Here is a 109962-nt window from a genome sequence, read left to right on the forward strand (position 1 = left end):
CCACATATCTGGCTGTCTGTAGTGCTCCTTTTGACCCACTTTAATAGCAACATGGCAATTTAGGCTACTTTCTAAACACTTTTTTATTATGGAATATTTTAAACATACACACAAGTAGACAGAAGAGTATAATGACTCCCAAATGTACCCATCATTCTGCTTCAATGATTATCTTAGCCAGTTGTGTTGTATTATCCCCAATTTTTTTTTTGTTGTTCTTTTGCTGGAGTTTTTAAAAGCAAATCTTAGCCATATAATTAATTTCAGCTGTAAATATTACGCTGTGTATCTGTAACAGACTTAAAAAAAACTCATCCATATATAGATTCAGATGGTTACATACAGAAATAATTAGATATGTGTATGTATAACAGTATACACATATATTTCCTTTGTCAGCTGAGGAGGGCCAAAAACCAAGACACCCCAGTAGCAATGAGTATACCTAGCACCCAAATCTTGGTTTCTAATACCATTTTCCAATAAAAAAAACCAAGGGTCCTTGGAGAAATGGTTGATTCTAGGACCGGAGGTCCAGTGGTTAGGACTGCTTGCTCTCACTGCCAAGTCTCTGGTGGGGGAACCAAAATCCCACAAGCCATGTGGTGTGGCCAAAAAAAACACCACACACACACAGAAAATGACGGGGTTTATCAAAGGGTCAAATATAAATATATATGAGTGAATAAGTTATAATTTATTAATAATTAAAAAGTATATTATAAATTAATAAGTTAATTCATGGAGAGCATAGACAAATCTCCCATGCAGAATTACAAATAATTTATGTAGATAGTCCAGCCTCAAGGAGGAGGAGGACCTGGAACTTCCCTGGTGGTCCAGTGGTTAAGACTCCACACTCCCAATGCAGGGGGCCCGGGTTCAATCCCTGGTCAGGGAACTAGATCCCGCATGCTGCAACAAAGATCCCACGTGCTGCAACTAAGACTCGGTGCAGCCAAATAAATAAATATAAAAAAAAAAAAAAAAGGAGGGGGAGGACCTAAAACCCATAACCCCAGTCTAATCATGAGAAACTCATCAGACAAATCCCAACGGAGGGACATTCTAAAAAATACCCTACCAGTACTACTCTAAACTGTCCAAGCCATCAAAATAAAAAAAGTCTACGAAGCTATCACAGCCAAAGGAGCCTAGGGAGTCATGATAACTAAATGTAATGTGGTATGCTGGATGGAACAGGAAAAGGACCTTAGGGAAAATTTGAGGAAATCTGAAAAAAGTATGGAGTTTAGTAGTAACAGTATGTCAATATTGGTTTTTCAATTCCAACAAATGTACCATATTAATGTTAGATGCTAATAACAGGGGAAACTGTGTTTGGGGTAAATGGAAGCTTTCTTTCTTTGCAATTCTTCTGTAAATCTAAAATAAAGTTTATTTGGCACTTCCCTGGTGATGCAGTGGTTAAGAATCCTCCTGCCAATGCAGGGAACAGGGGTTCGAGCCCTGGTCCGGGAAGATCCCACATGCTGCGGAGCAAGTAAGCCCATGCACCACAACTACTGAGCCTGCACTCTAGAGCCCATGAGCCACGACTACTGAAGCCCGCGCGCCTAGAGCCCGTGCTCTGCAACAAGAGAAGCCACCGCAATGAGAAGCCCTTGCACCCCAATGAAGAGTAGCCCCGCTCGCCACAACTAGAGAAAGCCCACACGCAGCAACGAAGACCCAATGCAGCCAAAAATAAATAAATAAATTTTTAAAATAAAATAAAGTTGATTTTTCAAAAAGAACCACATCCATACACAATACATTTTTTTTTTGGCTGCGCTGGGTCTTCGTTGCTGCGTGTAGGCTTTTCTCTAGTTGGGGCGAGAGGGGGCTACTCTTCGTTGTGGTGCGCGGGCTTCTCATTGTGGTGGCTTCTCTTGTTGCGGAGCATGGGCTCTAGGCACGCGGGCTTCAGTAGTCGCGGCTCATGGGCTCTAGAGCGCAGGCCCAGTAGTTGTGGCGCACGGGCTTTGTTGCTCCGTGGCATGTGGGATCTTCCCAGACCAGGGCTCGAATCCGTGTCCCCTGCATTGGCAGGCGGATTATTAACCGCTGCGCCACCAGGGAAGCCCCATTTTTTTAAAAAACACATTTTATTTATTTATTTATTTGGCCATGCCACTTGGCTTGCGGGATCTCAGTTCCCCAACCAGGGATTGAACCTGGGCAGTGACAGTGAAAGCACCGAATTCTAACCACTAGACCACCAGGGAACTCCCCATACACAATAAAATCTTTTAAAAATACTTAATATCATATAAAACTCAGTTTGTGTTCAGTTTTCCCAAACAGTCTCAAAAAACGTCATTTTATAAGTTTGTTTGAATCAGGATACAAACAAGGACCACATGTTTAATTGATAATCTCTTAATGTAGTTAGAGATGATAGTTAGATCTAGATGCCTGACTAGATTCAGCTTCAATTTTTTGGCATGAAGGCTTCCTAGGACATGTTTTGTACTTTCAGTGGCATCCATCAGGGGGCACATTATGTCCAGTGGCCCCACTTTTAGTGATGTTAAGATTCATCAGTAGGTTAAAAAGTTGACCACCTGATCCATCCGTACAAAGTTCTCATCAACCTTTTACCTAATAGCTTTATCAGTTATTGATGATTATTGTCTGGAGCGATTATTTGATTAGTGGTTGCAAACAGTGATTTTCTACATTCATTCTTCCTGCATTTTTGGATCCAATCTCCCTCCCTCATTCACCATAACTTCTGAACAGCCAGTACAATTTGGACCCCCAAGGTTGGCTAAATCCTAGTAGCTGAAATTTACTGCTGCACTTGAAACCAAGAGAACTAAAGAAGGATTCTGTAGAATACTTAGAAAGTTGTTAGAAATGCAAATTCTTGGGTCCTATTGGAGACCTACTGAATCAGAAACTCAGGTGAGGCCCAGAAATCTGGTTTAACAAGCCCTCCAGGTGTTTTTGATGCCTGCTAAAGTTTGAGAACTCCTGGACTAACATTGGCTGCCCTAAGACGGCCTTCAATCAAGCAATGATTTACTAAGGTCCTATGTTCATGGCAATATGCTGGGTGCTGAGCATTACAGATGCAAAAAAGAAGGCTGATGCCCCCAAGGAACTCACAGTCTATACAAGGGAACAGGGTACGTACTTATGAAAAGGTAACTGGAGTCAGTTGATAGTGGGCAGTATGTTCCCAACATGGCACACAAGTGGTGCAGATGGAAGATTCCAAGGAAAGTTCGGTGAGTAGGCCCAGCTGGCAAAAGTTTAGAGCTGATTCCAACCAGGCCTTAAAGGAAGAAAAAGACTGGGGTGGGATGGAAGGAAAAAGAGACATTGGCACAAACAAAGGCAGGATGCTCATGAAGTGAATCACCTTGCAGGCAATGAGGCTGTTTTCTCCTCTCCTCACTATCACCATTCCTGCAGTGTTTCTTTCCTTGGGCTTCACCTTTCCTTTTTCCTGGTTATTTTCTTGCTCGCCCATAATCACACTGGGGAGGTCACAGTCGAGTGTATGCAGGTTTCTATGTGCTGTCCCTTAGCTTGGGAGTGTAGGATGTGGTTATCCGGGCTGGTGAGTGCGGAAGGGCGTCTGAGGAACCCTTTGCCTCTGTCACGGGTGTTGTATGTGTACAGAGTGTCCGCCCAGAGCTTACGCGTTACGGTGGGACGCGGCAAGCGTAATACCTTTAGGCTCACGAGTCCTGAACACCAAAAGGGCAAACCCCTCCCAATAGTGGGCGGAGCCAGGACTTGAAGAGGCGGGGCCGGGCTGCGGGGCGGAAGCTCAGAACTGGTAGCGGCGGAAGCCCGGCCCCAGCGGGGCAAGATGGCGGCGTCCAGGTGGTCCTAGGCCAAGGAGGTGGCTGGGCTAGCGGGACGGACTACAGGAGATCCCGGCGGAGGGCTCTGGTACAGGGTATCCAGTTCTTTGTCGGAGTCGGCCCCAGTGTCTTTGATCTGGCCAGGAGCGGCCGCGGCCTCGTCGGTGCGGAGATCCTGGGCACGGCCCTCCATCCGCGGGCAGCATAGGCTGAGACTCCGTGATTTCTCTTTGTTGACGCGGGTGGCCCAGGAGCGCCCGCGACCGTAGAGCCTTAGGGGCCGTTGTGGGGCCCGACAGAATATAAGTCTTGAAATGCTTTGGTGAAATTTATTCCTAAGTATTTTATTCTTTTCGATGCCATTGTAAATAGAATTGTTTTCTTAATTTCGTTTTCTGATTGTTCTTTAATAGTGTATAGAAATACAAATGATTTTTATATATTGATCTTTTATAGCCCAAGGTTTTTAATAATTTGAATACTTTTCGGCCAGGCATGTTCCCACCAGTTTGATACCGAATCACCACTCCCCGGTATGACACATTTATCCGCCTGGCTCCTAATGACATTTTCCTTAGGTCCCCTATGGTTGTTCCTGAAAGTTTTTATCATCCACAGATTGTAAACAATCTAAGGTGGCAGTAAATATTGTTGCTGGGCTATTGACATCAGGGAGAGCTAAGTAAGGAGGGAATGGCAATAAGGTATGAATGAGGAGGAATGAGTCCACCGAACCCAGGGAAAAGGAGCCTTTTCTGACGCACAAAAACGAGAATCAGGGTTCAGTTGCAGAGGGCCCATCATCTTTACTGCTTCTAGGGGTGAATGAGAGTGAATTCCCTACACTGAAGCAGTGCTGGAAAGAGTCCCACTAGGGAGGCAGCTGGAGTGTCAAGATGCTGTCGAGACCAAAGCCAGGGGAGTCCGAGGTGGACCTGCTGCACTTCCAGAGTCAGTTTCTTGCAGCTGGTGCAGCCCCAGCAGTACAACTGGTGAAGAAAGGAAGTAGGAGTGCTGGTGATGCTAACCCGGACCGGCCTCCGCTGCAGGATCATCGGGATGTGGTGATGCTGGACAGTGAGTGGCTGTGGGTATGAGGTTGAAAAGAAGAGCGGTACAACTTCAGGGTCTCTCCCTCTTCCTGATGTGGCTGGGTTCCCCGTCATTATTTCAGAACTGTGTAACCTCTGTTGCTGCAGCCCCACTTTACATATGAAGAAACAGAGGCTCAAAGAGGTTAAATACCTTGCCCAAGGTGACACAGCTTGAGCCAGCGCTGCACAGCAGCTGCCTTTCTTTCTTTGGCTTTCCCCTAGCCCTCAGTCTCTTCCTGGGAAGATATGAGTAACCTCACATCTGGGTTTTTTTCTTTCTCAGATCTCCCAGATTTGCCCCCAGCTTTGGTTCCTGCTCCCCCAAAGAGAGCCAGGCCCAGCCCCGGCCATCCCCTGCCTGAACATGAGGACCCTGAAGAGAGGCTGAACAGGCATGATAAGCACATCACTGCTGTCTTGACTAAGATTATTGTGCGTCTCACCCTGGTTGAGTGGGGCAAGGCATCCAAGGGCAGAAAGGATGTTGAGTGTGGGTGGGGAGGCTTACTGAGCAGAGAGTGATTCAGAAAGATGGGACTTTATCCCCCTACAGTCAGGTTGGGGGCTGGTTTAGAATCACTGTGACTTAAGAAGCAAGATGGGTTCATGACTCCCTAGGGTGAGGTTCTAGTCGTATAGAACTGAGGCTAGTAGGATAGGGTCCAGCCTGGGGAAATCTCTGTATCTTCACTGCTTTGTACTTTGTTGCTGCAGGAACGAGATACAAGTTCAGTGGCTGTGAATCTGCCTGTGCCCTGTGGCGTTGCTTTCCCTCCTGTATTCCATCGCTCACAGGGGAGACAGGTAGGCAGAGGTGACCTCAGATGGTGTTTACGGGAGGACAGTCATGTGAGCATCATAGTGCATATTCCCCAGGTAGATAATCTTAATAATGATAAGCAATTCCATTGTTAAAACAGCACCACACTAAGCACTTTATATGCATTACTTCATTTAATCCTTATAACAGCCATGTAATATAGGTATCATTATCTCTATTTTTCAGATAAGGAAACTGATAACTTTTGCAACACCACACATCTAATAGATAGAAGAGCCAGAAATCCAACCCAAGTCTGTCATACTTCAAAACCTATGCTTCTATAGAGCCCTGCTTTTTCTGAGGACTAGGGTTGTGACCCTTGGAGATTAAGCAAGTCTCTTGTATCTCTTTGTTCCAGTGACCTTGGTATAAAGAGGTTGAGAAGAGAATGGGGTAATGAGCATCAGTCACCTGGGTTTTCTTTTTGCCCCATAGGGGAAGCCAGCAACATCTGGTAAGAGAAGTATCTTTGCCCAGGAAATTGCAGCAAGGAGAGCATCTGAAGCCAAGGTCCCACCGGTTGGAGAAGTTGCATCTACCTTGGACCCACCAGAGGGTGAGCAGGGTTTGAAGAGGTTTGGGCTCAGCCTTTTTGTAATACACATTTGTAGAGTCACCTTTGGATATACATCTTCCCTGCCTCAAATCTGAAGTGCATTTGAGCCATCTAAAGAGGAGCCATCCCACATCTCCACTTAGAGTACTGAGTATGGGCAGCTTGGGTCCATATCTGGGTCTTAGGTGCAGGGAGAAGGCAGGTCATTACGTGACTGTAGGAGAAAGGAAGGGGATAGAAGTGTCTGGTAGAGACTGTAAAATAAAGATGTAGGCCAAGATTCTTTTAATGATGCAAATTACTAGCAGAAGAACTGGGGGCAGGCCCCTGGAGGCAGACGGCTGCCTAGACATCCAAGAGAAGAGTCAGAAAGTGGGATGTTTCTGAGGGAAACTTCTAAGTCCAAGGGGAAAAATGAGTAGAGAGGTCATCACCCCAACCCAGCCCCAGGGTGCCCTGGAGTCCTGTGCCAAACCCAGGGGCATCTGCACTCTGTGCCTGGGAAAACTCTGAGGCTTCCATCTGTCTCCAGAGCTAATGGGATTAGAGAAGAGGGACAGAAGGCCCAGTTGGGGTGAGGCAATGAAACTGACTGTATCCTTCTTCCAGGTGCTGCAGCCTGTGAGGCACTCACACCTAGGGAGCAGGGCAGCCAGCTTCCATGGAACAGCTACAGCTTCCAGGGACCCCATCTGGTTACAGGGAAGGGGCTCAAGAGCCAGGAGGCTGAGCAGGAAGCCCAGACCATCCATGAGGAGAACGTAGCGAGACTGCAAGCCATGGCTCCGGAGGAGATCCTGCAGGAACAGCAGCGGTTACTGGCTCAGCTTGGTATGGGTACCAGCCTTTCCTGCCAAGACTGGGCTAGGAAGGGACTGTCATTTATTGAGGAAGGCTCACTGTGAGTGCCAGGCAGAGTACTTTAACGCATTTCATTTTGTCCTCAAACTGTTCCTGTGAGGTCAGTGGTACTAACCTCGTTTATTTATGAAAAGATAAAAACAAAAATAAAAAAAACTGAGGCTCAAAACTTTAAGAAATTCTCCCTCAGGTCACACAGCCTGGTACCACATCCTGTTAATGAACACCAATGAGATATAAACCCAGGTCTACTTGGTCTCATGGGCTGTGTTCTTAACCATTATACCATGTATCCTGTACTACTGTAGTGTAGTATACACTGTATTTTGGCTGTACTCTAGTACAACTACAGGGTACTCTATTATGTGATGCTGTGCTATACTACACCTCCCTCCTAGTTGCTGTTCACCAAAACAGTAGTGCCAAGTCAATCTGTTCCAAACTATGTATCTAGCACTTATATAGAGCATACAATATATTAGTTTTGGGTTTTTTTGTTTTTTTTTTTTTGCTGCTCTGGGTCTTCATTGTTGCACACAGGCGTTCTCTAGTTGCAGCGAGTGGGTGCACCACTCTTTGTTGTGGTGCGCGGGCTTCTCATTGCAGAGCATGGGCTCTAGGTGCGCAGGCTTCAGTAGTTGTGGCACACGGGCTCAGTAGTTGTGGCTCGCGGGCTCTAGAGCACAGGCTCAGTAGTTGTGGCGCACGGGCTTAGTTGCTCCACGGCATGTGGGATCTTCCCAGACCAGGGCTTGAACCTGTGTCCCCTGCATTGGCAGGTAGATTTTTAACCACTGCGCCACCAGGGAAGTCCCCATATATTAGGTTTTTAGTGAATATTTGTGCATAAATAAATAAATAAAATAGTTGAAAGTGAGAAACTATTCCCCTAAATGCCTTCTTTTTGGCCCTCGTCAACATTGATTCATTTATTCCACAACCACTTACTTTGGGCCTCTGACCTGAAGCCAAGCACAGGGATGGGCAGACTGGCCTGGACCAGGGGACTGTGAAGAGTGGAGGGATAGGTGGGCAGGCAGGTCCCAGTGACAGATATGGGTCTTCGAGGCTGCAAGAGAGCCCAGGGGACTCAGGCCAGGGCTGGGAAGTGGCTTGTCTTAGCCTTGGCACCCACAGACAGGCAGTATTAAGCAGATTTCAGGTGTATAGAGGCTGGGGAGGATCTGCCCCTACCCATTCTCCCCTACACGCTCTCTTCTAGATCCCAGCTTGGTTGCCTTCTTGAGATCTCACAGCCACACCTGTGAGCAGGCAGAAGAGAAGACCACAGGGGAGCAGAGGCCAGGAGGTCACTCTGCTGAGGTCACTGGAGAGGTGCCCATCATGCCAACTTCTGCCAGTGAGCCCAGGCAGGAAGATGAGCTGGAGCCAGGAGCCCCAGGTTTGGAGGAGGAGGGGACTTCTGGGGAACAAAAGTAGAGGAAAGTATTCCTTCTCCTAGGCCTGGCAGATGGGAAGAGAGAGAATCTTCTCTGTCCTTGAACGTCTAACGTTAATCTTCATTATTGGCTTGAAATCAGTCTTCATTTGCTGATGCTTATATCTTCCTGCACGTGCTTCCTGTTTTCCTGTCCTGTTACTGCTCCTTCTCCCCCTTCCCTGGTAAGAGACAGCACAACGTGATGGCTGAATGGCCCCCTCCCCCTCCAGACCATCTGCCCCTGCCTTTGCAGTAGCTGCCCCAGCTCTGGCTCCATCCATCCCACAGTTCTTACTGCCTCTGCTCTCAGTGTTGGGAGGATAATGGCAGGGTGGTGGGAGAGGAAGGGTCTGACGCAGGTCTTGTGAACATGCCAGACCTGAAGCAGAGAGGCCAGTGGGAGCACTCATCTTCCAGGAACTGGATGATCTTATTAGTGATTAACGAAAGAAGAATTGAATTAGGAGAGCCAGGAACCTCCTGCCCCTGGATGAGCTCTAGGCCAGTTGAGCATGTTGGATGGGGGTTGGGTGGCGTGAGGAAGGAGGAGGATATTGCAGGTGTGTGTTTCTGTATCTAGCTCTGCTGAGGTATAGCTGCCCCCTCCTCATTGTCCCCACTCCCCTGCTCCTTTAAAAGGTTGGTACTAGAGAGTGGAGAACTGTGGTTTCCCTGCTGTATGTGGTTCTCCCTTCCTCCTCTGCTTCCTCTCTCTTCTCTTCCTTATCTCCTCCGCTTCCTCTTTCCTCTCCCAACAAATCTTTGGGGTCAGAAAGGGGCTAGAGCCCAGGACGGGGTGTGTTCTGCCATATCAGGCATTCCAGCCCCTGGGCCGTGCCATTAGTCATAGCTGAAGGCAGAGGCTGCCAGACCCTTGGGCAGAGGTGGATGTGGCAGCTTCTGGATGATGGCTGGGACCCCAGTGGATCAGTGAGCTGAGCCCCTTAGGGAATACTACTCTGCTTCCATCTCCCCAGCTCTGGCACTGCCCGTGACCCCCCAGAAAGAATGGCTGCACATGGACACTGTTGAGCTGGAGAAGCTCCATTGGGCCCAAGACCTGCCTCCACTCCGACGGCAGCAGACTCAGGAGGTGAGGAGGGCCAGCTGGCCTACAAGGGCAAGGTGGGGTGACAGTGAGTGGGGCTGCTGTCTTGCACCCAGAACTTAGGCTTTTCTCTTCCCCCAAGCTGGAGAAACATCTCTCCTAGTGCTCACCCCCCTCCTCCTGCCTGGCCCCTAAGGCCAGAGGAGCCCCACTTCTGGTCAGAGGTAGAGTCAGGCCCTACGTCCTGAGAGGCCTGGGATTACAGGTGAGGAATGGGTGTGGGGAAGTTGCTGGTGCCCCCAGCCCATAGTTCTCGTTCTGTACCCATTAGAGGATGCAGGCCCGATTCAGTCTTCAGGGAGAGCTGCTGGCCCCCAGCGTGGACCTTCCCACCCATCTGGGCCTACACCACCATGGAGAGGAGGCGGAGGTGAGGCATGGGGTCCAGAGAGTACTGGGCAGCTCTCAGCAAGTGCTTTTAACAACCATGTGGAGAAGGACCGCTGCTCAGCTGCCTTGGCCCTTCTGTGCGCCCTATTCCAGTTCACGGCCTTGCTGTCTTTTCAGTTTTTTTTTTTTTTTTAATATTTATGTATTAGTTTATTTGTTTGGCTGCACCGGGTCTTCCTTGTGGCATGCGGGATCTTCATTGCCGCATGGGGGATCTAGTTCCCTGACCAGGGATCGAACCCCGGGCCCCCTGCATTGGGAGCGCAGAGTCTTAACCACTGGACCATCAGGGAAGTCCCTATCCTTTCAGTTGTTAGGCTTGAAGTCTTTCTCCTTGTTCCCTCACATTCCAGTCAGTCGCCAGAACTTGCCAATTCTGTTTGTCACCTCCCCGCAGTGCTTCCTCGATCAGAGCCTTGATCCCTCTGGTCTGTTCAGTCGCCATGTTCTGCTCACTCCATCATGCCATTCGCTCGCTCCCCCACGGGGCTGCCGTAGTGATTTCCCCTGGCCCAGCTCAGGCTGTCCCTTGCCTCAGAAAGTTTCCTAGCTCAGGGAATTCTCCCAGAATAAGGTCTTGGCTCCTCAGCACGACAGAACAGCCTTCCACCATCTGTCCCTGCTGACCCCACAGCTCTGCGTCCCTCACTTCTGCTGCACATTCTGTTGCCTCCTCCCCACGTACCCACTGTGCTCAAGGACCTCCAGGGCTCAGTTCCTGAAGCCCTCTCCAGGGAACGCCTTTCCCCTCTGCTCCATGCCAGGCCATCAGAGCTCTACCCACCCACTGAGACCACATCACTTTTCCAGGTGCCCCTTCTCTCTCTCTCCTGTTCTCTGGTTGCAAATTAAACACCGATTACTACATTCCTCCCAAACTGCCTTATGCTATGGTTACTTGTGCGCCAGTCTTGCTTCCTTTACCAGTTTGAGGCTCCACGGAGAGCAGAGGCAAGAGACATCACTTACTTTTCTTTGTCTTCACCTTGACACCTGACTCAGTGCATGGCAGATAGGGGTTGCCACGTATTTGTTGGTGGGTGCTGCCCTGTGTCTTGGCTCCTTCTCACTTCTTGTCCCTGTTCCAGAGAGCAGGGTACTCCCTTCAGGAGCTGTTCCACCTGACGCGCAGCCAGGTGTCCCAGCAGAGAGCACTAGCGCTGCATGTGTTGGCCCAGGTCATCGGCAGGGTGAGTGGACTGTTGGCCTCGTCCTGCCCGCCCCCCTCCCCTTAGGCTTTCCCACCTCCTGCCTGTTTCACTCTGACTCACTGGCCCATACACCAGCTGTCTGTGGGTCACACTGAGAACAGGACAAACCCAGGATCCTAGCTGGACAAGTGAAGGGTTTAGGACAGAGACTCTGTAACTTCAGCATATTCAGCAAGGTTTTATCCTCCTGCCCTCAAGGCCCAGGCTGGCGAGTTTGGGGACCGGCTAGTGGGCAGTGTCTTGCGCCTCCTTTTGGATGCTGGTTTCCTCTTCCTGCTGCGCTTCTCTCTGGATGACAGAGTGGATGGGGTCATCGCAGCTGCTGTCCGGGCTCTTCGGGCTCTGCTGGTGGCTCCTGGAGATGAGGTACAACAGGCATAGGAATGAGGCTTCGAGGCATTAGGGTCCCTACGCCTCCCGCTGGGCCTGCCCTCGTTGATGAGGCTTTGCCAGGCAGGGCACAGAATGGGGTGGCTGTGTCACCGCCTTCTAAAGGCCCCAAAGCCTAGGAGCCTTGCCTCTCTGTCCTTTGTGCGTGGCTTTTGCCCTCTACTTCTGGACCCGCTTTCTGGCCTGATCCCTCTTCCTCTTCCCACCTTCATACTCTTTCCTCTGGCAGGAGCTCCTCGATAGCACCTTCTCTTGGTACCATGGAGCTTTGGTGTTCCCTCTGATGCCCAGCCAGGAGGACAAGGAGGACGAGGATGAGGATGAAGGGCCCCCAGCAGAAAAGGCAAAAAAGAAGAGCCCGGAGGAAGGAAACCGGCCTCCATCTGACCTGGCCCGACATGACGTCATCAAGGTAAAAGTGCTGGGGCAGCTGCACTGGTCCCATGACCTCCAGGGCCAGCACATGTTGGGCAGGAGGGGTCATCAAGGCCTGGGGCCCAGTTGCATTTGGTAGTGGGTTTGTGTCTCTGATCCTCAGGGGCTCCTGGCCACCAACCTGCTGCCTCGGCTACGCTACTTGCTGGAGGTGACCTGCCCAGGACCTTCTGTGGTCCTTGACATCCTGGCTGTGCTCATCCGCCTGGCCCGGCATTCCCTGGAGTCAGCCACAAGGGTGAGAAAGAGAAGGAGGCAGGGACTGGGCAAAGAGCCTAGCTAGGCCTGGTCTTGACCCTCAGCCTCCCTACCTCCCTTTTCCTCCTGGCCTGCACAGGTCCTAGAATGCCCTCGGCTGATAGAGACTGTGATTCAAGAGTTCCTGCCCACCAGCTGGTCCCCTATGGGGGTGAGGCCTACCCTCAGTCTACACAGAGTGCCCTGTGCTCCTGCCATGAAACTTCTTCGTGTCCTGGCCTCGGCTGGTAGGAATATTGCTGCCCGGCTGGTAAGCAGAACACAGGGCAAGGGATGGGGGCTTGAGACAGGGCTGGGTTGGGGGCTAAGCATAGCCCCTGCACTCTGGGTGGCCCAGTCATGCCATCTTTCTCTTTGTATCTGTTCCAGTTGCCTAGAAATGGAACAGAAACCCCCAGGCAGGAACCTAGTCACCTGGAGCCTAGTGTATCCTGTAGGCCTGCTCTGCTTTCATTCTGTGAAGGGAAGGTTCCCTGTTCCCTGGACCCAGGCCAGAAGGGCCACATACAAATAGGCATAGCCAAGGTGCCCAGCAAGTGCTTGCTAAAAAGAAGGAGGGAAGGAGAGAGGAAGGGAGGGATGGATGAGATAGTTTCACCCTAGCCCAGAACTATGACCCTCTGGCACCAGAGGGGTCTCAGCAGGGATGAGTTGAGCCAGTTTCTGTAGTGAGAGAACCTGAGGCTTGGAACTTCGGGCTCCCAGCTGATCCTGATCCCCAGACTCTCTGCCCAACCCCAGCTGAGTGGCTTTGATCTCCGGAGTCGCCTGTGCCGCTTTATAGCTGAGGCTCCCCAGGATCTGGCCTTGCCCCCAGAGGAAGCCGAGACACTGAGCACTGAGGCCTTCCGTCTGTGGGCCGTGGCAGCCTCCTACGGCCAGGGCGGTGACCTTTACAGGTGAGGAGAGACAAGGGTAGGCTCCCTCACAGACCCCTCCAGCTCTGCACTCTGGCCTTGCTCAAGGTTCAAGCTCGGAGGGAGGCTGAGTATGAGAAAGAGGTGATTCTGGGAGAAAGGAAGAAAACTTGGGAGTCAGTAGCCAGGGGAGAGTGGAACAAAGCTGGGTTAACCACATTCTGTGCACCCCAGGTTGGTATCTTGGTGAAATCAGATTTAAATTCCCTCTTGTGGTGGAAGCCTTGAGGGGCTACCTCCTTCCCTTCAGCCCCCAGCCTTCCTTCTTGAAACCTTCCCAGAGTCCCCAGCCCTGGGCCTCCCTCCTGCTCCTCCTCAGCCAGACCGCAGATGCCCGGGGCCGAGCCTTGCTTTGTGTCTTCTGTTTCCATCTCCCTTCTCACACTGAAGGGCGGTCCTTCTCCCCGCTTACCAGGGAGCTGTACCCTGTGCTGACGCGAGCCCTGCAGGCTGTGCCGAAGGAGCTCAGCAGCCCCTCCCCTCAGCCCCTGGCTCTGCAGAGGACAGCCTCACTGCTCACCGTCCTCACCCAGCTGACCCTAGCAGCCGGTAGCACCACCCCTGAGCCCAGAAGGTAGGCTCTAGCCCTGAGCTGCTGGCGGTGACGTCCTGTTGGGAGCTCTGGGACCGGTGGGAGTGCTCCTCCACAGGGAGAGGGTGGCCAGGGCTTAGAGGGGAGTCCAGGCAGCCAGATCCTCACTGTGGTCCCTTGTGGCTCTCCTGTAGTGACTCTGCTGAGGCCAGTCTGTCGGCCACTCCTTCCTCAGTCACTTGGACGCAGATGTCTGGGCTCCAGCCTCTCGTGGAGCCTTGTCTAAGACAGACCTTGAAGTTGCTGCCCAGACCTGAGATGTGGAGTGCCCTTGGCCCAGTGCCCACTGCCTGCCTGCTCTTCCTGGACGCTTACTACCAGGCCTGGAGCCAGCAGGTAAGTGTTGCCTGCCTGCCTTCCACGCTGCCCTGGGTGCCCTGCCTTCACCTTAGCATTCCACCCTCGTTCTCCCTCTGTCTCCACCTCTCCGTACCTCCCTCCCCATTTCTGCCTTTTCCCTCCTACCTTTCTTCCTCTTTCCACCTCCATGTCCAGTGGAGCTTCCAAGGAGTCGTGTTGATAGGGACCATAGAACCCCAAACAGCCGCTCAGCCTCCCTGGAGCCTTTATGCTCTCTCAAGACCCTAGACAGTGGGTGCCAGAGCAACCTCAGGGTCTTCTCTGCCTCTAGAAGGGGCAGAAGGCAGAAGCCTCTAAACACTGACTCTTGGCCACTTGGAGTCATGGGCTTGGCCTGGGTACACAGGGTCCAGGAGAACGGGGGTCCTGGGCCATCAGCTCAGTGAGTGTCTTGGTCTTCCAGCCAGGCGTGTGCCCAGGGGATTGGCTTCAGGACACGGAGCGCCTGTCGGAGGAGCTGCTGCTGCCGCTGCTGAGCCAGCCCGCTCTGGGCAAACTGTGGGGTTCGCTGGGGTGTGTACTGCGTGCGGTTGTGGAGCTGGCAGTGGGGCGGGGAGGCAGCAGTTTCGCTCCTTGTGGGGTTCCTGCGCCTGGCTCCTTGGTCCATCCCAGCTGGAACCCCCCAGCCTGAGGGAAACCTGAATCCCTAGCAGGCAGCGACTGGGGGCTCCAGGGAACGTGGGCACTGTCCACACGGCCACGTTTCCGCTAGCCTTGGTCGCAGAACAAGCAGCTGTTTCCAGCCTGGCACATGTCAGGCCAGAGCCCCCCTCAGTGTCTCCATTCTGCTTCCAGGTGCTGCTCCCCTCTCTGCAACCCACAGTCCTGTGCTCCGGCCCCTGAAGCTCTCTCCAGCCTCGTGTCACTGGGCTGCGCAGGAGGCCACCCTCCTCTCAGTCTGGCTGGCTCAGCCTCCCCCTTCCCATTCCTCACGGCCCTCCTCTCTCTTTTCAACACCCTGGGCTGGATCCACAAGGGGCTGTGTGGCCAGGTGAGCGCTGGGCGCCTGGTTAGGGGGGCAGGGGACCAAGATGGCAGGAGTCAGAAAGGGGAAGGGCGCCCCTTGGGGAAGAGAGGCCTCTTCTGCCAGCACCCATTTCTCTGAGTTTAGCTGGGGAAGGGGCAGCTGGGGAGCCCTAGAGGGCATCGAAGTCACCCTGTGAATCTGAAGCTTGCTTTTCCTCAGCTGGCTGCCGTATTGGCTGCCCCAGGACTGCAGAACTACTTCCTCCAATGTGTGGCTCCTGTGGCTGCTCCACACCTCACACCCTTCTCCGCGTGGGCCCTGCGCCATGAGTATCACCTGCAGTACCTGGCACTCGCCCTGGCCCAGAGAGCGGTGGGTGCCCCCAACCCCCATCCCTCTGTCCCCTCCCCCCCCCCTCCATTATCCCCATCCTGCTTCTCTGGAGCTTGTGCTGCTTCTGGCAGGCCATGCGGTTCTACTTGCCTGCAGACATGCCCAGGTCCTGTGCCCATCAGCATATATTCTCTTCCTCACTTCTCTTTGCTTTGTCCCCCCTCACCCCCTCTGCCTGCTCCTCCCCCTTCCCCCCTTTTCTGTCCACAGGTGACACTCCAGCCAGTGTCAGCCACCAGTGCTGCCCTCTATCACGGCATGGCCTTGACCCTGCTGAGCCGGCTGCTGCCCGGAAGCGAGCACCTCGCCCATGAGCTACTGCTGAGCTGTGTGTTCCGGCTGGAGTTCCTCCCGTAAGTCCAGGGTTGGCGGCATCAACTGAGCCCTTTGAGAGGCTGCTGTGGTGGTTGACAGAGCAGCCCTGAATTTGGGGCCAGGAGGCCTGGGTTTCATTCTCTTTCTTCCATGGATTACGCTTAACCTGTCTGAGTTTCCATTTCCTCATTAGTAAAGTGAGGATGAGGATAATATGCTAGAGTATTATTATGAGACTTCTGTGACTGTATGGCTGAAAAATGGTTATAAACTAGCTGTACGCTTATAATAGCTAACAGTTACCCAGTGCTTACTCCTTGTCCGGTACTCCCTTAACCGTTTGTCTCTATTTTAATTGTTTTACTGTACCATGAGATGTGTATTATTATCATTATTATCCCCACTTTACTCTGAGGAAAGTGAGGCACAGAGAAGTTCTGTAAACTTGCAACTAGGTAACTGGCTCTAGTGCCCGTCCTCTTAACTGCTATACACATTACATGGAAGGCTATTAGGGGAACAGGGAGGAGCAGGATTGGACCTAGGAGCCTCTGGGAAGCCCTGGAGAGCTGGCATGGACTTGTGGGTTCTAGCCCTCATTTTTGGCTTTTGGGTTCTGTTACAGGGAAAGAGCATCAGGGGGTCCGGAGGCAGCCGACTTCTCTGACCGGCTGTCCTTAGGGAGCGGCGGGGACCTTGGGTGTGGGCGAGGGACTCTGCTAGCTCAGGCCTGCCAGGACCTCCCCAGCATCCGCAGCTGCTACCTGACCCACTGCTCACTGGCCCGGGCCAGCCTGCTAGCCTCTCAAGCCCTGCACCGAGGGGAGCTCCAGCGAGTCCCAGCCCTGCTGCTCCCTGTGGCTAAGGAGCCCCTGCTGCCCACTGACTGGCCTTTCCTGCCATTGATTCAGCTCTACCACCGGGCCTCAGACAGCCCCTCGGGGCTCCCTCCTGCTGACACTGTGGGCACAGCCATGCGGGCCCTGCAGTGGGTGCTAGTCCTGGAGAGCTGGCGCCCCCAGGCCCTCCAGGCTGTGCCTCCTGCTGCCCGCCTGGCACGGCTCATGTGTGTGTTCTTGGTGGACAGTGAATTGTTCCGGGAGACCCCAATACAACGTCTGGTGGCAGCCCTCCTGGCCCGGCTCTGCCAGCCTGAAGTCCTACCAAACCTCAACCTGGATTGCCCACTTCCTGGCCTGACGTCTTTCCCGGATCTCTATGCCAACTTCCTGGAGCATTTTGAGGCTGTGTCTTTTGGGGACCACCTCTTTGGGGCTCTGGTTCTCCTCCCCCTGCAGCGTCGGTTCAGCGTCACTTTGCGCCTTGCCCTCTTTGGGGAGCACGTGGGAGCCTTGCGAGCTCTGGGCCTGCCTCTGACCCAGGTACTTTCTCAGCCCAGCAGGGCCCACCATGGGCATCCTGTCCTGGGCCTTGGAGGCAGTCCTGAGCCGCGGGGAGCTTTGGTGGGCCTCAGGTTCCTTATCTTACCTCTTGGAGGCTTTGAGGAGATTAAGAGAATACGTGAAAAGGGCTTACTGTGGTGTCTGGCATACAGTAGGTGTTCATTATTAAAAAGGCATGGCTCCTTGCTCATGAGGTGCTACAGTCTAGATAAGAGATGTACTAAAACCAACATAGTCCTCAGGTATTCAGATTCTAGGTGTTAAGTCAGGATTCAGAGAAGGGAAAGATCAAAGTGGGCTTCCCACGAGGAGAAGCCTTTGTGGAAGAAGTGGGGATTGATCTGGGCATGGAAAATTGGGTAGAATTTGGATTGTTAAGGAGAAAGATAGAATGTACCTAGTGGAACAGCATAAGCAAAAGCTCAGAGGCAGGAAGGAATATGACAGGATGGGAAGAGGAAGGAGTCTATGACAGATATCAGCTTGGGAACTTGTTGGAAACAAAGCTAATAAAGTCTTAGAGGGCCTCAGATATCAGGCTAAGGAGTTAAACTTGTAAGCTGTAAAGAGTTACTAATTTTTTTAAGATTTGTTTTTTTATTTTCATTATAACTTATTTTGGTAAGCTTGAAATATAAACATTTTAATATACGTATGTAAGATATAAATGTATATTTTGTATAAAAAACTAAGAAGAAAATATAAAATATTTTTAAGAATTAAAAAGAACGTTACAGGGAATTCCTTGGGGGTCCAGTGGTTAGGACTGCACGCTGTCACTGCCAAGGGCCCGGGTTCAATCCCTGGTCAGGGAACTAAGATCCCACATGCCACGTGGTGTGGCCAAAAAAAGAATAGATTAAGGGAAAAAAAAGAACTTTACAGTTATCCATAATCCCACTGCCCGGTAGTAATTATTTTGATTTACCTTTTTTTCGTCTTTTTTTTTGGCTGCACCTCGCAGCATGTGGGATCTTAGTTCCCTGACCAGAGATCAAACCTGTGCCCACTGCATTGGGAACACGAGGCCTAACCACTGGATCGCCAGGGAAGTCCCTGTGCATATATATTTTTATAAAATTGGGATCACTGCATAATGTTTTCTTCATTGAATGTTAGGTAGTAAGCATTTCTCACATCATTAAATAATCTAAGAAATCTATGTTTTTATTATTATATCATAATCCATCATGCAGGTGCGTCCCAGTTTATTTTATCAGAACCCCTTAGTGGGCATGAAAGTTGTTTCTGATTTTTTGCTATTTTAAGTAACACTGTGATAAACACCATTGGACATAAACTCATAATCATTTTTGTGTGGAATTAAGAATAATTTTTTTAGAAACAGAATTACTATTCCAAAGAACATAAACTTTTGAAAGGTTTGGTAATAGAATTGAGCAGCTGAACATCACATTTTGAAAGTTTTAAGTAGATTAAGCAAGTAGTAGTAGCAGTAGAAATTCACAGCTGCTTCTCAGTTCCCCAGTTTCCGCTGCTTTCGAGCTCTTTAGTCTTTAACCTTGATCCTTGTGATAGACAGGGATGGATGTCTGTCTAGGACCGGATCTCTGCCCTCATGATTTGTTTCATGTGACCATCAACCATCCACCCTGTTGTCCAGTGATACACATTCCACCCTGACCCTCAGCTTGTCTCATTTCCCCTGTCACAGTTGCCTGTGTCCCTGGAAAACTACACAGCGCCTCCTGAAGACAACCTGGCCCTCCTTCAGCTCTACTTCCGGGCTCTGGTTACTGGTGCGCTCCAATCACGCTGGTGCCCTGTGCTCTATGCTGTGGCCGTGGCTCATGTCAACGGCTTCATCTTCTGCCAGGACCCAAAGAGCTTGGTAAGTTACATCCCCATCTCCAGAGGGAGGGAAGGAACCTGCAGTTGAACTGAGCCAGCTGGGGAGGAGGTGAGGGCCAGGCCAGGCGAGTGATAGGCCCGTGGCCTGGTGCCACCTCTCCCTCTTCTGCCTCTAGGATGAGGTAAAGGCTGCCCGCAGGAGCATGTTGCAGAAAACTTGGCTGCTGGCAGATGAGGTAGGGCGGGGCACATCTTGGAGGGTGGGAGAATGGAGGGTCTTGGGGAACAGAGATCTCAACAGGATCTCACTACCCACTTCATAAAGTGTCTTCCTTCTCTGCAGGGTCTTCGGCAGCACCTTCTCCACTATAAGCTTCCTAATTCTGCCCTTCCAGAGGGTTTTGAGCTGTATCCCCAGTTGCCCCCTCTGCGTCAGCAGTACCTCCAGAAACTGATCTCAGGGGTGCTCCAAAATGGGGTTTCAGAGACCTAGTATATATAGCTGCTGCAGAGGAAGAGATGGATACATTCTATTGGGGTTCACCAACAGATGCCTGGCCAGAGAGAAGGGCTTCATGTCCTAAGAGTGTGCAGGAAACAATAGAGCAGAAGGCTTGCCTTCCTAGGAGCAAGCTCTTTGAGCTTTTTTGGAGATTGGTGAGCCTACCCTTATGTCCTGATATCTGGAGCTCAGGATCTGGGGCTTCTGAGGGTCTGTGCTGGGAGTGAGGGGTGACTTAGCTATATACCGCTTCTTGGGGACAAGACAAACTAACTACACCTCTTCCTCTCCCCACCCCAGGCCAGGGTATATGAATACTGGAGCTGAGCATTGAAATAAAGAATTTTTTTATCTTCTGGGAATTTGATTTGGACTGATTTCAGATGTACTAGTTCAGGATTGGTATCGAGGAATGGGTTATCTCTGGGGGAAGCAGGACTACTGTGAGAGACATCGGGGGAGGAATCATGAATGGGAGGTGAAAACTGAGTCCACATCTGGGACAACAAAAATGTGGGTCCCAGTTCTGGAGTGAAGCCAGGCCAGGGCAGTGCTCTTGGGAATGGGGGGTGCTTCTAGAAGGACTCTCAGCAGTCCACTTGGAGTGTAGGTGTGCTAAATGAGGTTAGCATCTTGTCTCCTTATGGTCCCCTATTTCCATCAGCTGTGATCATGAGACAAGAAGAAGCCAAAAATCAGACTGGTGCAGTAGCTGTCTATCTTAAATCTGTTTGGGTTGCTATAACAGAATACCACAGGCTGGGTGGCTTTTGAACAACAGACATTTATTTCTCACAGTTCTAGAGACTGGGAAGTCCAAGATCAAGGTGCTGGCAGATTTGGTATCTGGTGAAGGCCTGCTTCCTGGTTCATAGGCAGCTCTCCCATGGCAGGAGAGGCAAGGGAGTTCTCTGGGGCCTCTTTTTATATGGGCGCTAATCCCATTTCACCCATGAAGGTGGAACCCTCATGACTTAATCACTTCCCAAAGGCCCCACCTCCAAATACCCTCAATGTGGGGATTCCGTTTCAATGTATGAATTTGGTGGTGGGACTGTGGCGGGGGCTGGGAGGGGAGGTGGAGTGAAAACGTTGTCTATAGTGCTGTTCTACAACACCCCTTCCACTGTGGACTTTATTGGTGATAGGCAAAGGCTGGGGAGGAGTGGATCAAAGCATAAACTCTGATTCATTGGTTTCTTTCTTTCTTTTGGTAGTTTCTAGGTTCTTTTGCCTGAATTCCAACACTAAGCTTTCTTACAGTGTCATTTGCTGTGTGGAATTACTTACCATCATTGTGTTTATAGGTCAGGGTGAGTGCAGTGTGCTGTCAGTAGGTAAAGAAACCACTCGCCATAAACGGAGCTGCTGAACACAGAATCATACAATACGCTTCACTCAGCAACTCCCGTATCTGCAAAACAGCAATAGCTCTCAAACTTATGTGCAAAAAATCACCTGGACAGTGAGTTAAAACAGATCACCGGGCCCTACCACCAGTGTTTCTGATTCAGTAGGTCTAGGGTGAAACCCAAGAATTTGCATTTAGCCAGTCCCCAGGTACTGCTGCCTTCCAGAACCAACCGCACTTGGGGAACTATTGATTTACAGGGACCTTGCAAAGTAAATTCTGTGACCTCATAGTGAGACTTAAATAAGGCATGGGTACCAAACTTTTAAAAAAATCGCTGTTGTGTCTACACCCGGCACTCTACACTCAGAGACTTTACCAAGTAGCTAACTACTATAACTTCTTTTTTTCAGTGTTTTATATTAAGCAGGCCTCAGCCACTAAAATTGGTATTTTGAGCAAAAGAATGAGGAAGACACAAAACCACCTGATGGCTGTGTGGCCCTCTCAGTTGTCGGGTGCTTTGTGGTTTACGGAGAAACTTCCCTTCCTATGGTTTTGCAGGTGGTAGAGAAACTGTCTCAGAGCTGTTGTGATTTCTTCACCAAAACCAATTGACTAGGAATGCTAATACTAGCACTCTGGTCTTCTGACATCAAATCACCAAAATCACAGTAAGAAGTTGTGCACAGAGTTGACGCAGGCAACGGAATTGTACGAGGTGAACCCTGAGATCCTTCACATCCTGGGGTCTGAGGTGGGAGTGGCCAGGCCGGCTTTAGGACCCAGCGGTCTCCAGCTAGCGACTGGACACTCCTATAAGCGGCAGTCTGGGCTGAAGTCTGGGCTGAAGTCGCAAGGTCTGACTCTGCAACTCTGGCTGCAGTGGGCCAGTCCGCTCAGCCGGCTGCTGCAGTGGCTCAGAGCCATGGGTAAGTGCCTTTTGGCAGTCAGGGAACCATCATGTTAGAGGCACCTTCCTAGGCTTGGGGACCACAGTCGAGACAGAAGGGGTCCCAAGTGGCTCCTGCAGAGGCCTCAAACCCTTGCAGCCAAAGCTCCTGGGTTAGTGTATGGGGAGTGCAGGCAGAGAATTGCAGGGGTGCCTGAATCTGAGGTTCCAGATATCGGCTGGGGAAGGAGGGACAGGCCCTAGGGTCTCAGCACCACCTGGGGGCAGAACCACCAAGGTAAGTTGAGAAAAGACGGGGGACCTGCAGGACCGAGCTCAGCTCGGTGCCAAGTCATCCACTAGGAAGGGCTCTCCAGGGGAAAAACTTGCAGAGACAAAAGCGGGCACCACCACCCTTTCCACCCCCCTCCCCCAGCCCTGCCTTCGTCGACCAGAGTTGTCTTGGGGCCGGCTTCCAGGTGCTGGTGTGCCCTGACTGGGTGGGGGTAGGGGTGTGGCTGTGAGAGGCTAGGGCAGCCTTCTCTTCATCTCCCATCCCGTTAACCTCTGTGCCCTCTCCCAACCCTGCTGTTGCCCTGTCACCTTTCAGGTGCCATTCTCTGCTCCAGCTTGGGGTCCCAGGCACCTTTTCCCCCATCCTCGCCCTTGCCCCTGCCAGTTCCAAGCCCCTGGGACCTGAACATCACCACACCGCCTAGCCGCTTTGAGCCAGCCTCTCCCCTGATTCCCCCAGGTGAGCTCCTAGCTCCTTCCTCCCTTCTCCACTCACCATGGCAGACCCTCAGGCCGGGGCAGGTGCTCTTGACCCTTTCCTCCCTCCCTGTTCCCAGGCACGGAGGGGCGTTGGCTGTTCTCCACCTGCAGGGCCAGCAGCTGACACGGGCCCACACAGTGTGGCCGGGACTACACCGGCAGCAGTGTGGTGGTGACAGTGGGGCCGCCGGGCCTCTGAAAGGCGTGCAGTTGTGGTGGGCGCGGGGCGCCGGCCAGTATCTGTAAGTGCGGAGCAGGAATAGACGAGGGTGGTGACCTGCGAATCTGAGGTTCTGTGGTCAGGGGAACCAAGGCTGCGTACGCACCATTTTGCGTCTTGGGGTATTCCGCAGTGACAAGCGGCCAGGGCGGCTTTGTCCCTTCTTCCAGCGGAACCCGGGGAAAGGTGGCAATAGTCGCCACCAAATTAGCCGTACCCAGGAGCCTGTTCCTGCCAAGTGGAGTGTCCCTAACCAGCGGCTGCCACCAAGGGTGGCTTGAGCTTCCCTCCATCTCCATTAAGCCTTGCGAAGTAAGTGTAAAATCTAGGGAATTTCCTGCCGGTCCAGTGGTTAGGACTCTGTGCTTCCACTGCTGGGGGCCCGGGTTCAATCCCAGATCGAGGAACTAAGAAACCACAAGCCGTGCGACGCGGCCAAAAAAAAAAAAAATGTAAAATCTGATTTTATGGTGTGCACACCTAGTCTCCCCATTCCTTCAAAATCGACTACGTCCTCCAAGTCCTTCAGATAAGAACTTCTGAAGCTGCCTCTGTCAGCAATCTCTGCCCTGGGCGGGCGGCCCGAGGACCGATGGTCAAGGGCCGGGGACTCAGCCCCTGCTTTCCGCAGGATCTCAGCCTATGGAGCCGCAGGCGGCAAAGGTGCCAAGAACCACCTGTCACAGGCGCCTGGAGTCTTCCTCTCCGCCGTTTCCCCCCTTGGTCGCGGGGAGCTGCCTTACATCCTCGTAGGGCAGCAGGGAGAGGACGCCTTGTCCGAGGGTAAGCGGAGCCAGTGAGAGGGGGACGGCTCAAGCGCCCCAGGGCGAGGGCTGGGTGGAAGGAGAGGGCGCTCCTGGGGTTAAGACCTCAGCACTGAGAGGGGAGGGTCCCGGACCCCCGCTGATTCCGGCCCCGGGCGCCCGCCAGGGAGCCAGGAGAGCCAGCTCGTTCTGCCTCGGAGAGTCTCCGGCCGCTGAGGAGCACGCGGCGACGGAGGGGATCAGAGGGGTTCCGGGGTCGCGGAGCTGGGCAGGAGTCGGAGCGGATGGGGGTTGCCACCGCCGTCTTTCGGGTACTTGCTTGCCTCGGCGTGGGCCGCGCCCGACTCCAGCGCTCAGCGTTGAGGTCGCAAACCTTCCCGCGGGCGCGCACGCACACGAGCTCCTTGGCGTCCCCAGAGCCCTGGGCCTGGCTGGGAGCCCCTTCGCTTACTCCAGTCCCCGGGGCGGGGGCCCTCACCCAGCGCGCGGGTCGTCGTCGCTCGACGGCTAGAGGGCGCGCCCCGGAACGCTGCTGCCGCGTAGCTGCGCGCCCGCGAGCTGGAGCCGCTGCTGGTGGCGGCCGGAGGAGGCAGTCGGGCGTACCTGAGGCGGCAGGACCGAGGCCGGACTCAGGCCATCCCCGAAAAACTGCAGAACCGCTCGGCGGCGCCGGGAAGCAGCGGGAGAGGCGCGGCGGTGGGTGAGGGCGCGGGCTGCGGCGGGGAGGAGGCCGTGCTCCTCCTCCCCGCGGCCGGCCATCCCGCGGTCTCTCCGCAGGTGGAGGGGACGGCTGGACGTCGCGGGCCCCCTCTCTGCCGGCCGGCCGCTCACCGCGGGAGGGGGCGGAGAGTGGCCAGGGCTGCAGGGAGGCCTGGGCTACGCTTGGCTGGGCCTCAGCCGGCGGCTTCAGGGGAGACGGCGGCGGCCACCCGGGTAGGTGAACTTTTGGGGAGGGCACCTGGGCAGCCCCAAGAGTGAAGTGAGGTTAGAGCCTTAGAACAGACCTAGTCCCTCGGGAGATAGTTGAGTTAGGAAAGGTGTTGAGCTACGCTCCAGGTCAGAGTAGGTAGAGTAATAGCTGTTAGAAAAGGAGGTCAGGTAAGTTGCAAATCACACGTGCGGATAGGACTCCTTCGATTTTCTTTTACATCCAGGACCTTTGTCATCACAAGTCCCGTCCTCGATCTGCAGCAGTCCCAGGAACTTACAGCTGGCTGAGTTAGCAGGCTGAGCAGGGAGGCAGAAAGGCAGGGATAGTTTAAGTCAGCAGTTCTCAAAGTGTGGTCCCTGAGCCAGTAGCATCAGCACCACCTAAGAAGTTGTTAGAAATGCAAATTCTCAGCCCCCTTCAACCTACTGAATCAGAGACTTTAGGGGAGGGTCCCACTATCTGTGTTTTAGTCAGTCCTCTAGGTGATTCTAATACACTCCAGAGTTTGGAAACCACTGCTATAAAGAAACAGAGCCTTTGTGTCTGTCTGGGCTGTACTGTTCATAAGTACTTTATACGCATCGTCTCCATTATCACAGAAGTGGAATATGTGGGTTGGGCCTCTTCCATTTGATAGCTGAGGACATGAGATTAGAGAGGTTCAGGCAGACAAGGAGCCATCCCAGCCATCGTGAACCAGGCCTTCAGATTCCAGCTGATTACTCCTCTCCCACTTCTCTGGCCCCTCAGCTCCCACATGCCAGCTGGCAGCACCTGTACTGTAATGTGAGTGTAGAGAAGGCCACACCGGGGTTTCCACTGGGAGACTCCAGCTTCCCCACTGTTCATAAGCCAGCTTCCCAGCTGTGAGGCAGCTGTGTGCCCCTTAATCCCCCATTTTGTAGCCAAACCCTCTCTTTCAATTTCCAGGGGGCGATGCCTCAGAGACTGACATCCTCTGGGCTGATGGGGAAGATGGGGTATCCTTCATACACCCCAACAGAGAGCTCTACTTGCAGCCTCTGCCAGGTGTTGGCCCCTATCCCCCACCTTTCAGCTAGCCTAGCCCTTTTCCTCAGTCCCTCCCATCTGAGCCACCAACTCTGCACTGTGAACTACCTGTTCTTGCACACCACAGGAATACTTGGGAACTGGGCTGTCAGTTGTAATGCCAGTATGAGGCATTCTGGTCTGCTTGTCAAATATCTCTTGCTATGAATTCTCTTCAACTACCTGCAAGCTCACGGATCCCAGAAGAGGAAGCATACAGGCTTGACAGAAGTCCCCCAAGCTCTCCCACCCACCCTAGATGCCTGGCACTGCTCCTTGTTCCAAAGTCCAGGGCTAAAATTAACCATGAGGCTGGAAGAAGTACGTATGCCCCCCATGCTCACCCTGCAATATGAGTTCTTTTACTTATAGTCATGGAGAGGTGGAGATTCGATTATACCTCAATCGCGGTCACTGCCTTTGAAAATCTGCCAGTGGCAGGCAGAGCTCCAGTTGGCCAGATGCATGTGCCCAGAGGGCATGGAGCTGGCTGCAGAGAACATCACCCGCATGGGTATGTCCTGCCTGTGTCCGAGGTCTGGACTCCTGGGGCCATGGGCTGGGGGGAGCAGTAGGGCACGGGAAGGATGCCTGCTGTGTGCCAGGCACCATGTTGGGTGTTGGGCAGGGGATTGGAGGTGCATCTTTGCCTTCAAGGAGCACATAGTCTAGTGGTCTAGTGTGTGAGGGGAGATATCTATCACCATCTCTAGATATACATCTACATTTATATCTAGATATATCTCATAGTGACAATTGCCATGGGAGGTGTAAAGTATTTTAGGGGTTCTCAGGAGGGAGAGGTTGCATTCATTTAGGATAAGTGGGGAAAGCATCATGGAAAAGTTAACACTTGAGCTGAGTCTTGAGGCATGGGTAAAACTTGGGGTAGAGGGACAGAGAGGCATTTCCCACTGGAGATGTGTCTTTCTCTCTAGACCTGCCCACCCCTCAGACCCTTTGATTCTGATGGTGGCTGTGATGTTGATCTTGACACTGAGACTCCCTATGGTGTGTGGGGTCCTGATTCTGGGTACGGAGCATCCAGCAAGCATGGCTGATTTCTCCACTGAACTGATGGGCTTCTGTGGGGTCCCAGGGGCAGACATGGCTGATTTCAAGACCTCTACTTCCAGCAGAGCTGTGGTGGACTCCTCTGGGGTTCTAAGAGTAGAAGCAGCTGGGGAGGCCTGAGGACAACATTTATCTTAATGGGCATCTGGAGAGGTGTCCTGGGAAGGGGGCAAGTCAGGGCAGGCCTGATGGCCAGGTAGAGAGTGTGCTGTTTTTCCTCCCACCCTCAGTGAACCATAAGAAGTGGCAGGGCCTGTGGTGGATGAGGCTGCCAGGCCCTGAGCTCCAGCTGAGCAAGCTCACCTCCACCATCAGGACAACCCCCAACCCCTACTACTTCCAGGTGGGGCTTGGCCCAGTCCTGGCCTCTGCCCCCAGGGCTTACGGAGGTTTCCCAGTAAATGTCATTCTGCTCAGCTGCGTCCTCCCCCTCCTTCTGAGAACCTGTGCCCTCTGAATCCCCACCCTCCATCCTGCTCCCTGTTGTGGTGAATTATGGATCCCAGAGAACGTCTCGTCCAAACCCCTTGTGTAGAGAAGATGAAGGTCAGAGAAGCTCCTAAAGGGAAAGTAACCTGTCCAAAGTCAGCTGTCATCCCCAGTTCTGGGATGGTAGGGACCTTAGGATATGATTCCTTTGGAGCAAGGGTTGCTTCCACCCCAGGGTGTATGCAAGGACCTAAGGGAAGCCTTAGCACAGACTCCCACCCCACCCCCTTAGCCCACACCTGCCCTCTCTTCTGCCCTGGCTCTGGCCTAGTCACCGTCGCCCTTGCAGGGTTTGTACTTGGGGACATGCCGTGATGCGAAGAGCTCAGACCCTCAGAGAGGGCCAGCTGGGCGTATGGAGGGCAATCAGGGGGACAAGGGGGACCCTCGAGGACCCTCCCCAGACCCAGTCACCCACTCACTTCCAACCTGTCTTCCTGCAGAGCCCTGGGCCATGGTGCCTTTGGAGAGGTCTATGAGGGACTGGTGATTGGCCTTCCTGGGGACCCCAGCCCCCTGCAGGTGACTATCAAGGTGGGAGGGGGTGGGGCTTCCAGCTGACAGTAGGAAAGAAGGGTCCAGGGAGGAAAGAACAATAGCTGGAGCTAGGGTCAACCTGACTTCCTGAAGTGTCCAGGGCGCTCAGGAGCTCTGCCCTCTGCCTCCCGAGACTCTGCCAGAACTCTGCTCTCAATAGGACCAGCTGGATTTCCTCATGGAGACACTATCATCAGGTACACCTGGGGCCAGGGGCAGGCGTGGAAGATGGGAGGAAGGCACCCAGAACTGCCTGCACAAATAGCCTCTCTTCACCCTGGGGCTGAGAGGTAGCAATTCTAGAGACACAGAGGTTCACTCCAGTCTGTGGAGCCTAGGGCATGGTTTCTCTCCCTGCTGGTGATGGGATATGTGCACCACTGGCTCAACAAGGTCAGCCATCAGAACACTGTGCTGCGTGGGGCTTAGCATCCAGGCTGCCCCTGGCCTAATTCTGCTGGAGTTGATGTCTGGAGGGGACATGAAGAGTTTCCTGAGGCATAGGTGGCCACAGCTGATGAGACCCTTCTCCCAGCCCTCCAGGCCCCTCTGAAGACCCTGTTCATGTGTCCCCAAACCTGCATGGTCTGATGCGCCTTCTGCCTGACCCAGGGCCAGCCATCACCTTTGGCCATGCAAGACCTTCTCCAGCTGGCTTGGGACATAGCCCAGGGTTGCCACTACCTGGAGGAAAATCACTTCATCCACAGGTTGGAAGTGATCCTGGCTCTGGGGACCCCGAGCCCAACTCCTTCCCCAAGGAATAGCCCTTCCACATAACTTTTAAGGAAAAGATCAAGGCTGGAGTTTCTCAGTTCTGGCAGTGAATTTTTTACCTGACTCTGCAGGGACATTGCTGCCAGGAACTGCCTGCCGAGCTGCACCAGACCCAGCCAAGTGGCCAAGACTGGGGACTTCGGGATGGCAAGCACTGTCTACAGGTGTAGGACCTGGGGATGTGGAGAAGGCTGATGCTCCAAGGGAGTTTACCAGCACCTTTGGGCCATTTAAACAATTCATCACTCCTCTCCTCCCTCGTGTAGGGCCAGTTATTAAGGCAAGGGGAGCCAAGTTCTGCTGCCTGTCAAGTAGATGCCTCCAGAGGCCTTCCTGGAGGGCATCTTCACATCCAAGACAGACTCCTGTTGATAACACGCCCTCCCCTGCCTTGGGCCACCTCATGTGAGGGAAAGGGAAGCTGTGCCTGATGGGCTTCACTTAGTTCCTCCCACTTGTGATGCAGGTCTTTTGGAGTGCTGCTCTGGAAGATCTCACTGGACTACATGCCCTACCCTTGGCCCACCGATCAGGAGGTGCTGGACTTTGTCATCTGAGGGGGATGGATGGACCCTCTCAGGGGCTGTCCAAGGCCTGTGTGAGTATGGAGTGCTGCCTCAGGAGGGAGGTCTTTCACAGCCATGGGTTGGCATGAACGCCTGCCTCTCCCCAGGTACCATATCATGACCCAGTGCTGGCAGCATCAGCTTGAACTTCACCCTAGTTTTGCCAGCATCTTGGAGGTCTTCAATAGCGCATTCAGGTGTGCCCCCTGACCTGTGCCGACCACCCTGGACTTGGGGGTCAGGAGGGAAGCCATAAAACAACACTGTGGCCCCCTGCTCCCCTACCCTCCCATTACAGAACCCTGATGTGCTGAATTCACCCTTTCCGGTGGAACTGGGACCCATCCTGGAGGAGGAAGGGGCTGGGGAGCCTATCTATCTTTGGGGGGCCTAAGATGTCCACCGACCCAAGAACCAAGTCCGGGGAGCTTGAAGAGCTGGGGAGGGAGCCTCCTTGGCCCCTGGCCTCAAGCCCTCCAAATCCAGGGGTCTCCAACCTCAGAACCTTTGGAATCCCACCTATGGTTCCTGGGCCCCAAAGGGCCCTGAGGGTGAGGACTCTGGCACTGAGGGTAGCAGTTCCTCCCTGCACTCCTCCCCAGGCTTCTAGGTGGCTTATGTTCCAAGTAGCCTCTGTCCCCCACAGTCTGTGCTGTATGTCTGGGCCTGTCTTAGGGCTGGCCTGGCACCATGGACCCTCCATCCTGGAAACCAGTCTCAGGCCTCCTGGGCAAGAGTCTGGCCGCTCCCAGCCTTTGATATTTGGGACCAGAGGCTACTCCCCCAACTCCCAGGTGTAGGTGGGGAATTGAAATTGCCTCCTGCAGGAAGCCTTCTCTAGATTGCCTTTACCCCGCTAGCGTCCTCCATCTGGGCAGCCCCCAACACTACAGATACCTCTAATAAAGAGCTCTTCTCATATCCTCCAGTGATCTGAATGGATGTGAGGGATGCCAGGGAACTGAGAAAGAAGGGACCAGAGGAGGGAGGGGATGAGGCCTGAGTCAAAGCTGGTGTCTTTGAGTTTTATTGGGAAAGGGAGTCCGTTGTAGTGTGGGAGGTCAGACCAATAGATCTAGTACCTGTGAAATAAAGTTCATTATCTGGCTTCTCTGGAGAGGTATGGAGCCCCCTCAGAAGAGCTGGGCTGAAGAAGAAGCCACTCATCCCACTTCTACTCCTCCCTCGCCCGGTCAATTAGTGTCATCGGCTCTGGGAACACTGGGGCTTTTATGGGGGCCAGGCCCTGCGCGTGCAGTGTGTCCCGTAGTGGTCGGCACCTGGCCCTATAGGACCGTATGAACCGCCCCGCACCGCGGGGTTTCAGTCTCTGCCTGCATGCATGGCGGGGATGCAGGCGCAGGTCCTTCTGTCAGACCCTCCGGTCCGCGGAGACAGGGGCCCAGCCTCATCTCTCAGCCAGGCTGGCAAGGATGCCAATGAGATTGTCCAGCCCCAGCAAGTAGCCGTCCTCTCGGTTGCCCTCCTCCCAGGGCCGCCGGTGGTCCAGGGTCTGGCCGTCGGGGAGGGGCGTGGTCTTGCCGAAGTCGATGAGCCATACGCCGGCGCGGTGGCAGTGATCATGCACGAAGAGGAGCGAGCTGCCGATCACCTGCCGAGTCCCACACCGTCAGGCTACAGCTCTAATCCGGAGAAGCCCTCCACCCTATTCCCTCACAGACCACAGACACGGTACCTGAGCCCACCCCTCTTACCTCGTGCTTCCTAAAGAACTCAGAGACCTCCAGTGTGTCCCGGATCTGCTGCAGACGGTTCAGATACCTCCTCTGGAGAGGGTAGAGTAGGAGAGGAGAACAAATTAACTAAATACCAGTGGAACCTCTGCGAATATGAGGAGCGCCATGATGCATGCTTGGCTTGGCAAATACCGTGGTGAGGAAGGCACAGGCCCCCACGTGGCGCGCAGCCCAGAAGGGAAGGAATGTAAAGCAATTACAACACAATGCGATAAATGCTATGATGGGGGTCACATAGGGTAGGGTGCTACATAAATTGACCTGACCTGGGGACACCCCTAGGTATCAGGCTCCCCAACACCTCAGGGTTCTGGGATCCCGCGCTCACCAGCACTTTGGCATCCCCTTGCACAAACTCCTGGAAGACGAGAATCACCTGCTCCCGGCTTCGCGTGGTCTTGAAGTCTGTGCTGCAGGAGCCGTCGGCTTTCTGTAAGAGGTGGCCAGAAATTGTCAGGGGCCCCGTGCCCGCCCGAGAGGAGAGGATCAGGCCAGAGCAGCGGTACCTCCCGGGACGTTGAATGCCAGGGACAGCGAGACTGCCGCCAGAGGTTGCCTTTTCCGGGGACTGTCGGGGTGGGAGGTCAACATGGAGGACAGACACCGAAGAGTGGGGCCGGGGGGTGGTGGGGTGGGGGAAGGGCCCGGGAGGTGCAAAGCGAAGCGGGCGTGGCTCACCTTAATGCCCTCGATGCGGAAGCCGAGCGTGGTACTGGAGCTGATGCCTTCTCGCCACTGCATGTAGCGCGGCTTAGTGACCGCGCGCTGCGCGTGCTCCTCCTCGGTGGGTGCCGCAGGGTCTACGGCCAGCATCTTCTTGTACATGTCCTTCCGCAGCTTGGGCCGCTCGCGGGCTTTGGTCAGCTCCTCTTCCAGGTAAGTCCTACGGAGGCGCAGGCAGCGGCGGGGCTTGAGCGGGCGCACACCCGGACCCTGTAAAGCACGGCCTTGGGCACGCGTAGAGCGCTCGTCCCCGCCCCGGGCCCTTTACAGGTTCCCACCTGCCCGGTAGGGCACGCGTACCTGACGCCCATCTTGCAGTCAAGTACGCAGGGCCCATCGAAGCCGTCGAGCAGGTCCTGCAACTGCAGGTAGCTCTCGCCATCGCGCTCCACCACACCGTGGAAGGCGGGCACGCAGCCGCGCAGCGCGTCCGCCATGAGCCGTGCCAGGCAGTAGCGCTCGGGCTCTGAGCTACGCTTCAGAATCAGCCCGCTGGTGCCCGCCGCCTTGAAACTCCCTGCGGGCAGGCGCTAGTTAGTGCTGCCTAGTCCCTTCCTCCCCGCCTCCACCCACCTCCCCCGCGCCTGCCCCGTGCTCACCCGTGTGCCCCGCCAGCTGCACCCAGGAGTAGCGCTTCTTGAAAGGGCTCATGACGGGCAGATTCACCATGGTCCGGATCTTCTGCCAGTGGCTTTTCTGAAAGCGACACGGTCCCGGTCTGTAAGTTAGCGTCTGCATAAGCCCTCTTTCCTCTGGAACATGGTGTCTCCCCGCCCAACCTTACAATAAGCAGCTAGGGCCTGATGAGTCAATCATTCATTCGCTCAGGGAAAGTTTACTGTGAGCCCGTGTGGCGGACCCTGAGACAAGCACATGGAGGCGACAGACATCCAGCTCTTCAGTGTGCTGAAAAGAGCCCTGGGCTCAGCGTCAGAAAGCTCACGTTTGCACCCCAGTTCTGCTGCTCCAAAGCTGCATGGACAGGTTACTAAACTGCTCTGTCGAGGTTTTAGGACTTTTGTGAGCATGAGAATCACATGATGGTCACTCGTTTAAAAAAATGCAGATTTTCAGGTCTACCACAGGGAAATTCTGAGCAGTCTGGGGTGGGACCAAAAATTTGCATTTCTACCAATGCCTCCGGATATTCTGGGGCCTGAGAAGCCTCTGAGCTCAGTTTCTTCATCTGTAAAATGGGGAAATAACCACTCTCGCTGGGTTGCTGTGAGTAGTAAATGAGGCTTGAGTGTGACAGATGCCCCCACCCCCAACCCATTCCTTGGCATGAAGCAGTAGCTGGACAAATCTGGATTACTGTTTCATTTACTTGGGACCATTGGTTCCTCTCATTTAAGGAGAAAGACAAACATGGAAACAAACCATTACATAGGCCCAGGGCAGGGAGGCCAGCCTGGTAGGGCCTGGAGAAAGAGTGGCTTGGGGCTCCCCAAGGCCCTCTTGCTATCCCTGGATGCATCTCACTCCTAGCCAGTTGACAAGGCCCAGGGCACCCTTAGTCCTGATCTGGAGCCAGAAACCTGGGCTTTGAAAATGGGATAAAGAGCTGAGGGTCTGTCATCTTAGATGAAATTGGGAGGGAAATGTAGATTTTGGTGTACCTTTTGCCTCTTGACCATTGTGTCTAGCCTTCACCCAGTCCTGAGAGTATCTCATACTCTGGACCTTTCCTCTTCCCACCCCAAACTCATCAGTCCTGTGTCTACCCACTGAAGTGCAGAGGTTTGCTCATCCAAACAGTGTGTCTGCTGCCTCCTCCCAGGGTGCCTGCCTTTTAGAGGAGTTACACATGTGTGCCTCCACAAGGGTGGAACCCAGGAATCCAGCTTCCCTGACCAGAGGGTGTTCTAACAGGGAGAGGGAGAACTGGCATGCTGGCCAAAGCAGGGGAGGCTGATGACCATAAAACCCCTTTCCATGGGGAGGAGATGGAAGTTAGTGACAGAGCACTGGATGGGGAGTCTGGAGTTGGTTCCAGTCCTGGCTCTGTCACTTTCTAGCTGAGTGAACCCAAGAGAGAGTTTCATCTGTGTGAGCCTGTTTCCTCTGGACCTAGCTGTTGCCATAACACGAGCCACCATTTACTGACCGCCTACTGCATGCCAGGCACTTCTCATCTCCATCAGACAGCGTTGCTCCTGTTTTCCTACTGAAGTCCCTACATGGCACACTAGGGTGTGATCACTTGTCCAATCCCCAGGGATCTGGGGGTGTAGCCAGAAGCAGCCCACTAGAAGCATGACATCTCTTTCAAAACTCCCTTTTTTACTCTTTAATACATACAAGGTTTGCATTATGCTGCATAATAAATCCAAGTTTTATTATAAAACTCTCCCACCTCCGAATCCTCAAATAAAATTCCAGGAAGATGTATGTGCTGTGTGTATTGAGTGGCACCATCCGATACCCTCTTCCCCCACACTCAGTTTGAGATTCATTATGCTGCTGCACATGCACAGCAAGTGCATGAGGTGGTAATTATTGCCGTTTTACAGAAGGCAATCAAAGTTCAGAGAGTTAACATCCCCTCCATCCCTGCTCCCAGCCCCCAGTCTCTGCCTTAAGCTCCAGTTCAACCCCCTCCTCATGCATCAATTGCCCCAGCAGGTTCCAAAATCCATGCTACCACCCAGACTCCCTTTAGGGGTCAAAGGGGACCCTGCAGGAGAAAGAGTTTTGTACAAGAGGCAGGAATTTGCAGCCACAAGGTGGTATGTTTTAATCACTGAGGAAACACTGAGATCTGTCTGCGGACCCCTCTCTGTTGGCTGGACACTTTTGCTTCATCCAAAGGGACGGGTTTAATGGTTGGGCTTCGGGCAGCTTTAGGGACTTACTGGCAGAATTTGGGACCAGAATGGACTTCATCAGAGGGTACATCTAGTTCTGTAGCCACCACAGTAGAAGACGGAACCAGCCTTGGGTTAGGTGAGATGGGAGAACGGCATCATCCTTTCTTCTGGGATCATGTGGGAGCAGTGAGTGAGGCTGGAAGGTGGAAGGTGTGCCTGGTAGAAGAGGATTTAGTAGCTGCAGTCCTGGGCTACTGACACTTGATTGATGTGTGATAACATAGCATTGACTTGCTCCCAAGCTGAGGTAACATGGGGTCATCTCTCCACTCTCCCCACCCCAGTTTTGTGAGGATCATTATCAGCCAAGAGCAGCAGAGACTAAGGCTGGTTCCAGCCGTGTGGGTTACAAAGGGCTTTCACACCCGTAATGCCATCTCAGCCCTCTCAGCCACCTCTTGAGGTGGGTTGGTAATGACAGGATTTAGTTCTTCTGCCAGTAATGCATATGGTCAAACATGGAAGGAGTTGATGCAAGTATCATGGAACTCTGTCGTCTTCCATCTTAGGGAGCTACCTCCCCCAGGGAACATAATGCATATAAAGATGCACGTATCCAAAAAGGTTCTTGGAGAATCGTTCTTTGGTGGGTGGGCGGGGATTTGGGCACACGAACAACAGCAGGGAATATATTTTTGAGCAGGTAAGGCTTTTATTGTATGAATATCAGAAAGCAGATTTATTATGTTACAGAGTGAAATCTAGCTGAAAAGAGGGCTAAAACTCCATCCTCTTGGCACAGTCTATTCCACCACAGAAGTCTGGGAAAGCCACTCACAGCAAGAGGCTACCCGGACATCTTGGGACAAAAAGCTCAGGAGAGCTGACCATGTGAAAGAGTCTTTGATGAAGTCACAGGAGGACCCTCTGATAATTCCTCTCTCATGGAGCTGGACAGGGAGCATCTCTCTCTGGGCAGGGCTTAGGTGGATACTAGCCTCAGACCCTCCTTTGTCTGAGCTCTATTTGGAAGCCCTGAGGACTCCTCCTTCTCATATCACACCAGATATTCAGTGTATCTTCTGCCAGAACAGATCCTTTGCTTCGTCTTTGGTATTCATTCCCATCCTTCCTGACTTCTACTCCCTACCTCCAGCCATCCAGACTCTGGCTAAAGCTCTCTACCACCCAACCCCCTTGCCATGTTCCCAATACTCTATCACATAAGCACTCCTGGTGGCGGTGGTGATGAGAACAATCCGTTTAAATTTATAAGATGATTTGCACTAAGGTATAAGTGACCCACGACTTCACCCTCCCAGGGGTATTTGCTTTTTAAAAAGGAAGCCTGTTAACCTAAATTCTGCTCTATAATTAGTGATAAGTGAAGTGTGGGAGTTCTGGGTCCAGGACAGGATCGAATCCAGGTCTCCTTACCCATCCTGGAGCACTGAGAGAAGAGAACCAAATGAACAAGAGTCAAACACCCTCTCTTCTGCTAGAGCAACACCCCAAAATTGTTTTAAGAGGCAGACAAGGCCTAAGAATACAGTCATGCCAGCCACCCTTGGGGATAGGGCCCCAACTCCTCTCCTGGCCTGTATGGTTTTCCCTGCCCATGACTCTTCCCTCTACCGTAGGAAAGGACCCAGGAGGGAGGCAGGCTGCCCAGTCCCAACTACCTTGCGGGGAGCCCAGCTCCAGGCTCTGGGAAGACTGTGCGTGGCTCCTAGGAAGAGAAGTGAAGGATGTACAAGCCGGGCAGAGGCTACCCTCTCTTCCCGTTGTCCACCCAGGCCTGAGTTGTAAGGGGCTGGCGAGCTGGGAGCTGCCGAGCACTGCCTCAGCACCCTTCTCCCAGGTGCATCCTTCACGGTCAGCCAGCCGATGGGCTCTGCTTCCTACCCGGGGAAGCCCTAAAGGCAGCCTGGGCGGGCGCACTGTGCCGCTCCCGGCCTGGCCTGGCCGCGAGGCAAAGTCCGAGCCCGGCCCTCCACGCAGACGCAGGCGGCCTCTGTCAACAGCCCCTGGCTTATCTGCCGCTGCCTCGGCTGTTTGCCTTCGGGGAGGCCCCGGCGTGCTGGGGGTTGGGAAGGCCTGGGACTCGCCGCCTTGGAGCTGGAAGGGCCCTCAACGGCCATCTGCTCCAGCTCCTGCCGCGCCGGGTGACAGCGAGGCCCAGAGTGGGAGAGGCCGGCCGAAGACGCCCAGGCATAGCTGCGACTGGTCCCCGGAGTCTTGACCCAGGCTGGCCTGTCTACGTTGTGCACGGTCCTGGGCCGCGGGACCTCCTCCGCCTTTGCGAGGAAGAGCGAAGCTGGGGGCTTCCCTCGTGGCTCCCTTCCTCCAGCGCCCGCCTCTCAGCTGTCAGAGATTTGAGCGGGGGAGCGGTGGGCCCACAGCTACTGCTCCGGGTTTTCAGAGGTGGGGAGGGAGGAGTCCTCTCACTGCCCCACATCACCGCCTTAGAAACCACTGGGCGGCACCCGCCTCCTTTCAGGCGCCAGGGTTGCACCAGGAATGATCGGGGATCAGGCGTACCCTTACGCCGGGGGAGGAGAGAGGGACTCCCCGCACCCTACACCTGGTGGCGGAGTGTGTTCCTGCTCTATGAGAATTTTCCCTTCTTCCTCTTGTGTCACAAACCACGCCGCCCTCTGGGTAATGTAAGTCTCAGGGGTAACTGAGTCACGGAGCCACGCCAAGTCATTACAGTGACTCCCGCGCCTCGTCCAATCCGAGCGCGGGGGGAGCCCAGGTTCAGCAGGCCCCGGCAACCCCGGCGCGCGTCAGCCGCTCTCACCGCCCTTCTGGGCAGGCCCCGAGCCACCAGAGCCTGCGGGGCGCCCTTCGCCTCTCCCTCCACTCCAGGGACACTTGCATAACGTGGATCTAGAGCAACTCCTTCGCGTTGACCGCGGATAGTTATTTGAAGTATTTGGCCTTGGTTAAAACCAGGGGGACAAGAAGGCTATCCTGGGCGCGGCACAAGCGGGAGGGGCAGGCACCGGGAATGACTTCACCGCACCCTAGCCTGGGTTATCCGAGGGTCAAACCTGGCCCCGGAACATCCAGGTTACCAGAGGCGGAGATCAGCAGGCTGGTTCCACCCTTTCGGCCTCAGTTTACCTTCTCCCGGGCCAGAATTAGGAGAAGTAAAGCGGAGGAGGGCTGCGTTTCGCCCCCTGCCAGAGCTCCCAGTCCCGCGCCCCTCCCTTCCCTGCGTCCACGCCTGGTGCGGGCGCCGGGAGCAGACGGCGGCGGCTAGCGAGCAGAGCCTGGAGCGCGGCTCCACTCCCACTCAGGAGAGGGAAACCGTGGCAACGGCGGGGGTGGGGCCGCGGCGCGGGAGAGGGGGAGGCAGAGAGGGAGACTCGTTGACCCCACTCTCCGAGAGTTCGTGGGGCAACGCTAAGCCCCTCCGATCCCTCCAACCATCTCTCAGCCAGCAAGTCACGCTCCCCCCCCGCCCCCTCCCCGCTCCCCGTGGCCGGTCGCAGACTCCTCCTTACTCTCTTAGACGCCCCAGGGCCCGGGCCGCGACTCGCCTGTGGAACCGGGGTGACCACTGTAAAGGTGAGGGGTCGGCCCGGCGCCTCCCTTAGACCCAAATGCCCTCCTAAAGAGTGAGAATCGGACGCGCCGGGGAGGGAGCTTAGGGCAGGAGTCGGTCCGCAGAGAGCTCAAAGCAGGTCCCCGCGCGCAGCCCCCGCGCCCCGCGCTGGCCCCGCCCCCGCGGCCAGTACCTGACCCACGTCCTCGCTCGTTTCCAGCTGCACGTTGCCGCGGCTCCGGCTCTCGCTGTCGCTCAGAAGATCGTCCTCCGAGTCCTCGGGCAGCGACGAGGAGCCAGTGGAGGAGAGCGACGAGGTGGAGAGGCGGCGCGGCTGCTGCAGGTGCGACGAGCCCACGGCCGGGAGCCAGCCACCCTCCGGCTTGGGCGGCCCGGGGCTGGTCGGGGGCACGTCCGGCTCCTCGGCCGTCACAGTCAGCTGCGGGATCACCGGGGCAGGGGGAGCCCGCGGAAGCCCGTTGGGGATCTGTCCCCCCCGCCGCTTGGCCCCGCGGGCCCGGGGCTCCCCTGCGGCGGCGGCGGCAGCGACCGCGGCGCAGCGCGCCTCGAAAAGCAGGCGCAGTTCCCCGACACTCCGGCGCGGGGCCCGCTCCAGCCCGGGGCTGCAGGGCCCCGCGCCTCCCGGTCGCGCCATGCCCGTCGGGCCCCCGGGCAGGGTCATTTCCCAGCAACAGAGCCGCCGGGGAGCCCACCAGCCCGCGGCGCGGCGGGTACTGGAGCCGCTCGGCGCCCCAGGCTTGAGACTGCCCCGAGGCGGAGCCTGCGCGGCCGCTCGCCTGGGCCCCGCCTCGGCCGCGCCCCCCGCCCACTCCTTTCACTTTCAGAGAAAGCGCGGGCCTCCTTGGGCTCCTGCCCGGACGGGAAGGCTCCCTGTTGCTCCTCCGGGTGGCCGGGAAGCCCAGACCTCCTGGAAACACACAAAACCCGGGCCTGGCCCTCGCGGCCTCTCAGTGCCCACTCTCGAGAAGACCGGAGGGGCTGCTCCACCCCACGCAGTGCCGCCTCCCCGGGAGATTCCTCCTGGCAACTCCAAGCGCCCCGACCCCGCAGGGGAGGAGCTGATCCAGCTCTTGCTCTCGCACCCAGTCCCTCGGGCTCCTTTCCGCGTTCCACCCATCCTGGGCTAAGGCTTCCCGGTCTCCAGGGCTTTTCTCCGCCCGGGGCCCCTTCGGCACAGAGTTCAAGGCCTTCGGCTTCCCAAAGAAGCCTCACCCCAGGGCATGTGCCCAAGTGGGGACTCTGTCTTGGGAACGAGCTGAGGCTTCTCCCCCTCGCTACCCCTCCAGCTCCCCACTTCCCGGCTGGCAGAGTACAAGGTCAGGGGGCGGGACCCGGATCTCTCCAGGTTTTCCTGGCGGAGACCTGGGCAGCATCCTTGGCTGCTGGCTGGCGAGGGCTGAGCCCTTCTTCCTCCTTGCCTTTTGGAGTTCAGGGCTTGGACTCTGCTGTGGGGCTGTAAGCAAGTCATTTCACCTCCTTCGAACTGCTGATTCTCCTTGGCAGGGTTGCTGTTCACCTCACAGGACTGATGTGAGAATAAAATGAAAGATGCGATATCTCTAAAACGTTAGAATAATTTTAGTGTGAGTGGTAGAAAGAGCCAGCCTCAGGTTCACCACACCCCAGATGTGATTTTAGGCAGTCTCTTCACCTTTCTAAGTTCCATTTTCTTACTTGTAAATGTAGGAAAACCTCACCTGACCTCACCTGAGTCGTGGCTGTGAAACTGGGAAGAGGGTGCTAATGGTGGTGAAGGATCTCATACACTGCAACGTTCTCAGCAGTGGCATCATAGTGGCGGGTCTTTGGTCACTTCGCGTGTTAGCTGTCAGCTGAGCTGCAAAGGCTGCTTTGAGTAGAAGTCAGCATTTCACAGCATGTCCTGTTTTCCCCCAAATGCCATGAGTGAGAATCCCTCATCAGGTGCCTGGTGCCTAGGGATTATTGGGGGACTTCTGGGGAGACTGCCCTCAGAAGGATGGCCTCTGAGCTGATGAAGGCCAAAAGGAGGAGCTTTCCTTTCGTTATCTCCCTTCAGCCAGAATTCAAGGATGGCCCAGGAGGAGAGAAAAGGAGGGTTCAGAGAAACAGTGGGAGCCTTCAGCAAAGAAGAAAGGAGACGATCCCTGGGGGGGAATTGATGAAGAAGGTAAAAGTGTGGAGGAAAGAGTGGGAGGGGGAGGAAGGAGGAGAAACTGAAGGAATGAAGGAGTGAGAGAAAGAAGGAAATACAGGAGTCTGAATACTTAAGTCCTCTGTGGAGAACCTGGGAAGACACATGGCTATTTCTCTGGGACACAGAGGTCGGCAGGAGCCTGGGTGTTTGGGTGAGGGGTGTACTCAAGGGCTTGAAGGCCCAGAAACACCCATGTCTCTTGCTCTCACTTCTCTCCCTCCTTCAGAGCTACCCTGCTTAATGGTGGGAGCTGGGAAGGTACTGCCCTCAGAGAGGAGACTGGGGGCAAATCCAGGGTGGAGAGAGTCAGCAAGGACCTGTCAGAACTGGAAAGGTGGGAAGAGAAGCAAGAGGAGGGAACATGTACTCCACACCTGTGTGCCAGTCAATGGATGGGCAATGTTGGAGGCATGAGCAGGCTGGGAGCTGGTGTCAATCTGGCCGCCACAAGAAAACTCAGGGCAATTCCTTTTTCTTCTTGTATTAGGCCCTTGTCCAAGGCCAGCAACCAAAGAAGAGGTCTTTGCCACACCTGCCCAGGTGTTCCTCACTGGGAAGATAAGGGCAAACCTGGGAACTGCATATTGAAATGAGAGTTAATTTCATAGATTTTAGAGTGGGAAGTACTTTTAGATGCCTCTATCATCCTCACAGTACAGCAGAAGTAACAAAGGGGTTAAGTGACTCAACCAAGGAGGTTAAGGCACTTGTGCAAGGCCACACAGCTAGTTGGTGGAAAAGCCAGAGTGTGTCCTAACTTCTATTCCTGTGCTATGCTCAGTTTCTTAAATTAACAACTTGTAGTTCAGTCCCGAGTTCCTTATCCAGTGAAGGCAGTCTGCCTCCACCTACCACAGGCAGAAAGCATAAGGGGGCAGGGTTTAGGGGTCCCAATATAGCTGTGGGACAAGGTCAAAGGGTTCTCATGTCCTCTTAGGTGAGCCAGGAATGACCTTTCAAATCCTGAAATCCTGTTTTTGGGCCCCAGTTTTTCCAGTCCTTGAAGCTGAGTAGATGGATGTGAGTAGAGGGGGGTGGAAAAATCAGGCTGACTACTACCTAGGTGGAGGAATGGCCTCTTGTGTGCTGCAAAAAATGGAGGTATGAGGGCAAAGAAGAATGTTTCACGGTTTTGATGGTCATTAGGTGGCTGATCTGAGATGGGCCATGGGAGTCCCTGTGTCTTATCCGCAAGGTCAGCTATGTGTCTGAGGAGAGAACTGATCTTTCCTCTTCTTGTGGCCTCTCAGTTCAGGGATCCTCCTGAACCCTAGAGGCCTGCATCCTGGGGTGTCTGAGTCTTCACCCCTCTCCATGTCCTTCAGGACTTATCAGGCATGAGGGCTACATCCCTCCTGGGGGTAACAACCCTGGGGCACAAAAGCTGGGGAAGGGGGCGCCTAAAGAACGGGGTGTGTGAGGTGAGGTGCTTCTGGTTTTATTCCCTAGCCTGCCTCATTTACCTTTGTTCCTCCTCTACGCAACCCACAGGGCAGCACCAGTGGCCCCAGGGGCAGGAGCAAGGTCACTACTCACCATCTCTATGCCAGTTTCTGCTTCCCAAGACCCCGAAGGCAGGGCCTCTCACCTAGGAGAGAGAGGATGAATGGGCCACCTGTTTTTTGTTGGTTTTTTTTAAAAATAGTTATTTATTTATTTATTTTGGCTGTGCCGTGTCTTTGTTGCAGCATGTGGGGTCTTTAGTTGCAGCATGCGGGCTTGGGCTTCTTAGTTGCGGCATGCGGACTCTTAGTTGTGGCATGCAGTATCTAGTTCCCTGACCAGGGATCGAGCCCAGGCCCCCTGCATTGGGAGCGTGGAGTCTTACCCACTGGACCACCAGGGAAGTTCCCCACCTGTTGTTTTGAGGGGATTTGAAAGCCTCTCCAGAGAGAGCTGAGCCTCTATGGTGTGTGTGTGTGTGTGTGTGTGTGTGTGTGTGTGTGTGTGTGTGTGTGTGTGTGTGAGCGCGCGCATTAGGGAGGCAGAGGGGCGGCATATGCTCCTTTAGACCAGGTGGTACAGGGTTTCATTCTAGTCAACAACTCCCAGACATGCTCTGTGGTGCTTAGTTTAGTGTCCTCCAAGGGACTTTCTGACCCCAGGATTCCAATATTCTGTGACAATACCTATGACTCATTCATCATTTACAGAGCAAACAAACTTCCACTGAGCAGCTGCTATGAACCAGGCTAGGTGAAAGGGATACAGCAATGAGTAGCTCCTTACCAGGAGTGGTGGTACATCATTTCACATTGTCTTCTGATGGAAGGAAGGGAGAAAGGACCCAACAGAAAACAGCTCCCAGGATGATAAATGGCTGTATTTACTGTTCCCAAGGGACTTTCAGTGAGACCTTGGTCGTTCAGCTGCTTCATGCAAACCATTCCCCAACCCTGGTCAGTCTGTTGCCCTTCTCTGCCCAGGGCACGGTAGAGAGAGTGCTGGAGGGCTTCCCAGAGCCAGGGCCCAATGAAAACTTGCAGATGGGGAAGAACTGGAGGTCTCTTTCCTCCTGGAAAGAAAAGTGAACAGCTGTCTTCATTTGACAACCCAAGACCCTTTTCCTTGCCTCCGGGTTTCTCCTCCTCCCCACGCAATCTCTGACTCCATAATTGATAGAATTTGTGGTAATATCCTGGGAATGTCTTCTGACAGGACTTGGGATCTAGCAGCGTTCACTGACCCGCCACCATCTGAATCACTCTCCTCTAAAACGAACAAAATGTGTCACCACGCCTGTGTATGTTCAATAAGAACATTTTCTCTCCTGACACACTTCAGAAACAAGGTTTCCCATCCCTCCCAGGAGCCTGTGTTCCTGTGGTTCTCCCTCCTCCCTCTCTCTAAAACTCAGAACCCGCAGAATCTCTCCCAGTGGCCAAGTGGAGGCAGAGGGGATTGGTAGCGTCTGAGGTCAGGGACGCGGGACGCGGCCCCCAGTGTCGAGGCGATTGCTCTAAGAACGTTCGGGATGCAGTCGTCCTCCGTCCCCCACGTCCCTACCAGGGCACCTCTGGAGTCTTGTAACCGCGGGGGATGGCCGCATCCCCTAATTCCATTTGTGATCTCTGCCTGCCAGCGTGACCTCCACCCCGGGTGCGCGGAGACCGAGCCCACAAAGCCTCCGGTGGCTGGGTGGAACCAGGAGCCACCGGGAAACTACGCGCACGCCCCGGGTCCGTGGAGCAGATGCCCACTCCGCCTCAGCACTGGCCGCAGGGGCGCCCCACACCACGCGCCAGGAGCGCGCCTGCGAGCTGAGGCCGCTGCTCCCAACTGTGGGAAGCCGCTGGGACGCGCGCCCGGCAGGGGTCCACACACAGAGCCGCGAGCGCGCGCACGTGCAGGCGGCGGGGTCTCTGCCCCGCGCGGCGCTCGGACCCGGACTCCAAGCTCGCTGGGACTCCAGTGGGCGAACGGAGGCCGAGGCTGTTGGCTGGTCGGGGCCGTGACACACCGGCCCCGGGTGAGGGGATAGCTCCCATCTGCCACAGCTGCTATTCTCGAGGCCTCGGGTCGAACCCATAGGACGGACAGCTTGGGCTTCTACTGCAAGCGGCGTCCGCACCGCCGGGTCTCATTCCCGCTTGCGCTGCGGTCTGGGAACACGATGGAGGGGAGAGGTGGCATCAGAAGCCCCAGAACGCAGAGGCTCGGGAGGGACGTCGGCTTGCCCCGCCCCCCTTCCCTCCACCACGCTTATTGGGCGTTAACTAAGTGCCAGGCGGAGGAGGACACTAGCAGCTTCCAGGATGGGGGTGGAGACTCACAAATAACAACAGTACAGCGTGGTGGGTGCCGCCCTAGGGGAAGCCTAGGTGTTCCCAAACCCGAGTGGGAAGGGGCAATCAGGGAAGGCTTCCTGGAGGAGGTGATCTTTGAGCACTGAAGTGTGAAGAGGAGTTCTCCAGGGAAAAATCGGTGGAGATAGATCAGTGCATTCCAGGAGAGGTGAATGTGTTTATGGCTGAGCAAGATGTGGTCTCCACATGAACTTAGCAAAGCAGGGTCATCAACAGCTAAAAGAGAGAGAGAGAAAAAAAGTGATATTCTGAAGACAGTTATCAAGGTAGTCAGTCATTATGAAACAGATCAGAACTTGGTTGGACTTCTTTACACTTATTTTCAGGTTTGGTACTGTTTTTAATGTTTTGATTACTCTCCGTGGTGGTGGGGAGATCAGGCCTCACAATCTTTCTGAGCCCGCTGGGGCAGTGGCGAGGTGGAGGCCTTCAGAGCCACTGAGGGTCGGGAGTGGGAGGATGCTTTCAGACTGACCATCAGTAAAGAGGGAGTGTGTTGGGGGCTGGAGAGAATAGCAGCAGCAAGTTTGGACCAAAAGGCAGCTGTCTTTTTCTGGACGGTTCTCCAGGCCAGCCCCAGCACCCACTGGAACCTCGATGTGGAGACTGAGTTTCTTGACCCCCAAGGTGGAGGCTGCCGGGAGTCTCTGGGCCGAGTCATGCCCTCTGCCAGCACTCGGGCTGTTCTCCTGTGACTTCCCACCCCTATTTCACCACACTGCCCCTTGCATCCCAACCCCTGCCACTCTGCCCCAACAGTCTCTCCTGCGAGGCCCAGTGGCCTCTACTCTCACTGACAACAGCATTTATCGAACCCTTATTGAGGAAAGGAACACGTTAACAGGCTCCTGACAGATCTTATATTAAAGATGGGGAACTTGGGCTCAGAAGAGTTAACCAGCTCAGCCCTAGGTAGTTAAGTGGTGGAGCTGGGATATGAACCCTTCACTGAGCTCGCTTGCCTTGTGGCTTTTAGGCCCTCCCTCCGGCCCAGGGCACAGTCTGGAAGCCCTAGACGTGCCTGTGCCCCACTGGCTAAGCCCCTATTCAGGGCCAAGAAACTCTGGCAGTGGGGCTGGCCTGGGGAAATTTACAGAGAAGGCAGGCTGCCCCTCCGGCCCCCCCCCCCCCCCCCCCGCCTTAGTGCTGCTCTTCCCTCCAACCCTCTGACACTCTCCTCCCCAAGGCAGTTCAGCTGCCCCTTTGGTCAGGGAAGTCACGCAAAAAAAAATCTGAGCTGGAGGTCCGTGGCTTCCCCATTCCTGGACACCACTACCCAGGACACCCAAGGAAAGTCGGCTCCTTCGCTCCCCCAACTCCAGAAAAAGTCGATGGACCCTGCACCCCTCTCGCCTTTACACCCCTCCACCTGAGGCAGTCACAGAAGTGGCTGCCTCACAGCAGGGAACCCTGGGAGATAACTGGACTAGGCTGTCCTCTGCTCAGAATCCCTGCTCTCTAGGCTCCCAGGGAGCCCACTTCTTCCAAAAATCAGGCGGCTGGGGACTTCCCTGCTGGTGCAGTGGTTACGAATCTGCCTGCCAATGCAGGGGACATGGGTTCGAGTCCTGGTCCGGCAAGATCCCACATGCCGCGGAGCAGCTAAGCCCGTGCGCCACAACTACTGAGCCTGCGCTCTAGAGTCCGCGAGCCACAACCATTGAAGCCCTCACGCGTAGAGCCCGTGCTCTGCGACAAGAGAAGGCACCGCAATGAGAAGCCCGCGCACCGCAATGAAGACCCAACGCAGCCAAAAATAAATAAATAAATAAATAAACAAAAATCAGGCGGCTGGAGTGATAGGGAGTTTAAGAAAACCTCATGAGACGCAGTTGCTGGGTGAGCCCCAGGGACACACCTCTCCCAACACCAAAGGCAGGCTTGGACTGGCCTTGTACCATTGTGATTGTCACCTCCACCTTCCCATCTCTAAAGGAGAGTTGATCCAGGATCTTGCTTCCTAGCTAACACATGGTCAGAAAGGTTTGAGACACAGCCTCATGCAGTGTTGGTGGTGAGCCTTACAGATCTCCCCAGCTTGGGCCGTGAGGGAAGGGTATCAGTATTTCCACCATAGCCACACTCACAGCCCCTGGGCTCCCCCTTCACACTCATGACAGGCTGAAAACAGGTTAACAAAGGAATTGTGGCTTAGCCAACTGAAAGCTGGAAGGACCAGACTCTCACTAGTGTTAGGCAGTGTATCAGGGGCCCACCTAGTTCTGTTAAAGCTTGGTGATATTATATCTTCCAAAGTAGGAAGTAAACCAGGCCAGTTGGAGGTTGCCTTGGCTCTAGACGACCACTGTCTCAGAGAGGCTTCTGGGGAACCAGGTGGCTTGACAACAGCCACTTTCACTTTGGGGGTGAAGGGCTAAGAGTAGGGGAAGGAGAGAAACCAAGTCAAAGAGAGACTCTCTTGGACTTTTAAAGCATGACTTTTGAGAGTTGCCACTCAGGATGCAGTCCTTGGACTAAATCTGATTCCCTTGTTAAAACAGGGCATAAAGTTTATTTACAAGTTATCTGTACAGTTTGAGTGACAGGTCAGGACTTCACAGAAACAAAGAAAAAAGCGTTTTTTTCAAAGGGAAGTTGCAGGCAGTAGACTTTCCCTGCACCTGCCAGAAGCAAGACAAACAGACCTATATACATCATGAGCTAGGCATATGGATATTGGCCTTTTTGCTTCTTGGAAGGAAGTGAAAAATGTAGAAAGCAGACTTAGGTGCTGCACCCTTCAACACTGAAAGCACACGTGGGGTCGGGGCGGAGCAGTGGACTGCTGCTGCGATTCCCCAGCACAAGAAATACCCTGAACCACCAAGAAGCCCAGCTGGTGGGGTAAAGCCAATGCCTGGACCAGATCTCAGGTCAGAGGCCCTGCCTCAGCTGAGACTGCAGACAAGTCCTCAGTCTTGACTCCAATCACCAAGTAGGCTACTCAGGTGACAAGTTAACATTCGGTCTTCTTTGGTTGGCTTTGCTCCCGGCTGTGTTTTGGTGTCTCAGAATGAAAGTTCCATTAGCTGCATGTGGGGAGGTAGTGGCAAAATGGCTACAGTGTGATGTAGTTTTAATAAAAATTTTATTACACAGCCATAATGTAACCGACACTTCTCCAAATCCAAATGATACTAAATACAGATCTACATGTTGGATCAGAATGACTCCAGCAAATTATATGGATTCTATAATTTCATGTCTTTTAAAACCAGAAAGAAAAAAAAGTCCAAGTTTGTCACTACAGGAGAGGTCCCAGCAGCTTCCAGGACTCTGCTGGAGTCCAGGCAATGTTTAACAGTCTGTGATTCCACATTTACACAATAGTCTACAAAGAGTTTCGGTCAATGGACTATTCAAGTATATATGATTTTAATGAGTCCATCACCACTCCTTTGCCCAACCAAACTGTGTCACAGCCACCACATAGCTGTGTTACAGTCATATTTATCAATTTTACAGACACAATTCTTTTTTAAAAACCATCGATTGCTGCTTTTTTCTTTTTCTTAAATAAAAAAAGTATAAACTAAGTTAAAGCAACACTGAGGCTCTACTAAACCCGGAAGAGTTACCAAGTTCAATTTTATGTTTAAAAACAACTTAACTCCATGATTTCCCATCATCCCACTTTCTTACAGAAAGTGGGGTGACGAAATACAAAGCAGGGCTTTGAGATGCCTCTCCCTCTTGTGGGAATCAGCAGCTCTCAGCTGTTCCTTTATCTTAGTTCTTGTTTTATATAGTCAGCTGTACTTTGTTCTGAAAAGATCTGTTAAATGCCACTTTTATTTACACTTGGAGCTTTACACCTGAGAATGATTATCAAGCAGTCAGCTTATCTCTTTGCAAACATTTCATAAAGACATACATACTTCTTTGCTGGCTTCACCCTAGCTGCACAAGAATATATATGCTTACCATATATATATGTATACACACACACAAAACTGCACATGCTTGTAACATTTGCAACCTAAATCTTTGTGTTCGTTCTCTCCACATTCATGTTGAATACTTTCTCTTAAAAAACAGAACAAAATATTATTCTTGCTGAAATGGCAAAACAGAATCACTAGGAAGAGACAAGTGCATGGGGTGGGGAATAGACACACTCTACATTCAGCCAGGAAGCTGTGGGCTGTACACATGGGCTGAGCGAGACACCTGCACTGCCCTCCCTGGTACCTGGCTGTGGGCTTCCCTCCCACCTGCCAGGACACAGCCGACAGGGTAGGGGGCCAAACTGGGGAGATTTCTCCAAGGTGGGGAGGTGATGGGGAAGAGGAGGTGGGGGAGGGGAAGTTACACAGCTACAGCAGTCAGGCCTGTTTAGTAAGAAGAATCACATTTAATGAGTTTCTTTCTTGCAGTTTCAGATGCTCAAGTACAGCTGAAAAAAATCTGAAACAGCTATAGACCCATGACAGACTGATACAAAGAGTACTGCATTTTTAAAAAATGATAAAAAAATCCACACACTTACAGACACATACACACATACACACTCTCTCTCAAATAGAACCCCCTCCCTCCCCACAAATGTACACTTTTTGGAAACTAAATTGATTTTGAAAACCCTTCTTCTGCAGAGATGGGAAGAAGAGAAAGATGAGGAGAGAGGAAGGAGGACTGCAGGTGCCCAGTCCCCACTCCCTCCACAGGGTCAGGTGCCAAATGTTCAATGGTTGGGTCCGAGGCAGTCCATAGAGGAGGCTGCCCAGTGCTGCTGCTATCACCGCCAGGGGCTCCAGCAAGAATCCCAGCTCCACGGTAACACTGAATGCGTGCAGAGTGGCCAATGAACTGTGCTGGTTTTTTTAAAAAAAAAAAGAAAAGGCAAACACAAATCTAAAGACATGGACAAAGCCCAAGAGAGCCCAGGTTCACACTGGGTGGGGCCTGGGGGGTTGGTGGGAGACGGTGCAGACAAGGGAAGTCTATACAGCACATGGTGTATATTACAGGTGACTGGCAGTTTGGAGTCTCTTCCCAGTTCTACTGCTGCTCCAGCCCAGTGAGGGCAAATCAAAGGAAAAGAGGAAAGGCGGGACACCGTGATGGGGCATGCAGGGTCAGAAGCAGCAGGCTGGGTGCGCTCAAATAAGCCCTCGTCGTTTTTTGTAGTCTTCCAAGTTCAGAGATCTCCTTGGAGCTCCATCCTTGGCTGGCGGAGCCTTGGAGGTGATGGCCAAAGCCTTTGACTCTATGGGAAAGAAGAGGCAGATCGACATCTGAGGTCCTTTGGTCTCGTGCTTCACTCCTTCAGGTAGCCTTCCTTACTGTCCCTGTTCCCTCTCAAAACAGACCTGCAGCCTGTCTTGCTCTGCTCTCCACAAATACTGGTAAGCAGACACCCCCATTTCTTCCCTAAAATCAGGCCTCCTTGCTGGCTGAGAGCCATGGAGCCACGTGGTCCTTGCTCATCACCAATCTGCACCTTCACCTACCTGAGCTGGGAACTTGTAAATCAATCTTCACGTCGAAATCATGTACTTTGAACAAGTCTTCTGAGAGGTCACTGGCTGACTTAGAATTCAAATCTTTATCCTTTCCCTGACCCTGCAATGTGAAGAGAAAAAGTAATTACAAAAGCATAAATGCAAGTGGACTTCAAGAAGCAGCAACCACTAAGGTAAAGGCTCCTGCTCAAGCTCATTAGATCTCCCTACTAAGGTCCTTTTCTGATTCCTTCTCTCAGAGGGAGGACAGAAGAGGGCACAAAGAGGTTTCTTTTCTGAGCCTAAAAGAGGAGAGGGAAGGGAAGGCTCATGTCTGTGGTGTGAGGGAGAAAGGGTGGGCTTAAGACAACAAGCCACCTTGGACCCAAGATTTTAGGAATTCCTGGAACGGTTTGGGCTCCTCAGGAAAAGGCAGGAAATGGCTTCTAAACGGGCAGTTTCTCTTGGTTTAACATTTTAGTTCTCAAAGAGCTTTCACTTTTACAACTGCCTCATCCTTACACGTCAACTACTCCTTCTAATTGTCCTATGAGTTAAATAAGCAGGGTATATAATACTACCCCCACTTTACATATGAGAAAATGTGGATTAGAGGGTTAGAGGTCAGTTGCCTAAAGCCGTAGTCAAGGCCTTCATTAAGTAGTGGTGTTGGGTTTAGAATTTAGGTCATCTGACCAGAATTCAGTAGTTGTTTATCACATTTGTAAATAATGAGGATGGAGAAAGGACTGCAAGTGGGAGGCCATGTTCCTCCAGGTGGGGACAATCAAACCCGACCCAGGAAGTGCCTGCTCTGGCGTCCGGGCCAGCGGCCGAGCTCCAGTAGTATACTTGCCTTGCTCATTTCCTTTGGAGCATCTGGTAACACTCCAGAACCGTATTTTGCATTCAGCTGGGCCAATATGGCAGCTTGAACAGCCGGGTCTCTGGACTGAGAGAGAATGCAAGTTATTTTAGAGATCGTTCAACACTCACACAGTCCTACCACCAGCTTCTGTCCCACCTACCACCACTAACATCACAGGCACCACAGTGGGCCCATCAGCAGATCAGTGGGGTTTTCCTCCAGGCTGCAAAAAGGGGCAATTAAAAGCTTTGAAGCCCAGCCCAGACGGGCCCTAGCTAGGCGCTTCAGCCTACACATTCCTCACCTCTGCTGCACTGGTAAACCTGCCCTGGCATAGGCGGTTAGTCCATAGGTTTCTACAAATCCATGCCAGGTTTTCACTACCTGTATGTCCTACAGTAAGATAAAAAAAGGAAGTATCCAGACCCAAGAGTTTGAGGCAAGCAAATCCCACTAAGACAACATTATTTTTAACTTCTTTATTAATCTCCTAATGGAATTCATTTTCTGTCCCCGAATCTAGGTCCTGACTAAAAACGTTCTCTTTAGGCACTCACATTAGAAACGATGGTAGGTTTACACTGTCGCCGGGTAAAAGGATCCATCTGTTGGTTTTTCATGTTGTGACTTTCAGCCTGAAACAGAGAGCATGTATTACAGAACTGTATCTCCTGCCCCCCGCCTCTCATTCATCATAAGCTTACATATAAATAACAGTCCGCAAGGGCCTGAAAAAAGTCAAAGGCTGTCTATCATCCTTTTCCCTTTAAGGACACCAGAGCAGATTACGGGGGCAACAACCAAAAGAAAAAGACTGGAAATTGATAAAAATGAATACGCATGGAGTAGAATCTAAAGATGGGGAGGGGTAAGACAGGGCAGAAGACTGCTGCTTTTTATTATAAATTAATAACTAATGTGGTTGTATGTGTGCCTACAGAGGAACTATGTGTGTGTTAAGTGTACACGTTACTTCAATAATTGAAAGAAAAACTCAAGCAAGATACAGAAAAGATTACATATTGTTTTATTAATTAAAATTATTTTCAATGATCCAGATAAAGTTGTCTTACTCACCACAAGGGCCTTCTCAGACTCCACAATGTTCCACTCCCGGTTCCGCTGGTTGATGTAACTGTGGGGTGAGTAAGAGGCATGAGTCAGTGTGCTGTGAAAGGAGGGAGGGGACCACTGAGTCCTCACCCTGGAGATAAGTGGAGCCACTGGAGCACAGTGCGTACAAGGCCACAGGCTCGCCTGATAATTGTGGACCAAGGATCTGTAACACACCTGATAGCAGATATGTTCTTGGTCCGCTGGCGGTCCAGGGCCTCTGCTCGTTCCTCCAGCTCGTTCAGCTGGTCTTGGATTTGTTTGGCCTTATCCTGATCCCCCAGGTCCTCGGCCATGGCCTGCACACAGAGAGACACGTGAGATTTTGGCTATGACTGGCTCTATATTAAGTGTCCCATTACTTCCAGCACAGGCAAGATACCTCACATGATGAACAAATGACAGGAGGCGTGAAAGAGTACTGAAAACAAACACCGTAGAACCCAGGCCCCACATGGCTAACTCAGCCTAACAAGGCTCACGCCACCCTGATGTGAAGAATGGAAAACCACCCACCGCAGCTGGGCTTGGCAATATCATTCGTCTGTTCAGACCCAGTGCTGATACTACCCTGGGGTCTATCTCATTACACATGAAACTAAAGTGACTAGAAAATGAGGAAAATGGAACAAGCAAGATCAGTTTCAATTTATAGACAGGAAAACAGCCAAAGGATGCTGCCCAGATGCCAAGATTGCTTACATTTGAGCCCAGCATTTTCTCCCAATCCTGCCACTACTAACTTGACAGATGGTGAACAAGTTTGATTTCCACATCTCCTTACAGGACAGGGAGAGAGGTTCAACCACAAGTCCTCACCTTTTCCTTTAGGAGCTGCGTTTTCTTCATAGCATAGTTGGGTGGAGCTTTCCTGAATCTTTCTTTCTCTTTTACAATCTGTACCAGAGAGGAGATACCAGAGTGAGGTATTTCTAAACTAGTTTCGTAGGCAGGATAGGTGAGCCCATTTTGGAGGTAAGCAGCTAGTTAAACGGGGGCTGCTCTTCCTATAGCAGTGCCATGCCCCACAGAGAGAGCAAGTTCATTCCAAGGGATACTATGCTGCTTCCGGGGTCACGGAGATTCTTCTGGGATAGTGGGAAGAAACATGCACCAATAAACAGCAGCAGCCCAAGGACCTTGTACTGTCAGGCTAGCCACTGTCCAAGAGAACAGAGATCAAAGAATTTTACCAAAATGTTTTGGAAAAAGAAAACTCTTGAAGGACCAAGCCTAGAAGAAGAATACAGATCCCTGAACCTTGAATACACTTCCTTAGTCTATGACTTCAAGTGAGAATGTATGGAGAAAATCCTGATGAACTATAAATAATAAGGTAGCGATATCAGTATTCCCTCTTCCTCATGCAACAGTAGCAGAGCCAAAAATGTCAAGATACAGGAAAGAAAAGAAAGGCATGATCTTCTCTAACACTGGTTCTTGATGAGCCTCCAGACTCTGGGGTACCAGGTTTCTTACCTCTTCAATGTCCTGGTCATTGAATTTATAATTAAGAGCTTCTTTAATAGATAATTCCTTCTTATTGATTTCATCCAGAGTGGGCAACTGCATGCCAGCAGAGAACATCTGGACCAAAACATGATAAAAGGTTATTTTGCAAAGAGGCTCTCTCAGTGTTTTCATCAACAACTGCTAGGGAGGTGCTGTCTCTCCACTTACCGCTTCTTTCCACTTCATGAATTCGCTTTCAGTGAACTCCTGGTTTGAGACAAACTCTAGGCGGAACACTCGCTGGTCACTGCCGTGCCTACACGAAAAAGAGCAGCTTCAGGAATGGGTATGTTGACTGCAGCGCCAGAAGAGCAACCCCACCAGACTGTACACCACCTGTCTCTGTGGGTTTCCATCCTAGCTACCCTTTAGAATCATCTAGGAATATTTGCAAAACTTCTAGTGCCAAAGCACCACTCTAGATCAACTGAATCAGAATCTCTGGGAGTAGGAACCAGGCACTGAAATTGCACACACAAAAAACCCCTCCCAGGTTGTTCTAACGGGCAGCAGGGATTAAGAATCAAAGTGAGCCCTGGAAACAAGTGGATTTGGCCAGTACTTCAAAAGTCCATTTACAATAAAATCCATCAGTCAACTGGCATCAAGAATATGAAATATTACATAGATATCTGAATGACAAGGAAGCTCTGTCCCTAGAAAGAAAGAACACTGCCGTTCTACTGACTCCTGTGCTGGCCACGTGAGTCAGTGCCATCCTCCCAGAGATAGTCACTCTCGGCACGTCATGGCTACTGCCCACCCCAACTGGCTCTTTTCAAACAGCCCAGGAGAAATGATGGGAATGGGAGAAGGGAACAGAGAGACCAGAGAGGCCAAATAAGGCCATGGCAGAGCCTTGTCTATGACCCACTATTTGCAGTCACCTGGCCAGCTACTTCTATTCCTTCCCATATAGGGCCTTTAGAATTTTCAGGCTCCAAGAGGATAGGGATTTGTGTGTGTATTTTGTTCTCGCTTCTATCCTGATGCCTAGAACTGTGGCATGTAGCCAGCATTCAGTCAATATCATGTTACCGAAGCAGAAACCAAGTCCAAAAAGGTAACCTGGCTTGTGAAAGATCAAGTTAGTTAGTGATGGAGCCAGGACCAGAAGCAAGCCTCCTGACCATGCTCACTGAGGAATGCCTAAAGGATTCTGGGAGGAGGGGGTCTCGCAATCTGACATTTTCCTTCTATGTGTCCCACCACTCCAAATCCCTGACTTCCCCCTATGAGAGAGATATATCCTACTTTCCCTATAGGCAAAGGCAGAATACAAGTTTCCCTCCAAGTCCCCTGCGGGGATAACACAAACAGTATTACTGTAACAAGAAACATCACACTGGGAGTGAATAACAGCCCCAACAGGCAGTGCCTGTGTGCAGCGGGAGCAGAAGCTGACACGGAAGCACCTCTCCTACCGTAGCTGTAGCCCTTTGTTTGTTCTGGTGCCACCAAGCTGGTAAACTTTGGCGGTTTCCACTACACCCGTGATCTCAGCAACCTAAGGGACGACAGAGACACCAATCACAACAGACTCCTTCAGAGCTCTCCACCCCACCCTCTGGCTCCATCTGCATGAGTGCAGATGAGTGACCCTGCACTGAGAGAAGCCCACAGCTGCCAGGTGTTCTGGGCACCTTTCTCGGGCTTAGAACTCAGACGGCCAGGCACCTGTGCCCAGAGTTCAGCAAGCCCCAGGCGAGGAGGCAGTGAGCCTGGTGGGGCATTGGAAGCTTCTCCTCCAACTTAATTCTACCTTACTAAGGGGTGCACCTGGATTTCAGAGGTTAGTTTTATCAATCAAGTGTGAAGACCATGAGGTCTGTTTCTGTTGCCAAGGTTTCTGGGACATGGCATGGCCCCTGGTCCTCACAGAAGGAGGTAAACACATGTTAAAACCAAACAACCCAGAACAAAACAAACGAAAACAACAAGAAAAAAAATCAAACAGCTATGTTCTAGTCATCTAGACCACAGAAGCAGAGCTGGAACTCACAAAATAATCTCTATTAGGTTGGAGGGGTTTTTTTTTAAAAAATAAATTATTTATTTATTTTTGGCTGCGTCAGGTCTTCGTTGCTGCACACAGTCTTTTCCTAGTTGCAGCGAGTGGGGGCTACTCTTCGTTGAGGTGCGAGGGCTTCTCACTGTGATGGCTTCTCTTTGTTGCGGAGCACGGGCTTCAGTAGTTGTGGTGGTGCACAGGCTTAGTTGCTCCGCAGCATGTGGGATCTTCCCGGCCTAGGGCTCGAACCTGTGTCCCCTCTATTGGCAGGCAGATTCTTTTTTAAAAAAAAGTAATTAATTAATTTTTGGCTGCATTGGGTCTTCGTTGCTGCGCATGGGCTTTTCTCTAGTTGCGGAGAGCAGGGGCTACTCTTCGTTGTGGTGTGCAGGCTTCTCACTGCGGTGGCTTCTCTTGTAGTGGAGCACGGGCTCTAGGCGCACGGGCTTCTGTAGTTGTGGCTTGCGGGCTCTAGAGTGCAAGCTCAGTAGTTGCAGCACACGGGCTTAGTTGCTCCATGGCATGCGGAATCTTCCCGGACCAGGGCTCGAACCCGCGTCCCCTGTGCTGGCAGGCGGATTCTTAACCACTGTGCCACCAGGGAAGTCCCTGTTTGTCATTTTTCAAACCTCAATATAACTCCCTGTTCCAGAAGTCACTTAGTATGTAACATGGAAATTTTTCATTTATTTTTCAAATGAACAAATCTTCCAGATTACATAACTCTTGAAAAATACTTCATAAGTGTCTGCCTTCTCACATCTACATGGAAGAAGGATAGAGAAAATTGTTCTAAATCTAGACCCTTGGGCTCCAAGTACTCCTCTTGGCAGCAAGCAGGTCACAAGTGATCTCTGGTTGGCTCAGACTGTCACTGTTCTAAGGGCATCTCAATTGGAGTCTATTTTCTCATCAAATGGGAAAAGTGACAGATTTGTTCAGTAGTTCCTACTTCTAGCTAAGAATCATTATATTTAAAACATGGACAATTGTCCAAGGAAAGAAACACTAACCCGGTAAACTGGTTTGCTGTTGTGGTTTCCAATGCCAATCCGTACAAAACATCCTGTGACGGTTTTAGCAAAGAAGGGCATGTGACACCAACGTTCCAGCTTATGCCGTGATAATCGAACCCGATTCAATTCCTCCGGTAAGGAGACCGGTTGTGATTTTGGAGGGATCTCTTCTTTCCTGTGAGGAACAAAGGACACTGGGAAAAATGTGCATCATAAAAACAGATCAAGGTAAATAAATAATATCAACTTCTTAAAACTTAACCGAAGTATGTGTGATTTCACACAGTAGGAGAAATAAATGAAGCAACAGGAAAGTGGGAATAGAATCCTATTCCTAACCAGCAGTGTGAACTGTCTCAAATGAGGCTGCCATCCCAGATAACCTACCAGACTAGGAAAACTAATGGAAGCTCCTGGCCAATCTGAGGGTGACATGAAGGCAGCTCCTACCCGCCTGGCCCTGATGAAATGTTCAGGGGTACAGGCTAAGAGCCAACGGCAGAAGTATATGTTTGGGCTGATGTGCTGGGGAACCCAGCTTGGCAATTCAGGGTACGGAACCAAACCAAAGTTCGTCACCTGAACAGGGGAAATTTGGAAGCTACACTAAGCCTTTCCCCGAAGAACCCACCTATCCTGACTACTAGACCAAAATGTACACAGCTTACTCCTCTTCTTCATCAGATGACGATGTTCGGGACGAGCGGTCTGACTTTTCACTGGACTTGTCATCTTCCTCCTCCTCCTCATCATCAGAGTACACCTCACTGGTTTTTAATGGCTGTTTCTTGGCGAGGAGCTCAGCTTAAAAAAAGAGGAAATGTTTACCTAGATTCTCTCAATAAGAAGCTGAAACATCTTTCATCCCTGAAAAAGAACTGGAACATGGAAAAGGACTCAATAGACAGCTCCATCCTCTCTGGCCTGGTTTGTGATTACTTGTGTTAACAAGTGCGTTAACCAGAAGGTTTAAGTCGCACCAAATGTCAAGCCGCAGTAGACAGAAAAAAGGGCTGGAAGACTGTCACTAAGTGGGCAAAAAGGGTCACCAACTCTACTGACAGTTGTCTTTTATTTCTCTCAAGGCACTTGAAGATTGGCAGGAAAATTGGGGAAAAACTTAAGATGTCTTCAGAGAGTCTTTAAGGAAAAACTTACTTTGAGTTTACAGTACTATTTGTAATAGCAGGAGACTGAAAACAACCCAAATGTCTACAAAGGGGAGTGGCTGAATCACCTCTAGCATATCCACCCAATGAACTACGCTGCAGCTGTAAAAAAGGAAAGAGCCGAGCCTTACACTGCATCCTGAGTCAGAAAATGTTTTAAATGAACACATAAATATTTTTAGGATAGGCTTTATATGGTCACTGTATCAACTACTCAATTTTGTTACTGTAGACAGAAAGTAGTCACAATTATGAAAAAATGGGCATCACTGTATTCCAATAAAATTATTTACAAAAACAGGTAGTCTACTAACCATTGCTCAACATAAAAACTACAGCGTTATCTTTAGAATATATGGTTAAGTGAAAAAAGCAAGGTAGAGAGAAGTGTGTATAATGCACTAACAATCTAAGATGGAAGGTGAATCTGTGTCCTTTTGTTTAAAAAATAAAAAGGAAGGATATAAAAAAAATTTTTTTAAGTGGTCGTCTACTATGGGAGGAAGGCAAGGGGTGAAAGAGAAGGCTATAGATGCTAAATTTCTCTAAATATACCTTGCTTAGTAGATTTGACTTTGGAACCTTGCATCGTGTATAATCACAGAACAGAACAACAAGTCATCTCTACAGATCACAAGCAAAATAAAACAAAGTACTCATTTGATGGCACAACCACACAAAAAACAACTATAACAAGTGTTTTGTGTTGGTTTTTTTTTTGACTGTGGGGCTTGCAAGATCTCATTCCCCTGGTCAGGGAAGAAATAAAAGCAAAAATAAACACATGGGACCTAATCAGACTTATAACCTTTTGCACAGCCAAGGAAACCATAAATAAAATGAAAAGACAACCTACAGACTGGGAGAAAATATTTGTTACTATTTTTTAGGTGTAGTAATGGTACTGTAGTTATGTTTAAAATAGGAGTCCTTATCTTTTAGAGACACATATTGAAATATTTATGGTTGAAATATGATGATGCTGGGATTTACTTCAAAATAACCCAAAGGAAGAGGGCAGTGCAGATTTAATAAGATTGGCCATGAGTTGACTGCTGAAGTTGGAGGATGGGTTCATGGAGTTTCATTATACTGTTCTCTGTATGTGTTTGGAACTGCCTATACTAGAGAGCTAAAAAGGGGGAAAAATTAAAATTGGCATCAGGAAGTTAAATCATATGATCAAAGACACAAAGTAGCCATCACATTTTCCCCACTTACCTGTTCTGTTCTTCCGTTTTTCTCGCTCTGCTTTTAGCTCCTCCATGGCTTGAGATTTCTTATCTAGTTTCTCATCCCGTTTGGAACGTCGTTCCTTGTTATGGGATGTTACCTGGGAAGGGAAAAATATGTAGGATGGCTCTTTTTACCAACAGCTGATGATAACATTCTTTATACCTAAAAATTATTCAGTTCTCCAATGTGAATCTATATTGGCTGCAGAAATTGAAATTTGCTTAAGAGGAGAGAGCATCCTCTTGTGGACAAAGAGGATAGAGGAGTAAAGTCAGTCCCTGTCTTACCTGCCTAATAAACAGAAAGCCTAAGAAGTATAAGAATAAACACTTCCTGGAAGGACTCCCTAGATCACAGCTAATATATGTTAATACTGTCAACAAAGCTTTTTGTGATAAATGCAGAGATGACTAATTTTCCCAGCTACATTTATTACCAAGTCCAGGATGACATACACCTGAGTAAACATCATAACCAATTCAGCTACCCGGGACAGGAAGTTTACAAACTTTCCCTTAAGGAGTGCTCACACACCAATGAGCTGCTTTTTACATGCAGACCTGAGTAGAATTCCCATGGAGTTAAACAGCACAGCTAATGGTGAAATGATATGTCCAGAGATTAATGAAACCTATAAGATGAAGACAGTACATAAATAGTCTTGCACTAACTGACCTAGGCTGACTAATATAAACCCATCTTTTATATAAACACACATACACACTCAAAATGGAGGTTTTATTCTTTGGATAACGAGGACTATTGAATCTCCTACCTGAGATTCTTGAATCTGTGTCAGTTTCTTCTTTTCCTGCTCCTCTTCTTGCTTTTTCTTTTTTTCTTTCTTTTCTTTCTTTTTGGCTGTTTTCAGTTTTTTCCTGATTTCAAATCTGTTTAAAATATATTTGTTTGGTTTTTAAGTGGCAATGAAATATCTGTAGACTGATTTCTATTAGATAGGAGAAAGGAAGTAAGTGCTGGGGAGGAGCTAATAAATGTTTTGGTTTCCTGTAAGAAACTCCAATGTATCTTATAAGTACATTAGAAATATTGAATATAAATACACCAAAAGTACTTGAAAGCATTAAGGTGGAATAGACTTAAAATGAGAGAATACTGAGGATACTGTTGTATCCTGTTGGTAACGCACTGCTCTTCCTCAACTTCACATAATGGAAGAAAATAGTTGATTCTTGGATCAGCTCCAATGGTGTCCCATTAGAAACATAATGAAGCCACAGAAAGCCACTGTCACATTTTTAAGGTGGTCAAGACACAGGCTGTATGTTAAAAACACCACTCTCCATCTTTCTTCATTAGGAAAAATGCCTCCCTCAGCTCCACCCCAGCAAACATGTGAATAAATATGCTATTCTCTTAAACAAATGCAATCTAGGCTCTCTCCCTGTAACAAAAAGCAGGCTTTTATGAAACAAAACTACTTTTTTGTGTGTGAATTTAAGGAACTTTATGGAAGGAATAAAGGAATATAATAAATATTAAACTCTTTTCATAACATTCTAAAATAACCCCAATTATGAAAGTTTTTACTTAGTTCTTAATAGGGTCAATATACAAAAATTAACTGTATTTCTATATACTTGCAATGAATAATCCAAAAACGAAACAAAGAAAACAATTCCATTTACAGTAGCATCCAAAAGAATACAATATTTAGTAATAAATTTAACAAAACAAGTGCTAGTCTTTTACACCCAAAACTAAAGGATTGTTGAAAGAAATTAAATAATACCTAAGTAAGTAGAAAGATATCACATTCATGGATTAAAAGACTTAATATTAGATGGCAATACTTCCAAATTTGATAAACAGATTCAACACAATTCCTATAAAAATCCCAGCTGCTTCTTTTGCTGTTGCAGAAATTGATAAGCTGATACTAAAATTCCTATGGGAATGCAGAGGGCCCCACATAGCCAAAACAATTTTGAAGAAGAACAAAGGTTCCCAACACTTCACACTTCCCAAGTTAAAAATTGACTACATAGCTACAGTAATCAAAACAGTATGGTATTGGCATAACCATAAACATAATGATCAATGGAACAGAATACAGTCAACAAATAAATCCATATATCCATGAACAACTGATTTTCAACAATGGTGCCAAGACTGGGGAAAGAACAGTCTCTTCAACAAGTGGTACTGGGACAACTGGATAGCTATATGCCAAAGAATAAAGTTGGACTCTTACCTCACACCATATACAAAAAATGATCTCAAAATGGATCAATGAGGGGGAGAGGGATAAATTAGGAGGTTGGGATTAACATATACACACTATTATACATAAAATAGATAATCAACAAGGGCCTACTGTATAGTACAAGGAACTCTACTCAATACTCTGTAACAACCTGTATGGGAAAAGAATATGAAAAAGAATAGATATATGTACATGTATAACTGAACCACTTTGCTGTACACTTGAAACTAACACAACATTGTAAATCAACTGTACTCCAATACAAAATTTTAAAAAATGGATCAATGATCTAAACATAAGACCTACAACTATAAAACTCTTACAAGAAAACATACGGGTAAATACTCATGAATGTGGATTTGGCAAGATTCTTAGATACCAAAAGCTGCAGCAAGAAAATAAAAAATTTATTGTGCATAAAAATTTTTAAATTTTGTGCATTAAACAATACTTGACAGTGAAATTTACAACCTACAGAATGGGAGAAAATATTTGCAAATCATGTTATCTGATAAGGGTCTAGTAACCAGAATATATAAAGAACTCTTATAACTCAACAACAAAAAGACAAATAACCCAATTAAAAAATGGGCAAAGCACTTGAACAGACATTTCTCCAACAAGGATTTGAAAAGATTCTAAACATCATTAGTCAACAGGAAAATGCAAATCAAAACCACAATAAGACACTTCACATTCTCCAGGATAGCTATTATCAAAAAAAGAAAAAATAACAAGTGTTGGCAAGGATGTGGACAAACTGGAACTCTTATACATTGCTGGTGGGAATGTAAAATGGTACAGCTGCTATGGAAAACAGTTTGGTGGTTTCTCAAAAAGTTAAACATAAAATTACCATATGACTCAGCAATTCCACTCCTATGTATATACCCAAAAGAATTGAAAATAGATACTGAAATATTTGTACATGAATGTTCATAGCAGCACTATTCACAACAGCAAAGATATCAAAACAGATTAATAGATAAACAAAATGTGGTTTATACACATAATGGAATATTTATTATTCAGCCATAAAAAGGAATGAAGTACTGATACATGCTACATGAATGAACTTCAAATATATGTTAAGTGAAAGAAACCAGGCACAAAAGACTACATATTTATGATTCCATTTATATAAAATGCCCAGAAATAGGCAAATCTATAGAGACAGAAAGTAAGTTAGTGGCTTCCTAAGGCTAGGAGGCAGTAGAGGGAACTGAGTACCAATAAGTACAGGGTTTTTTTCTGGGGTGATGATAATGTTCTGAAATTAATTGTGGTGATGGCTACACAACTTTATGAATATATAAAAAACCACTGAACCACTTTCAACCACTTTCAATGGATAGATTCTATGGTGTGTAAACTACATCTCAATAAAGTTATTTTTAAGTTAATACCTGAGGTGCTGAGAAAACTGGACAGCTACATGTAAAAGAATGAAATTAGAACATTTTCTAACACCATATCCAAAAATAAACTCAAAATGGATTAAAGACCTAAATGTAAGACCAGAAACCATAAACCTCTTAGAGGAAAACACAGGCAGAATACTCTTTGGCATAAATCGCAGCAGTATTTTTTTTGGATGTCTCCTAAAGCAAAGGAAATAAAAGTAAAAATAAACAAATGGGACCTAATTAAACTTAAAAGCTTTTGCATAGCAAAGGAAACCATCAACAAAACAAAAAGACAACCTACTGAATGGGAGAAAATATTTGCAAATGATATGACCGATACACGGTTAATATCAAAAAATATATATATATATATATATATATAAACAGCTCATACAACCCAACATCAAAAAAACAAACAACCTGATTAAAAAATGGGCAGAAGACCTGAATAGACATTTTTCCAAAGAGGAAATGCAGATGGCCCACAGGCACATGAAAAGATGCTCAACATTGCTAATCATCAGGGAAATGCAAGTCAAAACCACAATGAGATATTACCTCACACCTGTCAGAATGGCCATCATCAAAAAGAACACAAATAACAAATGTTGGTGAGGATGTGGAGAAAATTAACTGGCGCAGCCACTGTGGAAAAGAGTACAGAGGTTTCTCTAAAAACAGAGACTTCCCTGGTGGTCCAGTGGTAAAGAATCCGCCTTACAATGCAGGGAACGCAGGTTCAATTCCTGGTCAGGGAACTAAGATCCTACATGCCGCGGGGCAACTAAGCCTGCACGCCACAACTACTGAGCCTGCACGCCTCAACTAGACCCCATGTGCCGCAAACTACAGAGCCCACATGCCCTGGAGCCTGCACGCCACAACTAGAGAGGAGTCCGCGCGCCACAATGAAAGATCCAGCGTGCCTCAACTAAGACCCGATGCAGCCAAAAATAAATAAAATAAAATAAATCATAATTAAAAAAACTAAGAATAGGGACTTCCCTGGTGGTCCAGTGGGTACGACTCTGAGCTCCCAATGCAGGGGGCCTGGGTTCAATTCCTGGTCAGCGAACTAGATCCCACATGCATGCCACAACTAGGAGTTCGCATGCCGCAACTAAACCCCGCATGCTGCAACTAAGGCCCGGTGCAGCCTAAATAAATAAATAAATAATAAATATTTGCAAATGAAGCAACTGACAAAGGATTAATTTCCAAAATTTACAACCAGCTCATGCAGCTCAATATCAAAAAAATAAACAACTCAATCTAAAAATGGGCAGAAGACCTAAATAGACATTTCTCCAAAGAAGATACACAGATTGCCAACAGACACATGAAAGAATGCTCAACATCATTAACCATTAGAGAAATGCAAATCAAAACTACAATGAGATATCATCTCACACCAGTCAGAATGGCCATGATCAAAAAATCTACAAACAATAAATGCTGGAGAGGATGTGGAGAAAAGGGAACCCTCTTGCAGTCTTGGTGGGAATGTAAATTGATACAGCCACTATGGAGAACAGTATGGAGGTTCCTTAAAAAACTAAAAATAGAACTACCATACGACCCAGCAATCCTACTACTGGGCTTATACCCTGAGAAAACCGTAATTCAAAAAGAGTCATGTACCAAAATGTTCGTTGCAGCTCTATTTACAATAGCCAGGACATGAAAGCAACCTAAGTGTCCATCAACAGATGAATGGATAAAGAAGATGTGGCACACATATACAATGGAATATTACTCAGCCATAAAAAGGAACGAAACTGGGTTATTTGTAGTGAGGTGCATGGACCTAGAGACTGTCATACAGAGTGAAGTAAGTCAGAAAGAGAAAAACAAATACCGTATGCTAACACATATATATGGAATCTAAAAAAAAAAAAAAATGGTCATGAAGAACCTAGGGGCAAGACGGGAATAAAGATGCAGACCTACTAGAGAATGGACTTGAGGATACGGGGAGGGGGAACGGGAAGCTGGGACGAAGTGAGAGAGTGGCATGGACATATATACACTACCAAACGTAAAATAGATAGCTAGTGGGAAACAGCCGCATAGCACAGGGAGATCAGCTCAGTGCTTTATGACCACCTAGAGGGGTGGGATAGGGAGGGTGGGAGGGAGGGAGATGCAAGAAGGAAGAGATATGGGGACATATGTATATGTATAACTGATTCAATTTGTTACAAAGCAGAAACTAACACACCATTGTAAAGCAATTATACTCCAATAAAGATGTTAAAAAAAAAAAGAAACCAAAAAAAAATAATACTAAATAAATATTCTTTAAAATATTAAAAAAAAAAAAGAAAAACCTAAAAATAGAACTACCATGTGACCCAGCAATTCCACTCCTGGGTATATACCTGAAAAACACAAAAATGCTAATTCGAAAAGATACATACACCGCCATGTTCATAGCAGTATTATTTACAATTGCCAAAATATGGAATGAATGGATAAAGAAGATGTGGTGTATATACATACAATAGAATACTACTCAGTCATAAAAAAGAATGAAACTTTGCCATTTACAACAACATGGATGAACTCGGAGGAAACTATGCTAAGTGAAATAAGTCAGACACAGAAAGACAAATACTGTATGCTATCACTTATATGTGAAATCTAAAAAATACAACAAACTAGTGAATATAACAAAAAAGAAACAGATTCATAGATATAGAGAGCAAACGAGTGCTTACCAGTGGGGAGAGGGAAGCAGGGAGGGGCAATATATTGTATGACACAGGGAATATAGTTAATATTTTATAATAACTATAAGTGGAGTATAACCTTTAAAAACTGTGAATCACTAAATTATGCATCTGTAACTTATATAATATTGTACATCAACTATACTTCAATTTTAAAAAAGTTAACAGCTTATATTTACATTATGTTCTTATATGTATTATCTTACTGAGGACTTACAACAATCCCCAACGAGGAAGCTGAGGCAGGAGGAGGGTAAGTGACTAATTCAGATAACCTAGCCAGTGAGTCTGACTCGAGCCTAGATTTTCTTTCTTCTTCTTTTTTTTTTTTTTTTTTTAATATTTATTTATTTGGCTGCATTGGGTCTCAGTTGCAGCACACGCAATCTTCGTTGTAGCATGTGGGATGTTTCCTTGTGGTGCACGGGCTCCAGAGCACACGGGCTCAGTAGCTGTTGCAGCGGGCTCTATAGCTGCAGGTGCAGGCTCTAGAGCGTGCAGGCTTAGTTGCCCTGTGGCACGTGGGATCTTAGTTCCCTGACCAGGGATCGAACCCGCATCCCCTGCATTGGAAGGCAGATCCTTAACCGCTGGACCACCAGGGAAGTCCCGAGCCTAGACTTTCTGATGGAAAATGTCAGTGCTCTTTGCACAACCAAGCTACCTTTATGCTGCCTGCACTTACCTTTAAAAAAAAAAAAAATTTAAATAAAAAAAGAGGAAGCTCTAGAATAGGTGAAGAATCTAACAACCAAAAATGATACCTCACTACTGGTGTTGCTGGCTATAAAACAGGATGCTGATGGTGTTTACATTAAAAAGATGTAGAAAGTTTCTGAGTTACCATATTGTACTGCCTTGTAGCTAAACAAATGAACTACAAAAACCTCCATTTTCTGTGAATGGCTCTGAACTGTCTTAATTATCATCACTGTAAACATTCTTCCAATCACTAAAAAAGTCACTGAATCAGTCAGTCAACTGCCTCATTCATATAAGGTGAAAAATAAAAAACCCAAGTTTGAGATCAGCCACCCACTACTCTCGAGCTACTTTGTGATTTTATCATAGGGCCCTATTGCCCTTATATGAGAACCTCTTGTTATGCTCTCCACAATTCAGAAATACAAATTTCAGAAGTCATTCTTAACCATCTGGCAACTGTGGTCGTTTCTTAAGTCCTGTTTGTTCCAATACAGGTAACCGTGGAAGCATTCACACTCAAAACAAATGTCTATTACTTGCTGCTGACTGAAAGCCAAACATTCTTGTCTAGGATAACTCACCAGACTTAATACGGTCTCCAGAAGGGACAGACAGGCTCCCAGACGAAATGGGACTAACTGCTGCCAAGGAAAATGCTTCTGTTTCTTTCGCAATATTAGGTAGGTAGGGAAGGATCCAAATTGTGAGGACTATTTTATCTCCTGAGACAAAGTCAAGTTTATTTTCACCTTGAAATTCTGTTAGGAGATGAGGAAAAACTTCTGCCATTTAAATATGGCAAAAGTAATCCGAAATACTGAAGCAGCTTTGTATATCAAAAAGCAATTTAACATTTGAGTTTAAAAAAAAATACAAAAAGCATGCTGGGAGGATAGTCAGATTCCTAACTCATAAATAATGAGGAGAAATTTCAAGTCTTGAATCCTGTGAAGACAGGGCTCCAAATGTGAACTCTGGGAAATTACTTTATTATTTTATTTTATCATTAAGGAACTACCACTTTACCTTTTTTTTAACACCTCCCTCTTCTCTATGCGGTTGAACAGTTCTTGCTCTCTCTCCTTTTCTGTCATCTGTTCCAGACGGGCCCTGTCTTCCTCATCTCCCATGAGGTCTTCTCCATAGCCATCATGGAATTCCTCATCTTCTGAGGAAGAGTCTGAATCTGAACTGGAGGAGGAGCTGTTGCTGTCAGAATCTGACACTTCACCTGCAACAAAGGACCAAACACAAGGTTAGGTGATGCTGCAGAAGACAGAGCCACAGGTGGCCCCACAGTGTTGATAATCATTACCCCTTGGCTCTTCTAGGTGAAGTGGAACATGGGCATCTCACCTCCCTTGGGAAAACCCTTGGTCTGCCTTTGGCAAATGCAAACACAGGTTACAGAAACTTAGGCTGGATTAAGAAACCAGCATGATCTTTTTAATTTGAGTATTTTGAAAAAATTACAGACCTACAGAAAAAAGTTGCAAGAATAATTCAACTCCCGTACATCTGTTACTTAGGTTCACCCATTGTTAACATCGCCAATTCACTTTCTGTCTACATACATAAAACAATTTACACATTTTTATCATTTATTTTGCTGAACTGAGAGTAAGCTGCAGAGATTGTGACCTTTCACCCCTAAATACTTCCTGTAAAAAGGACAGTCTCTTATATAACCACGTATACAATGATCAAACTCAGGAAATTTAACATTTAAGAAATAGCATTATCTGACATATAGTCCATATTCAATTTTCATAATAAGTATAGGGAGATGCTTTGAGATTGTGTAAACATCTTGTTCCTCAAGAAACTATCATCCAGTGGTTTTAACACTCATCGATAACACTTCAGTAAATCAATTATTACTATGATGGTTGAAAATGGTGATTGTCTAACTATACTTTCTTCTACATTTATTAGTTGGCATTTAAAAAAAATCAATGTTTTAATAAGTCATTAGATTGATTAGTGAATTCCTAATGATATTGGATCTTGGTAGGACAAAGGGTGATGGAAAAAAGCATTACATATTGTAACTGAGTATTTATTAAGTTAAACTAGCAATTTTGTGCTTGACTCAATTTGAGCTAACATTCACAGGCATGTGCTTAAAAAGCAGGTTAGGCCAATTCTGTACAAGCCAGTTTGTATATAAACATTATTACTCAAAACAAATATAAAGTTTACCATTTTAGTCCTGGAACAAGTTCACTTTCAAACTAGTGTTAGTAAAAATTCTCATTTCGAAACAACATTTTTTACTGAGTTTTGTATCTGGTTCAAGGATTTTCCCCCTATGAATAACCAAGAAAAAGGAAAGAGAAGGCACTCAAGTTAAGGTGAATGGAGACTCTAATGCAGGGAATCCTCATGGGTTTCCTGGATGGGTTTCAAGGGCCTCACTAACGCTTTGGAATGCATGTATTTTTCTTGCTTCATTCAGATCCTAAACAGACCATGACCACTGAAAAGATTAGAGACCCCTGCAATAAAGGCAGAGGCCATGCTGTAATTGTAATGCAGGCACCTTTTCCCTCCATTTCTGACTCTGCAGCTTCTACTAAATAAGAGTTCACTCCCCCAAGTCTGCACCACTTGACTCACCTTCCTCAGGGGCTGAGCTCTCAGCTGAACTGTCTTTGTCCGAACTGCCTGAGGAAGCAGTTTTATTGGCCTGTTTCTTCATGGTTCCTTTCTTCTCTATTTTTCTGGCTTTTCCTTTCTTCTTATTTTTATTGCTCCCAAAAGTCCACTACAAGGAAAAAAGAAAAAGGAAAATTGAACCAGGGATTTTATTGAGAAAACCTGTAAGTTTCAAGAGTTAAGAGTCTCTGACATTCATCAAAATGATTACAAGTCTCTACTGCTTTGGATACGAAACAAATACACTTTATAAGATGAAAGATATTGAATCTTGAAACCTTTGTTAAAACTTCATAACCTCTGGTTTGTAATTTCTTAATGTCAGTAGATAACTGATATAATAAACATAAATTGGTATGTCTGGGTTTCAGTACACACTGCATGGTTGAGTTCTGGAGTGGGCCCCAGGAAAGCAGGGAATAAAGCTTTTTAGCAAGAGAAAACTTCAGAAAACACAGGGAGAAAATGATGAAGGCCACTCTTTGGCATGGATGGTAGTATCACTGGTACCAACTCCAAGGAGTCAGAAAGTATAATAGATCATTAATATATATATATATATATATATATATATATATATATGTATGTATATAGATTTTTAAAAATCTGCATATATTACACTACAACATAATGTTTACATTGGATCTTCAATAGGAGATCCCATACATCTAAATATAAGGAACCTGCAACTTGTATTATCAAAATAACAGGCAGGCAATACACAGTTGATCACTCCAAGGCCAAAAAAATCATCTTCATCAAGCACTTTAATTATAAGTCTGAAAGACCATAAAATCATTTTTTAAATTCACAGAGACTATTTAGTTACATTAAACCATACCTCCTTTGATATTTTAACTTGTCAATTTAGGATAATGATTTTAGGTGAAAAATACTTTACTTAGAAACTTTATTTTATGTACTCTAAAAATAATATTCATAACCAGCAAGGGCTTACTGTATAGCACAGGGAACTATACTCAATAATAACCTATAATGGAAAAGAATCTAAAAAAGAATATATATATAAAATAAAATAAAGTTAAATTCAGGACTTCCCTGGTGGCGCAGTGGTTAAGAATCTGCCTGCCAATGCAGGGGACATGGGTTTGAGCCCTGGTCCGGGAAGATTCCCACATGCTGCGGAGCAACTAGGCCCATGCACCACAACTGCCGAGCTTGTGCTCTAGAGCCCGCGAGAAGCCACCGCAATGAGAAGCACATGCACCGCAACGAAGAGTAGCCCCCTCTCGCCGCAACTAGAGAAAGCCCGCGCAGCAACGAAGACCCAATGCAGCCATAAATGAATAAATAAATTTATTTAAAAAAATAAAAAATTAAATTAAATTATTTAAAAAGTACATATAAAAACACTGAATCACTTTGCTGTACTCCTGAAACTAACACAACATTGTAAATCAACTATATTTCAATAAATATTGAAAAAAAAAACCCGGAAATTGTAAAACAAACTGAGACAATACTAAATAAACAAACCAACCAACCAACCAAGGAGGGGGAGGATAAAAAATCAAAATAATATTCATCTTTCCATCATCACAGATTGAATTACAAATCTGGAATTAACATAAAAATTCTTTTTTTTCTTTTTTTTTTTTTAATTTATTTAATTTATTTATTTATGGCTGTGTTGGGTCCTCGTTTCTGTGTGAGGGCTTTCTCTAGTTGCGGCAAGCGGGGGCCACTCTTCATCGCGGTGCGCGGGCCTCTCACTATCGCGGCCTCTCTTGTTGCGGAGCACAGGCTCCAGACGCGCAGGCTCAGTAACTGTGGCTCACGGGCCCAGCTGCTCTGCGGCATGTGGGATCTTCCCAGGCCAGGGCTCGAACCCGTGTCCCCTGCATTGGCAGGCAGACTCTCAACCACTGCACCACCTAACATAAAAATTCTACATCTAATATTTAACAAAAGCACCAAGTCTTTGCTCCTTCTATAATGTGATCATATTATAATGTGATCATAAATCTACCTCCTACCTCACAATAGCCAAGATCAGAAGTAAATTTATTTTGGAGTTTTTTTGGGGGTGTTGGGTGGAGGGATAGTTCTGATGAGGTTTCCAACTTAGAAATGTTCCAGGTGAGCTATTTTTAAGAACTACAGTCTGTTAATTTACGTTGATAAAATATTGTGAAAGGGCACTATTTTAATCTTCTGATTTTTTATTTTAATTTACTCTTAGTTATTTTAATTGCCACTTTATTTCTGTACTCAGGAGCTAGGAAGAAGGGACAAGTGAAAATAAAACAGCTCCATGTTCTAGAATGATATATTAAGTGAATAAATGATATATTAAGTAATATACCACTTATGTATTAAGTGATATACATTAACAGCCACTTCTCTTTATAAGTGAATTTACTTCTCAAACTTTTAACAATTCAACACTTAGATCACTATTTAGAAAGAAATCCTAATGCTTCTCTTCTAAAAGCTATTTTTCAACCATTTGAAATCTTAATCATTCAAGAAAGATACTTTTTAGGTCAGTTTGAAAGAATCCAAAAGAGGCCAAAGTGTTCAGTTTCATAGTTAACTGCACTAAAATATATCAACTTCCTATGCTGAGAATACAGATATTACTAGAGGCAGTAATGTATAAAACATCTTTTTCATTGGCTTTGTTTACAGGAAATAGCACAACTATGCACATAATAGTATTTATTGGTTGGTTATGAAAATGAGCATGACCCATCTCTTCTAAACAGCGTATCTTTTTGTACTTCTTTGTACAGAAATCCCTTCTTTGTACAAAGAAGTCCCTTTGTACTTCTACCTAATGGGAATATGAAAAGGCTGAGAGCATAAAGGGTGAGCTACCAGGGTCACATGTGTGTTAGAGTGGCTAGATCTATTTTCACCTACAGATTTGGATTTCTCACCTGCAACAGAGCCAAATTCTGAACTTCCAGGGTGGGGGGAAAAGGGGGATTGTGTATGAGAGTAAAAAAAAGGCTTAAATGTGAAGTCACACAGGTGAATCGAATTCAGGAGGTGCTAGAAAGCTATCTGGTTTCCTTATCCTTCCACTGTCTATCTGCTGCAATCTGCCATTGCCTAAGCTTAGCAACTGTCATCTATAGCCTATGATGCTTATGCCCTGGAGAGGAGAGAGAAAAGATAAGAGTTAAAATAGAAGAAGTAAAATGTTTCAATTTAACAAGGGCTTGCCTGGCTGAACCTGAGTGTGGGAAGGGAACCTTGGTCTTTTTCCTTCCAACACAATTTTCAAAAGAAATGAGATGACAAAGGTGCCTCACCTCCCATGAGGCTAACTCAATAGAGTCTGTCATGCCAATGGCAAACAACCAAACTCACTATATATGACAGGGTTTTAGGGAAATAAAATAATCACTTAAAATATGGGGACCAGTCTCATTACTCCTATTTAATATAGAGAAAGAGACTCAAATGGGTACTGATAATTTCCCAAAAGATTTTTTTTCCTGCAGAGTAGATCGTATTTGTAATATTTTACATTTACTCCTTTAAACCAGAGGCTCCTGAGTGTTTTTTTGGTCTGAGCACATGTTTTAAATATTTGCCCAGTACCTCTTCTCTCAAGATCACAGAATCTAATAAACCATAAAGGAGATGGTCAAGACTTGTGGTAGGCAAAACTGGCATAGAAATATCTTAACCCAGCCATTAGCCCAGAGATTGCTCACCTATTCCTGCAAAAGCCTTATTCTGTTGACTATAAGACAGAAGGAAAACTTATTCTTTCATTGCCAGAGTGTGGTAGTAAATGGAGTCTAAAGAGTACAGTACAGGATTAAAGAGATGCTCTCAGGCTTTCCCCATCCATCAGAGAGTAGAAGAAATGACCTGGCTTTTCTTAATTTGTTTTGGGAACTATGGCTTCACTGAAAGGCAAGCTCTGTTATGACCTTAAAAGTGCCCTAAAATGCACCACACAGAAGGCAAGAATGAGAAAATGAGTGCCTGCTGATCTGCATCTGAGTACAGAGGCCAGAGCATCCCCCAAGGAGAGCTGCTTAAAAACAATCTGGGAAAGGGAAAGGGTCCACTGTCAGTCAGGACTCTAATACACACTGACACCCTGCTTTTCCCAAGCATTCTACATGCATGCAGGCTCACACAAAACACCAGGAAAGTATTACGTATAATGCAGTGATGAAAACCTAAAACAGTGACTAGAAGGAAGATGTCTTCTTAACTAATAAATTAAAAGAGATTAGCACTTTGACTCTCACTGCTGTAACTGATACTCTAATGGACGGCAATTATCTAATGATACAAGGAGGGTTAGAAAGTACTACATAACCCTGTGCCAGACTGAGAGTGTAGGGGTTGTTATAAGCGGGTCCCTACTCTGGGAAGCAGCTGACCTTCCTGGCATTCAGCTGAAAGACAGGAAGGAACATGGGGTGGGGAGTGGTTGCCTTGGACTTGGGTGCCATTGACATGCTGAGTACTTTTATCCTGGAGGCAGAAAAGCAAAGAAACTTCAACATTTCAGAGAGGTTATCGCTAATGGACAAGGAAGATCATATTCTAGGTCTCAGGACCCAGAGTAGAAACCATTGCAGCCCAGTTACTCCTGAAACGAATTTACAGTGAAATGAAATGCTGGTAAGTAGGGTTCAAGAAGAACAGCTGGGCTAGTGATAAACTATGGGACTAGAGGTTAAAAGAATTGGAATAAAGGCCCAAGCCCTCAACCTGAGACTGTTTCCTTATCTGTAAAGTAGGAATAATAATACCACCTTGACCACCTATCAGGGTAGTGTGAGACTCAAATGAGACAGAATAAAAGACGCTAAGAGCACATTAGAAACCATGAAGTTCTATATAAATGGAGGGTACTATTTTATGATGGAAAAAGGAAACCAGAACTTCTGGGAGCCTGTTTTCTTATTTGAAATAAGGGAATCTAAATGATCTCTACGACCCCTTGGAGTTTTGAAGTTGTAGGATTCTATATGAACTGAGTGTTACACTAAATTGAAGTGTTTGTCAAAAGGATTCGGTAGTCATTTTTCTAGATCTTAACAGTGGCCAACAAAGAGGTGTGTGGAGAGGGCATGGTTCCTGATTTAGGTATTTTTTCCCTGTGAAGATACTGAAGATAGAAAAGGGTCAGCAAAGTTGAAGAGTATATGCAAATGTCAGCCTGAAGAAAAATGAGGACTGGCTAAGTTTTCTTTTCCCTTAAAAGAAATTAATTATTTGTAATTAATCAAACAAAGTACAAAGGGCACTACTGTATCTTATAATCAAGCAATCACTTATATTTAACTGGAAAACACAGAGAATCCCTACACTCAATCACAAAAACTTATAGTCTGGTTATGGAGATAAAAACAAAAGTGAAACAAATGATACCAAAAAAATGTAAAATATAATCAGTACTCCACTGCACTGTTTGGTAGGAAGTGTCAGAATTTGTTGTACACAGTTTAAGCAAGTGGTCCATGAAAATCACTTTATTTTTCTTGTGATGAGATTTTAGGTATCTAGATAAATGAGGTGCTACTGTATGGTAATCTACATAGCCAAGAACTGAGAAGCATGCTAAAAAAAAAAAAAGAGGGGGACTTCCCTGGTGGAGCAGTGGTTAAGAATCTGCCTGCCAATGCAGGGGACACGGGTTGAAGCCCAGGTCCAGGAAGATCCCACATGCCACGGAGGAACTAAGCCCATGCGCCACAACTACTAAGCCTGTGCTCTAGAGCCTGCAAGCCACAACTACTGAGCCCGCGAGCCACAACTACTGAAGCCCGTGTGCCACAACTACTGAAGCCCAGGCGCCTAGAGCCTGTGCTCCTCAACAAGAGACGCCACCGCAATGAGAAGCCCGTGCACCGCAACGAAGAGTAGCCCGCGTTTGCCACAACTAGAGAAAGCCCGCGTGCAGCAACAAAGACCCAACACAGCCATAAATAAATAAATACATACATACATACATAAACTTATTAAAAAAAAAAACACTTATGAGAAATTCAAATAGCTATTGTTAAATTCAAGTACTAAAGCAGAGTATTCCAACCTAAACTCTATGGGGCCCCCTGGTTTCCTGACCCCAGAGCAGATCAGAGACACAGGAAGGTGGAAGTAGAGCAGATTACTAGGAGATGAGAACAATGACCACTGCTTAACTTTGGTACTGGGGGAGAAAGGAAAGATAAAAACCAGCACCACAGAGCTTGGTATTTTGGAAGTCATTATTTCACAGTATAAGAACTGTCATTCATAATCATGACTAAATCAGTTTAAAAAACTATATATAATAATATCAAAAAAATTTTCAAATATAGTGGTTTTATATTTTAAACTTTCAAGAGTTTAGTTTTAGTATTGGGATATTTCATCTATATGGAACATCTTTTTCCAGAGGTATTGTGTGTATGAAAACCTTACTAAATGAATATACACACAGGAAAATATTAGCTTAGCAGTGAAGGCCTTTATCAGTATGTGCTGATTATGTATTATCTGCATGGTAAAGCAACAACAAAATGCTCTTGGGTATCTAGGCCGACTTCCTGGAAAAGTTATTACTAAATGAATTTTAAGTAAAAGTTGTATCTTTTTCAAAATGTTCTATTAATAAAAATATTGGAGCCAGCAAGCGATAACATAGTGGGAATAGGAGTGCAACTAGATCAAAGTGGGAGCGCTCAAAAGATTAAATGGGATAAGAGGGAAAGAGAAGAAGCTTCAGAAAGAAAGAAAGTAGAAAAAAATGGAATGGGGGAAAAGCAAGAAGAGGCCAGGGTCTCTGAAGAGGTAGTAAGCTGGAGCATAAAATGTATCCAGGAAGTTCTGGGGAAGAAAAAACAGGTGACAAGTGCTGAACTACAGGGCTGGGCCAAATGTTTTTATTTCTCAAAAATGTTGAAAACAGGACTGTACGTGAAGCTTTTTAAAATAATCACTCTCGCTCAGGCACAGGGCAATAGAACATAATTCAGCTGTGTCCTTGCTTTGTCTAATGTAGTTATATTCAATTCTGAACAACAAATAAAGGGTTTTCTTGGTATCTATTGATAACATGATTTTTACTGGTAACAAGGGAAAATCTAGGCTTTATTCTTATTTCTTATCTAGGTGCAGCTATCTGTTTCCACGAGATTCACCATGTTTCTAAAAAGGACTCTGAAGTACCCGATTTAGGACTCTGTTCCTCCTAACAAATGGACTTTTTTGTTTTGGCCATTTTTTTTTAAACTTTAAATCTCATGAATGAGCACTGCTAGCTCTCCTCCTCCTAACCCTGTTATTTTTCTTCCCGGCCACTCCTGTCTGCACCCTTGGTGGTGGCTTCTCTTACCAAATGCTTTCAGGGACAGGAAGTGACAGCACCAAAATGCCACACCACAGCATTATAACCTACCACTGAGGTGTGCTTTCCAATTTCCCAGGCTTGGTCAATGTAAACCTTACAGAAAGAGTTCTACTTCTCACGTGCCTAAGATATGACTGAGAATAATTCACTCATCAAAAATAATACACAAGGGCTTCCCTGGTGGCGCAGTGGTTGAGAGTCTGCCTGCCGCTGCGGGGGACGCGGGTTCGAGCCCTGGTCTGGGAGGATCCCGCATGCCGAGGAGCAGCTGGGCCCGCGAGGCTGAGCCTGAGCGTCTGGAGCCTGTGCTCCGCAAAGAGAGGCCGTGATGGTGAGGGGCCCGCGCACCGCGATGAAGAGTGGCCCCCGCTTGCCGCAGCTGGGGAAAGCCCTTGCACAGAGACGAAGACCCAACACAGCCATAAATAAATAGATAAATAAATGAATAAATAATTAAAAAAAATAATAATACACAAGATATCTACTATTCTCTCCTTAATTGAAGCTTTTTTTTTTTTTGCCATGCCGCACAGCTTGTGGATGTTAGTTCCCTGACCAAGGATTGAACCGGGGCCCTTGGCAATGAAAGCGCAGAGTCCTAACCACTGGACCACCAAGGAATTCCCCCTAATTGAGCCTTATACTTAATAACCAATGTACCCACTTTTTTCTGGATAGGAAACTTTCATAACTTCTCTGTGTCCCCCTCCCCACCCCCATCGATTAGCTAGGTATCTTCTTGCTCTAAAGTCAGTGCATGTCTCTCCTTAAAACAAACTAGCCATTAACCTCCTAAATCAGTTGTTCCTGACTAGTTTTCTGTCCTAGCAAATCTGAGGAGAACAACATACTTCTTTCTACCTGTGTTCATCATCATTAATGACAATAAACAAGAGTCATGTGGGAGGGGAAAAGGGTTGGGAGGTGTATTTGAAAAAACTCCAGAGTAGCTTCTAGTACAAGCAGGCTCCATCTGACTGAGAACTGCCATTTTAACAACCAAATTTCTAAAAGGTTAGTTCGTAGGTAATAAGGATATTAAAGCCATAGCAGAAACTAGAAAACATAGCAAATTATTTCAGTATATGGGTTTCACCTACAAAGATGTATGAATATTCATTATGAGAGAGGAAAAATAACAAGAGCCTCTGTCTCAAACACTGTTCTAAGGATCTCTCAGAAGTCCCCTACCCACTCTAAAATATCTCTATGGCAGCCATAAATCTGAGTTTACAATACCACTGAGTTCTCTAGTGGTTGGTAGGATTTTTAAAAAAAGGATTTTCTTAATTGTCCAAAATAATGAAGTATTTACCCTAACTTTGGGGTGCTCTGTGCTTAAGCTAGTAGCCTGGGCCAGAAAGTGATAATGCAGACCAAAAAACAGGCTCTTTTCAGAATGGCCATGATATAGAGACTGCTATTCCCAGTGCAGGGTGAGGAGGGACTAGAGTAGAGCTGCCAGAAGCCAGTGGGCCAGGGGGCTGGGACTTGGAGGCAGCAGCAAGAGCTAAGAACCTTGGGGGGAAAGTTACGCAAACTCTCAATCTCAATCCCCACTAGACAGGGTACAGCTTGCCTGTCAGCTTTTTCTCCAATAAGTACATAAGTAGCTGGTAGCATTCTAAGGTGAAGACTCTCAGACTTGGTTAAGTAGCTGCGAGTGACAAAGGGAATCCTAAGCTGTAAATATTTTTACGGACGCTGGATCTACCCTAGCACAAGTTTTGGGCTCCTCTAATGCTGTGCAGTTGATACATACGTTGACCTTCTGGTAGAAGCAGCTCAAAAGGATGAAGGGAATCCCTACAGCAACTGCATACTTAGGAGTGATTTAATGACAGGAATATGGAAAACAAAATGCTTCAAAGGATAGTTATTGATTGTATCTCAAGGAAGTACAAAGACAATAAACATGTTACAGGGTATTCCAAACACAACACAGATTCAAACTTAATATCCCACAGCAGCTGACTTCTGAAACATGTAAAATGAAAGAAGTTGATGTAGGAATAGTGGGAAAGGGAATTATTTCAAGATTTTCCTGTATTATCTTTGCATTTTTTTTAAATAGAAAAACAAAACAAAGCAAATTACTTCATAGAATCCACTGTTTTTCTAAGCAGATTGGGTTACTTTATCAATTTTAGAGGGATTATAGTACCTCCGTGAAAAATAAACGAAACAAAAGAATAAAACTTGCACATTCACTACCTCTTGCTATCAAAGCACTTTTAGGTCTGTTGAATTATTTAAGATTAAGAGAATATCAGTACAGTCAATCAGAATGCAATTGTTCCTAATTTGCATATGCAGGGCACTGGTAAATACTGTTCTAGCTGTTAACTAAATTTCATTATAATAAAAAGCATTTTTTACTTTAGAGGAACTTTAAAACAAAATACTGTTAGTACACTGTTAAAAATATTTTCCTAGACTGCAGGGTAAGAGATTAAACAGAGAGATGATATCCGGCCTCCCCCCAGGAAATTACTCAGGGAAAAAAAGTATTTTAAATCAAATGAGGGACATGTAGGAGTGCTTCAAAGACCTTTCCCCTAATCTCTCTCTTCCATTAAAGTTCTGGATCTTTCAGGGCCTTGTTTGGTGGTGGACAGCAGTTTGGGAAAGTCACCTTGGCTTAAACAATGAACAGCTGGACGTTTCTCATTAAAAGCTAATGCCACTACTCTGAGGGATGTTGATTCCATCTACCCAAAGAAAGCTTCTTATCTTGCTAAAGTATTTCCCACTAATACGTTATCAGGCATTACTGATAGACTTTCTTTTCTAACATAAAAGTGGGAATAAAAAGGTGACAAAAAATAAAAGAGATGGTGACTAACAAGTTGTGCTCCCTCTGCAAAAGGGCTGAAAATAAAAGACTAAAAATGGCCACGAATGCACTGCAGAGGTACCCACTAGGTAACTAGCAGTACAAAGAACATCACAATGCGAGAGCTTTCCATACACAATTTTCTTTCCCCAAGAAGTTCTCACAGATCTTAGGCAGGAAGGTCTCAGTTTAAGGAAAAGAGGCTGCCAGGAGTCACCAACTCAGGACCCTCAAACACTCATTAGTCCCAGAGGCCTAGCCCTCCACACCCACCTCATCATCACTGTTAGACGTCTCCGAGTCTGAGGAGGCTGCAGGCTGACTAACAGGCGGCTCCTTCTCTTCAGAGTCACTTCGTTTCCGCTTTGCCAGGGACAAGAGCTCCTGAGAGGGCAAAAGTAGCCATGTGAGTTTTGTTCACAGAGAAAATATATCCAAAAATAATAAAATGCCCACCTTCTCTAGATCTCTTCTACTTCTTTGTGGTTTCAATCGAAGGACATCATGGGAACTTTGGTCACATGAACAGACCGACTGCCAGCACTCCTAAGTGCTAAAGAAATGCTTTCAAAGTCTGTCCCGGGAATTCCCTGGCTGTTCAGTGGTTAGGACTCTGATCTTTCACTGTAGGGGGCCCGGGTTCGATCCCTGGTCCCTGATCCCTGGTCGAGGATCCCACAAGCTGCACGGCACGGCCAAAAAAAATCTGTTCCCTCACTCTTAATGGGAAATGTATGTCTGAAATGGAAAGGTGACTAGAAAACTAAACTGGAGGCTACCCCCGAATTTCCTCTGTAAGTTACAGAAGTACTGATTCTCAGCAATTGATACGATAAGAACCATGTCTACAAAGGTAATTTGCTCCCTGTTCTTATTGGTATAGCTAATACTCTGAGCACCCTCTTATTATCTATAATTCATGGTAAAATTGGCATTTGTGGGGCTGTTCTGAATAAGCTGACAAACTACAAATTTCTGAGGTCATTTTTAACTTTGGATGCCTAAACCAGGAAAAAAAAAAAAAAGTATATTTCTGGTGCTGAACCCAGGGTCAAGCAGTAAGTATGCTGGCCTCTACATGGGAATCCTAATTTGACAACCCAAATATTCCCATTCACCACCTCTGCCTTGTCCTGGTGATTTAAGGGAGCTTAAAGGAGAAGAGATACGCCATTTAGTAAGACATGGCTACAACCAGGATTTGCTCTCTCACATGGTTTCCCTCTCCTGTTACTTCTCCCCAACTCAGTCCAGTCACTCAAAAACACAAAAAAAGGATACTTACTCTCTTGCTTTCTGCTAATATCAATACGAGCCCAAAATTATATTGTACTTACTAGATGCCAGGTACTTTTCTAAGCATCTAACATTTAATCTTCACAACCGCCTTAAGGTAAGTATCGTTATCTCCCCATTTAAAGATAGAGAAACTAAGGAGCAGGAGAGGTTAAGTAACTCACCCAAGGTAATACAGCTAGTACAGGAGAGAACCAGGATTCAAACTAGGGCAGATAAAATCCTAGCTCCTATTTCAATCATGGTTTACATTTTCCCCTTGGGCCAAAAGAGAGAAAAATATAACTAATAAATACTAGTAGTATTATTCCTTGATGATGTTGGTGCTATACAATTATAGGTTAAGTGCCAAGACAAATTTTTTAAAAACAGACTGCTATAAAATATGTTTTCTTCTTCCAGGCTCTTTCTATTTTAGGAGTATACCCTCCTTGGCCAGAATGAGAAAATGACCTTCTCAGATTAACAGCTGACACCATCTCTTCTTCATAAGCAGTAACGAAATGTTACTCTTCTCATTTCTTTAGACAGAGCTAGCATACTAACTTCCTGAAAAGACTTCAGATCATAAGAACACTCTACTTTTTCCACACCAAAATGGTAACTCCTATTGACCAAATGCAAATTACAGCAATGTTTGTGTGTTTACAGTCTTTTAAAAACTTGAGGGTGTAATTTACATACAGTACCTTTTATCCTTTCTTATGGATGGTTCTATGAGTTTGACAAATACATACAGTTGACCCACTCACACAATCAAGATATAGGACAGTTCCATCATCCCCCCAAATTTTGCTGTAATTTGCACTGGTCAATAGGAGTTACCATTTTGGTATGAAAAAGTAGAGTGTTTATGATCTGAATGAAGCCTTTTCAGGAAGTAAGTGCTCTTCATATCTCTCCCTCCATCCCCTGGCAATCACATACCTGTTTTCTGTCCCTACAGATCTGCCTATTGTAAAATACCACATAAATGGAATCATATAGTGTGTAGTCTTTTGAATCTGGTTTCCTCAGTTAGTATAATGCATTTAGATTGGACAGGTATCAGCAGTTTGTTTCTTTTTATTGCAAAGTAGTATTCCATTGTGTGGATACACCACACTTTATCCATCTGCCAGTTGAAAAACATTTGGGTTGTTTCCATCTTGGGGCAATTATTTGTTCATGTACAGGTTTTTGTGTAAACATTAGTTTTTATTTCACTTGGATAAATACCTAGGAGTGGTACTGCTGGGCTATATGGTAATTTGTGTATGGCCTTTACTATTATCTCTTTTCCACATTACCTTCATGCAAATTTATAAAAATTAGGAAAGACTTCTGGTAAGTAGTGTACTTCCTGACCCTTTGAGGTTCACAAATGCACTAGAATTCTGTTTTAATACCAACTCATTATAACAGGGATTTGGATATGCTAGCAATCAAATCCTTTCCTGAAACAAGCAGTAGATATATTACAAGCAGTAGATATCCACTAAAAGTTACTGTAACTAGGGCTTCCCTGGTGGCGCAGTGGTTGAGAGTCTGCCTGCCAATGCAGGGGACACGGGTTCGAGCCCTGGTCTGGGAAGATCCCACATGCGGCGGAGCAACTGGGCCCGTGAGCCACAACTACTGAGCCTGCGCGTCTGGAGCCTGTGCTCCGCAACAAGAGAGGCCGCGATAGTGAGAGGCCCACGCACCGCGATGAAGAGTAGCCCCTGCTTGCCGCAACTAGAGAAAGCCCTCGCACAGAAACGAAGACCCAACACAGCCAAAAATAAAATAAATAAATAAATTTAAAAAAATGTCTTTTTAAGGCTCTCACAGATTTAATAAAACCTCCATCAAATTAAAAAAAAAAAAGTTACTGTAACTGAAGTGTTAACGTGTTAGTATCGCCTTCCTGTTAAAGAGATTCCACTCTATACTAAAAACCTAACAAATGTCTCTCCATCAGCAAACAACTGCATCTGATAGGCACAGTCCTTCTTCTACTACATTAAATACCATATTAACAATAGTACAGAGACAGCAAATACCTTCTTCTTAAAAAGTGTGAAAGATACCCTTTCCACAAGCTGAGAATTGTATAGGAAGTTACTGGGGGAACTCATTGCAAGGCTACTCTTCACAGTTAAGTCCTTTATATTCTTTCTTTTTTCTAAATAAATTTATTTATTTTATTTATCTATTATTTTTGGCTGCATTGGGTCTTCGTTGTTGCAGTGACCTTTCTCTAGCTGCGGCAAGCAGGGGCTGCTCTTCTTTGCGGTGCACAGGCTTCTCATTGCAGTGGCTTCTCTTGTTGCGCAGCATGGGCTCTAGGCACGTGGGCTTCAGTAGTTGCGGCTCGCGGGCTCTAGAACGCAGCCTCAGTAGCTGTGGCGCACGGGCTTAGTTGCTCCACGGCATGTGGGACCTTCCCGGACCAGGGCTCAAACCCGTGTCCCCTGCATTGGCAGGCGGATTCTTAACCACTGTGCCACCAAGGAAGCCCAAGTCCTTTATATTCTGAGGGCTCATAAATACAGCTGGACACACTAATGTGCAACAGAAAGGTCTTGCCAACACTCCACACATGAAGAGATCATCAGATTTGTTACCTGTAGGGGTTGATTTATCCAACACCAATACTCAAAAAAGCCAATCTAAAACTGCTTCATGCACAGGGGTAGGTCCATCTGCAGCTCTCTCCTGCTAGCCCGCTTCACTGTGCCACACTGGTTGAGATGACATTTCTGTGTGTCCAGTGGTTCTCTCTCACCATCCTCCCTGTATTTCATCACATCTAGTGAAAACCTCCCCTACTTATCTCAGCATTGCTCTAGGATGGAATGGCTGTGTGGGGTGCCCACATGGTTTATCAAACTTAAGCTGAACTAAAGATCTGCTGAGAGTAATGCCAATGCCCAACACACTATAGGTATGACTGTGTAGGATGCCACATCTGGCTTCTAGAGCAGTTTCATTAACATTGCTTGAAAACCATATTTAACAATAAACTAGACAGCCAAAACTGAGACCCTAAAATAAAGCAAGTCTAATTGCACTAAGGTAGTATTTATTAAAATAGTATTATTCTGGTTAAAATTAGAATCCTAATCCATCAATATGTGAAGACTCATAAACCTTAGGATTTAATTCCCCCACCCCATCATTCACAGTGTACTTTTTGCAATGCCATGTCGGGATCAATCTGTAATAAAGCAACTTATTTAAAGGAAATTACTTACTTAAAGGAAATTAAATCTCATCTCTTTAATCAAACCTCCCATGATCACACAAAAGTGGGATACAGATTCTGCACCCCAGAAAAGGAGAATAAAAGCCCAAATGGATAAACCTCAGAGGTTTTTTATAGCTAATTAGCATGCTGAGCTCTTTTTCACGTATTCATTCCACAAATACAACTAATGCAAGTGATTACTACCATCTAGGGTGACCAAACATCTTGGTTTGCTTAGGACTGTCCTGGTTTTAGCACTGAAAGTCCCGAATTCTGGGAAACTCAGTTCCTGGCAAGCGGGACAGATAGTTCCCCTGCTACCAGCACCTACTATATACCAAGCTGTGGGTAGACAGTCAGGAAGAAGAGATACATAGTCCTTGACCTCACGGAATTTAAAATCAAGTGAGGGGGTGTATGTATAACTGATTCACTTTGCTGTACTAACCCGATACTAACACATTGTAAATCAATTATACTCCAATAAAAATTTAAAAATAAATAAATAAAATCAAGTGAGGGGGCTTCCCTGGTGGCGCAGTGGTTGAGAATCTGCCTGCCAATGCAGGGGACACGGGTTCGAGCCCTGGTCTGGGAAGATCCCACGTGCCGTGGAGCAACTGGGCCCGTGAGCCACAACTACTGAGCTTGCGCGTCTGGAGCCTGTGCTCCGCAACAAGAGAGGCCGCGATAGTGAGAGGCCTGCGCACCGCGATGAAGAGTGGCCCCCGCTCGCCGCAACTGGAGAAAGCCCTCGCACAGAAACGAAGACCCAACACAACCAAAAAATAAATAAATAAATAAATATTTAAAAAAAAAAAAAATCAAGTGAGGGAGACAGACAATAAACAGGTAAAGAAACAAGTATATCTAGTGATAAGTGCTAAGAAGGAAGTGAATCAAGTGAGTGGGGAAACTATCTGCAATAGGGTGATTGGGGGAAGGCTTCTCTGAGGTAATGGTATTTAGGCTGAGACTAGAAACTTGGGGGGAAGACACAGGGGTGCAGTCTTCTGGATAGAAGTCTTCAGATAGAATAGATAAGGCCCTGGACTTCCCTAGTGGTTAAGAGTCTGCCTGCCAATGCAGGAGACACGGGTTCAATCCCTGGTCCGGGAAGATCCCACATGCCGTGGAGCAACTAAGCCCACGAGCCACAACTACTGATCCCGCATGCTGCTACTGAAGCCCGCGCACCTAGAGCCCATGCTCCACAAGAGAAGCCACCACAATCAGAAGCCCACGCACCGCAAGGAAGAGTAGCTCTCGCTCGCCGCAACTAGAGAAAGCCCTCATGCAGCAACAAAGACCCAACACAGCCAAAAATAAATACATAAATAAATAAATTTATATATAAAAATAACGAATAGATAAGGCCCTGAAATTGGCAATAGCTTGGCTTAACCAAAGAACTAAAAGGGAACCAGGGTGACTAGAGCTTCATAGGCAAGGGGACAGGGGGTGGGGGGGGGTGATGGAATGAGGCAGGTTAAAGGTAAGAAGAAACCACATCATTCCCAGGTTTATACAGCAGGATCAGGAAAATGAATTTTATTTGAAGGCAGTGGGGAGCCATCAAATAGTTTTAAGCAGGGAAGTAACCATCCCCTGAGGGTTTTTAAAATAGCACTCTGACTGACAGAGGAACAGACTACAGGGCCAGGGAGGAAGTGCAGAGAGGAGTCCACAACAGGGTCATCAGAGTGCATGGTGACCTGGACAAGGTAAGAAGCCACAGGGACAGAGAGAAGTGGGAGGACTTGAGAGATGCTAAGAAAAGAGTAGTAATTCATAGAGGTTTAAATCTGAGACATTATTTTCTATTCTTTCTTTCATATCAAAATTGTTGATTGAAGAACATCATTCCAACAGTGGACACTGGTTATTTTTCAGGAGTAAGGAACAGAGCCATTGCGTGCATATACGTTTGTGGAACAGGGAGGTATTTTTGTTTTGCTGGAACTGTTTCAACAAGCATGTACTATTTTTATCACTAAAAAAACACAAACCAAACCAAAACAATGAACATACACATGAAAACCCTTCTGAAGTAGTAATTCCAAAGTGACATTTCACATGACTGGCATGAAATGTGGCAACTTCCCTTTCCAATTTCTAGCAAAGTGATAATAATTATAGATAAAATACTGAGTTATATAAATGTCCACAATGTCATAGAATTGATAAAATAAAACCAGTTTTCAACACATTCAAAATAAAAGGTACATTAAAATTTTTTTAAAAATTCTACTACTGTTACTTGTTCCTATTTGGTTCCCTCTTCTAATACACTTTGTAACTAATGCACATTTCCATGCCTTATAGAAGAGGTATCAGTATTACAGCAGAGGGGCTAAAGCAAGAACTCCCAATCTGACAGTGTCCCTTTACCTCTAAGTAATACTACTATAATCAGAAAAGTTAGAATCTAACTTTCTACCATGGATATGCCAAGCAGCATTTGCTTATTCAACAAAGATTTATTAATTGTCTACTCTGTGTCAAGCAGGCATTATTTTCAACTACGAACTTAAATGTCTCCACTTGAGTATCTCATAGACAACTTTAATCTCTACACATACAAGACTGAACACATGCTCTTCACCTTTAAACCTGATCTTCCTCCAGGGTTCCCCACCTCATGCCAGAATCTCCTCTTCCTCACCCCCAACATCCAATCAGTCATCAAATCCTCTCAGTTTTATGGCATGAATATTATGTCCAATTAATCTACTTTCTGTCGTCTCTATAACTACAACAGTCCAAGTCAGGCATTCATTCAACAAATACTGACAAGGTATATGCTGCAGGCCAGGCACTGTTCTAGATGCAGGGATATTACATTGAACAAACAGCCTTGCCCTCTTGGAGCTTCCATTCTAGTGGAACTTATGCTCTCCATCATCTCTCACCTGGACTCCTCTATCTGCCATCTAACTATTGTCCCTTCTCCAGATTACTCTCCACGTAGCAGCCTGGGAAAACTTTTCAAAAGACAAGTTGGAACACCTCTTTCAGCTTAAAATCCTTCAGTGGTTTCTCATTACCCTCAGAATAAAGTCCACAGCCCTTACTATTGCCAACCTGGACCTGCCAGTGGCTTAAAACATCTTTTTAACCCCAGCCCACAGAAAGATAAATTATACCTTATGACCCAGTATATACATACATGCATATTGTGAAACACAAGTTTTATGAAACAATACTTATCTTTACTAGGTCTGACATATGATTTTTTTTTTCTATTTGATTCAATTTCGTTATTTTTAACACTGGTTGTGACTCACTAAACTGGCTTTTCCATCCTCAAAGGGTCCAAACAGACTACTTCTGTAGCTTCATCTGTACCACTCTCCCTCCAACTAGTGATGTCCCCGTCACTCTGCTTCTTTCAGTTTCATGAGGGTGCTAGGTCCTTCCTGCCTCAATGCTTTTGTACATTTTGGTCCCTCAACCATGAACACTCACATGTCCCTGTACTCTTCAGTCTCCTATCTCCTTATCCCTAACCCATATTCCAGATCTCAGTTTAAATGTCACTCCCATCAGGCGATCATAGAGTCCCTGGTCAAACTCTCACAGCATCCTTGCTCTTCCTTCATAGCCTGTAACGCAAGTGTAAGGAAATGACTCTCTGAGCAATGCCTGCCCCTGTCCCTCCCTTTGCCCCTATCCCCTAAGCTCCTTGAAGGTAGGAACTGCTTCGATTTTGTTCACCCAATAGCCCTATTGCCTCACACCGTCTAACACATTTGTTGAAAGATTTTAAAATACAAAAAAACAATCTTTGCCCTTGGGGAACTTACGGTCTAGGGAGCAAATAAGTACACCAAGAGAACCAGTGTTGAAAGATAGGTTTTGAATTTTTCCTGAAAGCCTCTCTGTTAAAGCTCCCATGGGACTCAATTTTCCCTGCACTACTTCTAAAAGAAAATCAAGTGAAATTGGCAGATGAGTTACATCAGGCTAGATGCAACATTATGACACAAATTCAAAACTTCACAAGTTAACCCCAACACTTCTCACAAGTTCATCCTAGACTTCAAACTCTGCTCTAATGTAAAAAGACTTTATCAATGAGAAGCACAACTTTTATTTATTTATTTATTTATTTTTTAACATCTTTATTGGAGTATAATTGCTCTATAATGGTGTGTTAGTTTCTGCTTTATAACAAAGTGAATCAGCTATACATACACATATATCCCCATATCTCCTCCCTCTTGCGTCTCCCTCCCACCCTCCGTATCCCACCCCTCTAGGTGGTCACAAAGCACCGAGCTGATCTCCCTGTGCTATGCTGCTGCTTCCCACTAGCTATCTATTTTACATTTGGTAGTGTATATATGTTCATGCCACTCTCTCCCTTTGTCCCAACTTACCCTTCCCCCTCCCCGTGTCCTCAAGTCCATTCTCTACATCTGCGTCTTTATTCCTGTCCTGCCCCTAGGTTCTTCAGAACCATTTTTTTTTAGATGACAGTCTCTAGGTCCATCCATCTCACTACAAATAACTCAATTTCGTTTCTTTTTATGGCTGAGTAATATTCCATTGTATATATGTGCCACATCTTCTTTATCCATTTATCTGTCGATGGACACTTAGGTGAGAAGCACAACTTTTAAATTTCCCACCTTTTATGGGGAAGGTTTATGGAAGGATGCTTTATAACAATGCTATTTTTAACACATAATGTCTAAAAATAACTCCTAGAAAATACTTAGGGGCCTATTGTTTCAAAAAATTTTTAATTTATGGTTACTTCAAGTAGAACGAGCAGAGAAAAAGAGGACAGGACAACACAATCCCCATTTTAAATAAGGATGGAAATTATGAAATAAAGCATCCCAGTATGTAGCTTTTTTTCCCTTGGAAACGGCAGAGTAAAGTTTTCATAAATACTGAGTTGTATTGATCTGAATAGACAACTCTGATTCCTTTATTATCTTGGATGCTTTTCATGTTATAGGACCCACTGCATAGATATTATTCCATAAAGAGTGCACACGTTATCTCCATGGAGGTACGTGGTGGGGTAAAAAAGCCTAGGTTTGGCTCAAATTCTGTTATTTTTTTCCAAGAAGCACCAAAAGCAAGTATCTCCATGATTTGCGAAGAAACGGTGTGGCCAACATAAAAAAATAAGGTCACTATCAGGTCATATGTTAAAATAAATCCTTCATATTCTCAAAGGTCTGAGTTTTTAAAACCTTTGAAAGTTAAAACAAATTTTAAAGGACTCCAATTCAGTTACTACATACCTCTTCCCACCAAGAAGAAGGAAGGGAAAAAAGAAACAGGCCTCAAAAAAAAAAATCATCCCAACAATTCAAACAGCTTCAGGGATTTAGAAAAACCAGCAGCTTTGCCACTTTGAACATCTCTGTTAAGTTCTTTTGGTTGTATGTGCACACACTATGGCTGAGACAGGAAGCTATTTCTCTCCCAAACTACTTACAGTGTCTTACTAAAAGATTAACTTGCATACAGACAGTGGTCTCAGTGTTTAACACAAATAAGTACCTGGGCTGTACCTGGTAAAAATGCAGAGGAGAGAGTCCCCAGAGAGTCTCATTCAGTAGGTCTGGGATGGGAGCCCCTGCAAAGTACATCTTAAACAAGCAACCCAAGCAGTTTCTGACACACATGTTCCTCCTCTCACCACCAGGAAAAACCAACGTAGAAGGCTAAGGACTAATTTGGAGGTAATATTTCTGACATAATGGCTTAGATTCCCACCTGGAAAACTCAGAGACAAAGGATCTCCTTATTAACTGTGCTCCACTCTCACACTTGACACTCCGAGATTTGTCGTGGTCTGTTCTTTTCCACTAGACAGCAAATACAATGTTATACCCCCCAACGAAGACCCAGAACTAGATGGAGCAGTCCAAGGCATCTTGGTGAGGAAAGGCCCAGAATGCATTAATTTTGTTCAGAGGAGTCCTAAAGACCCCAAAACTAGGCTGACTTTGAACTTCTGCTAAAGATCTCTGGGAGAACTTCTAGAGAGCATAGATCTTTCTGATTCCTCTGAGAGCCTCGCACAGTGCTGAACATATAGAGAAGGCACTAGTGCCTGTTAGGATGCGCAGGAAAAGGGAATTTTGATCTGGTTCCCATCTGATAAAAGAACACCAATGAGTAGTTGAAAAGAAGGAAGTTGAAATTGCTGTTAAAATGCATTAGGTATTACTTACAAATGTTATGCTAGTTTCTTTTTACAAATAGATAAAGTTTGGTTTAAAGTTGCAATCCCTCCAGTTCCCACTTTGGAAAAGCTTTCTGTGGATCAGAAAAATCTCTCTACTACAAAAGGAAGCTCTCAACTCATTTCATATGTCAAACTTCTGTGGAAAATCACCAAAGACAGAATAATTTACAGCTTAGTTCATGCATCATCAGAACAGGTGACTTAAGAGTGCTTCACCAAGGAAGTCCCCCAAATAATTTTTTAAACTGATATATCAATTTTCTGTAAACTATTCAATATACTTTACAAAGATGAATTCTAGCAACACAGAAAATGGCTATGACACATCATTTTCATTTTGCAATATTAAAAACAGATTAAGTTGGTATAGTGGAAAGAGTATAGGCCTTGTAGTTGTACAGATTTGGGTTGAAATGCCACTAACAAGTTGTGTGAATTTAGATAAGTTACATCTTCAACCTCCATTTTCCTCATATCTAAAATGGGGAAGGGGCTTCCCTGGTGGCGCAGTGGTTAAGAATCCGCCTGCCGATGCAGGAGACATGGGTTCGAGCCCTGGTCCAGGAAGATCCCACATGCCGCGGAGCAACAAAGCCTGTGTGCCACAACTACTGAGTCCTAGCTCTAGAGCCCGCAAGCCACAAATACTGAGCTCACATGCCACAACTACTGAAGCCTGCGTGCCTAGAGCCCGTGCTCCGCAACAAGAGAAACCACTGCAATGAGAAGCCCGTGCACTGCAACGAAGAGTAGCCCCCACTCGCCACAACTAGAGAAAGCCCGCGCGCAGCAACGAAGACCCAACGCAGCCAATAAATTAATTAATTAAAAAAAAAAAAAAAAAAAAAAGAATCCGCCCGCAGATGCAGGGGACACGGGTTTGATCCCTGGCCCAGGAAGATCCCACATGCTGCAGAGCAACTAAGCCCATGTGCCACAACTACTGAGCCTATGTGCCACAACTACTGAGCCTGTGCTCTAGAGCCCGCCAGCCACAACTACTGAGCCCACGTGCCGCAACTACTGAAGCCCGCGCGCCTAGAGCCCGTGCTCCGCAACAAGAGAAGCCATTGCAATGAGAAGTCCACACACCACAACAAAGAGTAGCCCCTGCTCGCCGCAACTAGAGAAAGCCCGCATGCAGCAACAGACCCAACGCGGCCAAAAATAAATTTAAAAAATAAATAAATAAAATGGGGAAAATGGTACCAACTTCACCATAATTTGAAAACCTGACAATATAAATAAAGCACTTAATTGAGGTGACTGGTTCATCCCAGGCCCTATGTAAATGGTAGCTGATGTTATCATCAGAAATATCTATATTTCTAGATTAGAAAATAGTTTTTTAAAAAAAGTTCTAATCCTCCTAAGTGGCAGTCTAAAATTATCAACAAACTTTTACAGTCAAGGATATATTTTTTAGGACTTCCCTGGTGGTGCAGTGGTTAAGAATCTGCCTGCCAATGCAGGGGACACGGGTTCCAGCCCTGTTCTGGGAAGATCCCACATGCTGCAGAGCAGCTCAGCCCATGCACCACAACTACTGAGCCTGTGCTCTAGAGCCCGCAAGCCACAACTGCTGAAGCCGGCATGCCTAGAGCCCGGGCTCCCCAACAAAGAGAAGCCACCGTGATAAGAAACCCACACACCGCAACAAAGAGTAGCTCCCGCTCGCCGCAACTAGAGAAAAGCCCGCGCACAGCAACAAAGACCCAACGCAGCCAAAAATAAATAAATAATAAATAAATTAATTTAAAAAACAATTTTAAAAAATATTTTCATAAATTTCAGGAGTCTTTCGGGTGAGAACATTTTCAATTTACCTTTTACTTCCTATCCCATAACAAGGTGTCTATCCCTTTGATACTTCTCCACAGGCCCCACTACTCCCCACCTCCCACCTCCATAACACCATTTTCAAAACAGCCCTCTTTTCTTCAACACATCTTCAGTCCCTCTTTCTTAAAGTCCTCCTCTTTCATGCCCTAATATTTAATTTCTGAGACCTCTGACCTAATACAAAGGACTCCCAAGAAGTAATTTATAGAAATGCTTTAGTTTCTAAGTGCTTGTACCAACATTAATTCTTTTTTTAAAAAATAAATTTATTTATTTTATATATTGATTTTTGGCTGTGTTGGGTCTTCGTTGCTGTGCGCGGGCTTTCTCTAGTTCCGGCGAGCAGCGGCTATTCTTCGTTACGGTGCGCGGGCTTCTCATTGCGGTGGCTTCTCTTGTTGCGGAGCATGGGCTCTAGGCGCGCGGGCTTCAGTAGTTGTGGCTCGCGGGCTCTAGAGCGCAGGCTCAGTAGTTGTGGCGCATGGGCTTCGTTGCTAGGTGACATGCGGGATCTTCCCGGACCAGGGATTGAACCCCTGTCCCCTGCATTGGCAGGCGGATTCTTAACCACTGCGCCACCAGGGAAGCCCCCAACATTAATTCTTACAAATACTTAATCCTTTATAATAACTCAATCAGATACACAAGGCTGATGTTTTATCTAGACTTTACTGTTATGGTCCAAGATACATAGTTAGAAAACAGCATAGCCCAGCCTAGAACTCAAAAATTCCAGATTCTAAGTTCAGTACTCTCTCTACTCAACTTATAGAACTATTATCTCTTGTATATCCTTTCTTTATATCATTTGTTCACAAAATGTGGGGAAAAACCCTCTTTGTATCTTCTGGTATCACTGGAGCACTGCTACAAAGGACAGCTTCCTCCCTACAGTATTTTCTAGAGTATATAACAGTTCAAGCAACCCCAAGACAGTGAGACCAAAAGTTAGTTTCAATGTCTCTTGTACATCTTTCAAGTAGAAAGAATTCTGGGATGCTGCATGAAAAGGGCCAAGAGGCCCCGCCACACTCTCTCCATGACGCCCTAGATATTTCTCCACTTATGCCCTCTTTCCTCCTCCCATGAGCTGTCTTGGGTCTGACATCTCAACAGAGACCCTTCTCAAACACAAACGACCCTAGCTGCCAAATAGATTCGTGCCCACAGCTACGTATTCCTCGCCAAGCACGACAGAGGTTCCCCTCCTCTCTGTTCACACCCTTGTCTGAAAAACTTCATCTTCCAGAGCTTGTACCTTCTCGGCCTCCCTCCCCCCCACCGCCCCACGATCACCCTTGCACCTCCTCCAAAACCTCCCAGTCTCCCGGGTTGGCGGGCGATACTTCCTATCTCTCCGTGCCCGGATCGCCTGACCTGCAGCCTGCCGCCCCGATCTGGCCCTGGCAGACCAAGGACCCCTCCAGTCCCCCGAGCCCGAGGCCCACCAGCCTGGCCCCTGCCCCGCCTCCCCGCCCAAGGCGCCAAGTCCTCGGGGCTCTGTCTCCAGGCCCCGGCCAGACTCCACGGGCCGCGGGCACTGTGGGGAGAGCAGAAAGGGGCGGCAGCGGGCGTTCAGGACACAAGGCAGGCCGGGCGCTCCAGCCAGGAGGCCCGGGGCCCGACCGGCTCCCGACTACCGTGGCCGGGACTCAGCTCTCCCGCTCCGCTGGCCCGCGCCTCCGCGGCCTGCCCTCACCTGATCCAGGTTCTCGTCGCTGCCGCTGTCTTCCGTGTCTGAGTCGATCACAACGCGGCCTTTCCGCTTCTTTACCATCGTGGTCCCCCGGCTCCCACGCCGGACGCCGCCCGGACTCCCCTCTTGCCCGCCTGCCAGTGGGACCGCCACTGCCGCCGCCGCCGCCGCTGCTCGACCCACACAAAGGCGACCGCGCATGCGCGCTCCGCTCCGCCCCTGGCCCCGCCCCCTGCTCGTCGCACGCCGTTCGCCGGCGCCCAGAGCCCCGCCCCTCCCCGCCCCCGACGCAGCGTGGGAGGCGGGGGCACCGGGTTGGGTTCCGGGCTCTGAACCGCCGTTCCGTAACCGGCGCTGCCCGCTGGAAGACTTGGGTGTGTCTCTGCTGTGTGGCTGAAGCTTCATGTGCTGCCTACCTGTCGTGGACTGGAGCGGCAAGCATCTGGGTCCGCTCTAAGGAGCCTTTCAACTGTCCGACACTGGTGGAGTGTCGAGGGCACCGTCAGGGCCGTCCGCCTGGGAGACACAAATCGGCTGGACCACGCTGAGGGCACCTGTCGTGGGGTGAAGCCTTCCTACCTGGGCTGTGCGAGTGACAACTGAGCTGGAACGTGGAGGATGCATCTGATTTACCCAAAAAAAGAGTAGCGGGAAGGGTGTTGCAAGCAAAGAACCTCTTGGTCAGAGACCTAGCGATAATAGAAAAAGTTGGGCTCAGGGAACTGAAAGTTCATTATGGCCGAACAGAGGGTATGGTGTGTGGGGATGAGGCTGAGGAGGGACCCAGCGGCCAAATGATTCAGACCTAATAAACTCTTCGGAAGTGTGAACTTTGGTTTTGAAAGATTCTAAACTGAAGAACGGCATTATCAGATTCGTGATTTTAAAAAAATTACTCTGGCTGCAGTGTGGCGAGTGGATTAAAAAGGAGGGAGACTAAGGCGGGGAAACCACAGAGGCCATTGATTGCATTTTGGCAAAAGATGATGATGCCCTCAAGTAAGGAAGAAGCAGTGGAATTGGAGAGAAGTGGATGGATTCTGGATAATTTGGAAGGTAGCATTACCAGGACTTGAAGATTAGTTGGGAGAGGGAAAAGGTGACGTTCCAAATACAAATGATGCTCAGGTTCTGGCTTAGGAAGCTGGTGGGTCCTTCATGGAGATAAGGAACACAAGTGGAGAGGAGGCTGGGGAGACTGGAGGGTGCAGGAAATCAGTTCAGTTTTATGCCTGTTGAGGTCAGCTGATAAAAACAAATTCAGAAGTGATTTCTTTGGAGTATAAGGTAGGGAGCGTCAGCAATAATAATTTGAAACTGTTCTCAAAAGTTTTTGGAGTCCATTAATTCTTTCTTCTGGTAGTGAACTTGAGAGCTAGACTTCAGTCTTCCCTGAGCTGTTACTGGGCAGAGGCAGGCTGATGAGTTCTTGCTGTCTGGTTTCCCTTTTCCTTTCCCCTTTACTGTCTATATTTTATTTTCTCCAGCAAATTTGTATCACAAATGTGCATGCTTTAAAATAATAATAAAAGAAGATATAACATACGCAGAGAAATCCCTGGAACTAAACACATACCTACATGTCAAGTTTGCTGCCAGTTAGTTTGAAAAGGGTTCAGGATTAAGGTAGAGAAGACAACCCAAATAAGGCTCAACTATCTCTTTACTCCAAAAGATTTTTTCCTAAGAGAAGTCCCCTAGACTTCTCTCCCCCAGCATACCCTTGGAACTGAGCCCATGGCCAAGATGACCCAAAATGACCAGGTCATCTCCCTTGCTTCTAGCTACCCCAAAGGCTGGTGCCCTTCTCTGAGGACACTCTCTAAATGTGTGAATAAAAGAAAGTCATAATATAGTCAGTGACCCCTGACTGCAATGAAGAAAGATAGGTTCTTTATTTGAGTGAAATCTATTGATTTTGATCTTTCTGCAAGGGGTCTTCTAATGCATCATGGACTAGAGTTAGTCCATACTGAGACTAAACTGAAATGAATGAATTAACATTCTGTACTCTAAATTTCCTCTTGAGTTAGCTTCCCAAGGAACCCAACCTGTGAAAGTTTCCCCTTGTAAAATGAGGATAATGACAATATCTGCCTCTTTGGGTTATAATAAGGTATAAATTAGTTAACACAGGTAAAAAAAGTGCTTAGAATACTTCCTGGTAAAGAGTAAGCACTCAGTAAATGTCAGGTATCATTGTTATAATTGGAGAGGCAGATTACAGTAGAGTGGGAAGGGGCTGGAGGAAGAGTGTTGGAGATGGGAGATTTTTATTTTTTAATTTGTACACGGTGTTGTGTGAACTTATTACACTGAGTATGAATTTTTCATAATTTTAAAATGTTTTTTTTTTTTAATTAATTAATTTATTTATTTATTTATTTATTTATGGCTGTGTTGGGTCCTCGTTTCTGTGCGAGGGCTCTCCCCAGTTGCGGCAAGCAGGGGCCACTCTTCATCGCGGTGCGCGGGCCTCCCACCATCGCGGCCTCTCCCGCCGCGGGGCACAGGCTCCAGACGCGCAGGCTCAGCAATTGTGGCCCACGGGCCCAGTCGCTCCGCGGCACGTGGGATCCTCCGAGACCAGGGCTCGAACCCGTGTCCCCTGCATTGGCAGGCAGATTCTCAACCACTGCGCCACCAGGGAAGCCCTTAAAATGTTTTTTGGGGGAATAGAATAATTTTTAAATTATAAAAACGATTCCTACTTATTATAAATAAATTTAAGGGCAGAACATAAAGGAATAAAAAAAACTATGTAAAATTCTCCCATCCCAAGATATCCATCCACTCTTTATCAAAACAAACAAAATTGTTTGCATGTGTATATATTTGTTCAACATGTATTTATCAAACACCTACTATATGCCTGAGCTCAGGCACTGAGCTAGATGCTGAATAAGATGAATAAGTCACCAAGACAAGATCCCTGCTCTCAAGAGATTACATTTATTCACACATACACACTGCAAAAGGCATGCACATTTAAAGTGCTGTGAGGATCCCTTTTCATGCAGACCACCCCAAAGGACAAAAGAGATATTTTTAACATCTGTTGTTTTTGAGAAAATGGAAAATGACAAAAATTACTATGCATTCCTAATCCCCAATGTGATGGTGTTAAGAGGTGCGGCCTTTGGGAAGTGATTAGGTTATAAGGGTGGAACCCTCATTAATGAGATTAGTGCCCTATCAAAGAGACCCCAGAGAGCTTTCTCACCACTTCTGCCATGTGAGGACACTGCAAAAAGATAGCAGTCTGCACCCAAAGAGGGTCTTCACCAGAACCCAAACATGCTGGCAACCTGATCTTAGACTTCCAGCCTTCAAAACTATGAGAAATAAATTTCTGTTGTTTATATGCCAAAAAAATTACTATGTATTCATTAACCATTTTAAATGAACTTGTATTCTGTTCCTTACAACTATATCTAAAAATATATTTGGAAATAGTAATACACATATGTATGTGAACTTTGAGAGAAGGATGTGGAAATCATTACTGTGTGTATTTGCCATGGTGTTGCAGGGTCCTCCTTTTGGTGACCTGACCATCTCTTAATGAATTCAGGGTCTGAAAATTGACCCAGATCTGAAAGTGGGCAAAGGATGATCACTTTCCATTGGGGCAACTGCCCTCAGCCGCCTGATCACCCAACCTTAATTTCTTCTGATTGAAAATTGAGGAGTACCCTTGTTGTCTGCCTATCTGTTTTTCTCTTTAAACATCTCCATAATTCTCTGAGGCTCAGGCTTCTGTGGCTGTCATTCTGACCTTTCCACTCATTATAATAATTGCATCTACCTGGCTTCTGGCAGTTAAGTGTTGCCACCTGGCCTCTTGTTTCAAGACCCTATTGCCCCCTTACTGTTAGTTAGCCCAGTTTTCTAACAACCTCTCATACTCAGTCCTGGCCCAAATAGGAAAACCACCACTGAACTTTTAGTGATGCTGGTGCACCTCTTACCGTCATATTCCTTATGGCCTTGGTGAATGCAGTATCCTCTTTGGTCTTCCCACAGAAAATAATCAGTCTGTGGGATTTCTGACCTTGTATAGTACATCCACCTCATGCTGACTTCTCTGAGTTTTTAAAATCTCCTCCTACACCATCTGTCTTAGCAACTCTGGCATTTTTTACCTCATGTGGGCTGTAAAGTTTTCTGTGCTTCTAAGAGCCATTCTAGTAACAAATTTGTACCATTTCCTGGGGTCCTTGGCAGAGTGATAAATTCTGTATCTTAGGAGAGTGCTCCCAAATCAATAAACTCTCCCTCACCCAATTTTACAACCTGGTCGCCTGATCAAGCGCCCTCAGAATCCAGTCCCTTGCTTCTCTCCCAGTTCCTGCCCGTACATGCTTGGCTAGTTCTTGCAGCTCCTTTGGGTATAGTCCCTTTCCTCCTTTAGCAGTCCCAATATGTCCTCTACTAGGTTATATGGTGCTTTAACCCTGGTTATTGGCCGAGTATCCAGGAGGGAGATACAGGCAGACTTCGAGGAGGGTACATGCAGTCTTACAGGGTACAGGCTTCTGTACTGTCTACAAGAAAGAGGAAAGTGTGGGATGGTGGACCATTTCTTTAGGTTCGGAGGGTTCAGGAGAATCTGGAAATTCAAGATCTTCAGGAGCATCAATCAGATATCCCCATTCCATGTGTCATGATCTCATTATTTCCTAACTAGGGCCCTTAGCTGACCTGCATTGCTTGGGAGTTTAACCTTACTGGAGCTTAAACTATTCTGATGATTATCTGGGACCTCAGCTTTCCCTGCCATCCCACTGCAGGTGTTGAAGACCTCTTCATATACTGTTAAGGAGGCCCTCTGGCTTTCACACTTGGCTTTCAGTAACAGAACCCAATTTCACTATCCTTATAATTATTATGCCTCCCATTTATATTTTTTGAAATATAGTTGATTTATAATGTTGTGTTAGTTTCTGGTATATAGCAAATTGATTGAGTTTTATATATTTTTTCATATTGTTTTCCATTATAGTTTATTAAGGATATTGAATATAGTTCCCTGTGCCATACAGTAGGACCTTGTTTATCTATTTGATATATAGTAGTTTGTGTCTGCTACTCCCAAACTCTTAATTTATCCCTCCCCCACCCCCTTTCCTCTTTGGTAACCATAAGTTTGTTTTCTATGTCTGTGAGTCTATTTCTGTTTCGTAAATAAGTTCAATTGTATCATATTTTAGATTCCACATATAAGTGATATCATATGGTATTTGTCTTTCTCTTTCAAACTTACTTCACTTACTATGATAATCTCTAGGTCCATGTTGCTGCAAATGGCATTATTTCATTCTTTTTTATGGCTGAGTAATATTCCATTGTATTCATATACCACATCTTCTTTATCCATTCATCTGTTGATGGACATTTAAGTTGTTTCCATGTCTTGGCTATTGTGAATAGTGCTGCTGTGAACATAGGGGTGCATGTATCTTTTCAAATTAGAGTTTTGTCCGGATATATGCCCAGGATTGGGATTGCTGGATCATATGGCAATATTTTTAGTTTGTTGAGGAACCTCCAGACTGTTCTTCATAGTGGTTGCACCAACTTACATTCTCACCAGCAGTGTAGGAGGGTTCCCTTTTCTCTGCCCCCCTCTCCAGCATTTGTTATTTGTTATTTTTTAAAATATATATATATTTTTGGCTGCGTTGGGTCTTTGTTACTGTGTGTGGGCTTTCTCTAGTTGCAGCGAGTGGGGGCTACTCTTCGTTGCAGTGCACGGGCTTTCCATTGCAGTGGCTTCTCGTGTTTCGGAGCACGGGCTCTAGGCACACGGGCCTCAGTAGTTGCAGCATGAGTGCTCAGCAGTTGCAGCTCGTGGGCTCTAGAGTGCAGGCTCAGCAGTTGTGGCTCATGGGCTTAGTTGCTCCATGGCATGTGGGATCCTCCTGGACCAGGGCTCAAACCTGTGTCTCCTGCATTGGCAGGCGGATTACTAACCACCGCGCCACCAGGGAAGCCCTGTTATTTTTTTTAATTTTTAATTTTTTTTTTTTTTTTGCTGTGCCACGCAGCTTGCAGAATCTTAGTTCACTGACGAGGGTTTGAACCTGGGGCCCGGAAGTGAGAGCACCGAGTCCCAACCACTAGTCTGCAAGGGAATTCCCCATTATTTGTAGACTTTTTAATGATGGCCATTCTAACCGGTGAGAGGTGATACCTCACTGTAGTTTTGATTTGCATTTCTCTAATAATTAGCAATGTTGAGCATCTTTTCATGTGCCTATTGGCCATCTGTGTGTGATCTTTGGAGGATTGTCTATTTACGTCTTCTGCCCTTTTTTTTTTTTTAAACTTTGGGTTTATTTATTTATTTATTTATTTATTTATTTATTTATGGCTGTGTTGGGTCTTCGTTTCTGTGCGAGGGCTTTCTCTAGTTGCGGCAAGTGGGGGCCACTCTTCATCGCGGTGCGCAGGCCTCTCATTATCGCGGCCTCTCTTGTTGCGGAGCACAGGCTCCAGACGCGCAGGCTCAGTAATTGTGGCTCACGGGCCTAGTTGCTCCGCGGCACGTGGGATCTTCCCAGACCAGGGCTCGAACCCGTGTCCCCTGCATTGGCAGGCAGATTCTCAACCACTGCACCACCAGGGAAGCCCCTGCCCATTTTTTGATTGGGTCGTTTGTTTTTTGTTATTGAGTTGTATGAGCTGTTTTTTATATTTTGGAAATTAAGCCCTTGTCAGTTGCATTATTTGCAAATATTTTCTCCCATTCCATAGGTTGTCTTTTCATTTTGTTCATGGTTTCCTTTGCTGTGCAAAAGCTTATAAGTTTGATTAAGTCCCATTTATTTAGTTTTGCTTTTATTTCTATTGCCTTGGGAGACTGACCTAAAAAAAGCATTGGTGAGATTTATGTCAGAGAATGTTTTGCCTATGTTCTCTTCTAGGAGTTTTATGGTATCATGTCTTATAGTTAAGTATTTAAGCCATTTTGAGTTTATTTTTGTGTATGGTGTGAGGGAGTGTTCTAACGTCATTGATTTGCATGTGGCTGTCCAGCTTTCCCAACACCACCTGCCGAAGAAACTGTCTTTTCTCCATTGTATATTCTTGCCTCCTTTGTCAAAGATTAATTGATCATAGATGTGTGGATTTATTTCTGGACTCTCTATTCTGTTCCATTGATCCATATGTCTGGTTTTGTGCCAGTACCACACTGTTTTGATTATTGTAGCTTTGTAATATTGTCTGAAGTCTGGGAGGGTTATGCCTACAGCTTTGTTATTTTTCTTCAGGATTTCTTTGGCAGTTATGGGTCTTTTATGGTTCCATGTAAATTTTAGGACTACTTGTTCTACTTCTGTGAAAAATGTCATGGGTAATTTGGTAGGGGTCGCATTAAATCTGTAGATTGCTTTGGGTAGTATGGCCTTTTTTTTTTTTTTTTTTTTAGTGTGGCCATGTTAACAATATTAATTCTTCCAACCCAAGAGCATGGGATAGCTTTCCATTTCTTTGAATCATCTTCAATTTCCTTTATCAAGGTTTTATAGTTCTCAGCATATAAGTCTTTCTCCTCGTTGACCAGGTTTATTCATAAGTATTTATTTTTTTGATGCAATTTTATTTTATTTTACTTTATTTTTAAAAATTTATTTATTTATTTATTTTTGGCTACATTGGGTCTTCATTGCTGCACGCAGGCTTTCTCTAGTTGTGTTGAGCAGGGGCTACTCTTCATTGTGGTGCACGGGCTTCTCACTGCGGTGGCTTCTCTTGTTGTGGAGCATGGGCTCGAGGCACACGGGCTTCAGTAGTTGTGGCATGGAGGCTCAGTAGTTGTGGCTCGTGGGCTCTAGAGCACAGGCTCAGTAGTTGTGGCACATGGGCTTAGTTGCTCCATGGCATGTGGGATCTTCCCAGACCAGGGAATTGAACCCATGTCCCCTGCATTGGCAGGGGGATTCTTAACCACTGTGCCACCAGGGAAGTCCCTTGTGATGCAATTTTAAAAGGGATTTTTTTTTTTTTTTTACTTTCCCCTTCTGATATTTCATTGTTAGTGTAAAGGAATGCAATGGATTTCAGGATGTTAATCTTGTATCTTACTACCTTGCTGGATTTGTTTATCAGTTCTAGTAGTTTTTGTGTGGAGTCTTTAGGGTTTTCTATATATAGTATCATGTCATCTGCATATAATTTTACCTCTTCCTTTCCAATTTAGATACATTTTATTTCTTTTTCTTGTCTGATTGCTGTGGCTAGGACTTCCAATACTATGCTGAAAAGAAGTAATGAGAGTGGGCATCCTTGTCTTGTTTCAGATTTTGGTGAGAAACCTTTCAGCTTTTCACTGTTGAATATTATATTGGCTGTGTGTTTGTCATAAACAGCTTTTATTATGTTGAGATATATTCCCTCAATACCCACTTTGGTAAGAGTTTTTATCATGAATGGATGTTGATGCCTCCCCCCACATATTTTTTTTCCAAAGAAAAGTTTATTTATAAAATACTGACAAGTTTGACGGGACATGGGACTTCTCGTGGTACATATTTCAGATCGATTTCTTTGTTACCTTTCATTCAAAAAATAAACCTGCTAACAAGATATATGACATATAGATATATACATATTTTCTTACAGATAGACACCTGCCATAATGAATACTCTCCCCATAATTTTTCATTATACCTTTTAAGTCAAAAAATAAAAATTTGTGTTGCTTTTTGTTTTTGGAGTCTGTATGCATAAAAGAAGGTAAAACATTTAAATGCTTTTGTTTATTCTTACAGAAACAAAGATAAGGGCGGTGGTCCCAAGAGGGCACCTGTGCTCAGGTGGTGGTCAGGGTTGCCACTGGGCCGGACCACACAGAGGCACTCGGGGGTGGGCAGCTGCTGTTCAGATGGTCCCCCCTCCCCCCTCCCCCCTCCAACCCCTCACCAAGTGTGGACACCTTCAGATGTGCACTATGGGAAGGTGTGGGGAGACCCTGCCTAGAGTGGACTATGGGGAGGCTCTGGCACCTTTAAAAGCTCTGCCCAGGTAGATGTGGGCAGATACAGATAGCCTCCAGCCAGTGTGCGCCTGGCAGCGCAGCCAAAAGCATCCCTGTTTCTTCTGAATCACGGCAGTGCCAGGTGGGGAGATTGGAGGAGAGGCAGCCTCAGTTGGCAAACTCCCTGGAGCCCTGGGAGGAAGGTGCTTCTGGAACCTGGAGCAGCTTTTTGGTTCGTTTTGGCAGGCTGGGTGTGAAGCTGATGTGAACCCTCCGCCACATATTTTTTAAATGCCTGATACATCCCTTCTATCATCATACTATCTCCATTCATCATCGATGAAATGTTCAACAACTGGACCACCAGATCTTCATTTCCAGCTGTGTGGTGAGTGACCCAGCTTCTGAACATAATTTTTTGCCTGCTTTTGCAGACCTCTCCTAGCACCAACTGTTGCAGTTTGGGTTCTCCAAGAGGCAGACTCTGAGACCCAGTTTAGTGTACAGAATGTTTATTAGGGAGTGTTCCTGGGATTGACAACCATGGAAGGGAGGAAAAGGGGGAGAAATTGAACTATGGTGCATACCTGACAACAATATGAACCGATCATGTAGGCACTCTGAAGCTAAAATAGATGGTGAGGATGTCCCACATTGGGGACAGAAATGGCCAGACTTATAATGCCCTGCCTCTATTATTCATTAGATGTATTCATTAGATGGGAAGGCCATGACCTTGGGGAAAGGGTCTCTCTGCAGCTTAGCTAGATACTGAAGTATCTGAAAGCTAAAGGCCATCATTTGGGCCAGCAAATCCCTCCTTCCTGGAGGATATATCTCTGTGTCCATCCAGAAACTGAGGCACAGAGAGCTTCTCAAGGTCACATAGTTGGTAAATAATGGAGCCAGTCTGACCCCAGAGTGGCACTCTTTTTTTAAAAAAATTATTTTATTTTTATTTTATATTTGGCTGCGTTGGGTCTTCGTTGATGCGCGTGGGCTTTTCTCTAGTTGCGGTGAGCGGGGGCTGCTCTTCGTTGTGGTGTGCAGGCTTCTCATTGTGGTGGCTTCTCTTGTTGGGAGCACGGGCTCTAGGCGCGCAGGCTTCAGTAGTTGTGGCACATGGGCTTAGTTGCTCCACGGCATGTGGGATCTTCCTGGACCAGGGCTCGAACCCATGTCTCCTGCATTGGCAGGCGGATTCTTAACCACCGTGCCACCAGGGAAGCCCCAGAGTAGCACTCTTAACCATCGTCAGTAATTTGGTGCCTCTCCCTGGTCTGGTAGACAAGCACCTACAGCTTGTTTACTCAAAGCAGTAAGGGACCAGCACACTGGAAATAATTTTAGTGTAAAACATATGGAGGAGCAAGATAGTAAAGGTGGTCAAGACGGGGCAAGAAGGGAGAAACACAGTAACCAGAGGCGGGATAGGGAAAGGAGAGTCTTCTAATACGTCTCCAGTGCTGTAGGCTGGAGGGACCTTGAGCAGCTAGCATGCCCTGTCCATCAGCCTGGTCATACTCTCCTGGGAGTCCAAGCGTGGGTGACATTCCAGATTTCCCCAGTTTGGAGAAAATATCACTTAACACCCTCCATATCCATCTGCTCTGAAGCCCCTGAACTCCAAGCAGCCCCCTAATCTAAAAAGGCTTTTCCTTTTTAGACACAAATATTCTTGACAAATATACTTTTCAAGTATATTTGGCTGAAACAAATATTCTTGACAAATATACTTTTCATAATAAACTGTTGATCAATCTTACAAATCATTCTCTCTGTCTTTGGTTAGCAGGGACTGGTTCACCAGAGCCTGAGCACTTTTCAATGATGAACTGAGCAGCCAGACTTCAAGGAGAGCGGAGAGATGACAGCCTGGGGACTCTGAGCTGTGTTCCCTCAGCATAACACCATGCTTTTCATGCATGGCCCTTCCTCTTTCTCCCTGTTTTTCTTACTTTGCCTTAGACTGGATGACTTTCTCTTTCAGCCCCAAATCATGCCCTAATGCCCCAATGTGGGAATAGAATCATATTTTCCTACTGACTGCTCTCATGCAGGTGCTATTTTTTTTTTTTTGGAAGAGGAAGAAGAAGGAGAAGAAGGGAGAAAGGGAGAAGGGGGAAAAAAGAGGAATAGATGAAATCAAAAGGAAAGGAAGAAGGCAAACCCCTGGTGTGTTGAGGACAGAGCTTAAAGCCACGGTTTCTTTCAGTGTCTCCTCGAGGCTCTTTATTCATTCAAAAAATGTTTTTGCAACACCGAGTGACACACATTTCTAAGTTAATCCTTTGAGTAAAGTGTAATTTAATTAGTTGGGGGGAATGTGGGGCGTGTTTCAGTCACTCTCAGATATTTTGAATTTATTTTTCAAGTGCAAAATTAATATATGCCCGTTGTAAATAAGAAATCCAAATACCGAGGTGTATAAAGTAAAAAGGTAGCCCTCATTCTCCTTCTCCTTCTCTCCTTAACTCTTTTTTTTTTAATGTTGATTGATTGATTTGCCTGTGTTGGGTCTTAGTTGTGGTGCGTGGGCTTCTCTCTAGTTGTGGTGAATGGGCTCCAGAGCACGTGGGCTCAGTAGTTGTGGTGTGAGGCTTAGTTGCCCCACAGCATGTGGGATCTTAGTTCCCTGACCGGGGATGGAACCTGCGTCCCCTGCATTGGAAGGCAGATTCTTAGCCACTGGACCACCAGGGAAGTCCCTCTCCTTAACTCTTTTTTTCAAAATATTTATTTATTTATTTATTTTTGGCTGTGTTCGGTCTTCGTTGCTGCTCACAGGCTTTACTCTAGTTGCGGCGAGCGGGGGCTACTCTTCATTGCAGTGCACAGGCTTGTCATTGCGGTGGCTTCTCTTGTTGCAAAGCACGGGCTCTAGGCACGTGGGCTTCAGTAGTTGTGGCTCACGGGCTCTAGAGTGCAGGCTCAGTGGTTGTGGCGCACGGGCTTAGTTGCTCGGTGGTATGTGAGATCTTCCCGGACCAGGGATCGAACCCCTGTCCCCCGCATTGGCAGGCAGATTCTTAACCACTGCGCCACCAGGGAAGCCCCCTCTCCTTAACTCTTAAGACCAGTTTGGTGTGTATTGTTCCAGACCTTTGGGGGAGCACATGTAAACACACCCCAAAAACAGGATTGGGCAACATGTATTATCTTGTAACGTGACCTCTCCCAGTAGCGTTAGACTGGCTTGACTGCCAGGCCAAGGTGGCACAAAGGAGTCTGAGAAAATGCTGTGTGTAACTACAAGGTAATGTCTATCCCCATAGGCCTGAGCTCCATGACTAAGTTGTATATGCTGTACATGTTGAACACTTATTAAATGGGAAACCTGGGTTTTTTTTGTATTTAATTGTTTCCTCCTGGTGAGTGAGAATTGATTTTAAGATGTTGAAAGTCAGCCCTCTCTCTGGCCTCTCTCAGTATAGCTCCATGGTTCATAACCTTTTCCTACCTCAGCACACATAACAGATGCTGTGTGCACTTGATACACACATACCCTGAAGTGTCCTCTGTACTCAAAAAAGCACTCAAGAAAAGCACGTCAGAATGCCAGGAAGTGAAAGAGATGCTGCCACAGGGATAACCTTATATCTTTAAAATTACTTTTATAAGGGACTTCGCTGGCAGTCCAGGGATCGCCACTCTGCACTTCCACTGCAGGGGGTGTGGGTTAAATTTCTGGTCAGGGAACTAAGATCCGGAAGCTGCTCAGTTAAAAACAGAAACAGAAACAAAAACAACAACAAAGAACATTCAATTGAGCACCTGCTCTGTGCCAGGCACTGAACCAGGTTCTGAGGAAACAAAGGTGAACAAGACACCATCCCTGCTTCCAATGTAGTACAGCAGTTCTTGAACTTTACTGAGAAGCAACTAGGAGCTTATTAAAATGCAGAGTCTGTTTCAGTAGGTGAGACCAAGGAATTTGCACTTTTAACAGATACCCATGGTGATTTCCTCAAGAGTGTGGGATGGTCTCATTTTATTTATTTATTTGTTTATTTATTTATTTGGCTGCACCGGGTCTTAGTTGCAGCATGCGGGACCTTTGTTGAGGCACACGGGATCTTTAGTTGCAGCATGTGCAAGCTAGTTCCCTGCCAGGGATCGAACCTGGGCCCCCTGCATTGGGAGCGTGGAGTCTTAGTCACTGGACCACCAGGAAAGTCCCGGGATGGTCTCATTTTGAAAAACACTGGTCTCGACACAGGGAAGCCCAAAAATTACATTAGGGGTTCAGGATCAGGGACCATTTTTATCCCTGATATTTCCTGAAATAAGCAGCACATGCATATTATCATGTGCTGAAGTTAGAGTGACCCTCTGACAATGACTCAGGAAGATTTAAATGCAGAAAATGCAGACTTATATAAACAAGTTGTCTGTCAATATGTAGGAGTTTTTGGAAGATTCCAAATGATTAACATCCTCACTTGACGAATATTGAGTGCCTAGTTTGTCCCAGGTACTGGTGGGCATTCCCTTCTGTCTAAATCTCCTCCTATGCCTTATATTCTGCTACTTCTATTTCTCTGAACCATTATTCTATTTATTATTGCCCTTTCCTTTGTCTTCAAGCTCTCTTTTTCTGCTGGATCCTTCCTTTTAACACATCTCTTTTTGTCTGAAAAGTAAAAATTCTTTGACCTTGTGTCTCCTCTAGTTATAATTATGTTCTATTTTCTTTCTCACAACCCCATCACTTAGGATGCTTTTGGCTGCAAGTGACAGAAAACTCAACACACACTGGCTTAAACAAAAGCATCTATTGGCTCATGTGACTGAAAAGTCCAGAAGCATGTCTGGCTTTAAGCAACACTTGATGCAGTAGCTCAAATGATGTCTGAAGGAGCCTAGTCCCTTTGTGTTCTTCGCTCTACTTTAATCCTTGGTGTCCCATCCCATTCACCCCTGGCAGTTTTAAGTTCTCTCCTCATGGCTGCAAAATAGCTCAAATCCTCCCACCACCTTACCCAGGGAAAGATAGAGGATCTCACTGAGGAACCTCCAGGGAAGAGAGAGGAAGCTGTTTCTTCCTAGAAGGCCACAGTACTCCTTGGCACTGACTGGATTAGTTGTCAATTTCTGAACCAATCCCTGGGACCAAGGGTCGGGCTGTGCTGATTGGATTGAACCAGTTAGGGCAACCCTTGGAGCCGGATTTGGAGTTAATCCCACCCAAATCATGTGGCTGAGAATGGAGGAGGAGTGGTTTTCCAAACAATATTTGGGGACACAGTACTGGAAGGAGAGAAAATGCTGCTTAGCAATCAATAACAGAAACTCACTATAAGAGCCATGCTTCTGAAAATATAGGCCACAGTCATAGTCGAATGCTCTCATCTTCCATCTATTCTTTTTTTAAAAAATAAATTTACAGGGATGACTATTTATTTATTTATTTATTTATATAGGCCGCTCCGTGTGGCATGCAGGATCTTAGTTCCCCGACAAGGGATCAAACCCCTGCCGCCTTTGTTGGAAGATCAGAGTCTTAACCACTGGACCGCCAGGGAAGTCCCCTTCTGTCTATTCTTTAGCCCTGATCCTGGGAAAAAAATTGCTCCCCATGCCCACATCATTAAATACTACCAAATCCATTGTTCCTTCTAGGTTCTTACCTTGTCTGACTTCTCTGTATCATTTGACACTATTGATGACTCCTCTCTTGACTCCCTTGGCTTATGTGATGCCACTTTGTCTAGGTTCTACTCTTGCTTCTCTGACCACTCTTTCTCAGGCTTCGTCCCTTAAGTGTTGGTTTTCCATTTTAGGCCCTTTTCTCTTGTCGATCTGCAAACTCTGTTGTATCTGGCCCATTGCCCAGCATGATGTCTGGCACATATTAGCACTCAAACAATATACTAAACAAATGAACAAATGAATGAATGGGTGTTCACTTAGGCTTGAACTCCACTCTGCTAATATAATTCCCAAGACTGTATAATCAGCTGATTCTGATCTCCAGGTCTCCATATATGTCAACAGGCTTACTGCACACCCCCTACCAGATGACCCACAAGTGCCTCGGATTAACGTGTGTAAACTACCCTCCTTATCCTTATCTATAAACCTGTTCCTCCTCTTTTACTCACTCTACTAATTGATGGGGTCACTGTCCACCCAGTTATCCAAAACTGCTTCCTGGTATCTTTCCTCATACCTCCCTCAAACACTTCCTAAGCCTTCTGACTCTACCTCCTTAGTACATCTCACTGTCTTCTTCATCCATGCCCACTGCTACCACCCTGATTTACGTTACGTCAGTCTCCGTACCTTTTCCTCAGCCTCTACACCATCATCCATCTCTTAAAGCCATTATGACCTGTTCTTAGAGAACATTTTTAAAAGTCATATCTTATTTGTATTTCTCCTTTCAATGAGCACCCCTTTGTCTACAGGATAGAGTTCAAACTCTTGGGCTTGGTGTGAAATATGATTTGTGATGCTGTCTGGCCCAGACCACTCTTCAAAAATGTTTTTCATACTATGAGTGGTGGCCTGTTTGTAAGTCATGAAATCAATTTAGTGGGTCACATGTAACATTTAAAGAAGTGTAATATATAGAATTGAAACTATGAGAGTGTATTACTTAGATTAATCAAGTATTACGTTTCATTTATATATTACATAAGTGAGGATAGGATAGCTTTTGCTGCAGTAACAAATAACACCCAAATCTCTGTGGCTTAACACAGCAAAGCTTATTTTTCACTTATGTGAAGTCTACTGTGAATCTCAGAAATGCTCTAGGGCAGCTGTCCTCTTCTTGTTGGATTAGCAATGCAGGGTGGGGAATTCCCTGGCGGTCCAGTGGTTAGGACTCCATGCTTCCACTGCAGGGGTCACAGGTTCGATCCCTGGTTGGGGAACTAAGATCCCACATGCTGCGCGGTGCAGTCAAAAAAAACAAAACAAAAAAAGAGCAATGCAGGGTGTTTCAGTTCTGTGTTACATCCAGCTCAGTACATGCTTTCACAATCACTGTGGTGGGGAAGAGAACATTGGATGGTCTTGAACCTGAAATGAAATGTTTTGGCCAGAAATTGGTAAATGTCACTTCTGCTCATAATTCATTAGCCAGAAGTAGTCATATGACTGCCTAATTGCCAAGAGGCAGAGAAATATAATCCTCCAATATGCCCAGAGGGATAGAAGAACTGGATGTTGGTGGGCCCTGGAAAATTCCACCATATTAATATGTATGTATGTATCGGGTCATAATAAATTACATTTCTTACTGTGGGTCACAGTGAAAAAAATACTTGAGAAACTGCTCTATTGCTTCCTTTTCCCTCTGCCCTCACTATACCCTATGATCCAAAGGAGTGCATAGAGATATAGGACCTACATTCAGAGGCCAGTTCTACCACTTCCCTGCTTCTGTGAACTTGTTCAAGTCACCTAACCTCTCTGAGCTTCGTTATCTTCAGAGGTATCAGGGAAATAACATTTGTCTTGTAAGATTGTGGTAAGATGTAAGAGACATGATATGGTAACTGTCTGGCCCTAGGCTTGACTCTGTGTGTGAATTTAGTCCCTGGAAATTGTCAGCATTCTGCCAAACAGAACTCTTTTTTTCAGATACACGATCTCTTTCATAACCCCGTGCATTTGGGCATGCATGCTGCCTCACCTGGATTGCCTTTTCCCTTCTCATCTGTCTGTTAAGTGCTTTATCCTTTAGTACTAAGCTCAGTTTCCTCTAGGAACTACTCCCTGACTCAGATGAGCAGATATGATACAGAGTAGTGGATAATGAACATGTATCCTGGAGAGAACCAACAAACATAATTTGAATCCCAGTTCCACCACTTCACCAGCTATGACAAGCCTGTGACTAGCAAGTTACTTAACATCTGTTAGATTCAGTTTTCTCACCTGTGAAATAGGCATAATATTAGTACCTACTTCATAGGATGTTGTGAGAATTAAAAGAGAAATTGCCTCAAAAGTGTTAGGTTCGGTGCCTGGCCCATCACACCCTTCTTTGGGCCACACTGTACCTAGTAACTCCCTCTACTATAATTCCTCTCACTCTGTGCTGCCATTTTTTATTTGACACCATGCCATGCACTAGACTGTGGACTTGTTGAGCACTCTCCCAGAGTTCAACAATAATAGGTAGCTTTTTGGGCTTCCCTGGTGGCACAGTGGTTGAGGACTCGCCTGCTAATGCAGGGGACATGGTTTTGAGCCCTGGTCCGGGAGGATCCCACATGCCATGGAGCAACTAAGCCCGTGCGCCACAACTACTGAGCCTGCGCTCTAGAGCCCACAAGCCACAACTACTGAGCCCATGTGCCACAACTACTGAAACCCGTGCACCTAGAGCCCGTGCTCTGCAACAAGAGAAGCCACCACAATAAGAAGCCTGCGCACCTCAATGAAGTGTAGCCCCCCCACTCGCCGCAACTAGAGAAAGCCCGCGTGCAGCAGTGAGGACCCAACACAGCCGAAAATAAATAAATTTATTAAAAAAAAACAGCTTAAGTACTAAATCTTGAGGAAGCCCACATTTAGGG

The 109962-nt window shown here is 47.1% G+C and overlaps 4 protein-coding genes across 7 annotated transcripts; 2 read left to right on the forward strand and 2 right to left on the reverse strand.

The window, feature by feature from the left end:
- The first annotated feature begins 3812 nt into the window (after positions 1-3812).
- RPAP1 (RNA polymerase II associated protein 1) lies at positions 3813-20008 on the forward strand. Of its 4 annotated transcripts, XM_036844264.1 has the most exons (25): positions 3813-3909; positions 4641-4898; positions 5199-5347; positions 5630-5719; positions 6174-6294; positions 6904-7125; positions 8378-8557; positions 9574-9689; positions 9976-10074; positions 11183-11284; positions 11504-11671; positions 11925-12107; positions 12234-12368; positions 12468-12638; positions 13094-13287; positions 13721-13879; positions 14032-14233; positions 14661-14770; positions 15053-15248; positions 15444-15596; positions 15828-15970; positions 16558-17314; positions 19011-19187; positions 19324-19383; positions 19491-20003. In XM_036844264.1, the coding sequence occupies exons 2-25, from the start codon at positions 4718-4720 to the stop codon at positions 19638-19640; spliced, it is 4218 nt and encodes a 1405-aa protein (XP_036700159.1). In that variant the 5' UTR covers positions 3813-3909; positions 4641-4717; the 3' UTR covers positions 19641-20003. The 4 variants fall into 4 exon arrangements, with proteins under 4 accessions (XP_036700159.1, XP_036700161.1, XP_036700158.1 ...); XM_036844266.1 differs by having other exon boundaries at positions 3813-4898; positions 13130-13287; positions 19491-20008; XM_036844263.1 differs by having other exon boundaries at positions 3813-4898.
- Positions 20009-21928: 1920 nt separating this feature from the next.
- LTK (leukocyte receptor tyrosine kinase) lies at positions 21929-29995 on the forward strand. Its single transcript, XM_036842011.1, is given in 27 exon segments — positions 21929-21932; positions 22503-22646; positions 22744-22842; positions 22845-22908; positions 23518-23669; positions 23817-23839; positions 23841-23941; positions 23943-23961; positions 24194-24350; positions 24428-24583; positions 25512-25605; positions 25989-26047; positions 26050-26158; positions 26570-26664; positions 26936-27062; positions 27064-27101; positions 27616-27728; positions 27865-27952; positions 28130-28244; positions 28340-28441; positions 28580-28672; positions 28775-28875; positions 28974-29106; positions 29182-29251; positions 29373-29439; positions 29442-29538; positions 29540-29995. Coding segments are annotated over 27 exon segments (2565 nt in total). The 3' UTR covers positions 29685-29995.
- An 88-nt stretch (positions 29996-30083) lies between these two features.
- Positions 30084-39185, reverse strand: ITPKA (inositol-trisphosphate 3-kinase A). Its single transcript, XM_036840491.1, has 7 exons — positions 38111-39185; positions 32154-32250; positions 31855-32071; positions 31510-31714; positions 31160-31261; positions 30790-30861; positions 30084-30686 (listed from the first exon to the last, which is right to left on the reverse strand). The coding sequence occupies exons 1-7, from the start codon at positions 38597-38599 to the stop codon at positions 30483-30485; spliced, it is 1386 nt and encodes a 461-aa protein (XP_036696386.1). The 5' UTR covers positions 38600-39185; the 3' UTR covers positions 30084-30482.
- Positions 39186-46991: 7806 nt separating this feature from the next.
- RTF1 (RTF1 homolog, Paf1/RNA polymerase II complex component) lies at positions 46992-92646 on the reverse strand. Its single transcript, XM_036843780.1, has 18 exons — positions 92449-92646; positions 78460-78570; positions 67979-68126; positions 66386-66590; positions 59065-59179; positions 58275-58386; positions 56553-56688; positions 55882-56059; positions 54282-54364; positions 53026-53113; positions 52825-52932; positions 52165-52242; positions 51523-51644; positions 51310-51367; positions 50790-50867; positions 50221-50316; positions 49374-49485; positions 46992-49129 (listed from the first exon to the last, which is right to left on the reverse strand). The coding sequence occupies exons 1-18, from the start codon at positions 92644-92646 to the stop codon at positions 49023-49025; spliced, it is 2133 nt and encodes a 710-aa protein (XP_036699675.1). The 3' UTR covers positions 46992-49022.
- Between the last annotated feature and the right edge of the window lie 17316 nt (positions 92647-109962).

This window comes from Balaenoptera musculus, chromosome 2 (genome assembly GCF_009873245.2).
Source record: "Balaenoptera musculus isolate JJ_BM4_2016_0621 chromosome 2, mBalMus1.pri.v3, whole genome shotgun sequence".
Taxonomy (NCBI): Eukaryota; Metazoa; Chordata; class Mammalia; order Artiodactyla; family Balaenopteridae; genus Balaenoptera; species Balaenoptera musculus.

Bases quoted from the DNA above. Each gene is read 5' to 3' on its own strand.
- RTF1 (XM_036843780.1), bottom strand. From the start codon at position 92,646: ATGCGCGGTCGCCTTTGTGTGGGTCGAGCAGCGGCGGCGGCGGCGGCA. The intron at 78,571-92,448 runs GTGAGGGCAGGC...TTGCCCTCTCAG, and splicing joins GCGACGAGAACCTGGATCAG to GAGCTCTTGTCCCTGGCAAA. The intron at 51,368-51,522 runs GTGTGTTACAGA...CTCACCCCACAG, and splicing joins AAGAACATATCTGCTATCAG to TTACATCAACCAGCGGAACC.
- ITPKA (XM_036840491.1), bottom strand. From the start codon at position 38,599: ATGACCCTGCCCGGGGGCCCGACGGGCATGGCGCGACCGGGAGGCGCG. The intron at 31,715-31,854 runs GTACGCGTGCCC...GCGCCTCCGTAG, and splicing joins GACTGCAAGATGGGCGTCAG to GACTTACCTGGAAGAGGAGC. The intron at 31,262-31,509 runs GTGAGCCACGCC...CACCTCTTACAG, and splicing joins TCCGCATCGAGGGCATTAAG to AAAGCCGACGGCTCCTGCAG.
- RPAP1 (XM_036844263.1), top strand. From the start codon at position 4,718: ATGCTGTCGAGACCAAAGCCAGGGGAGTCCGAGGTGGACCTGCTGCAC. The intron at 4,899-5,198 runs GTGAGTGGCTGT...TTTCTTTCTCAG, and splicing joins GGATGTGGTGATGCTGGACA to ATCTCCCAGATTTGCCCCCA. The intron at 11,672-11,924 runs GTACAACAGGCA...TTCCTCTGGCAG, and splicing joins TGGTGGCTCCTGGAGATGAG to GAGCTCCTCGATAGCACCTT.